General features: G+C 45.3%; 1 protein-coding gene across 1 annotated transcript; it reads right to left on the bottom strand.

The window, feature by feature from the left end:
• Positions 1-17,417: 17,417 nt before the first annotated feature.
• LOC122563921 (reticulon-4 receptor-like 1) lies at positions 17,418-71,590 on the bottom strand. Its single transcript, XM_043718170.2, has 2 exons — positions 71,045-71,590; positions 17,418-19,592 (listed from the first exon to the last, which is right to left on the bottom strand). The coding sequence occupies exons 1-2, from the start codon at positions 71,055-71,057 to the stop codon at positions 18,283-18,285; spliced, it is 1,323 nt and encodes a 440-aa protein (XP_043574105.1). The 5' UTR covers positions 71,058-71,590; the 3' UTR covers positions 17,418-18,282.
• Between the last annotated feature and the right edge of the window lie 66,859 nt (positions 71,591-138,449).

Genomic DNA, 138,449 nt, shown 5'->3' with positions numbered 1-138,449 from the left:
ATTCATTCTCCTGAGAAGTAATTTAATATGTCTCGAGCATCTCAATGAAGTAGTGATTGGAAGAGAAAGTGTTCAGAGAAGTGATGGAGCTGGAGCAGTCATAAAATAACATCTAAGTAATTCAAGAAAAACCTCAGGCTCTAAGTAGCGATCTAAATCATACCGAGGGTCGCAGAATGTAACATAGTTTAAATTCTCAATTTTCAGTGTAGAAAATCAGTTTCCAAGCTTTTGTTTAGTTGACAGATGAAATAACTCCACAGTGGCCGGTGTTCTGTTACCAAGTCCCTCTTTATTTACACATGGAGAGTCCTAGACACTGATCTAGCTCCCACAGAGCTGGATCTCAGAGTGCACCGAACCTCGGACACTCCTGTTGATATCTGTCAGCCAGGGCTCCCTGATTAGACTGTTAACCAGGTCCTATCAGGGAACTCTTATTCTATGAGGTCCATCTGACTGACCTCGTTACAATCATTACAACTGAGTAACACTCATTGATTCCATGCTGTGCCCTGAAGTCAGATCAGCAAATTCCTGAGTATTTGGATTAACCACACATGACACACTGCAGTTCAGACTGACGAGCGTGCAATATTCCTGCTGCAGCATTGCACTTTGAGACCAGATGTGAATTTTAAATCAAATCTCAGGTAAAAACATCAACTGTTAGAATCATTCAATAGATCAGGCAGTGTCTATAGAGAGGCCCAAGTGTGAGGTTATTGTTTTAGATAGAGTGGCTTTTCATCTGACACCAACCCCTTAAGTTGTCCTCACCTTGAAACATTTATCCCATTTACCGGTTGCCAGAGATTTTACCACATGCAAGCAACATAGTGCAATATTTTGCTTTCATTTGTAAATTTTAATCCTATTGTTATAGGATAATCGGGATGGCAGAGGCAGTTTGTGAGAAAAGATCCATACCCCACCCCTCTCATTGGCTATCTCTTTCTTACAAATAAAGAACTACGCCATTCAGCCCATCAAGTCCATGACAGCATTTATGCTTCACTTGAATCCCACCCATCATTCCTTATCCAACCCTATCAATGTAACCTTTCATCCCTTGCGCCATTATTTTCCATTTAACATTCCTGTAAATGCCACTCAGCTCAACAATTCTCTGTGGGATTGAGTTCCACACCAATCACTTAGGTAAAGACATTTTTCCTGAATTCTCTAGCTGATTTGTTGGTGATGATTATAAAACAGAGAGTACCGTTCCTTCCTCTAATCCTGATTACTTGATTCCTTGAGCCGGGTTCAAGCGAAGTCCCACTGCAGGTCTTGATGGCCCAGGAAGATGGATTTGTAATGCAGCTAATCCAATGAAACATTGATCAATAAACTCAGCAAGCACTGGGGTTGCACAGTTGCCTCACAGTACCAGGAACCCAGATTTGATTCCACCCTCGGGTGACTGTCTGTGTTGAGTTTGCACGTTCTCCCCAAGTCTGCATGGGTTTCCTCAGGGTGCTCCGGTTTCCTGTCACAGTCCAAAGATGTGTGGGTTAGATAGATTGGTCATGGGAAATGCATGGTTCTCAGGAAGGGAGAGTGGGGTGCCCTTGAGAGGATCAATGTAGATTTGATGGGCTGACAGGCCTGCTTCAATACTGTGGGGATTATATCATTCAATGGAGAAAGTCAGCAGGTCTGGCAGGGAACAGAATTAATGTTTTGAGTTCAGGGTGACTCTTCTTCAAATTGTTCTTGAAATGTTAATTCTAAACTGGACTCAAAATCAAACAGCACAGAAGCAGGCCATTCAGCCCGTCAAGTCCACACCGACCCTCTGAAGAGCATCCTACCCCCTGCCCTATCCCTGCATTTCCCATAACTAGCCTGCACATTCCTGGACACTATGGGCAATTTAGCATGACCAATCCACTTACCCGGCACATCTTTGGACTGTGGGAGAAAACCAGAGCACCCAGAGGAAACCCACACAGACACAGGAAGACTGTGCAAAATCCACACAGACAGTCACCTGAGTGGAGAGTCGAACCCAGGTCCCTGGCGCTGTGAGGCAGCAGTGCTAACTAAAGAACTACCATGTGAACTGTTGCACTCTCTACAAACCTGCTGAGTTTCTCCAGCATTCGTTGTGTATGCACCAGATTTCCAGCTTCCACAGTAATTTGCATTTATTAACGAGGTTAAATTTCAACCTGGAAATCTTTCCAACACTTGTCAATGATGGGTGGTAAGAGTGGGAGAGCTTCCTGGTCAACAACATGATGGGGAGCCTCCACCATCCCTAGCCATAGTTCCAGGCTACAGCAAGCAGATAGAAAACATGTTGCAGCAACTCAGATTCTTTCAGAGGGGGTCGGAGGGGGCAGTTTGCTGAATTGGTTGGACAATCTATGTGGATCTGACAACTGTATCACACTATGCTGGAGTCAGCTACCTGTGGTGGAGTCCCCGAGACCACTGATCAGACCTGCCTTCAGGCAGAGAACTCAACGAGAGCATTTTATATTGACGACTTCTAGCTTTTGCTCTTTCTCACAAGCGAAAACTCTCACTTTGTATCCACTCGGGCATTCACAGATTCTTTCACTACCTTAGCGTTTCAGGAAGAATGATCTGGGGTAATTTATTAGGTAGCTTGTTGGGCATTTCTCATTTAATACAGTCACCCATTATTCAATGTCAACATAGTGAATGGAGTACACCATCACAAGTTTTGAAAGAGCTTGCAGCCAGCTGAATGTGAAACTGAACAGTTCAAGGTGATTCCTGGCAATGTTCGAGGTTGGGACTGCTTCTTGGGGCATTGGAAGAGATGGAATTGGCATCAGTCACCCATTACATCTAACCCGGACATACTTCAATTCCTGACATTGAAGAGGTTGAGGAGGGAAATGGAAAATGCTCCATTGTCTTGATTGAACATAAGCCCACTTAATAGATGTCAAAACCTGTGGGAAAAGGACGGCGTGCAGGACTATTTCTGCTTACACATCAATAAAAGGTATGGTCACCACAGGAAAATAGAAATTCCTGGAAAAGCTCAGCAGAGTCTGGCAGTATCTGTGGAGAGAAATCAGAGTGAATATTTCAAGTCGAGTGGCCCTTCCTCAGAATTGATTTGATTTACAGCATCTGCAGTTTTTTTGGTTTTTATTTTATATAGTCACTACAGTTCTAGCAGATCATGGGCTGCCCTCTCATTAGAGAGAGAGACGACTGGTGGTGGTTTAACCTGAGGGTCACTACATCTCAGGCAACAGGAGAGGTTGAGAAGGAGAGTCCTTCATTGTGACCTCAGATGGTGCAGGAGTTGAACCTGTTTTGCAAACCAGTTGCCAAGTCAGGTGAGCTAAACCGGCCTGTGTGTGAATGTTCATTAAGAATCATCTGAGAAATCTTCTGAAAGCTGCCTACTTCTATTTCTTAGCATTTCTTTCTTAGTGGAGGCACATGTTGGAGCCCACAACATCCCACACTTCTTGCTGTGAATTAATGGGTTGATTGATCCAAATAGACAGAGTGAGTTTGGACGAAACTGTACAAAACAACAGCAGATGTTCGCAGGATAACATTACTGTTCAACATCTGCTAGTAACATCACAAACAGTCACAAGTTTCACTCCAAATCAGGTTTGTTCTCATCTGAATAAAGGTGTATTCATTTTTGTGCTCATCAGGATTAAACGATGTTAACTCTCCTAAACTGGAACAGATAGCTATGTCAGCATTGGACACAAGAAGTAATCCCTACATTAAGTAGAATGCAAGGTATCCTCCACCATCTTTCTCTCACCACTCTGCAGACAGAATGCTCTTCCTCTTCAATATCAGCAGGTGACCACTGGAAAGATCTTTCCATCCGTGACTACCTGGTCAGATCCACACTCCCTAACAACCCACCCTCCCCTGCCACTGCAGGAATTGCAAAACCTGCACCCACACCACCCCCTTCCCTCTGTCCAAGGCCCCAAAGGATCCTTCCACATCCATCAAATTAGGTAGCTTGTTGGGCATTTCTCATTTAATACAGTCACCCATTATTCAATGTCAACATAGTGAATGGAGTACACCATCACAAGTTTTGAAAGAGCTTGCAGCCAGCTGAATGTGAAACTGAACAGTTCAAGGTGATTCCTGGCAATGTTCGAGGTTGGGACTGCTTCTTGGGGCAGTTCCTACACTTCCACACATCATTTACTGTGCCCGTTCCTCCCGATGTGGTCTCCTCTAGATTGGGGAGACTGGACGCCTACTCGCAGAGTGCTTCCGAGAATATCTCCGGGACACCCGCACCAATCAACTACACCAACCTGTGGCCCAACATTTCAACTCCCCCACCCACTGCCGAGGACATGCAAGTCCTGGCCGTCCTCCATCACCACTCCCTTACCACCTGACGCCTGGAGGAAGAATGCCTCATCTTCCACCTCGGGATCCTTCAACCCCATGGCATCAATGTGGACTTCACTAGTTTCCTCATTTCCCCACCTCCCACTTTACCCCAGTTCCAACCTTCCAGCTAAGCACCATCCTCATGACCTGTCCCACCTACCAATATTCCTTCCCATCTATCAGCTCCACCATCCTCTCTGACCTATCGCCTTCACCCCCACCTCCATCCATCCACTGCACTTCCAGCTACCTTCCCTCCAGCTCCACCCCCCTCCCATTTACCTCTCCACCCCTGAGGCTCCCAGCCTCATTCCTGATGAAGGGCTTTTGCCCGAAACATTTATTTTCCTGCTCCTCGGATGCTGCCTGACCTGCTGTGCTTTTCCAGCACCACTCTAACCTTGACCACTAGATTGGTCAGCACCTTCTGGGAAAAGGGAGAGACATTGAGCCAGACCTGACAGGGGTAACTCTCATACTGATACATAGGAGAACTGCTGGGACACAGCAGTTTGGGCAAGCCTAAAACATCAAAAATCGGATGACAATGCCCAGTGAAGACATTGGATGATTAGTGCAAACCATGCAAAAGGGAGGAGGTCATTTTGTGCCTAAAACTTGTTCTGTGCCATTCAATAAGATTGCAGCTGACTTATGTCCCAGCTGGCTATATCACCATCACCATCACCTTCCCATATACCTGAACACAACCAGTCAACAAAAATCGACACGGAAACAAAGAACAGGAGGAGGCCGTTCAGTTCCTCGAGCCTGCTCTGCTATTCAAAAAGATCACGGTGGCTGATCTGATTGTAACGTCAAATCCACATTGTCACCTGTCCCTCATAACCTCTCGCTTTACACTAATCTACCCACCTCCGCCTTAAAGATTTTCCAGGACTGAGAATCTCAAAGACCCTTTGCAAGAAAACGTCATGCCTCATCTCTGCTTTAAATGACAATCCCTGATTTTTAAACAGTGACCCTTAGTTTTTCTTTCTTCCAGAAGAGGAACAATTCTCTCCGTATGCACCTTGTCAAAATCTCCTCAGGACCTTATATGTTGAGATTTTGCTGATTTAGAATCATCGAATCCCTACAGTGTGGAAGCAAGCCATTTGGCCCATAGAGTCCACACCAACTGTCCGAACAGTATTCCATCCAGACACATCCCCTACCCTATCCTCGTAACCCTGTATTCCCCACATCTAATCCACATCCCTGGACACTGTGGGCAATTTAGCATGGCCAATTCATCTAACCTGCACATCTCTGGACTGTGGCAGTGTGGACAATGTTTCAATCTATCATCTTAGATTTGAAACTAACAATTGGCAGAGGACGTGTTGCTGTTTGTGGAAGTAAGTGTGAAATTTCTACTATCCTTCACATTTAAAGGGATTGATCAGACTTCTGCGTCCAATGTTTAGACTAGTCCTAGACTCCCTAATCCAACAGGAATTATTTCTCTCCAACTATGCTCAGCTTTCCATAATATTTTAAAAATTCTGATCAAATCACCCCTAAATCTTCTAAATTCTAGATATTACACACCTTATTTCTGTAATCTCTCATGGCAATTTAACCTTGGAGTCTCGGTCTCATTCTAGTGAATCCACGCTTCAATGCCTGTGAGGCAGCAGAGATTAACCCAGCTTTTAAATCTGTAAATTAGGAGCAATTCACTCCTCATTATATTTTATGGCCTGTTTTAAGATCATACTGGTAGTTGCACAGAGTTATAACTGTCAGTTGTAATAGCTCAGTTGAAACCATTAAAGACTTGGGATACTTTGAGCTCTCAGTAATTGTATCGAGATGAGCAAAATGAAATCGACACTTACCTGTGGCTGGGCCTCCTTGATTCCACAGCACATGGACCTTGCTGGAGCGTGTGTGGAGCAAGATGCCACCATTCCCAATCTAAGGTGACAAACGAGGTCTTGCTTACATCATGGGACATCCATTTCCAAAGTGAACAGAGTGTATATTGTGAGAGACAGGCAGAATGTCGGACATGCAGTGGGAAAAGATTCATCCAGGGTTAAGTAGGACTGCTTTTTGAGTTCAACAGTTTTACAGCCTTAACACCTCCCTGCTTTACTCAATCCCAGATCCAGGCCCTGGCTACCTGGTGAAGGTGCAGCACTCTGAAAGCTTGTACTTCCAAATAAATCTGTTGGAGCATAACCTGGTGTTGTGTGATTTTTTAACACTTTGTCCAACACTGGCACCTTCGCATCCAGGTCCTGTCATTACACAGCCCACCCATTTTCACGCCCCATTATCAGCTTTCTCCTTCTCCCACTTCACTCGCACCTGCATCTCTGTGCCTGCCTATCTTACTTACTCAATTAAAAGCCTAAAAGTCACCTCATTCCCACCTAAGAGGGGAAAAAAAACCCCGAAATTGGCATAAAAAAAACAGCTTTCACTTTGAACAGATACCTGAGGAAATTTTCCTGACAGGAGGCCCACCCCACCCCACCCCCTAATGTATTTCTTTTTTCTTCTTTTCGAAGTGCGTGTTAAATCTTCGTCGACGATGCAGGGATCGTGATGATGAGTTCGTCCGGCTGCTGGGTGGCGAACGGGGCGAGTTTGGAGGATTGTTATTCCAATCTCTTCTCTCTGGTGAGTGATTGAAGCGGCCGTCGCGCAGCCATTTTCAAACCGCGGCCTTTTCACTCAGGCATTGGGGAGAGAGATAGTGAGGAGGGAGTCTTTAAAACAAAACCTAACACTCTCACATTTTAACATCTTTGTAAACCTGTCTAGATCCACACTACTCCAATTACTCGCTTTAAAAGTGTTTTTGTTGAAGTTTTTCTGAAGAAAAATCTCTTTTTAAAAATCCCTTCAATGCTTGATCAAATGTTCAACTTGCCCACTTTTTACAAATGTCTTGAGGTGAAAATTTGTTTCCAGTTAAGAAACCCAAGTCGGCCAAGCTTGCCATCAGTCAAAAGCTTTTTCCTTCAAGTGTTTATATTGAAGATAGCCTTTTATGAACAAGTACTTGTTAAAAATTATTTGGAAACTCTGGCCATTTCTCAGTCAAAATTGGAACGATATATTAACAAACGAATGAAACTGGGGGAGGAGGGATATCTTTTTTTTGAAAGTATCAAACGACGTAAGATTTCAAGACTGTCATTTTGTCTGGGACATTATTTTTAAAGTTTTCTTAATGTAATGATAATGAGGGGTTGCATTCTATATTTGCTTTCCCCATCCCCCTACTAACAGAGCAAAAGGGAAGTATTTTCAAATTTCAGAGCAAAAGCAAAAAACAGTTTCAAAATGATAACTTTAGACCTCAAGAGTTTTAACCCAATGTCGCAGATTTTGTTTTCATAGGTGTGTAACGTTTTTTATTGCATGGAATGGAAAATCTTTCTTGTTTCACAAAGTGAAGGGGAGTTGTCAAAGGTCACTTTACTTGGATTGAGTTTCCAGATGTGGAGGATGTATATTTCAGGCACCTTTTTGGTCTTCAGGGCAGCAAAAGTGCAGTATATGAGAAATAAACAGTTCCCCCCACCCCCCAAAGATTGCTTCAAAGCAGTTTGTTTTGCTATCAGAAAAAAAAACATTAACCAGTACATTCCTCCAAGCTGACAAAACTTTCTCTTATCATGTTTGATTTTATTAACATTAGATATATGGTAAAAGGTAGTGAAATGGAAAGATTCAGAGCCAGTGTTTTCTTTTTGGTCATATGGGAGTCTTTAAATTATTTAGAACATCTTATAAAAGTTTTTTTAAAAAGTCTCTGATTCTTAACATGGCTGCCCAGCTGTCTTGTTGAAGTGATTACAGTTCACCGCTGCTGTTCAGCAATTTTCTTCTAAAGTGGAAAATATGAATGAGTTGTTTCAAATTAAAACATTGATTATGGAAAGCAAAATGGACTTGTTCCTTGAAATCAAGTAATATGGTAGAAGTGACTATTATGGTTTGCGCAATAAAAGGAAAATTTTAAAATGATTTGATTTTCATTCTTTCTTACCACCACCTCCTCCCCTGACCAAACAAAACTCAAATCCTCTGGTTGGGGTGTAGATGCTTTTGTTGTTATTTGCTGCGTCAAGAGTGTGGTGCTGGAAAAACACAGCAGGTCAGGCAGCATCTGAGGAGCAGGAGAGTCGATGTTTCGGGCATAAGCCCTTCAAGGCTGTTCCTCAGATGCTGCCTGACCCGCTGTGCTTTTCCAGCATCACACTCTCGACTCTGATCTCCAGCACCTGCTGTCCTCACTTTCTCCTTGTTATTTCCTGCATTTGCCACAAAGTCCTGATGAAATCAATGAATAATGCTTTGAAGATCTGATGTTAACCTGGAAAATATTGCTTTCATAGGTATCTATAAAACTTTATAATTTACATGATCTTGAGTAGATGTCTCGAACAGACAAGATTTATAGTTTGTAGTGAGTGGTACAATTTATTCTTAAGAGATGTTAGTAATTTCGTCCCCTTGATTTGCTTTTCTTTAAAACTGCTGTTGACAAAGACTTAATGGCCTCCTTTTTGTACTATTTTGACTCATGTCTCAGTGCCTCACAGTGGCATGGACCAGGGTTCGATTCCAGCCTCAGGTGACTGCCTGTGTAGAATTTGCACATTCTCCCCGTGTCGGCGTGGGTTTCCTCCGCATGCTGCAGCTTAAGTGCTTTGGCCATGCTAAATTGCCCCATAGTTTCCAGGGGTGTGCAGGCTATGTAGATTAGTCATGGGGAATGCAGGGTTATAGGGAGGTGGGCTGCTTTCTGGAGGGTTGGTGTGGACTCGATGGGCCAAATGGCCTGCTTTCATATTGTAGGGATTCTATGATTTTATAACTGTGGATGCTGTAAATCAAAAACAAAAACAGAAATTGCTGGAAAAGCTCAGCCGGTCTGGCAGTATCTGTGGTTAGAAATCAGGGTTAACATTTTGGGTCCGGTGACCCTTCCTCTGAGTTCTGAGGAAGGGTCACTTGACCTGAAATATTAACTCTGATTTCTCTCCACAGATGCGCTGCAGCCCAGCTGAGCTTTTCCAGCAGTTTCAGTGTTTGTGTCTTTGTTTCTCTCCGGGCTTCATCTCCACCTGTCCACTTACTCCTTTACAACACCATCCCTCTCTTGTCAGCAAAAATACCACTGTTTCCCAGCTTCTGACGAAGGATCATTGGACTCAAAACATTAACAGTTTCTCTCTCCACAGATACTGCCAGACCTGCTGAGCTTCTCTGGCACTTTCTGTTTTGGTTTCGGATCTTCAGCATTTGCAATTATACAGTCATAGAGTCACTGAGATGTACTGCACAGAAATAGACCCTTCAGTCCAGCTCATCCATGCCGACCAGATATCATGAATTAATCTAGTCCCATTTGCAAGCATTTGGTCCATACTCTCTAAACTCTTCCTATTCATGTACCCATCGAGATGCCTTTTAAATGTTGTACCTGTACCAGCCTCCACCGCTTCCTCTGACAGCTTATTTCCATACACACACACCACCATCTGCATAAAAAAGTTGCCTCTTAGATCCCTTTTAAATCTTTTCCCTCTCACTTTAAACCTATGCCCTCTAGTTCTGGACTCCCCCATCCCAGGGAAAAGACTTTGTCTATTTATCCTATCCATGTTCCTCATGATTTTATAAACCTCTACAAGGTCATTCTCAGCCTCCGATGCTCCAGGGGAAACAGCCCTAGCCTATTTAGCCTCTCCCATAGCCTAAACCCTCCAACCCTGACAACATCCTTGTAAATCTTTTCTGCACCCGTTCAAGTTTGACAACATCTTTCCTATAGCAGAGAGACCAGAATTGTACGCAGTATTCCCAAAGTGGCCCAAACAACGTCCTGTACAACATGACCTTCCAACTCCTATAATCAATGCACTGACCAATAAAGAAAAGCATACCAAATACCTTCTTCACTAACCTGTCAACCTGTGACTCCACTTTCAAGGAACTATGCACCTGCACGCCAAGACCTTTTTGTCCAGCATCACTCCCCATGACCTTACCATTAAGTGTATTAGTCCTGCCTTGATTTGCCTTTTCATAATACAGCAGCTCACATTTATCTAAATGAAACTCTATCTGCCACTCCTTGGCCCATATGATCAAGGTCTCATTGTACTTCTTTGTTTTATATCAAGTAAATTCTCACATCCCACTCAAAGGAGAGAGGAATAAAAATGGATCCCTCTGCTACCAAAGTAAGGTGTCCTTTGCTCAAACTTATACAAAGGCTTAGGAGCTGGAGTAGGCCATTCAGCCCTTCATACCTGCTCCACTGATCACCGAGATTATGATTGTATTGAATTTTCAGATACACTTCTTTTCTGCACTCCCCCCCCCCCCCCCCCACCCCCGTAACCCTGGACTTCCTTGTCTATCAGAAATCTACCAAACTTAGCCTTGAATAAATTCAGTGACACTATGCCCACTACTTTCTGGGAAGGGATTTCCACAGAGCAACACACCTCATACAGAATATAAATTTTCCTCTTGTCCATCTTTGTATAAGAAGCATTTAACATCGGAGTGGTACCAGGATCCACTAACATGAAATCTCAACACAACATTTTCCTTTTGCCAACACAAACACACATTGTATAAAAGTGACATGAAATTAAACTTACTGAAGGTCACTGATGGAAAATGAATCCCTACTGCATCCACTGCCAAGATCTGAGGAGAATTACGATGCACTGCTCATCCAGCTCTCAATTGGGAAAAGATCATCTTTGTCCTCAATCTTTATTTCAACCCTGGTCTAGGGATGGAAGGGACCATTTCTAGCTTTGTTGATGACTCGAGATCAGTCTAGGAGACAGTCTGCCTGGTCTAAATTTATGTTGATAAGCTTGGTAGGAGTTATGTTTCAGATCATATATTCATCTGATTGACCCCATCTTTTCTCTCTGGGTGTTGCTGTAGATGCTAATGATGCTATTCACAGAAGAGCAAGAGGAATCCTAACCAAATTCCTTCTCTTATCTAATATGCCACCAAATAAAGTTACAGATTGTTTCTAATGGCACTGTGGGTGCACATAGACTGCAGTGGTTAAAAGAAGACAGCTCATCTTCACCTTCTCCAGGGCAATTAGGGATAGGTTAGAAATGCAGACCTAGCCAGCAATGCCCACATGCCATGAATGAAGAAAAAAATTAATTCACCTTATGGCTCTTTGTGGGATCTTTCTCTGCCTGCATGGTATCAAAGCGACAAGGTCAAGGGCATTACAATGTGATGAGTCACCAGCATAAGTGCAAGTTTCTCCATGGAGTCATAGCCATCATGGAGACAGGCCCTTTGTCCCAGTCCTGTCTTAACCCCAAGATTGAAAACCAGTGATGTCTGTGGTAAGCTACAGAGTTCTTCAAAAATGAAGAAGAGCAATTTTGGACATGCAATGGAAATTGCTAAAGGAATAAAACACTGGCAAATGATAGACCACTAGCACAAATTACTGGTCAAATCTGCATTGGTACGTTTTATTCAGTGCACACAGGGAGTGTAATAGTGCCTTTGAAGACAGAGACAAGTTAGATGTAACAGCACAGTGCGGTCCACCAGCAATATAAATGTGCTTGACTCCACACCAGAAGGTGGCAGGTCCAGGCTTTTGGAAGATTGCCTTGTATCTAAACTCTCCTAGCTCCCAGTTGTGGATGAGTGTCTACCTTGCTCTGTTCAGATCCTGGCAGGCAACATCCGAAATACCAGCAGGGGGCCCAGTTGCTTTGCCACACTCATGGGTTCTGCCCTGCCCACTACCCTCAGCCATTTGAGCTGTTGTGCCAAGGCCCCAGTGCCAAACTGTGGAGGACACATTGGGCTGAGCATGAAAAGAAAGAGAGTTTTTGGACACTGTGACAGTCTTTCACAGCCTCGTGGTAAGAGAGGGCAGAGCAAGTGGGAGAGACATCCTGGTTAGTACCTGATGGTGTGACACTGAGTGAGGAGAGGATCAGATTCCCATTGAGGAGGTCTGATTCCCTCCCACGCACCTCATTCTCAGGAGGCCCAGTTAGCAGCTTACTGAGTAAACAGTAAGCTGTGAGTCAACCAGCTTTGATAGAGTGAGTATAGGAGTAGAATCATAGAATCCCTTCAGCCCATCAAGACACTCCAAACAGTCACCCAAGGGTGGAATTGAACCCAGGTCCCTAGTGCTGTGTGGGAGCAGTGCTAACCACTGAGCCGTTGTGCTGTGCTGGTGGTGGTAATCAGCAGGGAGATACCTTATTAAAATTCTTTGCTCCCAGAGGAATCTATTTTAGAATCATGCTATCTATGCTAAGTTGCATAGACAGTATTGAAGAATACTGTCTATTTGTGATGTTGATCTCTCCCTCTTGCCCATGGAGTGTAAAGTTTGAAACATTAATTGCTCAAAGCAAACTTGCATTAAAATAGTTTTGAAATTGAGTGGGAAATTAAATTATCTTGTTGAAATTAAAGATAGACTTTGTCAAGGTGTTTTATTTGCCTTGTTTTCAGTGAGAAGTTATTTTTGGATGTTTTGAGTGTTCTGGTGATTCTATAATATTTCACTTCTGATTTTCCCCTTGTTCCCCCATTCAGGCTTGTTCTCCCCTGTTAGTTATTGCCAAGCATCTCAACAGCAATATTTCTTTGAGCTTCTTAGCTTGGGGGCCCTAGCTGCTGTCAGATAGTGACTGCTTAACTCTGCAGTGAAAGTTGCAGACAAAACAAAATATCCCTTTCGGTTCTTCACTGGACGAGGTACAAAATAGATTGTCAGCTGAAAGAATGTGCTACTCTGTCTCCGTGGGAACATACAAAATAGGAGCAGGAGCCCAAAGATGTGCAAGTCAGATGGATTAGCTTTGCTAAATTGACCATTGTGTCCAGGGATCTTGTAGGCTCGCTGGATCAGCCATGGCAAATGCAGGATGACAGGGTGGAAGGATGGGTCTAGATGGAATACTCTTTGGAGGGTCGGTGTGGACTTGATGGGCCGAATGGTCTGCTTCCGCACTGTAGGGGTTCTGGGATTCTATGCTGTTCGATCCCTCAAGCCCATTGTGCCATTCAATCTGCTCACAACTCATCAGCTGCCTCAGCCAATGTCTCCCATTCCCCGAGAAGCCAAACATGTGTTTCCCTCAGCCTTATACATTTCCAGTGATGAAGCACCCACAATGCACAGGGGAAGAGAATTCCAATGATCCATAGCAAAGTCATATCATTTTATCTCAATCCTAAACAAATCACCCATAAACTAAGACAGTGCCCCTGTGTTCTCAGCTCCCTGGCCAGGTGTGAAAATCTCTCTGCTACTACCCTATCGAACCTCTTCAGAATCTTGATTTGGAGATGCTGGTGTTGGACTGGGGTGTACAAAGTTAAAAATCACACAACACCAGGTTATAGTCCAACAGGTTTAATTGGAAGCACACTAGCTTTCGGAGTGACGCTCCTTTATCAGGTGGTTGACAATCACCTGATGAAGGAGCGACGCTCCAAAAGCTAGTGTGCTTCCAATTAAACCTGTTGGACTATAACCTGGTGTTGTGTGATTTTTAACTTCAGAATCTTGTTTGTTTCCCTTTTTCCCTCATTCCCACAAATTTGTTTCTCCCCTCTGATCCAAGAATTCCTTATGTTTTCCCAATTGGCCTTTCTTCATCGATGTAGGCAGATTAATCAACAATTTATGACATTGATGGTGGTGTGGTGGTATTATTGCCGATAATCCATTAGCCCAGATTAATGCTTTGCAGATCAGTGTACAAATCTCTCCAGGATTAGCTCAATTTCAATTCAATTAATTAACCAAGAATATAATGATGACTCATAACAACTGTCATCAAATGGTATCTACTTCACTGATGTCCTTTATAGGTGAAAATCCATCAACCTTCCCTGATCTGGTCTACATGTGATTCCAGATCCAACATATTTTTATTCATTTGCAGGTTGTCACTGGTCAGGACAGCATTTATTGCCCAAACACCAATTTCCCACAGGGCAACTGAGAGTCAACCACATTGCTGTGGGTCTGGAGTCACATGTAGGCCAGACTAGGGTAAGGATGGCAGTTTCCTTCCCTAAGGTCATGATGTGGAGATGCCGGTGTTGGACTGGGGTCAACAAAGTCAAAAATCACACGACATCAGATTATAGTCCAACAGGTTTTTTTAAAATCACAAGCTTTCAGAGTGGTGCCAAATAAACCTGTCGGACTATAACCTGATGTCATATGACTTCTCACTTTGCCATTCTCTAAAGGTTCTTAGTGAACCAGATGGGTTTTTTTTCCTGACTATCGACAATAGCCTCATGGTCCTCACTAGACTTTTAATTTAATTTTTTTTAATTAATTAAAATTTCATCAACTACCATGGGAGCATGCAAATCAGGTCTTGTGTCTCTGGATTAATAATTTAGTGGTACTAACACTAGGCCATTGCCTCCACTCAAAGTTGACTCTTAATGGCTCCCCTGAAATGGCGAAATGAGCCACTCAGCTGGAGAGCAATCAGGGACGGGCAACAAATTCTGACCTTGCCAGTGATGCCCACAGCCTGTGAACCCTGTGCGTACTCTGCTTCCTGCCTTAACCCTTGACATAGGGTATACCCCCAGGTGAGATCAGGGGCCTTTTCATTAGTGTGAAAATCACAACCTCGGAGGAGGTGCCTGGGGGTGGGGGTCAGTTCTTGCCTGCTGGACCACCAAAATTGAACTCCTCAAAGTAAAGTCATTCTGCTACAAGACCTAACCTCTGTGCAACAATTCATCCTATAAAAATGAAACTAAACAAACCTTTCCATCCTGAAAGTTTTTACGATATCAGGAAACTTATTGTTTGACAGTCGGCAAATGTTTTACTCTCTCACCTATGATATATTTTTCCCAATACATCTTTTACTTATATAAAAAGACAGTATAAGCAGTAAATAAAATTAGGTAAGGCTATCATTTTGTGCTACCAGTTTATTTGGTGAGTGCTGTACAAACAGTTGATTCATTAGATGGTAATTGTATGTTTTTCACTGGATGAATGAAATCAAGAAGGGATGTGCTGCACAATATTAACAGTCTTTGGCTCTCTTTATTTGGGGAAGAAAGCTCCTCTTCAAAGTTTAAAATCCTTCAATTCCGTCAAATAAACATCAAGACACTACTGTCATGGAGAAACTTCTTAAATTTTTTTCTTGTGTTTTTTAATTCAGGTGAAGATGGTTATTTGTCAGAACCGGGCAACAGGAGCTTTTACTCCTGCTTTTGTTACCCAGGGGAAGATTGTTATTTGTAGCACTCTCCTGTGTGTGCAGCAGAAAACATATTCAGGGGATATGCAAATTAGAGGGAGAAAGGTTACACTGAGAGAGTGAACTGAAAAGTAGTTGGGAGGAGGTTTCTGAGTGACATGCACATCCAGGACAAAGCAGTCGATTAGATGGGCACCCCACTTTCAATTACCATTCCCTTACCATTGACATTCAGTAACGACAGTGTGTACCATCTACAAGATGCACTGCAGTAACTCATCAGGGATTGTGCTAGAGTTCCTTTCAAACCTGTGACCTCTAGTAGGACAAGGCCAGCAGATGAACTCGCATCAAATTCCCCTCTGGACTACACACCATCCTGACTTGAGATGATATCACCATTCCTTCACTGTTGTTAGATCAAAATCTGGAACTCACTCCCTGACTGCACTGTGCATGCAACTACACTGGTCCATAAGTGTTTCAAGAAGGTAGCTCACCAAAACCTTTGCCCAGGAAATTAGGGATTGGCAATAAATGCTGGCCTAGCCAGTGACACCTACATCCCACATTGAATGAAAAAATATAGACACTATCATGAACTAGTTGGGCTGAATGGTCTGCTTCTGTGCAGTTCATTTCAAGTAATTCAACGTACTTGTGAAAATGTGAAGGGTGACCAGAGCTTGCTGTCCCTAATAACATCGAGTACTCTCACATGGTCAGAGGATGTTAAGGCATAGGGTAAGACTCCCCTGCTCTTCTCAACGATGTACTATCCCCAGTCGTCGAGACACATCCCTCCTGTTGCACCAACATGAGGTCTTCCATCTTCCTGTGCCATTTGGTCATCACAGTCTGCCTACTGACAATACCAACATGCAGCAAGCTGGGGGGAGACCTCGAGAGTGGACTGAGCTAGTTGGAGCCTGCCTAACCCATTTCACATGGAACCCTAAAGTGTAGGAGGAGAGCAAGACTTTTATAGAATTTGAGGTCAGAACAAGGAACATTTAACCCAATGCACCTACCAGTAACCGTCCACCCATTCTCCCATGCTGATTATCTCCAATCGAGTACAGTTCATGAGATATCACTGTGCCTGCAATGTTAAACAACCAATTCAGAATGGAAAGGGGGTCTTCAAAATGAAAAACAAATGATAATGATTGAATGAATACCAATGGTGCAATACATCTGAAGGGTTGGCTTGAGGGGGTCATTAGACTTGGAGGAGGTAATCAGGGAGGTGAAATTCAGTCTCCTTCATGCCCCAGGATTGAGGTTTTGCCCTTGCCCCCAACCCCATTGAAAATGAAGCACTTTGGACTTGTGGAACACCACTGTGCTGAAAGAAGCAAAACAGATTTACATTTTCAATTGTTTAGATAGCTGAACAAAAAGGGATACTGCGTTTGTTACCATGATCTCTTCCGAAAGGAAAGTTTTTTTTTGTATTTTTTATATAGATATATATTTAAAGCAATTCTGTAAATTCAGGTACAACAAATTTACATTTAGTACAGAAACAAAAATAAATGGGGAGGTTTTAGTGCCCCCTCCATCAAATGGAGCCACATTCTGAACACCAAATGGATAACGTCTCATTTCCACTCAACTCCTGGCAACCACCACCCAAATGTTGGGGGGGGGGGGAGACAAAGCAGAAGCCAGTGAGTTGGACCAGAACAGCACAGACTCCTGTGTCCATCCTATCTGGATCCATGGCTTGTGTGTAAAGCATCCACAATCTCCTCGAGACAGAACAAAAAAACACCTTAGCAAAAGCTGTACCAGGGTAGCAACATAATCTGTAAACATATACTTCCAGAAATGAATATACGTCAACTATATAAGGGCTTCCCATTGTCCAAATGATAGGTTAGACACATTTTAAAAAAAAATTATTCTGATACGAATCATTTCATACAATTATCTGGCCTCCAGTTTTTGGTACTCGGATGAATTAAGCTCTGGGTTCGAGACCATGATCATCCGTGCATATTATTCAGCTGGGATCTTACCACCATAAAACCTCATGAGGAGGTGGCTGATGCCAGCTTTGTTTTAGTGTGGTTTGAGGAACGTGCCCGCACCCATGCAGAAAACGTCTGGAACCACCATTGCTTCGCTGACCAACACACTCATCCCCTTTCCCCCACCAACGACAAGAGGGAGAAATCCCTCCAGAAAGCAATGGTGCGATCCAAGAGTTTTAGGGCTCTTCCTGGTGTAGCGGGCACAGCTGGCAGCAGGAATGTCAAATAGACGCTGGGAACGCTTCGTTAAAATAAGATTTCTGAGCGCTCCCTCCGACACATCTCCTGCTGCTTTGTAGGTAGTCCTTAGCCACATCATCCCCTGTTGCTGATTCATTTCCATTGGGACTGTTATTCCGATGATTTCCAATTATATTCCAATTGTCCGAAACAATAATACCATCCAACAATATCCGTGGTCTGCCTAAGCACATAGTAACAGTATTAATCACTTGTAATTTTAAAAATTGACTTTTTTTTGGGTTTTTTTCCCTTTTTTTTGGTCCCTACTGGATTGGCGGCAGTGTTAGAAAGTTTTTGCCCTTTTCATTACTGGACTGGGTGGATTGGAGGGAGGGGCGGGGGGGTGGGCTGGGAGCGGGAGATGGTTAATGGGTTCAACGTATGACGAGGACCAGGGCCGCCAGCAGGGGGAGCCACCTGAGCCCGGGACAAGGACGGCTGCCACCCCCAGCCGGCTGCTGGATCCCAGGCGGGGGCTCCAAGTGGGTGCGCCGGGTACACTTCACCCGGGGCCTGCGCTTGGGGGGGAACGGGCGGATGGTCTGGGGTCTCTGGCCGGGGTCGGGCAGATAATCGCCACCCCACGCCCCGTCCGCCGACTTCTTCGGAGCCGCTTCGCCCGGGTAGTCCTTGGCCTCGTCGTCCCGCTGGCTGCCGCTGCCGTTCCGGCCGGTCACGGTATGCTCCGGCCCCGGTGCCATGCCCCGGGAGGAATGCCCGGGTGCCAGCCCGTGATGGGGGTGGTGCTGCCTGGTTCGGATCTGGTTGAATGACTCCGAGGCCGTGCAGTTCTTGAAGAGCAGGGGGGACAGGACCTTCAGGTCAATCCCTTGTAGATCCCTGGGCGACTCACAGATGACGCTGCTGCTTGATCCCCGGAACCTCTGCAGCCATTCCCACAGGGATCGGGATTTGCAAGTACATTCCCAAGGATTTCCATTGAGCCTGAGGTACTGCAGCGATCCGAGCTCCGCCAGACATTCCCCAGGAAGTGAGCTCAGGCTGTTATTGAACAAATACAAAATGGCCAGCCTACGCAGATCATGGAAAGCTCGCTTGTTCACCCAATGAAGCCGGTTCTGGTGGAGCAACAGGCGGTCTAGGTTGACTAGACCTCTGAAGGTGTTCTGGGATAAACTCAACAACTTATTCCCATGCAGAAAGAGCTGCGTGAGGTTCACCAGCTCCAGAAACAGGTCATCCTGAAGGTACTCTATATGGTTATCCTGTAGGTAGAGATACTGCAAGTTATGAAGACCTTCAAAGATTCCATTGGGCAGAAACGTCAATCCACAACGGTAGAGGTGCAAAGCATGCAGCTTCTCCAAACCAGCAAAGGTCTCCGCATCCAGGAACCTCAGGTGCCGATTGTCCCCCAGGTCAAGTTCCTCCAGGAGACTGAATCCATGGAAGGCTTCTGGGTCAATGAAGGTGATGTTGTTGGAGTATAACCAAAGGGTGACTGTGGACGGGCTGAAAGCATTCCTCAACAGAAGAGTTATCCTGTTGTTTTGGAGGAATATTCTCTCGCTATTGACTGGAATCCCTTCTGGGATGGAGGTGAAGCCATGCGACTGGCAAGTGACAGTCATCGGGGAAGGGTAGCACACACAGTGTTTTGGACAGGAGACTGAAATGTGGAACTCCAATCCGAGCAACATCAGGAACAGCTCGAGGTGACAGCCTGCAAGAGAACAAAAATACACACTTTGAGTCGTGGTGGCATTCATACAAAGACTTGGCTCCACTTTTAATACTTGAACTGGACAAGGAAAAAAGAACTTAATTTATATTATGCCAGCATGATTAAAGGCTCTTGTGGTGCAGTGGTGGTGTCCCTACCTCTGAGCCAGGAAGCTCAGGTTCAAATCCCAGCTGCTCCAGAAGTGTGTTATAACATTTCTGAACAGGTTGGTTCGAAAATATCTACAACGGCGTGATTAACCAAACTGGAAATAAATGGGGGGGGGGTGAAGGGAGGTCAATCATGAACCACTACAATTAACTCAGGTCTGAGCTTGTGAACCTGAAAACCACACACTCCCAGCAGAAAACAAAGCATCCTGGATATTAGTGTTATTGAGACAAACAGTTCAGTATCTGGTTTTGTTCCATAAATGTTGCAAAATATCATTCCAATTAAACAAAATTATAGAGACCATGAGAGTCTATTGAATCCATTCTGTCCTTGGAGGGTTATGCATTGATGGTATGTGTGTGATGGAATGAATGAATGAACTGATGGTTGAGCCATTGCTCTGAGGCTGGAGCCCAGACCTGGGTTTTCTCACATCTGAATTTTGGATGGTAAGGTCAAAATACTGTGGAAGTTGGAAATCTACAGTAAAGATCAGGAAATAATGGAATTACTCTTCAGGCATTTTACAACCTCTGGACTCCTTATGGAGTTCATTTTCAGACCATAATCTCTGTTGCTAAATTTCCTTTGCATGATTCAAAGTTCTTTTTATTCTGCTTTTGCTTTCAAACCGTGGTGCACCTGCTGTGGGCTCTTTTTGTTTCTCCTCTTGCCTCATCATACTGGATGGACAACACAACTCAAAATCAAACTCAGTCCACAAGGTTCCGAGGGGAAGTGAAAGAAACAAATAAGAAAAGCAAATAGAGAGTGTAAGAAGAGACCAGCAACTAACATAAAAGGGAGTTCTTAAAACTTCTATCAGCATATAAATGTCTAAAAGGTGGTAACAGGAGGCAACTGACCAAGAGGAGACTGAAAAGGAGATTTATGTATGGAGGTAGCAGGCCAAGACATTAAATGAGAATTTTGCATCTGTTTTTATACAGGAAGAAGATTCTCCAGGCAGTTAAAAGCATTGGAAAGGTTTAAAAAATAGATAAACAGGGCACATTAGATAGATAGCTGTTAGAGGTAAAAAATCACTAGGACTGGATGAGATGCACTGAGAAAATAGGGATGAAAATTGCATGTGCTGGCCATAAATTTTTAAAACATCGTTGGGATACAGGGGGAGCTGATAGTAGAGATCTGGAGAATTGTAAATGTTACACACTTATTCAAAGAGGTACGTGTTAAGGCTGAACACAACACTTCAAAACAGATAGCTTAACCTTAATAGTGGGCACGCTTTTAGAATTGATACTAAGATGATATCTTGGAGGGCTCATCCCATGAGGCCATTTGGGTAGAACTCAGGAATAAGAAAGATGTAATCACTAAGATAGAGTTATATTATAGGCCTCCCAGTAGCCAGTGGGAGATAAAGGAGCAGATATGTAAGTAGAACATGATAAGGTATAAAAAGGGTTGTTAAAGTGGGTGACATAAACTTCTCCTGTATAGACTGGGACTCCCTTAGTGCCAGGGGCTTAGATGGGGCAGAACTTGTTAGGTGCATCCAGAAGGATTTTTTGAAATTATATGTATCTCGTCCAACTAGGAAAGTGGCCATACTAGACCCTGTACTGGGGAATGAGCCTGGCCTGGCAATCGAATTTTCAGTGGGGTAGCATTGTGGGAATAGTGATCATAATTCTATACGTTTTAATGTAGTTAAGGATAAGGAGAAGACTAATCTTGAGTGAAAATGCTAAATTGGTGGAATGCTGATTACAACAGTATTGGGCAGGCACTGGAGAAATTAGATTTGATGTACAAGATTTGGGAACCCTGGATGACAAGAGACATTAAAAGTTTAGCCAAAAAGAGAAAGGAAGCATATGTACAGTTTAAGAAACTGAAATCAGACAAGATGTTTAAAGAATATAAAGGAGCATAAAAGAATTTAAGCAAGGTATTAGGAAGGTTAAAAGGGGCCATGAAATGGCCTTGGTAATTAGGATTAAGGAGAATCCCAAGGCATTTTATACGCATATTAGGAGCAAGAATGTAGCTTGAGAAAGGATAGGTCCACTCAAGGACAAAGGAAGGAATTTATCCATGGAACTAGAGGAAGTGGGTGAGGTCCTCAATGAGTACTTCTCATCAGTATTCAGTGAGGAGAATGATATGTATGATAAGATTAGGAAGAGGTATATTGATATTCTAGGGTGTGTTGATATTAAGGAGAAGGAGGTGCTGGGTGTCTTGAAAAACATTAAGATAGATAAGTCTCCAGGGCCTGATGGGATCTAACCCAGGATACTGAGGGAGGCAAGAATGGAGGGATTGTTGGGGCCTTGACAGATATTTTTTTTCCTCTTTAACCACAAGTGAGGTCCCAGAAAACTGGAGAATAGTCAATGTTATTCATTTGTTTAAAAAGAGCCACAGGATTAATCCAGGAAATATAAGGGGATGAGGCCTTATATTTGTGGTAGGGAAATTATTGGAAAGGATTCAAAGGGACAGAATTTTCTTGCATTTGGAAAATACTGGACTTATAAAGGATAGTCTGCATGGCCTTGTGTGGGCGAGGTCTTGTCTCACAAATTTGATTGAGGGTAAGATACTGGTTGTTGTCTATGTGGACTTTACTAAAGCACTTGACAAGGTCCCTCATGGTAGAAGGTTAAGTCACATGTGATCTGTGGTGAGTTGCTAAGTTGGATACAAAATAGGCTTGGTCATTGAAGACCGAGGATAATTGTAGAGGAGTGTTTTTTTCTGGCTGGAGGTCTGTGACCAGTGGTGGTGGAATACTGTTGTTTAGAATATATAGAAACGATTTGGATGAAAATGCAGGCAGTTGGATTAGTAAATTTGCAGGTGACATGAAAATCACTGGAGTTGCGGACAGTGAGGGAGGTTGTCAAGGGTTTCAGCTGGATATGGATCCGTTGGAAAGTTGGTTAGGAAAATGGCAGATGGAGTTAATTTGCACAAGTGTTGGGTAATGCATGCATTTTGGAAGGTCAAATGCAAGAGGTAACTAAACAGTAAATGCCAGGACCCTTAGACGAATTGATATACAGAGGGATCTTGGGGTGCAAGTCTATATTTCCCTGAAAGAGACAATACAAGTTGATCAGGTGGTAAAGAAGGCACACAGCGTGCTTCCTTTCATCAATTGGGGCATTGAGTATAAAAATTGGCAAGTCATGTTGCAGTTGTATAAAACTTTAGTCAGGCCACATTTGCAGTTCTGGTCCCCACATATAGGAAGGATGTGGAGGCTTTGGAGATGGTGCAAAAGGGGTTTACCAGGACGTTGCCTGGATTGCAGTGCATTAGCTATAAGGAGGTTGGATAAATGTGGATTGCTTTCTCTGGAGTATCAGAGGCTGAGAGGCAACCTGATAGGAGTTTGTAAAATTATGAGAGGCGTAGATAGGGTGGATAAACAGAGTCTTTTTCCCAGGGTGGAAATACCAAATACTACGGGGCATCACTTTAAGGTGAAAGGGGGAATGTTTAAAGGAAATGTGCAGAGCAAGACTTTTACACAGAGGGTGGTAGGTGTCAGGAATATTCTGCCAAGGGAAGTGGTAGAAGCAGAGGTGATAGCAGCGTTTAAGGGGCATTTAAAGGAACACATGAACAGGCAGAGAATAGAGGGATATGGATCATGTGTGGGCAGACGGGATTATTTTAGAATGGCATTATGGTTGGCACAGACATGGACTGAAGAGCCTGATCCTGTGCTGGACTGTTTTATATTTTATGATAATTTGAGACAAAATTAACAATCGTTTGGATAAATGTGATTAATTAATGGAAATCGGCATGGACTTGTTACAGTAAAATTTATTTGGATGATAGAGAAGCTTAGTGAGATTAATAGAATGGATGTAATCTACACAAGCATCCAAAAGGCATTAGCGAAGATGTCACAGAACATGCTTTTCAAGAAAGCTTGAGTACAGGAAATAAAAGGGATAGGGCAGCATGGATATGAATAGATTGAGTGACAGGAAAGAGAGACTACTTCGTAGACTGGAGGACACAATGTATAATGGGGATTTGCCCAATGGTTAGTTTTTAGATCCCTGCTTTACTTGTTGTGGGCATGCAAGACACAATTTCAACACAATATAAAACTTGTGTGTATTCGGAACTGTGAGAAGGATGGTGTTAAACTTTAAAAAGGGCATAAACTTGCTGCTGGTAAGGACAGATAAGTGACAGATGAAATTTGATGCTGATGATGGTGACATGATCCATTTTGACAGGAAGAACGTGGAAAGACAATATCAAATGAAGGATACAGTTCTAAAGGGGACAGGAACCGAGCGGCCTACAAATCATTGAAGGTAGCAGTTGAGAAAATAGTTAATAAGTATATCAGATCTTGGCACTGAAAATAGAGACATTGAGTACAATGGCAAGGGACTTACAGTAAACCTGTAAAAATCATTCATTCAGCCTCCAGTCAGAAGATTATTTTCAGTATAGACACCACCCTCTCAGAACTCTGAACACAGTGGAAAGAGTGCAGAAAAGATTCATAAGAATAGCTCGAGGGATGGGGAACTTCAGTTACTTGGATAGGATGAACAAATGGGGTGGCGGTGGGGGGAGGGGTTCTGTGAAGAGATGAGCTGATTGAGGTATTTAAGCTCATGAGGGGTCTGGACAGAGGGAGTGTGGAGCAACTGTGCACTATTGTTCAACAGAAGGATCCAGAACCAATCAAGAGAAGCAGCCATGTCAAGAGAAAAGACTATTTTACCCCAGCAAGTGATTTGGAGCTGGAATGTACTTCCAAGATTGTCTCTATTACAATCAGTCAAGGTTCAAAAGAGAATTGGACCTTTAGCTAGCGAGACAGAATTGCAGGTCCATAAGGAGACGGCAGGGGTGTGGGGCTAATTGAGTCGCTGTGGCAGAGAGCCAGCACCGATACAGTGGGCCAAATGGCTTCCTTGTGAGCTTCAATCATTCAGGGAGCACTCTCTCTGGCCTTGTACTACCAACACTAATCTCTCTTTCCTTCCACTCTGTCACAGAACTCTACTTTTTATCCTTTTTCCCATTCTCGTCTTGCTAAAAACCGATTCCATCTTAAACATTTACCAGTTCAGCCTGAAACTTTAATTCTGTTACCCACCATTTCTTCCTTCCTTCTTTCCACAGGGTACTTTACATACAGGAAAGAGAGTCTGAGAGTACTTCTTAAAAATTTAAAATCAGGCAATGAAGCAGAGCTGATCAAAGCAAATTTGTTTAAAGGATAAGTCAATAGGGATGCAGTGGCAGACATTTAAGGGAGTATATCAGAATAGACAGAATAGACTAAGAAAAATTCCAAGGGACAGATTCACCTTCTCTGATTAACTAGAAAGGTTGAAGACATATAAAAGAAAAAAAACATCTAATTGTGCAAGGCTGGGTAGCAGATTACAAGATTGGACAAAATATAAAAACAGTAAAAGTTGACTAAAAAATTAATGAAGAAAAAATTAGAGTACAGGATAAATTTAGCCAGAAATCTAAAAAGAGATCGTAAGGGCTTCCATAAATATTTTAAAAAGAAAGGAGCTAGCAAATTGTGCTTTAGTACCCTCGAAAGTTGAGTCAGGGGAATTAATAATGGTAAATAAGAAGATGACAGATGATTTGAACAGGTATTTTGCATCACTGTAGTGGATGCAAGTAACATCCCAGAAGCAGCTATAAATCAGGAGAAAGAAGAGAGGGAAGAATGCAGGAAAATTACAGTCAGTGGGGAAATAGTACTGATTAAATTATTGGAGCTGACGAATGCTCAGCTCCTCATGGACTTTATGCTAAAGCTTTGAAAGAAGGGGCAAGTGAGATTGTTGAAGCATAGTTATTCACAGTTCCTTAAATTCAAAAAGGTCCTATTACTTTGTAACTCCTTTACTCAAAAAAGGTACACAGCAATTGGGAAACTGCAGCTTAATAACTGTCATATGGAAAATGTTAGAATCTGTTATTTAAAAGATTAAAGCAGGGCACATAGATAAACTAAAGGCAATCAGTTGGAATCATGTTGTTTTGTCGAAGGGAAATCATGTTTAACTAATATCTTGGACAAAAACAGAACACCTGACGAAGGGGCAGTCCCTGAAAGCTTGTGGTTTGAAATAAACCTGTTGGACTATAACCTGGTGTCGTGTGATTTCTGACTTTGTCCACCTCAGTCCAGCATTGGCACCTCCACATAATATATTGGAGTTCTTTGAGTATCATGTGCTGTGCAGAAAAGGGATGTGCTGTACTGAGGTTTCCAAATGGTATTTGATAATGTGCCACTTAAAAGGTTATTGTAGAAAAGCTCATGATGAGGTCATCGGGGAAAGAGAGAATATGGACTTGAGGTTACAATCAGATCAGCCAAGACTTTATTAGAAAGCAGAGCAAGCTTAAGAGGCTAAATGGCTTCCCCTTGCTCCATGTTTGTATCTTCATATGACTTGAGTACCCAGCTCAAACTCACTGTTATTTTCTTAATGCCTTCCACTTCTGCAGTTTTAAACCTCGGCATTTTCCAACATTTCTAAATGAAAGAAAGTGCTTTGTCATCAGGAAGTAGCAGGTTTTACCGCCTTTTTGGTTCTCAAGGTCAGTTACATGTGGATAAGGAGATGAATCAATCATCAATCAATCATCCTCCCAATTGTATAGGTTAAATTCAAACAATGATGGGCCCCTTTTGTGGTACGGTGGTAGTGTCCCTACCTGTGGACGTGGAGACCCAATTTCAAGTCTCTGAGCAGGTTGATTAGAGAAAAGTAGGTTAAATTCCAGAATGGCATGGTGGCTCAGTGGTTAGCAATGCTGCCTCACAGTGCCAGGGTCCCAGGTTTGATTCCAGCCTCGGTTGACTGTCTGTGTGGAGTTTGCACATTCTCCCCGTGTCTGCGTGGGTTTCCTCCGGGTGCTCCAGTTTCCTCTCACAATCCAAAAGCTGTGCTGGTTAGGTGAATTGGCCATGCTAAATTGTCCACAGTGTTCAGGGGTGTATAGGTTGTGTGCATTAGACAGGGGTAAATGTCGGGGAATGGGTTTGGGTGGAATACCCTTCAGTGGGTCGGTGTAGATTTGTTGGGCTGAAAGGCATGGTCCCACACTGTAGGAATTCTAAGATAAGAAATTCAAACATTGACTGACTCACTGCCTGTAAGATTGGGAGAGGTTAATATTTAAGAAATATTAAGCTGTGTACTTGCAATGATAAGGATATGGGCGAAGAGATGGAAAATGGAATTCGAGTAGTTAGGTGGTTGTTTTTGACTGGTTCAGACCTGATGAGCCTGATGAGGTCTGTGCTATAGACCTCTTTGACTTGACATATGTATGATAACTTTCCTTGTCGTTGTTTCCCATTAGCTTTTGGCCCTTGTTCTGAAAGCTATCAGTTGAGGCAGCTACCTGGAGGTCACCTCTTAGTCAGGTTTTTGTACACTTTCTCCAGACACTCTGAACTCACTGTACAGTAATGTGCTGAGTGCCAGTTGTAGCTCAGAGAGAAACACGTCAGCTTCTCCTTCACAGGGTTTGTGGGTTGAAAGACCCCTTTAGCATTTTGCACCCAGAATGCAGGCTGCTACTCCAATGCAGGCCAATATTAATCTCCAACCATTATTTTAAAAAAATCAGCTTATGTACTTTGTACTACAGTTTGTGGGATCTTGCTGTGTCTTTTATTCCTCTGGGCATCACTGGTTGGACCAGCATTTATTGCACAGCCCTAAATGTGCCGAGGGCAATGAAGAGTCAGCCATGTTTACAAAATTATGAGGGGCATGGATAGGATAAATAGACAAAGTCTTTTCCCTGGGGTGGGGGAGTCCAGAATTAGAGGGCACAGGTTTATGGTGAGAGGGGAAAGACATAAAAGGGACCTAAGGGGCAACTTTTTCCCGCAGTGGGTGGTATGGGTATGGAATGAGCTGCCAAAGGAAGTGGTGGAGGCTGGTACAATTGCAACATTTAAGAGGCATTTGGATGGGTATATGAATAGAAAGGGTTTGGAGAGATTATGGGCCGGGTGCTGGCAGGTGGGACTAGATTGGGTTGGGATATCTGGTCGGCATGGACAGGTTGGACCGAAGGGTCTGTTTCCATGCTGTACATCTCTATGACGCCATGTTGCTGTGGGTCTGGAGTCACATATAGATCAGATGAGGTAAGGATGGTAGATCTTATTCCATAAATGATATTATTGAATAAAATGGGCCTTCATTATAAGTCAGTATTGGTTACATATTCATCACTCAGCTCGCTCGTTATTCCAGGTTTTTAGTTGAATCAAGTGTTACCATTTTTGTCTGTCATTTATATAAATTATATAGATGAGAAAATAGAAATCACAGTTAGTACATGTGCCGATGACACCAAGATTGGTGGTATCGTGGACAGTGAAGAAGGGTATCTCAGATTACAAAGACGTCATGATTATTGGGTCCATGCTTTAAAGAGCGACAATGGAGTTTCATTTGGATAAATGCAAAGTATTGCATTTTGGTAACACAGCCAAAGGCAAGACTTGTACAATTAAAAGTTGGGCCTTGGGTAATGCTGTAGAACAGACAGACGTAAGGGTTCGGGTATATAACTCTTTGAAGTTGGGACAGGATGATTAAGTAGGCATTTAGCATGCTTACCATCATTGCTCACTTTTTCGAGTGTAGGAGTTGGGGTGTCATGTTGATGATGTACAGGACATTGGTGAGGCCTGTTCTAGAGTACTGTGTCCAGTTCAGGTCGCCTTGTTTTAGGAAGGATATCAGGATGCCGATGGCTAAGGAGGATTTGACTTATAACAAGGGGCTGGATAGGCTTGACCCGTTCTCACTGGATAGAGGTTTATAGAATAATGAGGAAAATAGATAAGGTGAAAGGCAGGTGTCTTTTCCCTCATAGGGGGGAATTTCAATATGAGGGGATGAGGTGAGAGGAGAAGGATTTAAAAAAGAAATGTGGGGCAAGTTTTTGACACAGAGTCAGTCATGTGTGGATTGAACTTCCAGAGGAAGTGATGGATGCGGGTACAGTTACAACGTTTAAAAGACATTTAGAAAAGTCGGGATATGGGCCAAGCGCAGGCCAGTGGGACTAGTTCAGTTTGGGATTATGGTCAACATGGACTGGTTGGACTGAATGGTCTGCTTCTGTGCTATATGACTTCTATGGCTATCTGCCATGATGGGATTTGAACCCCTATTCCCAGAGCATTAACCCAAAGTTCTGGATTGCTAGCCCCAGTGACATTGTCACAACACCAGCCTTTTGTACTTCCTGCATTACAACAGTAACAAACTGCTTTGGGATGTCCTGAAGCGATGAAAGGCACTATTTGAATGCAGGGCTGTGTTTCCTAAACTGAGAGGGTGCTGCACTGTCACATGGGCTGTTTTCTGAGGTGGGATATTGACACCATCTTGGACGATGCGAGATGCCGTGGTTTGATTGTGAAGGACAGCAGGTGAGACTTCAGTCAGAATTCATCCCTCTACCAACATCATGAAAACAGATTACCCCATTTTGAGCACATGACTACAGGAACCTCACTGTGGATTAGCTGCTGTGTTTCTGACATTACAATGGTGACTGCACTCTGGGAGTACTTTGCAGGCTGGTGAAAGTGTTTTGAGATGCTTTTTGGGATGCAATAGGTGTTATAAAGATGAAAATCCCTCCTTTCTGACTCTACCCAGAAAGAGTTACTGCATTGAGGTCAATCCTGCCTTCAGACCACAGTGAGTAGACTGCAGTCGGGAGCAGGAATCCCGTTTGGCTATTTCTCCTCCTGTAAGGTTAAAGTGAGGACTGCAGATGCTGGAGAGTCAGAGTCAAAACGTGTGGCGCTGGAAAAGCACAGCAGGTCAGTCAGAATCCAAGGAACAGGAGAATCGGCATTTTGGCCATAAGCGGCTCAGTGTCCTGTCATCATGCATTCATTGGAGGTCCCATGTAGAAGAGGATGACTCTGTCTTCCACTCTCAGGTTGAATCTGTAGGTGGCTCCCACAGGCTCTGTTACACCTGGGGAGGGTGATGGTCACAGGAAGCAGATGGGTGGGGCAGCACATTCCTTCCATTGCTTCCGCCCAGCTTCCGCTTTTTCCCGACGGGAACGTGCTCGACACCTTCCCGGATGCTCCTCCTTCACTTTGCTTGATCCCGGCCAGTGATTCCCAGGTGTCTGTGGGAATGTTGCCGTTCACCCATTGAGGCCTTGAGGGTATCCCTGAGGCACTTCCTCTGTCCACCTGGCGCCCACCCACTGTCTGGGAGCAGGGGGTAGAGCACCTACCTGGGGAGTCTCGTGTCAGTCATGGGGACGAGGTACCCAGCCCATCAAGTGGGGAGGGTGGGTTCAGTGCCTCGATACTGGGGATGTTGGCCTAGTCAACGACGCTGGGGTTGCTGTGCCCGTCTTCCTGTCAGTGCCCTACACCGCCGTCCCAGCAAGTATTGGCTCATCCAACACAGAGTGGAGATGAAAGCATCAGCCAATTTGGCTGTGTGCCGTCAATCTCGCAACTGACAATGCTTTGTTGCTCAAGATTAGAGTGGTGCTGGAAAGGCCCAGCAGGTCAGGCAGCATCCGAGGAGCAGGAAAATGACGTTTCGGGCAAAAGCCCTTCATCAGGAATGATGAAGGACTTTTGCGAGAAACGTTGATCTTCCTGCCTGCCCCTACCTCTCCGCTCCCTCTTCCTATTCAGTCAAGCACCAGAGGGTCGATTAGTGCCTGAGGCCGACTCTAGATGCGAAGGGGACTCCCTGACCCGTTGATACAGAACGTGGTAGAGAGGTCATGCAGAGGGTGGGAAATTGGTCAAAGGTTAGTATTGTAAATGCCCACTGCCCTCAGAATCAGTCTTTGCATTGAGGGCTCGAATTAATAAAAAGGATTTTGTTTTTTGAAAAACCATAATGTTTTCTGCCATTCAACAGCAGTGCCAGCACCTGCCTGCCCCACTTTGCGCCACCTCATTACAGCTGGCATCAAACACTTCCAGGAATCTCTGACCCTCAAATAAAAGACAGCAGGCAACACAAAACTTGCGGATGTTTGGTTTGTTAATGAGTTTGATTGCTTAAATGGTGATTTCAAAAAGCCAGGCGAAAGTGAGGACTGCAGATACTGTAGATTAGAGTCAAGAGTGTGGTGCTGGAAAAGCACAGCAGGTCAGGCGGCATCTGAGGAGCTGGAAAATCATCAGGAAGGGCTTTTGCTCGAAATGTCGATTTTCCTGCTCCTCAGATGCTGCCTGACCTGCTGTGCTTTTCCAGCAGCACACTCATTTCAAAATGCCAAACAGGATGCCAGCTCCAGTGTCCATTTGCCCATCTTCTGCAACTAGACGGCTGGCACAATGACATCATGGCATATGGTGGCTCAGTGATTAGCACTGCTGCCTCACAGCACCAGGGATCTGGGTTCAATTCCAGCCTCGAGCGACTGTCTGTGTGGAGTTTGCACATTCTCGCCCTCTCTGCGTGGGTTTCCTCTGGGTTCCTCCCACAGTCTAAAGATGTGCAGGTTAGGGTGGATTGGCCATGGGAAATCACCTCATGATGTGCATGTTTTGTCTGTTAGCTGTGGTACAAATGTTTTTGTCAGGGTGGGGGGTTTTGGTCTGGGTGGGATGATCTTTGGATGGTTAGGCAGACTCAGTGGGCCGAATGGTCTTTACCTGCATTCCAGGGATTACTATGACATCACGTGTCAACATGCTGACTTTTTCATCAGTGCTAATGGGACAACATGTCTGGTTTGGGTACAGCAGGGCACATAAATGCTTCTCTGAAATATTCCAAAACTGTCCAATGGCTTGTAAGGGCTAGAGAGGCAGCTTCAATGGAGTAAAGCAGACAGGCAGGAGGCTGGAGGAACATAGCAAGCCAGACAGCATCAGGAGGTGGAGCAGTCGACATTTTGAGTGTAACCTTTCTTCAGTGGAGCAAATGGCCTCATTCTACAGTAAAGCAGCCATTATCCCTGTGCAATCTTGCAGGATTTACTTTTTATTTTGCCATTTGTTTAAATTGGGAGCTGTGCACTGAGTCAGTGTCATTGTAGAGGGCAGCAAGTCCAGAGAGCTGGATGAACTGAAGTTGGGGCCTGAATTTTCTCAAATTACTTGTCTCAAGGGAAGTGCTTACGATATATGTGGCATTGGCATAGCAACAAGCTGTGGCACAGAGGGCAGGGATGGAAGGGGTCATTCTTGTGTATTTGTACTGTGATGTTAATTCAAGCAAGGCAGGCTGAAGAGGGGGGGGAGAGAGAGAGAAAGAGAGAGAAGGCGGAAGGTAATCTAACAACAGCACTTTAGTAACATTTAGCAACAGTAGGAGAAAGTGGAAAGTTGGATGATCAGCCATGATCATTTTGAATGGCAGAACAGATTTGAAGGGCTGAATGGCCTACTTTCTATGTTTCCCACGGCCCCTCTCCTTGAGCAGCTTTCTCTCACCTGGGGAATGGTCCAGTTACGGGGGGCCTTGTTGAGGGGAGGTAGACATGGGTAATGGTAGGAGATGAACCAGGAAGGAGTTTTCTCTGTAATACATGCAAGGCACTGAGCAGGCGGATTTGTCAAAAATGCTTAATCATTTTTAATCAATGCATCAATTTAAACAACCCATATTATTTATAGATAAATTCTTGATCAGTCAAGGGAATCAAGAGCTATGGAGGACAATGCAGGAAAATAAGGAATTTCAGATCTATCGTGGGCCTATTGAATAACAGAGCAGACTCAAGGGGCCGAATGGCCAACTGTTCTATCTCCTATGGTCTTACACAGGGGGACATCATTTGAAGTGATAAAAGAATGACATTTGAATAAAAATTGGAAGGTTATGATGATGATATTATTGAGACTGAAAAGGGAAGGAGGAATGGGTAGTTCACTGGCTCAGTGGTCAGCACTGTTGCCTCACAGGGTTCCGGGTTCAATTCCAGCCTTGGGAGACTTGCATCTGGTTTGACCTTGCATCTTCTCCCTGTGTCTGCAAGTGTTTCCTTCGGGTACTCCAGTTTCCTTCTACAGTCCAAAGGTGTGCAGGTGAGATGGATTGGCCATGCTACATTGCCCACAATGTTCAGGGATGTGCAGGCTAGATAGATTAACCAGGTAAATGCAGGGTTACATGGTAGGGGCTTGTGCCTGGGTGGGACCCTCTTCAGATGGCCAGTGAGAACTCAATGGGCCATATGGCCTGCTTCCACACTGTAGGGATTCCATGAGTAGCATGAGACAAAGGAGAGGTAACACTGTAGCTGAGTAGGGGCTGAGTCTATTGCCCCTGTTTGTTTTCAGTCTGACAGTTTCCTGAGCTTCCCTTTGCTGACCAAGGTGAATATATCGGAGTGATAACCTTAAATAAAAACAGGTTTTAATCCACAAGACAAGTTCTCCTGTGCACAACTTGAAGGGCAGACGAAATGGGTTTGTTCACTGAGGTCTCGGTGTGTCCTGGGACTGAGTTCAAATTTGATCCAGACAGCAGCATTTGAGATGGACCTTCAACACGCTGCCTGGGCCACAAGCTCTGGAACTTCCTCCCAAACCTCTGTATCTCTGCCTCTTCCATTCAGAACAGCCTGACAATGGGGCATATTTCACCACACTTTTTCACTGCCTGTTTTTTTTAAGAAGTCTGACAATGCTCCCACAAGGTGGCTGGGGTACTGCATCAAAAGGTGCTACACAAATGCAAGCAGTTGTTGCTGGATGTCCCCCAGCCTGGTTGGGTATGAGCAGACTGAGGGATTTCCCATCAAACCTTTAGGAAAGACATGTGCAGAGAGGACGCGCTAAAATGCTGCTGATTCTGACCATATAAACACACACACAGACACACATACACACACACAGAGCACCACACACACACACACACACACGAGCCTAGCTCCCTTCAGCTCCAAGCGCCTTGTGAAACAAATGGTATCATTTTGAATTATTAAAGAAACATCTTGCCATATTTTTTCATTTGCATACTTTAAACCTTAAATCTTGCAAGAATCTATAAGCAATATGAATTGATTTAAAGCGTTGAAGCATTTTTTAACAGATCTGTCTCTTCATAGTCATGCATTTATTACAGAGAAAGCAAATATTAGAACCCTGAGGTTAACATTAGATGCTGTCCAACAGTTCAGTCAGGAGTTGAAAAGGGAAAATGACTGCTCTTGCCGCACCATTAGAATGGATCAAACAAAACACATAAGATGCCATGACCTCTTCCTCCTCAATACAGGGGTTAAAGGAACAGCTGGAGATTTCTGGTTGTATTCCTGATAATTCAAAGTAACTGTTGTCCGTTTTATAAAAAAAAACTATTCAAAGGGGTATGGATAGGTCTTTTTCCCAGGGTAAGGGAGTCCAAAACTAAAGGGCACAGGTTGAAAGTGAGAGGGGAAAGATTTAAAAGGAACCTAAAGGTAACTTTTTCATGCATAGGGTGGTGCATGTATGGAATGAGCTGCCAGAGGAAGTGGTGGAGGCTGGTACAATTACAACATTTAAAAGGCAACTGGATGGGTATATGAATAGGAAGGGTTTAGAGGGATATGGGCCAAATGGGAGCAGATTAATTTAGGATATCTGGTCAGCATGGACGATTGGACCGAAGGTGTCTGTTTCCATGCTGTGTGCCTCTGTAACAGTATACAATACAAATCATAATGCGAGGAGGCCACAACTGAAAATATCAACTTGATTGCAGTGTCTTTGTATCAAAAAGGAAAAGAAGGAACTTGTGCTTTAATAAATATGGAAAAGAACTTACATTTGTCTATTGACCTGGGGACATGCCAAAGGATGGTGGACTGAGAGCTGGAAAATGAGTTGGGGCTGGATTGCTCTGTTTTGACATCTTTGTAGACACACTGAGTCTCTTTCAGTTCCATAAATCTTCCATGTTGCAGTAAATGAACTAATTCAGAAAAGTATTCGCTGTTGTTATGTAAAAGTAGGAATAGCCAATTTGTGTACAGCAAACTCCTACAGCAGCAATACGTGGATAGATAACCTGGGGTTTTCTTTGGTCTTATTGGCCGGAGGATTGATAGGAGCAGAATATATTGCATCCTTCAAACATCTCAGATCACTTTCTCTACAACAAATGCAGCTTTTGTAGTGTTGGGAACGCTGTCCTGAAAAAAGCTGGGCAAAGAGGCTGCAGACTGTAAGCCAATAAGCCAGGTCAGTCACAAAGCTTTTATTAATAATGAAATGCTGCACACACTCATGGCCATCACCCGAGGTTACAAAGGACAGTTCGCCAGACTGCTCACTTTTCGGCGCATTCCATGTTTGTCACCCTGCCTATGGCTATCATTGTTCCACCATTTTTACAGTTTGTAGCTGTACCAATACTAGAGGCATCTGCATTCCATAAACCCTTTACACGGTCTTGATATCTCTTTTCATGTCTTTTTGATCTTGTGCTCTACAGAAAAAAAACATCAGTGTTTTAGGATCAGTGTGCGACAAGAAAAGGGGTCACACCATCAAAGCTACAAGATTGAGTCTTTGGTTTAGATAGTGTGGAAGCAAATCGAAATGTAAATATTCATTTGCCTGGCCTCCTGCACAGATCATGTTCTGTTAGTTGACTTTCTTAGCCTTAGGTTTATCTGCACAATTTAAAATTGAACTTTTTCTTCTGTGTGAAACAGTTATCTTCGCTTTTCCTCAATCTTAACCTCTTCGCTGCAGGCAGACCCAGGAGCCCTATTGCACACAAGAGGTATAATCAGCAATTGGGATTTAACTTTTTAGGGACTTGAATGCTAACCACACTATGTAACTCCCCTGCCCTTTCCCCACAAGGTGTCATCAAACTGTTTAACAGCCTTCAGAACCACCTGAACAGGCTGTCGGGGCCCAATGTTCTATTCAAAAGCTGTGGCGATGCCAACGGTGTGCACTCCCTCAGCAGGAGATTCGGCTTAAGTTATCAGGTCACATATCTGGAGTGCCTGTGCCCTCCTGACTCAGAAACAAGAGTGCCTCCCTCTGACATACCTCAACAGGTTTATTTCCCAAACCCTGTATTATTCTACAGGCAACACAAACTAGCAGTTTTGACTCGGTCTGTTCCTCGGCTCCTGGCTTCCACTAAGGGGCAGCATTGAGCAATTCAACATCCCACCTATTCCCTGGGTGAAGAGGTTACCTCTGACTTCCCTGCCAGTTCATCAATCACCATCATACTGTGACAGCACTTAGCCCTGGACACAAACCACAAGTGGAAATATATTTTCTACACCTGCTGAATCCACTGAACACCTTCAGAGTTTACATCTTAAGACCATAAGGTATCAGAATAGCATTAGACGATTTGGCCCAATGAGTCTGCTCCATCATTCTATCATGGCTGATATGTTTCTCAATCCCATTCTCCTGCCTTCTACCCATCACCCTTGACCCCTTTATTAATCAAGCGCCTATCTATCTCTGTCTTAAAGGCTCTCGATGACTTGGCCTCCACAGCCCTCCGACAATGAGTTCCACAGATTCATTACTCTCTGGCTGAAGGGATTCCTCCTCATCTCAGTTCGAAAGGCTCGTCCCTTCATTCTGGGGGCTGATCCCTCAGGTCCTGGTCTCTTCTACCAGGGGAAACATCACTTATGGACTCCACAGCTAGCCTCTCTTCTTCTAGAGAAGGGAGCCTCAGCCTGTTCAATCTCTCTCAATGATCATAACTTCTCACTTTGGGTGGGGTGGAGGGGTCAGGTAGCTCAGTAGGGTAGACAGCGCGTTTGTGCTAACAGCATGGGCTCAATTCTCACATCAGCTCAGGTTACCACTGAGGATTCTCCTTCTCATCCTCTCCCCTAAACTGGGTGTGTGATGACCGTCAGTCACCTCTGTCTCATGAGAGAGCAGCATTATGGTCCTCTAGGACTGTAGCCACTTAACCCCTCAATGACCCAGAAAAGTGAATTCAATAAAAGGTGTTCATTGATAGGGTTCCTGCAGTGCTGTCCTCTCTCTGCTCCTCTGGACTGCAGTGGTTCAAGAATTGGAGATACCGGTGTTGGACTGGGGTGTACAAAGTTAAAAATCACACAACACCAGGTTATAGTCCAACAGGTTTAATTGGAAGCACTAGCTTTCTGAGCGCTGCTCCTTCACAACCATATAGTTCTTAGGGCAAAAGGGATAAAATGGTATGGGGAGAAAACGAGAACTGAGTTGGATGATCAGCCATGTTGAATGGTGGAGCAGACTTGAAGGGTCTACTCCGGTTCCTATTCTATGTCTCAGAGGGCCATAAGCTATTTTCTCATGAGATGGGGATAACTGACGGTCAGTATAGCCAAGTGTCACCACATCTCAGACAAAGGGTGAGAGTTGAGAAGGCAGGGGCTTCAGAGACCTCAGCCAGGATGGGAATTGAGCCCACACTGTCGGCATCACTGTCACAACCTAGACAAATGGGCTAACCACCTCCCATGCTCCCACAGCTCATGCAAAGCAGCAGGAACCCTACTGGGTCAGATCTGCTCTGTTGGCAGCTTGGGGATAGTGTTGCTCTCGGGTGGATGTTCAGTCACATGGTTGGGGCAGAGGGCCTGAGAACATTGTTCTCTTGGAGTCAGAAAGCTACAGGATCAAGATCCACTCCGTACACTTGAATCTATGATGACAAACCCAGTGCAGTACTGTGGGAGTGCTGCAGTGCTGACCACCTCTACAAAGAGATGTGGAGGATCCCATTGTGCTGATTGAAAAAACAGCAAGGGAGGGATCCCCTTGTTCCCAAAGCCAAATGCTATCCTTTTACCAACCTCTCAAAAATTAAATCATCTGGTCATTAATGTACTATGGTGTGGGGGAATCTTGCTGTGCACAGATTGGCTGCCACATTTCCCACAACTGCACTTCAAATCAACTTCTCCAGCTGTAAAATGTTTTGGAGGGGACCTGGCATTGTGAACGTCGCTATGGAAAGAAATGCAAGTTCTGTCTAATTATTGGCCCACTGGGCAATCCCTGACCCAGGGGTACGTGAGACATTGAGTCAGCAACTCTCTGACCTGTCTCCTCTCAGTCAGAATGAACACTCCCCTTGCCTCTGAGCCAGAAACAGTGTCGGCCGGGGATTTATAATTAGTGCGAGGACAACACATCGTGGGCTGTGTGTAGGGGGGGTGTTTCTTCACCGGTGCGGCGAGAGTGAGGCAGTTAAGGAGCTGTGCAGAGAAAAGAAAGTTGTGTTGCAGATTCATGTGGTGCCTAATCAGCAGAGAATTTACACTTTAATCACTGTGAAGCCCACATTCTCTGTTTAAATCTGCAGCTGCCCACGGGAACTTAAGTAACAGTGAAGCACACCTTCTCCTATTAACTGTATGAGTAGTTCCGAACAATTATTTGTTAAACACTTGTTAGAAATCTCTCTTCAGAGCAGTAAATCAGGAGCGTGTTGCAGTCTACAGCCCAATGTATTGACAAACATATCAGATTCTGCTACCATAAATACAAGTGTCTTCTTGGAGACTCTAAAATCACTATCTTTGGCCCCCACACCGTTAGACACTAACAGTTAGATCAACAACTCAATATCAGGTAACGGAGCCATTGATATCAGCATCCAGCAGCAGGTCCTTCGATAGAAGAAAGACTTACATCGTCTTTCACAACCCCCAGTTGTTCCAAAGAGCAGGGAGAAGGCGTTTGGTATGCTTTCCTTTATTGGTCAGAGTATTGAGTACAGGCTTTGGGAGGTCATGTTGCGGCTATACAGGACATTGGTTAGGCCACTGTTGGAATATTGCGTGCAATTCTGGTTTCCTTCCGATCAGAAAGATATTGTGAAACTTGAAAAGGTTCAGAAAAGATTTACAAGGATGTTTCCAGGGTTGGAAGATTTGAGCTATAGGGAGAGACTAAATAGACTGGCACTGTTTTCCCTGGAGCATGGGAGGCTGAGGGTTGACCTTATAGAGGTTTATAAAATCATGAGGGGCATGGATCGGGTAAATAGACAAGATCTTTTCCCTGGGGTCAGGGAGTCCAGAACTAGAGGGCATAGGTTTAGGGTGAGAGGGGAAATATATAAAAGAGACCTGAATGACAATTTTTTCACGCAGAGGATGGTACATGTATGGAATAAGCTGCCAGAGGAAGTGATGGAGGCTGGTACAATTGTAACATTTAAGAGGCATCTGGATGGGTATATGAATAGGAAGGGTTTGGAGGGATATGGGCCGGGTGCTGGCAGGTGGGACTAATTTGGGTTGGGATATCTGGTCGGAATGGACGGGTTGGACCAAAGGGTCTGTTTCTATGCTGTACATCACTATAACTATAATTCTTGCTGCAATTGTAAAGGGCCTAGGTTAGACCACATCTGGAGTATTGTGCGCTGTTTTAGTCTCCTTATCTGAGGAAGAATGTTCTTGCTGGAGAGGGAGTGCAACAAAGGTTTACCAGACTGATTCCTGCAATAGTGGCACTGCCGCATGAGGAGAGGTTGAATTGGTTAGGATTGTATTCACTGGAGTTCAAAAGAATGTTCGGGAAGGTATCTCATAGAAACCTATAACATTCTGACAGGACTAGACCAGGTAGACGCAGGAAGGATGTTCCAGTGGTGTCGGGGGAGGTTCCAGAAACAGGAGATCCCAGTCAAAGGATACAGGGTAAGCCATATAGGACTGAGATAAGGAGAACTTTCTTTACCCTGAGAGTGCGGAGTCTATGGAATTCACTCCAGCAGAAAGCAGTTGAGGCCAAAACATTATGTGTTTTCAAGAAGGAGTTGAATATGGCATCCGGGGCTAAAGGGTTCAAAGGATACCTGGGAAAAGCAGGAACAGTTTATTGAATTGGGTGATCAGCCATGATCATAATGAATGGGGAGCAGATTTCAAAGGGCGAAATGGCCAACTCCTACTCCTATTTTCTAAGATTTTCTGTTAGTCACCATTAGCAAGCTCCCATGAACATGGATATTATACTAACCAAGGTCATCCGTTTTAATCAAATTGATCGATGGGTAGAATCAGGGTAAGTCACCCACTCTCCTTCAAAACAGTCCCAAGGAATCTTCTACTTTCATATGCAAGGGCCTTAGTTTAGCACTTTGCCTGAAAGACTGTATCTTCAACAGGACTACACCACGCCTATCTAGCCTAGCTTTTTATGCTCAGCAATTTGGAGTGCTAATTGGATCACAAGCCAGCTGGTAAAGTATGAACCAGATACCAATCCTTTTCTCCATAATAGGTTTACTTACAGAATGTAACATTACATATGCCCAACTCCTACGAGCTCCACCCAATATCCAGCTGTGTCTCTTTGTGCTAATTTGAGTGAAACCAAATCAGCACTGGAGGACATTATCAGCCCCTTAAAGGGGCCACACTAACACAAGTCACGTCAATAAAAGAAATTTACAAACTTTCAGTCAAAGCTTGGTTCTGGGCCCAGAAGTGGCCACTAGTCACGGACACAGCCTCTCTTTAGCAGTGCTCTGGGTATTTTCCCAAATAACCTGTTCAGGGATATTATGACATACTGTTGGAGCAGGAGGGACTAGAACTTGGGCCTCCTAGCTCAGAGGTGGGGACGCTACCACTGTGACATAAGAGGGCACCCTTCCTTGTAAGTAGTATTTAAGAAAAGAGTATCTTTCATCTGAGTCTCTTAACAATCTGGGGTGTGTGTGTGTGTGTGTGAAGGGGATGGGGTCGGGGTGTGTGTGTGTGTGTGTGTGTGTGAAGGGGATGGGGTCGGTGTGTGTGTGTGAGAGTGAAGGGGATGGGGTCGGTGTGTGTGTGTGTGAAGGGGATGGGGTCGGGGTGTGTGTGTGTGAAGGGGATGGGGTCGGGGTGTGTGTGTGTGAAGGGGATGGGGTCGGGGTGTGTGTGTGTGAAGGGGATGGGGTCGGGGTGTGTGTGTGTGAAGGGGATGGGGTCGGGGTGTGTGTGTGTGTGAAGGGGATGGGGTCGGTGTGTGTGTGTGTGTGTGTGAAGGGGATGGGGTCGGGGTGTGTGTGAGAGTGAAGGGGATGGGGTCGGTGTGTGTGTGTGTGAAGGGGATGGGGTCGGTGTGTGTGTGTGAGAGTGAAGGGGATGGGGTCGGTGTGTGTGTGTGTGAAGGGGATGGGGTCGGGGTGTGTGTGTGTGTGAAGGGGATGGGGTCGGGGTGTGTGTGTGTGTGTGTGAAGGGGATGGGGTCGGTGTGTGTGTGTGTGTGTGTGAAGGGGATGGGGTCGGTGTGTGTGTGTGAGAGTGAAGGGGATGGGGTCGGTGTGTGTGTGTGTGAAGGGGATGGGGTCGGTGTGTGTGTGTGAGAGTGAAGGGGATGGGGTCGGTGTGTGTGTGTGTGAAGGGGATGGGGTCGGGGTGTGTGTGTGTGTGAAGGGGATGGGGTCGGGGTGTGTGTGTGTGTGTGTGAAGGGGATGGGGTCGGTGTGTGTGTGTGTGTGTGTGAAGGGGATGGGGTCGGGGTGTGTGTGTGTGAAGGGGATGGGGTCGGGGTGTGTGTGTGTGTGAAGGGGATGGGGTCGGGGTGTGTGTGTGTGTGTGTGAAGGGGATGGGGTCGGGGTGTGTGTGTGTGTGTGTGAAGGGGATGGGGTCGGGGTGTGTGTGTGTGAAGGGGATGGGGTCGGGGTGTGTGTGTGTGTGTGTGAAGGGGATGGGGTCGGGGTGTGTGTGTGTGAAGGGGATGGGGTCGGGGTGTGTGTGTGTGTGTGTGAAGGGGATGGGGTCGGGGTGTGTGTGTGTGAAGGGGATGGGGTCGGGGTGTGTGTGTGTGTGTGTGAAGGGGATGGGGTCGGGGTGTGTGTGTGTGAAGGGGATGGGGTCGGTGTGTGTGTGTGTGTGTGTGAAGGGGATGGGGTCGGGGTGTGTGTGTGTGAAGGGGATGGGGTCGGGGTGTGTGTGTGTGTGTGAAGGGGATGGGGTCGGGGTGTGTGTGTGTGTGTGTGAAGGGGATGGGGTCGGGGTGTGTGTGTGTGTGAAGGGGATGGGGTCGGGGTGTGTGTGTGTGAAGGGGATGGGGTCGGGGTGTGTGTGTGTGTGTGTGAAGGGGATGGGGTCGGTGTGTGTGTGTGTGTGTGAAGGGGATGGGGTCGGTGTGTGTGTGTGTGTGTGAAGGGGATGGGGTCGGGGTGTGTGTGTGTGTGTGAAGGGGATGGGGTCGGGGTGTGTGTGTGTGAAGGGGATGGGGTCGGTGTGTGTGTGTGTGTGTGTGAAGGGGATGGGGTCGGGGTGTGTGTGTGTGAAGGGGATGGGGTCGGGGTGTGTGTGTGTGAAGGGGATGGGGTCGGGGTGTGTGTGTGTGTGTGTGAAGGGGATGGGGTCGGTGTGTGTGTGTGTGTGTGAAGGGGATGGGGTCGGGGTGTGTGTGTGTGTGAAGGGGATGGGGTCGGGGTGTGTGTGTGTGTGTGTGAAGGGGATGGGGTCGGGGTGTGTGTGTGTGTGAAGGGGATGGGGTCGGGGTGTGTGTGTGTGAAGGGGATGGGGTCGGGGTGTGTGTGTGTGTGTGTGAAGGGGATGGGGTCGGTGTGTGTGTGTGTGTGTGAAGGGGATGGGGTCGGGGTGTGTGTGTGTGTGTGAAGGGGATGGGGTCGGGGTGTGTGTGTGAGAGTGAAGGGGAGATCAGGCACCTCCACCTGATAAGAAGCTCCCAGACTCTGAAGCAGAGTTGTGACTTGAGGGATTGGCATCCAATGAGAGGGAGAGATTATTAAAAACACTTATGGGGAAGTCCAGACCCTCAGTGTGAACTCTGTAAAAGTTTTTAAACAAAAAGAAAATGTGTGTGCATTTAATTCTACTTTGGTTAAGAATGCAAATGTGCTTCCCCTAACATGAATTTAGTAGATGAGATGATGGTATAGAAGCGTTAAGATAGTAACCCAGTGCTCAGGCTGATGGGATGAGGGTTCATATTCCAACATGGCAGCTGCTAGGATTTCGATACAATTAATGAATGTGGGATTAAAAGCTACTCCAGTGATGGAGACCATGAAACTGTCACTGACTGTTGTAAAAACCCATCTGGTTCACACATGTCCTTTAGGGAAGGAAACTGGCCTTACCTGGTCTGGCCTAACATGTGACTCCAGGCCCATAGGAATGTGGTTGAGTCTTAACTGCCCTCGGAAGTGGCCAAGAATCTCCTCAGTTAAAGGTATTTAAAGAGATCTATCGAATGTGTACATGTAGAGGCATGGTTTAGATCACTGTGATGTCTTCCCACAGCTCAAGGTCCTCAATACACACCAGTCACTTTCCATAGCCAACCCCAGAGATAAAAGGCAACTGCTTCTTGACCCAGAGAGTTGTGTAAAGTGCCCAGTAGATATCTATAAGCAAGAAAGTGTGTGTGCCTCTGCAGCAGTGTCATACAGAGTTATTGATGATTGGGAACAAGTAATAAGGCTGTAATTTAATCTGACTTCTTGAATGACAGATTTATGGAAGCGATCTGAACCCTTCGATTAAATTACTGCTTTTTACTCCTTCCTTATCATCCTTTATTCTTTTTGCAATATATAACCAGATCTTTCTAAAACCAAAACAGCGCTAATGACACTTAAATGCAGAGAACCAGGCAGACTGAACATCCTGCAGCCAGTGTGGAATCAGAATTAACTGTTCAGCTGCTGTCTCAGTGAAAGCCAGACAGTGGGGAAATGACAATGGATCAGGTATTTATAATCAGAATGTTCAGATACACTTCTGGAGTATGTGGGACTTGAAGCCAGACCTTCTAATTCAAAGGGTGGACGACCCTAGATCCATTAATATAATGGGGCATTGATTGGAAGGTTTAATTGTCAAAGGACTACATGGGGAACACAGTTACTGTCATGCAGGTTACTTTATTGAAAGGGACTGACTTTCAGCAGACCACCAGCCATCCTGAACTGGTGGCTCTCTGATGACTCAGGAACTGTGCTGTTCAAAATCCATTTTCATGGGCTTAGCAGATGGACAGTAGGAGGGGTGCTATGGGCTCCTTTTGAAACTGCTTCTATTGCTCTTTGATTTAGCTGGCCACAATCTAAAGGCTGAACATCCCTGCAAATGGCTGCATAACTGGCCTATTGGTCAAAGTCTCTCCCTTAATTACCCTCCGTCTCTTTTCTTTGGGTGTATGTATTAGTATGTTTTGTTATCATTGCGACAAGTTGGATTCGCCGTCCTATAACAAGTACAAGCTCTTAGTCCCAGGTTCTTCCAACACCTCCCATCTCCAACAAAAATGATACTCGACTTTTTCTGTTCTCCATTCCCCACCACCCCCTCGCCCCATGAGCAGCCCCTCTGTTCCATAAACTTGAGTAAATATTTCTGTCACCTCGAAATCTTATCCTACTCAATGAGCTCTCTCTTTTTATCTCTCTCAATTGAGTCACTCAGTCATCTACACAGAGCCTTTCTTCATCCCTTGTCCAGCCTTCAACCTGGTATGACAACTGCTCTCCCCAAGACCACAAGGAACTACAGCAAGTTGATGAACACAGCTAGTTCATCACACAAACCAGCCTTCCATCCATTGACTCTGTCTACACTTCCTGCTGCCTCGGGAAAGCAGCCATCATAATCAAAGATCCCTCCCACCCTGGTTATACTCTCTTCCACCCTCTTTTATTGGGCAAAAGATGCAAAGGTTTGAATACACATATGAACAGATTCAAGAACAGCTTTCTCTCAAACATTAATGTTGATCTCTCTCTCTCTGCACCTTCTCTGTGGCTGTAACACTGTATTTTACACTCTGTTCTGCTACTTGATGCACTTTGTATGGTATGATCTGCCTGTAGAACAGGCAAACAATACTTTTCACTGTGTCTCAGTACAATGAGAGCAATAAATCAAATCAAATCATATTAAATCAGGTGTCCTAAAGAGACCTTTCTCCTTTCTACCCTAAGAGGATCTTTGTTGTGTTTTTTTTTCCCTTCAATGTCCTTTCAGTGCCTTCCTCTAACTGTTCTGCTCCAGTCTCCCTGATTCAGTCAGGAATGGGATCTGAGAGGCAGTAGCTCTGAGGATCAGGATCCCAGAAGGAGAGTGAAGCTAGAGTCGTGGAAAGGTCACTGGATGGGTAATTCAGCGCCACTGGCTCTGGGGGACACGGGTTCAAATCACACCACAGCAGCTGGAATTCAAATCAAATGCTAAAAGCCCACTTAGTTCACTTGCCCTCCTTTGGAGGTGGAGGTCTGAACTACATATTGACACTTACCTGGCCTCTAAAATGGAGTCCAGTGTGTCACTCAGTTCAATAAATACTGGCCTTGCACACACACTGCATGATAGGATAACAAAAGTGGGAGTAACTATCTCGGTCGGTGGGTGTGTGCTGAACTATGTAGAATATGAAGAGCCCAGCTTTAATCTCAAGCCTTTACCCCAACAGAATCAGGTGTGCCATAACATGGCTCCAACGACTGGCGTTTGGTCAGCTTGAGAGCTGCCAAATGGGACCTTCTCTTCACACACCCACGCACACACACATGCACATGCACACACAGACATTCAGGCAATCTCTTCCCATGGTTGAATATCTTCTGCTTTGAGAAATGTCCTTTTTTTGAGTGCTTGGAGAAAAGCTGTGTCTGTAAATAGCCCCCACAGCCAGTGTCAGGCAAATGCATTTATAAAGTTGACATGGGAAGAGTCCATTCTAAATGTGACTGCAGGAATTTAGAATGGGAAGCAGTTAGGAAATGACTGTGGCTGTTAAAAGTGTTACATCGATATGCACAGAGTCTGTATATTTATAAAATCCAGACAGCATGAACTACAAGAGCACATTTCTGCTCAGCATTGCTTTCCATTCCCCTTCTGAACCCCAGCCCAGATTAGTGCCTTCCACTAGATAAGAGATGTGTTATTTCCTTATAAATTGAACTGTGATAAATCCTGATAGACCCACTGGTCAAATGGACAGGCACATATTCAAAATCGAACTGTCTGTACTATCGGTTATATCTCCAGACAGGAGACAATTGGCAACACATTGGCATACACACCTCCCCCCACATCCCGACCTCCCTACCCTTAATAGCTGTCTCTCTTCCATCAACGAATAGAAAATTACGATTTTCTGAGTTTGCAGAGCCACAGAAACCCTCCAAACTCTCGTCTCTGCCGAGGAGGTATTAAAGCAAAGCCCTGTTAGCCCTCCCAGGTGAATCTAACAGGTCCCAAGACCACAATGTCGAAGGAGAGCAAGGAAATGATCTCTGGTGCCCTGAGGAGTAATTACCCCTTAGCCAACATATCATCTTCACAGAATGACAGCATGGGATAGTGGGATCTTGCTGTGCACTGCGTGCTTGCCATGTTTTCTACACTCCAAGTGACTCCAATTCTGAAGAAGCCAATTGACTCCAAAGAGCTAGTGGACATGGTGAGAGACACCACAGAAATATTTCTTCCCGTTCCTGTCCCCAAGTGACCATTTATTTGCTCACAAACCTTGACAGTGCGACGCACTACAGGCTATTCCACTACAGATGCATCACCACTGAGCCATGTGACACACCGGTTATGATACTGAGCTCAGTCACAACCTGGAGAAAGTGAGGACTGCAGATGCTGGAGATCAGAACTTAAAAATGTGTTGCTGGAAAAGCGCAGCAGGTCAGGCAGCATCCAAGGAGAAGGAGAATCGACGTTTTGGGCATAAGCCCTTCTTCAGGAATTCCTGAAGAAGGGCTTATGCCCGAAATGTCGATTCTCCTTCTCCTTGGATGCTGCCTCAGTCACAACCTGGACGTATTCGAATCCTGACCTCGTAAATCTTGAAAATAAATCTATAGATTAGCTTTGGGAAAGCTGATCATTAATCATCACCTGGTTATTGCTGGTGACGGGACCTGTCATTCCTACCCAACCAGTCTATATGTAACTCCAGTCCACATAACGTGACTGACTCCTAATGGTCTGTGAGGAAGCCTGGGTATCCCCTTAATCTGTAACAGCAAACGTGGGAAGAAGCCTCATAACATGGAATGCGTGTGTCCTATATACTAACCCCACATGACACCACTATCAGAGGCAGCCACACCCACATACAAACACACCGCACCCCACACACACTCCCACACAGACACACCCACAAACAGATGCACCCACACCCTGACACAGACACAGCCCCACGCTACATCTCACACAGACACACCCCCACACACACTCCCACAGTCACAACCCAACCCACACCTCACACACGCACTCCCACCCCACGCAGACACATACAACCCCACATAGACACCCCCCATTCTGACACAGACACACACTCCCACCCCACACAGACACACTCCCCACACAGACACCCCCCCATCCCAACACAGACATGCACTCCCACCCCACACAGACACACACACACCCACATAGACACCTCCCCATCCCAACAAAGACACACTTCCAACACAGACACACTCCCCACATAGACACTCCCCCATCCCGACACAGACACACTCCCCACACAGACATCTCCTCCCATCCCGACACACTCCCAACCCACAAAGACACACTCTCCCAACCCACACAGACACAGACACACACCCCCCCATCCAGATATCCCCCATCCCGACACAGATGCCCCCCATCCCGATACAGACACACACTCCCACCCCACACAGACACATCTCCATTCTGACACAGATACACACTCCCACCCCATACATACACACCCCTACACAGACACACCCTCCCAAAGACACACCCCTCCCCACAGCCCACACCCCCACACAGACACACTCCCCACCCCCTCAGAAGCACACCTCACAGACACAACCCACACTCAGCCTCACACAGACACACCCGACACCCTCACATAAAAACACCCCAAATCTCCAACAGACAGACCCCACACAGACAGTCCCTACACATCAACATTCCCTACCCACACACAGACATACTCGATGCCCCCATCCTCAGTCCGATAACACCCCCACCCCCATTACAGACAGACACATTCCCAATACACCCCCACCCACACAGACACACCTCATACTATTTACCATCCCTACACACATCCACAGGACACTTGAAATCAACAGTATTCTCCCAACAGTTGCTCAGAAGATTCTGGAATCTCAATAATCAAAACTAGGTTTCCCGATGTTTCTGATTACAGACTCTAACCCTGACCATGCAGAACAAGAAGGTCCAAGTTTACCTGCTGATCTGTGCTGTCTTAACTGTCTCACCAAGGGATGGTACTGCTGGGAAAACCCAGCCTCTGTGGGTCCAGTGACCCTGTTCTTCAGAACTGAACCTGAAACGTTAACTTTGCTTTATCTCCACAGATGCTGAAAGACCTGCTGAGTTTTCCCAGCAATTTCTGCTGTTGTTTCTGATGTCCACAGTGCTTTGGGTTTTTTTCATAAAAGTTCATTCTGGTCGGGCAAAGCCACTTTATATTTAAAAAATCCTTTCAGTGTTTCTGAACCTCCCCATATCTATAACCACAGTCAGTCTCTATCATCCTTTAAGGTCTGTGTAATATTATAATTCTGACCACTTTCTTGATTTTTCCCTATTTCTCCACTGATGGCTATGCCTGTGCCCCGAGCTCTGGAATTCCCTCCCTATATCTCTACCTATCTCTAGTCTATCTCTCTCTTTCCAATTTTAAGATGTCCCTTATTAGCCAGGCCAATGACCAAGCTTTGGGCCACCTCTCCTAATTTCTTATCATGTGCTTCAGTGTAAAACCTTCCTTAGTAAAGAGCCTTTTGAGTATTTCAGGCACTATATAAAGGTTAATTGTTACTGATGCTCAGTAATTATTTGGTTGAATGGTCCATGAAGGAATTGGGAGTGAGCCCAACAATTAATCTCATCCTCCGTGAGATAGATTCCAGATCATATCCAAATGCATATTCTTCGCTTGGGCCACTTGGGACCTAAACAAAAGAAGTGGTGATAGGGGAAGTAAATCACTGTATGGCTAGCCTGTAAGGAAGTCCCATCCACTCATTTTCTATAGTTTATGAGGTCACCTCAAACCCTTGAAATAAAAACAGAAGGTTCTAGAAGGGCCATCTTCAGGATGTCTTCATACACCACAGAATGTCATGCCTCGTAGGCAAATGTTCACTGTTCCAGACGCAATACTTTGAGACATGACCAGGCGCTATACATAAGAAACTGTTTAGCACACACCCAGATTTTGTGAAGAGCTTGGAGGGGAATCTGTTTTTATTCATTCATGAGATGAGGGCATTGTTGGCTAGGCCATGATTTATTGCCCATCTCTAATTGCCCAGGGGGCAGTTAAAATTCAGCCAGATTGCTGTGGGCCTGGAGTCACAGGTAGGCCAGATCAGGTAAGGATAGCAGTTCCTTTCCCAAAAGGGCATGAGTGAACCAGATGGAGTTTTTTGACGACAATGGGGCAGCATAGTGGCTCAGTGGTTAGCACTGCTGCCTCCCAGCATGAGGGACGTGTGTTCAATTCCACCCTTGGGTGACTGTGTGGAATTTGCACATTCTCCCTGTGTCTGCGTGGGTTTCCTCCGGGTGCTCTGGTTTCTTCCCACAGTCCAAAGATGTGCAGATTTGGTGGATTGGCCATGGGAAATGCTGGGACATTCTTTGGAGGGTTGGTGTGGACTGGATGGGCCAAATGGCCTGTCTCCACACTGTAGCGATTCCATTCTACAATGGATTCATGGTCAAGATGCAATTCTTTTCTTTTTAATTGAATTCAAATTCTGCTGTGGCAGGATTCACACTGGAGTCCCCAGAACATTACCTGGGTCTCCGAGTTAATAGTTCATGGATAAGACCACTAGGTCATCACTTCCCCTACGTGGGCAGTTATGTTTTTGAGAGCTGAGCATTGTTGAATATTCCTACTCTTGAGACAGCGCCATGAAATTATTGCTGTGCAACCACGAAAAGTTCTTTCAGTAGGAGGACACCTTCAACAATAGCCATGATGTGGAGGAGCCAGTGTTGGACTGTGGTAGACAGAGTTAAAAATCACACAACACTGGGTTATAATCCGACAGGTTTATTTGGAAGCACTAGCTTTTGGAGCACTGCTCCTTCGTCCGGTAGCTGATGAGGAAACAGCGCTCCGAGAGCTAGACTTCCAAATAAACCTGTTGGACTATAACCCAGTGTTGTGTGAGTTTTAACCTTGAACAATGCAGCACTCTGCACTGGTACTGTCTGGGCAGTGAGTTCAGGTCAATTGACTGAGATCTTGATAAGTTGTACTGTGTGGAAACAGATTGGAAATTTCCATCTGAACCACTAACTTGCACTCCCTTTCAGATCCTGATAACCTGTTTTTCAGCTCCAATGCCTGGAGCTCATGCCTGCAATGTATTACTGCCTTGAAACACATTCTAAACTCTTGTTTTGTATGTCATTTCACCTGCAGATAGAGATTATTCATCACTCTCTCTCGCTGGCCAGAAAATTCTCATTGAATAGATTTTGTAATTAATTTTGATTTGCTTTGTATATTTTATTATTTAAATCAGTAAAGTTATGGATTTTTCTCCTAATTGAATGAGCTCCATTTTCTTTGTTGAGAATATCATGCAGCATTTGATAGTTTGGTCACGGTGACAATTCCAGGACAAGCCTGTTTACTGTAAAACATGTGACATCCTCAATCCTTTTTGAAGGCATAGTATTGGATTACAAGAAATTGCTGCAGCAAGGCACAGCTAATTGAACCTGCCTGATGACTCATACCTCCTGGCCCCGTGCTCTTGCTGTATCTGGGGTACAGTTCCACCGAGACAACTGACCTCTCTTGTCATTTTGTCCATCTCACCATTCATTGTTCAAAGCAGTTAAGCTGATCCCTGATCTTGTCCCAACCCAATAGCCACATTCAATGGAACCGTACTAGTGTGGGAGCAAGCCATTCAGCCAATCGGAGTCCACACTGATCCTCAAGAGGAGCATTCCTCCCCCCCCCCCAAAGACCCACCTCCTTACATGGTAACCTTTCTTTTCCCATGGCTAATTCACCAAGCCTGCATATCCCTGAACATGATGGGCAATTTAGCATGGCCAATCTGCCTAACCTACACACCTTTGAACTGTGGGAGGAAACCAGACCACCCAGAGGAAACCCACACAGACACGGAGAGAATGTGAAAACTTCACATAGCCGCTTGAGGCTGGAATCAAACCTGGGTCCCTGGTCCTGGTAGGCAGCAGTGCCAACCACTGAGCCACCGTGCTCCCCCAGACTCGGTCCCTGAGTGCTTTGTGCTCCCCAGCATCAATTCCCACTCAACAATTAGTACTGGGAATCCCAGAAGGTGTTTGAGTAGCACTCTTAACACCCGAGTTCAAATAGGCTGATGTTGGGTCCTGTTGCACCAACCTCAGTCGAGAATTGCAGGCTCATGCTCCTAGTGTAGTGGTTATGAAGGCCCATGCTGCTGGAGAGGTCATCTTTGGGGAAAGATATCAAATGGAAGCCTTTCCACCCTCTGATTTGGATATAAGAGATTCCGTCCAGAATTCCAAGTAAAAGCAGGCTAATGCCCACTGTAATCCTGCTCAGTATCTGTCCGTCTAACTACATTACAATAAAAACAAATGGATATCTAGGCTTTACAATGGGTGCTGTGTGATGGAATGAACTGCCAGAGGAAGTGATAGGTGCAGGTACAATTACACCATTTAAAAGACATTTGGACCTGGTACATGGATCAGAGACGTTTGGAGGGATATGGAGCAAACAGGCAAATGGGGCTGGTTCAGTTTAGGAAACCTAGTCAGCATAGGCGAGTTGGGCCGAAGGGTCTGTTCCTATGCTGTATAACTCTGTGACGACCGCTGCTGTGGGATCTTGCTGTACTTATAACACGTCAAAAGCATTTCATTGCCTGCAGAGCTTTCAGGAAGGTCAAAGGGGATGAAAGACTGTGGAGAAATACAAGTCTTTCTCTTTTACTCCTGCCCCTGTACACTCCACCAGGTGACCCCTCCTCCCCCAACCCACCACCCCCTCCCCCATCCCATCCCCACCCTTCCCCAGCCCAGCCCACCCCTCCAAGCCCCTGAACCCACGTCCAATACATATTTCCAGTGCTGCCTAATCACCAGTCAGTTCACTCAGGACAGGTCAATGGTCACAACACTTGGATGACCCCATCTCGTTATTTACTGACTACCTTCACTTCCCGAGACATTACAGTTTATTTTGATTCAGTTGAGACGTTAGAGGAATTCGTAGAGTCAACGGGAAGAGAATCAGTTCCTCTAGCTCTGATGAAGAGTCATCTGGACTCGAAACGTTAGCTTGCTCTCTCTCCCTGGATGCTGCCTGACCCACTGTGATCTCCAGCATTTGGTTGTTTTCAGTTCCTGTTGCAGGCTGGTCCTGGATTTGACAAAAAACTGAAAGAATTGCAGTTGCTGGAAATCTGAAACCGAAACAGAAATTGCTGCAAAATCTCAGCAGGTCTGGCAACATCTGGGGAGAGAAACCATAACATTTTTCAGGTGTAATGACCCTTCCTCAGAACACAGGTCCTGGCCTGGGCTGATCAAGGCTGATGTGTCAACAAGCAATTCTTCAGACCAATAGGAACGGAAGTCGGGAGCTTTCACCGACCAGAAAGTGGCTGAGGCTTGGGGAGAAGCCAACTGAAACGTTCAATGTTGCGATTTTCCTGTAAAACGATAGAGAATTCATTGTTGCTGAATCACAGCAACTGACAGGATTCGAAATATTGTTCTGCCATGACCTCACTAAGTGGCAGTGTAGACTCTAGCAGCAGAAATGACCTCCCCCCAAGGGCCCAGAGTGGGGATACAGCTGGGCTCTATGGGTGGGGACACTGCTGTTCTCGGGCCAAGGCTGGAGGCGACGGTCTCAGGACTGGAACAACACTGGGGCCAATGATTTCTATCTCTGCTCCCTGCTCCCTTGTTTGTCGTTTGCTATAGTGAAACACAGAGGAAAGGGAGCAGAGGTTCCTGAGGATATTCAAGGCAAACGGGCCAAGTGCTGGAGAGTGGGATTAGTGTAGAAAGGTCAGCACAGACCTGCTGGGCCGAAGGGTCTTATCTTGGCTGTATGACTCTAAGACCATACAGCCCTTTCACCATCCAGAAAAATCCATGGCTGATCTTGTATTGCAAGCACTTCCTCACACGGCAGTGATTTTCATTATGGCCAACAATCTCTCGATTTCAGATTTGAATGTGCAGTACTCGTTAACACAAAAAGGCAGCTCAGATTCCAAAGATTCACGACGCTCCAAACAGACACTCCTCCTCATCTCAGACCTAACTGTCCAATCCCTCACCCTGAGACTCTCCAGGAAACCGTGTCTCGGTGACCTCCTGACTTCTAAGAGCCATATGTGTTTCAATGAGATCAACTCTCCTTCTCCTCCATTTCAGACCTCACCAATAACAGAACAGGTGCCGAGATATTTTCAAGTGATTTTTTTTTGAAGTGTTAAATCAGTGTTGCTTTGTGTGTGAACTCGCACCAGGAGACTCACTAATTGTCAGACTACACTATGTTTGCACCTTGCCGGTGTAAATCCTGTGGTGTCATCCTACAGAACATTTAATGGGTTCTTATCAAATTCTTCCATCTGCCGTATCTGCCATGATTATATTAAGCAGCTTCTCACCTGTTTAACGAACAGAGGACAGAACTCAATTGGAAAGTGTTGAGAGAATGATGAGAGAGAGAGAGAGAGAGAGAAAAACGAACATACTCTCCAATTTGAGACTTGGCTGCAAGTCTCTGTCCCTCTCTTTTTCTCTATCCCCTCCTTTGTTCTACCTGTTTCAAACATTCAGAATCAGCTGCTGTGCGACTCTGAGTGCAGGCGAGGCCATTTGGAGAACAGATGAAATTCTAGTAAATTTGTTGTCTTTTTTATCACAAGGAGGTTTTCTTTCAAAACAGAAGAAAAGTATCAGTAGCGCCAGGTCTGCTCAGTGGGTTCACTGCTCCATGCTGCGTTGTACTGGGTCAGTCTGAGCAGTGCAGGCCACTGGTTCATTTTCACTTTGGTCTTTACCGACTGCACTGATCACAGGCCCAGTTGTACAGGGGCTGCTGTAATTGGTCTCAGAGCTCCAGACCAGAAATAGAGAGGTAGAAATGAAGGGAAGAGAATGTTCTGGGTCAGTGTTTTTGATTTTCCACAGGCAGAAGTTAGAACTGGAGCGTTATGGCTATTTCTGGGCACCATAACCAATGAAAAAGGGCGAAGTTATGGAAACACCATCGCTTTTAAGTTCCCTTCCAAGCCATTCACCATCCTTGCTTGCAAATATATCATCATTCCTTCACTGTCGCTGGGTCAAATTCCTGTAATTCCCTCCCTAATGGCATTTTGGGTTAACCCACAGCAGGTGGACTGCAGCAGTTAAAGAAGGAAGCTCACCACCACCTTGTCAAGAGCAACCAGGGATGGGCAATAAAATGTTGGCCCAGCCAGCAATGTGCACATCCCACAAATGAATTCAAAAAAGACTTGGGTCACAGTGTGGAAGAAACTGACTGAGATAGTCTCAGGGATGAGAGCTTGGAGTGATATGGATAGTCTGGAAAGGCTGTGTTTGCATATTGCTGCAAAAGGGACAATATTTTGTCAGAAACTTTAGCTTTATGCTCATCAGGACAACGTGCAAGAATGCTAATAAAGGAAAAGCCAACACCAATACTACTGCATGCCAGGAGGGTGCTGACCGGTTGGCAAGTGGATTCTGATTGGTGCAGGAGTTGCCATGGAGAATGCAAGATGCATTATTGTTTGTAGAGATTTGATAGAGGTGTTTAAAATTTAGACAGAGTTAAAAAGAAAGAAACTGCTTCTGGTAGCTGAATGATCAATAAACAGGGGACAAAGATGTAAAGTGATTGGACTGCAAATGCTGGAGATCAGAGTCGAGAGTATGTTATTGGGAAAGCACAGCAGGTCAGGCAGCATCTAGGAAAAATAAAATGAGGAAAGCTTTACCTAACCCATGAGAGCAGAGATACACCAGAATGATTCTCGGGCTGGTGGTTTTTAACGACAGATTAGGATGGAGAATTAGTTTTACACAGACCTTTGGAGAACACTGCATCGATGCAGTGGTGAAAACAGATTCAATGCTTACCTCCAAAATGGAATGCAAACATATGGAACTGGATAAATAGATTTTTTAAAAATTGAATGGGAAAAAACATGCCGAGAAATTGACCAGGGGCTAATGAGATTGTCTTTAAAAACAAAATTGGTGTGAATTAATGGACTGAATGGCCTAATGCTGTGATTCCAGAATCAGTGAGTAGCATTGCTGCTGTAATAGACACACCCAGGTTTTGGACAAAGGGAAGAGGCATCAGATTTGCACCGGTGACCCATCCTCCTGTGGGCAAATAACTCAACCCTTCCCATCTCAGACCGTGAACATGGAGGGACACTGAGAAGATTGTCTTGAAGCATGTGGGCACAAAAAGAGGCAAAAACTCCATGTAATGCTGTCAAATTCCTTTTTGATGAGACCAGCATTTATTGCTCATTCTTAATTGCCCAGAGAGCAGTTAAGAGTCAACCTTGTTGCTGTGTGTCTGGAGTCACATGTAGGCCAGACTGGGTAGGGATGGCCTATTTCTGTCCTAAGGACTTTAGGGAACTGGGTGGGTTTTTCCCCTGAGAATCAATATGATTATCATTGATTTCAAATCCCACCATCTGCTATGGTGCGATTCGAACCCGAGACCCCAGAAGATTCCCTGTGTCTCTGAATTAATAGTTTAGCAATACAATCACTAGGTCATCACCTACCCTGGGACACCAATGAGCAGGCATCTTTGGACTGTTGGAGGAAACCCACGCAGACATGAGGAGAATGTCCAAGCTCAACACAGACAGTTGCCCGAGGTGGGATTCAAACCCAGGTCCTTGGCACTGTGAGGCAGCAGTGCTAACCACTGAGCCACCGTGCCACCCCTGAAGGGGTGAGTAAAAGTCTGGTCAAAGAGGTAGGATTTAAGGAGAATGAGCAAAGGTTGGCGAGGAGGAGAGTTTTTAAGGAGAGAATTGCAGAGCTTCGGGCTTATAAAACTGAAACTACAGACTCCAGTGTTAGGGTGAAGGGTGTAAGATGATGTAGGCAGGAGCCAGTGGAATATGGAGATTTTCAAGGATTGAAGCTGCTTTCAATAACAGGGAGGCGTAAGGTCCTGGTGAGATTTAATCAGAAGGATATGAATGTTAAATTTGCAATGTCACCAATCCAGGGGCCAGTGTACATCAGCAGAGTTATGTGATAGTCCTCACTTTCTCCTCGAGTTTTTAAATACATGACTTGGTGCAAGTGAAGCCTCACAGTTTAGGGATGCTTTGAAATTTGTAGAGGATTGAAGATGCAAGACCAATTTGTTGGAATGAATAGCCAAATCTGAAATGATAAAAACTTTAGATAAATGCAAAAAGTGTGAAAAAAAACAAGCAATATTGGATGAAGGCAGTATTATTCACCAGGCCTGGTACTTCCTTCAGTTTATCAGATCAGAGATAGATTTAACCACGGGGGAGTATCTCTCGTAATCCAAGTCACCTGGAAATGCTTCACCATGAGGCAATGGATTCTAACCAAGAGAGCAATCTGGGCTGATATGTAATTCCTTTACCTGAGCTCAATGACCAAGTGCTCTTGCCTGCTTACTTCCCTGGAAACAGGGCAGCACTGTGGCTCAGTGGTTAGCACTGCTGCCTCACAGCACGCAAGACCCAGGTTCAATCCTAGCCTGGGGTGACTGTCTATGTGGAGTTTGCATGTTCTCCTTGTGTCTGTGTGGATTTATCCCACAGTCCAAAGATCTGCAGGTTAGGTGGATTGTCTGTAATGTGGAGATAGAGTAGGGCTTGGGACTGGGTGATATGCTTTTCAGAGGGTTGGTGCAGGCACAATGGGCCAAATGGCCTCCTTCCACACTATGGTTCTACGAAAGTATTAATTATTGAATATTTTCTATGAATTTTAATCAGCAAAACAATAATCAGAATTAAGCCATGACCCCCATGTGCAGAAGCAATAGAACTCAAAAGGCTTCACACTATCCAGAACATGAGCTCCTGCTTGATCAACATCTTATGCACCACTGTCAACATCCAATTCCTCCTTCACAAAGAGAACTACATGTGTCATCTATAAAGCTTCAAGAACACAGCAAGACTCCTTCAACACCGACTTCAAAACCTGAGACCTCTCTCACTTAGGAGGGCAAGGGCAACAGACTCACAGGAGCACCACCATGTGCAGGTTCCCCTATAACTACTCACCAACTTAGAAACATATTGCTGTTCCTTCACTATGGTTGGGTCAAAGTCCTGGAAATCCCTCCCTAACCGCACTATGTGTGTCTCTACAGAACAAATAGTGCAAGCATTAAAGAGCAAGATTCTTGTCAAGGGCAATTAGAGATAGGCAATAATTGTTGGCCTTGTCAGCGACGCCCACATCCCAGTAATGAGTAAAAGAATCTTGAAGAGAGTCAGAGATCTGAGAGGGCAATGACCTTCCAGTGGTGGGCAGTGCCATTCCATATCCATCTGCTCCACTAGGAAGGAGGTCTAGAGACTGGAGATGTCAGCAGTGACCCGCAGTAGGAGCCTGCACTTCCTGAGGAACTGTTTTGCAGAAATGCAGTGAGGCCTGACCCTCTTCCTGTGGACACATTCATTCAGCTGGATATCTGTGTCCATCCTCCTGGCTTTCTCGAAGGACACACAGCCGAAGGGAAAGCAGCTCATACTTTTGTAGGCGTTGGTGATGCTTTCCCTCTTAACCCCTCATCACAGGTGCAAGGTGCAGTGGAAAAGCTGCTCCCATTGCCAGGTTGAAAGCTGTTGGCAGGCAGTTACAACTGAGGATGGGCAAAAGTGCAATTCTGAAATTGACCATCACACGTTATAAAGTGACAGCATTCTGGCAGGGACTGAAAGATTCGAACAGCAGTGTTTCTCACCCGGCCGTGGCTGGAGATCTTCAGTTTCACAGGTCAAAGCTTTCCCAACCTCTCATTTTAAAAGCAACAGCCTTCCTGCTCAGGACTTATATTGTTCACTCTGGCTGTCAGACCAGGAGAATGTGTCTCAGAGTCTGCTAAAGCCAGACCAAAGGATCAAAGTCACACTGAATTACCGATTATAACATTTGAATGCCTTTTCAAACAGATGTCTCCCACTCACATTCAATCCCATCCCAATGAAAGCTGGAAAAGGACTAGGTGTAGCTGGGATCCCAACTCACTTTTACAGAATTTATCTATCCACAGACTCCCAAAAGCATGTCCCCTGGGAAAAATCCCAGCCACTCCCCCACCCCATGATTCTGGTTACATCCTTCCAGAAAGCATTAGTGAGGTTTACAATGATGTGTGCATGCCTATAGCCTATACAGTTTGTATCCATACATTTCCTGATTTCTAGCAATTAACCTGGCATTTGTAGGTGCTGTATGTATCTATATTCTTATATCCAAACTGTTCTTGGTGTGTACTTATACTGTTCCTAGTACTTTCCAGCAATACCCAAAACTTCAATCTTTTGAAAATTTTAAGTAAAAAAGTGGAAACTATAACTTTATTAAATTGAGATGAGAATAAACTTGTTCACTCAAAGGGTAGTAAATCATTAGAATTCTCTGCCCTAGAATGTGGTGTGTGTTCAGTCATTAAGTAAGTTCAAGACAGAGATGGATAGATTTCTAGTTACTAAAAACATCAAGGGAGATAGCACAAGGATATGATGTTGAGCTGCATGATCAGCCAAGATCTAGGAAGTCAGAGCTGGCTGGAGGGACTGAATGGCCTACATCTACTCCAATAGGCAAAGCTGTGGCAGATGATTTCAATGTCAGCAAGTGTGAGGCTATCCATTTTGGACTGACAAAGAGATCAGCATATTTTCTAGAAGTTAACTGGATGTCCAAAGAGACTTGCTTTTTGAGGGGAGGTGGGGGGGTTCGGGTGCATCAATCTTTAAAATGTCACAGACAGGTGCAGAAAATAATCAAGAAAGCTAATGGAATGCTGGTCTTTATATCGAGAGGACTAGAGTATAAGGATACAGAAGCTAGGCTGTATCTATGCAAAACCCTGGTTAGACCCCATTTGGAGACTAGAGTGGTGCTGGAAAAGCACCGCAGTTCAGGCAGCGCCCGAGGAGCAGGAAAATTGACATTTCGGGCAAAAGCCCTTCATCAGGATTCCTGATGAACAGCTTTTGCCCGAAACATTGATTTCCCTGCCCCTCGGATGCTGCCTGAACTGCTGTGCTTTTCCAGCACCACTCTAATCTAGACTCTGGTTTCCAGCATCTGCAGTCATTGTTTTTACCCACTTGGAGACTGCAGACAGATCTGGGCACCACACCTTAGGAAGGATAGATTAGCCTTGGAGAGAGTGCAATATAAGTTGTCAAGAATGATGCCAGGATTTCAAGGGTTAAGTTATGAGGAGATATTATACAAATTAGGCCTGTTTTCTCTAGAATTTAGAAGTTTAAGGGATGATCTGATTGAAGTCTTCAAGATAGCAACAGGAAACAATAGCGTAGATAAACTATTTCTAGTGATGGGCGATTCTAGAACTAGGGGCATAGTCTGACAGTTAGGAACCAGACCACTCAGGAAAGATGTTAGGAAGTAGTTCCACACACAAAGGGTGGTAGAGGTTTGGAACTCTCTTCCACAAACAGCACTGGATGCTAGATCAGTTGTTAACTTTAAATCTGAGATAATTTTTTACTGAGCAAAGGTATTTAGGGATATGGGCCAAAGGCAGATATATGGAGTTAGGCCACAGATCAGCCATGATCCCAATGAATGTGAGAGCAGGTTGAAGGGGCTGAATAGTCTACTCTTGTTCCTATGTGCCTATAAAAATTCCTATGTCCCTATAATCAGTTAACATTCCTTATTTACTGGCATTGTTATCATTTTATTTTATATTTTTAACATTTTCCTCAAGTACAGATTTCATTTTGAAATGAAATAGAAAGAGTAAACCTTTTCTGTTATGTAAATACTTAACTGTTCTGTCTTTGAGTGGATTTACATGAAGCACAAATCTTAACTGCCACCGGCCTCTTGAACAATTGCCTTCGCAGGCTCCAGGTCAACAGATATTTCATGCCTTTGTTGTTTCCTTCTTGATCACAATATTCGAGCATAGCAATTTTTCAGATCAGTTAAAAAGGCATTCTACAGCAGCAATGAATGAGAGAGGCTTTCAGGCCACTTCCATACCTTTGCCTCATGGTCATTCAGTTGTCAGGATATCTAGATGCTCCATCTCTAAGGCTCTGATAGTGTCAAAAGAAAATCAGCTCTGTGTGGTCCCTGCAGATTTTGATCAGTAGCAGGCTACAGGAGTGGGAGCAGCCCCATCTCAGCCTCCAGGTAATATAAAGTAAAGGAGCTGAATTTCTTGACATCAGGCACAAGTGGCTGCCTGAGGCATTGCAGCTGTTTTAAGGAGTTAATAGGGCAAATCTAAATTTCCTCTGGTGCAGGGTATCCATAAACAAAGGGGGTCAAAACTTTTAATGTGAGAGCAGGATATTCAGGGGCAGTGATGGATAGCACTTGCTTCAGAGGAAATCTGATCCACCCTTATCCCAGAAAGGCTGGCGGGGTTAACTGAAACAAACGGAGATTACTAAATGGTCAGGCAAGCATAATACAAGCTGTGAAACAAAGTGGGATAGCTGAAGGGAGGATTCCTACGAGCTATAACAGAGTTAAATGTTGGAACAGGCTTCAGGGTCCAAAGGCCTTACTCATAGAGATATAGAGATGTACTGCATGGAAACAGACCCTTCAGTCAAACCCGTCCATGCTGACCAGATATTCTAACCTAATCTAGTCCCACCTGCCAGCACCCGGCCCATATCCCTCCAAACCCTTCCTATTCATATACCCATCCAAATGTTGCAATTGTACCAGCCTCCACCACCTCCTCTGGCAGCTCATTCCATACATGTATCACCCTCTGCATGAAAAAGTTGTCCCTTTGGTCTCTTTTATATCATTTCCCTCTCACCCTAAACCTATGCCCTCCAATTCTGGACTCCCCCACCCCAGGGAAGAAACTTTGTCTACTTACCCTATCCATGCCCCTCATGATTTTATAAACCTCTATGAGGTCACCCCTCACCCACTGACTTCTATAAGTTTCCCAACTTTTGCCAATTCCAGAGCCAAGGGGCTGGGAATGTGGCCTGGACTTGTGATTTGGATGTGAAAATTTCACTGAAAGCCTCCAAAGTCACAATAATGAACACTTCTGCATAATGAGAGTGAACAGTAAGTGGGAAAACTGATTTTATTCGAGACATAGCACACAACTACTTTCCAGTCAGACCACTCAAAGCTGGGCAGGTACAACTGCTATCATATAGCAGGGTTAGGGAATGTATAAATTCATAGAGATCCATGCACTTTGAAAGCAAACATTAAGAAATAATGCAGCCCTGACCTCTTTTCTGCCTCTGAACATGTCTTTGTGCTGGCAGGAGACTCCAGGGGCTTTGATTACCACCAGAAAATAGAAACACAACAGCTGGGACAAACAGGTTGAGTGTGTGAAGCACACGTTCTGTCTATTTGTACCTGAAAATTACAATCAGACCTACAATCAACACAGCAACTCTGAATCGCAGATTCCAACAATCTCCTGCCTCCATGTGAAATACGCTTGCAAAAACTGAGGATCAATCAATTTGAGAAATGAACTCCAGTCAAAATTACCAAGGGAAAAGGCACAAGTCCAATGTGCAATGGGACATGGAGCTATTCATTCCAGGACTTTAAGAAGTGGAACATTCCATAGAATCCCACCTCAGAGCACAGAATGACATTTCCATAGAATCCCACCTTAGAACACAAAATGAGATCATTTGGTCCATCTGTGTATCCCCTTTGAACAGCTGACACATTGAAAGAGGTAATCTGAAATGTGGAAGGATGGACTGGATGGAAAATGTTTACAATGCATTATATCCCATTGATAAAGCTTCTGTAGCCCACAACCTCCAGATTTAAATCTCTTGAGTTGCTGGCTCACACATTGAGTTGTTGAAGAGCTGATGAGATTTTATACTTTTCTCACTGAGTTCTCTGGATCTAAAAGAGCTCTGTTTTAGCATCAATCTCCCAGCTTTCAGCCGGATGATTAATTTTATAAATTCACATGTGGATATTGTTCATACCCTATGGTTGAAATCATGTGGGGACGCAAGTTTGACTCTGCCCTTTATAATTGTAAGTACTTAGAGAATCATCTGTTTTTTTTTTGGAAGAACTTGTCTCCATCTCCAGTAATTGCTTAGATATGCTCCTATCTATGTGGGTGGATCTATCTGACACCACATGGCTCCCTTTTGAGATGCCAAGTTTCCAAGTGCCATCAATGTGGTCTCTCATGCCACTGAGCAGTACTGGGGAGGTGAGGGGGTGGGTGTGAAAGGATGATGATTAGTCTAGACAGATTAAAGGTTGGTCAAGATAAAAGGCAAAACATGACAGGAGGAAAGGTGAAGAATTCCTGAGTGAGTTCATCATTTTTAAAGCAGCTCTCTAAACTTGGCATTCAAAGAAAGTACCTTTCTATAAAGTGGGGTCTGCAAATGAAGCAAATTCTTTGGAAAATTCTCGAACACAGTTCAAAAAGACCAACTAACTACAACAGTTCCAGACATGGTAAGCTGGAAATGTCTCTTGATGATTCCAGAGCTGGGTTAACCACAACTAATCTCAAACGTTTTAGAGTGAGGATAATGAGACATAATTCTACAGCAGTTCCAATGGCTCTTCAATTACAAAATCCAAGACTATCAGAGCAATTGGCTACCTCCCAAATCCAGAACAGTTACACTGTCAGGGAGCTGTGTCTATTTGTATATTGTCCTTTAATGCTGGTTCTCAAGAGGATGACAGAGTTTGGTGAACATGATAAACTTCACATTGTTCTTGAGGCTTACTTGAGGCACAGATATTGACCTGTCATGACCAGGAACACAGGTGGCTAATTTTAGAATGGATCGAGAAATCACCAACAAGCTGATTATAGCTGCCTCCGAGCTTGTAATTCAAAGGTTTGGCTGCATGCCTTCTAAAATGAGCATTTTCACTTGTGAGGGTGGTGTGGGGTGGACTTTTAAATGTACCTCAGGACTACAAATTATAAAGATGTTTGACCTTTCCCACTAATAATGATAAATGTATTTTTAAACTAAAATGCAAATAAAGATGGACAGTCAGACAGATGGTAAAATAAAACCCACAGCAGTGTTGAATTACATGGATGCAGTTAATTATAAAGCAAATCAGCATGTTAATTAGAAGGAATGGGGGGGCAATAAATGATGTACCTTTTATTCAATATGTTAGCTGTTTACAAAGCCCATAGAGAAGGAAGATTATAGAATGGTGTGGATCAGGGTCATTCCAGAACTAGGCTTCTCGGTTCTTGTGGTGAGGTGGTAATATCTGTACCTCTGAGCCAGGAGGCCCAGATTCAAGTCCCACCTGCTCCAGAGGTGTATTATACCATCTCCAAGCACATTGTTTACAAAATGAATAGAAGAGATTTCAGACTAAATCATGACAATGGGAAAACCAATTCCCCAATAAACAAAAGACACAATTTTCATTGATATCACAAAATTTGCCTTCAGTCAAAGATTAAAGGAGACGTTTAATGGACAATCAGCTCGGGCAGTGCGGGTAAGACCACTTGAATTGTTTAAGGGGCAGCTGTATACCGGTAGTGGGAAAGTAAAGACCAGAGGGCTGTTCTGGCAGTAGAGGGAGAGAACTGGTGGTGGCCAAACCTGAGGGTCACCTGGGGGCCTCGGGAAGTCAGGAGAGATTGAAGGGAATTCGTTCACGGTCAGTGTGGGAATTGAACCCACGCTGTCACTATCACTCTGTGCCACCAACTAGCCATCCAAGGTAATCACAGCTTGAGGGGATGGGGTGGGGTGTAAGAGAAACTGCTGTGTTTGCAGAGTCCATTGAATGAAACTGAGATAAAAGCCGCCCTCCTCTGTATCTTCCTCGCCAGCTCCAAAATTTAGTGCTTTTTTTTAATCCTGCTGGCTTGACTGCTAATCGAACAGAAAATATTGTCTTCAGATGTAGTGATATTCGGTACTGAAGCAATCTCTGCTGGTGTCAGTAGGTGGGCAGAAACCCCTGTGCAAACCGCTGCGATTACTGCAAGCTAAAATAAAATCCGTTGACAAAAAAAAAACCCGCACAGCAGAGTTCTAGCAGAACGCGAGCTTCAGTTTTAAAGATTCAGACTTAATCCGCAAGTTTGCTTCAGAGACTGGATGCTGTTTGGCTGACCTACATACCGCCTTCCCCAAACTTGCAGAGTAAAACTCGAATCAGAACACTGTTTTCCATCCGCAATCCCCTCTGCCTGAGAGGCCGCCTCATCCTCTTACACCCCAGTCATTTCACAGGGCAGATTTGGTGACAATGAGGCGACACACTTAGGAAACAAGTCAGGAAGAATAGTGTGTAATAGCGTTGTATGAACAAAGACAACTGATGCTGCTGCCATCTATCAGATCACTTCTGTGACAGCGTGTGCTGTGAATCATTCTATTATATAGGAACTTATGCTAATTTCTTTCTCAGTGAAATCTAAATTACCAGGAGTCTAAACCCAAAGGACTAAATACAATGAATCAGAAACTGGACTATTTTCTACTCGTGACAGAGGGATAGATCCCGTCCTCCGACAAGGATCCATCCCCTTCTGTCCCTCAGGGAACAAAAAGACCCGTTTTACTCTCCAATTCCGATAATTGAAAGTCATTTTTTCTGCACTAAAAACAAATTAAATTGTTCCAACCATGCCATTTGAGAAAAGCATACAGCAACAAAAAAAGAGGGAATTTAGAGTTACAAGCATCACGTTATCTACTCATTTGAATTAATTGCCTTTCAGCCGAAGGAATAAATTAAATGAATTTATTTTGAAAATAAGGTCCACAACAAAAAACAGAATTAGATCATAAAAATAAACTCGCTGCAGAACTGATCTCCAAATGATCTGAAACATGCCAGGCTTGAATACGGGTTTTTGCTCCAAACGTCGATTTTCCTGCTCCTCGGATGCTGCCTGACCTGCTGCGCTTTTCCAGCACCACTCTAAACTCTTGTCACTGCTTCCAATGTTAGCTTGAACCCTGGCGAACGTACGCTGACAAAGTATGCTGTATGTGTATGGGTCTGTATGTGTATGCTGGGAAATGTTTATTTAAGGACCCAAGAGCCGGTCAAATGTCCCGACGTTTCTTTTGTTAAATGTGTGTGTGTGTACACGTGTGTGTGGGTGGGGTGTGTGTGGGGGTGTGTGGGGGGGGGGGGTTGTGTGTGTGCGGGTGTGTGTGTGTGTACACGTGTGTGTGGGTGGGGTGTGTGTGGGGGTGTGTGTGTGTGGGGTGTGTGTGGGGGGGTTGTGTGTGTGGAGTGTGTGTGTGTGGTGTGTGTGTGGGTATGTGGGGGGGTTGTGTGTGTGGGTGTGTGTGAGGGGGTTGTGTGTGTGTGTGTGTGGTGTGTGTGGGGGGGTTGTGTGGGTGTGTGGGGGGGGTGTGTGTGGGGGGGGGGGGGGGGGGGGGCGGTTGTTTTTGTTGTTGTTTTTCAAACAGCTGCAGATGATGTAGGCACCATCGAGTAATCCTCCCTTCAGTCTTGGCTGTGTACGCTGACCTTGTTAAAACAAATTCTATTGCTATCGCTCCTACCGCCACTGACTCAGTTCAGAAATCACAACCAGCCTTGGTCACACGTTGCTGTGTTAATAGAACTTACCGGGTTTAATAAACAATATAGACACTTCACATCCCCCGTCCGCCCCTAAAACCTTGTTTAAAAATCCACACACAGCTGTTAGTCTCGCAGTGAAACCGGACCTGTTCATAATCTCTCTCCTTCTCTCGGAGTTTTAACACAGCCCCCAGGGTAGGTGGAGAGGCTGTTCATTAACAGAACGGTACACAACTCGATTGGAAAAGCTATAGACGCTGAGGAGAGGGGGTGGGTGCGGGCAGCATTTTCCAAATTCCCCAGGGACCCTCTGTGCCCCAGTTTCTCTCTCTCTCTCATACACACACACACACACACACAGAGCAAGTGAGTGCCTGATTCCGCTCTCGGTGTGTGTGTATATATGTGTGTGTGTGTTCGATGGGATGGGGACAGGCGGTAAGGGAGACTCAGGGAAAGCCAGCCCCTGGATGGGAACGGGCTGATGACTCCCCCCTCCCCTCCCCCATCACCCGGGCGGGGGCTTGTCCTCCCTCACTGGCCGGATTCTCCCTGTCCAGAGCCAGTCACTTTCAGAAATTGACCAGCTAACTGGGTCTCTGCAGAGGGTTGGCTTTATTGGGGGGAGGGGCAGTTTGGACTCTACTCCTTAACCCTTTCCACGACGTAAACTCCACTCCTCCCCCCCCCCCCCCCCCACCCCCGTTTTCCCACCCCCTTTCCTATCTGCCCGGACATACAATAGGAAGAGGTGTCAGGCTATTGTGCGCTGGACCTGCTCCCATTCAGTCCGAGGTTCCTCGGGAAGGATTGCATTGTCCTCTGGCAATCGTTATGATCCTGATCTCAAAAAGCACATCCTGCTCTCAGGGACTTAGTGACACCAACACAAATCCTTTTTTGAGTTGAATATCTTTTTTTTTGAGTGGAGAGAGAGAGAGACGGACAGTCTGTGCAAACTCTTGCCCTCACCAGGTCAAATACAAGAATGGCAAATTACAAATTTACTGTTATCCCTTGTCTTCTGCTCGCATCCTCAGACTAACCATTCCTTCCTCGGGGAAGATTAATCAATCTGAAATTACCTGTTCCAGTTCTGTCCTTATCTGAATTTCAGATCCATGCCCGCACCCCCTCCCTCTCTTACACCCAAGAAACCACCACCTTCCGCCCCCCCCCCCCCCCCCACCTCATTTAACAGCCACACTTGTACTATGGTGCACCACGCGTCCGCCCGAATCATTCTGCCCTGCCTGTTCATCTCTGCATTAAACTGCACTAACCCTGAGGGCCGTGCATGGTGCGCGGAACCCAGTCTTTCACACACACACAACACTCAGCGCTGGCCGGATTCGAGCGAACAGCTCAGCGTCCTATCTCTCGGCTAGAGGGGTCAACACAGCGCTGGGTTCGGATGGATGCTGCCACCACGTGTTATGAACTGTACCAGTAAAGACAGCGGTTAATAAACACCAAGTGACTGACTAACACTCAACCTTCGAAATCTTGTATCGTCTATATATAAATCTGGTCTGTCTGTTTAACAGTGATGGTATAGGGTCCGACCGCAGACGCTGTTGCATAACTGGAGCTGCGGCAATTTAGGAAAGTCACACGGACTACAGTCTAACCATCTGACAACCACCTAAAATAAAATAAAATTGCAGGAAGCCTGAAGCTTCGACAATTCAATTCTGTTTACTTCTCAGGAGATTGCAAAGGGTCATGTGAAATGGGACAGCAGCGATGGCATGCAGTGCCCTTCAGTGCATCCTAGGCTCGGCAAGGTAAATGAGGGATTCGGAACGGGGCACAGGTATTTAGGCACAGGGTTGGCATAACTGGGATACTCTTGGGAGTAACATGTAGCTCATCGGCGCCAGATTGGTCTCCATTACACCATAAACAGCAACATTACACGCCACTTAATCCACTCTGCATCACCTATTACATTATAGAATATCTAATAGCTTCTAAATATCAGAATGATGACACTCTACCTAATGGATTCTACATCTATGGTCTGAACACTTCTCCCAATATACGCCATCATTCAGTACACCCGCTATGATTACATAACTTCGTCCGTCTCATTCATTCCTCACATCCCACTATTTTTTCACACCACACATTCCACTGTCACCCACAATCTCCCAATCCCACTGGCATCCCAGTATCCCAATTCCACTGTCACCCACAATCTCTCAATCTCACAGTCTCCTAATCATATAATCACCCACAGTGTCTCCCGATCCTACTATGACTCACAGTGTCTCCCAACCTCACTGTCCTCACACACACATTTTGCCCCATTATCACACTCATTGCCAACAAGAAGAATGGGAGGTGATCTCACTGAAGCACCTGCTATTTGTAAGGAGTTTGACAGGGGGGTTGCTGGAAGGATTCCTCCCCAGGCCGGAGGATTGTAAACAAAAGGGGGCCTCAGTCTTCGAAGATGGAGTGGGCCATTCGGATGGGTTTGAGACCTTTGACTCAAAGGGTTGCGGGTCTTTGAAATGTTCACCGCATAGGAAGCCTGGTCATTGGAATATTCAAAATTGTGTGATGGATTTTGGGGATATTAAAGGATTTGGAGGAAATGGGAGCCCCTGGTCTTCATTGATGAAGCAGGGTTGAGGGGCCAGACGGTTACTTCCATTTCTTATACTAGAAAGCCCACCAATCAATACATTCAATCCGCTATTACTGGGCCACCCAATAAAGTTCTCACTGTACAGTGGCCTGATTTGTCCTGACTATTGGCGCCATTTCTTTCCCAATCTTGTGTCAACAGAAAACACCGCATCGCCATTCTGACTCCTGTGTGCAATGCCCACCGCCCAGTCATTACTCTGACTCCCCAAACCTTTAAGTGGTTCGTAAATAAATCTATCTGGTCTTGGACAAGGAACAAAGAGGCATTTCGTGAGAGTCAGCGAGCCCAAGAGTCCTGTAAACTGGCTGAACTTCGCTGTGTGGAGTTTACATCAGCACAGGGCTGCGGGCACCGCCCTGGACTCTCACAGACAGGCACTTTCTCCCCCCGGCAGGATCTGACCCACCATTGGACACTGCCTCTTCACTCCCTTTCCACCCAAAGGCCGTCTGTTTGAAACACGGCTGCTAATTTTCTAACAGTTTCAAATTTGTGATATTTATACAGATTGTCGATTGTTTCAGATTCACTTCGTGACAATCCATGGGGTTTTGTTAAACTGCAGTTTTAGACGCCGTTAGGGAACACTGAGCTTCGGTCTGATAAATGGGCCTCGCCCATATCTCTGTTAGCATCTGAAAGGTCTGTCTGCAGTATTGGATTTACACAGAAAAATATTTACTCCGCTGCCACTATCAAGATTTACTTTTGACCAGAGCACTGTATTCTCCCTGGTTTAACACTATCGAACGTTTAAGAGCTGCAGCCAGTGTTTAGGGGTGTATGTATATTTTTTAAAAAATCAAAGTACAGTATAAAAATCACTTTTTTTTGACAAACGTGCCTAAAGGTATGTGAAGAATCAGCTACTACAGATAAGCACAAGGATATAAACCTGTCTCAAATGAACCTCAACTAAAGCGGAGCCGCTTTGGGGAGTGGAGGTGGGTGGGGGGGTAATGGGGAAGAGTGATCAGGTTAATTCCCACCTCCAGATCTTTGCTTTACAGACTGGCTGACTCCGATTGAACACTTCCCTTGACGCCTCAGCACCTGCGGTCAGATCTTGCAGCCAAAGTCCGGTTTAGCTTCGAACCCGAGCTCGCTGAGAAAGTGGAGTCCAACCCTAAAAACTCTGTGTCTCTCTCCACAGATGCCCTCCAGCGCTTTGCGTGTGTGTTTATAAATTGTCTCTGAATAAATCGATCATAAATCGATACTCAAAAGTATTTTCATAATCGATTAGAAGAAATCTTTTTAGTTGGGAGGGTGGGGCTGCGATAGTGTTAAATATAATGTTGCGTTTTAAGATGACCTACATAGGCACACACACACACGCACATCCATAAACCGTTATCCCAAAGCACAGGTAAAACTGAAGGGACTGAATTATTCCCGACGACCTGGACTGACACTGAGGAGCTGCCGCAAACCTATTCACCTGGTACAGCAACTTACACTGAAAACAAAACCAGAAATTGCTGGAGAAATTCAGCAGGTCTGGGCTCTGGGTCACTGGAACGTGAAACGTTAACTCAGTTTCTCTCTGCACAGACCCGTTGAGTTAGTCCGCCGATTATTTTTCTTTTACACATCTTGAGCGTCCGCAATTTTTTGGTTTTTATTTTTTGGACTGATGTTGCCAATGTTTAAGTGAAGCCTCCGTTGAACTTTTTTTTAAACAGTTAACACATGCGAAGGGTGTACTCTCCACCCCTGACCACACGGGTCAGGGAGGTAATGCTTGGCTGGTCAGCACTTTCAAGCAGCGGCAGTGGTTATTTGGGTTAATCGGGCATTCAATACATAAACATGCACTGTTGATGTCTGCGGACAAATTTGTTTTGGCGGGGTTGCAATCTGTGTTCTGAGCGGCCTTTTTTTGTGGGGGGAGGGGTGGGCAGATGATAAACAGCATCGCCCTCCCCCCCACCCCCACCCCCATGCAGACCCAACTTTCATATTCGTCTAACCCCCCTCCCTTTTAGTTACGACCACTGAAGGCGCTCAATATCCAGAGAGAGAGATGCTAGATCAGAGCTCGAGAATCCCAGACGACCAGCAACATCAACACAGCTACATTACGGTAACATTTAAGCACAAGCTCTCGCACACTGATAGGTAGATGACACCTTGGTTCAGAGTAGGGAGGGGAGGTGACTTGGGAGTTAGAAATTGAATCATTTATTTTAACCCCCTTCCTTCTCTTCCTCTGTTAAAAAAGTGAACCAGATGTCACATAACGACGAGCTATATATAAACACACACACACACACATAAATATTAAAATAACAGCTTCAGCATTGACTCTCCAGTCATCTCCTCGCGGCTGAATCCACGCCATATATTCTCGGGCGAAGAGACTGAGAGAAAATGGAAAATGAAAAGGAGCCAATTTTTTTTTTAAAATCAAATCCACGAACATAGCTGATTTGACCCTTAAAATGCAACTAAGAGAGATAAATCCGTTTGAGCGAGGAAAGAAAATCCACACAGTGACTTTTTTTTAGGAAAAACCATCCTGTCTAAATTACAAAAAAAACCCCGATAGTTTCAGGGTGTTGTCAATTAACAGACTGAAAACTTATATCGAAAGTCCGCAATCTGTGACTGAACCAGATTGAAAATAAATTCCGTGCATCCAAAAAAAAACTCGCACTGCGGCGATCCTTGCAATATTTAATAAATGTTACGTATCAGTGAATATTTTATGCATTGAATCCTAGGTCGATATAGGGAAAAATAAGGTGGGAAAATTACAGTGTCTGCAAAACAAAACACCCAACACTCCATTTCAAATTCAGATTTCAACAGCAAAAAAAAACACACAAATGACAAAATAAAACTTACCTTTCCTGCTCATTTTCCTCCCTGACCAGCCGCAAGAAAAGTTGGCAGTTCACAGAATAAATCTCCTCGAATTTAGCACCGATCCGGCAGAGGGAAGCGGGCTGTGGGTTGCTTCACAGAGATCCTGAACCAGGTCTTTTGCATCCTGAGAGTGTTAAATAAAGAAAGAGAGAGAGAGAGGCAGCAAGACACAGAGAGAGAGAGAGAGAGGGAGCGACTGAAGCCGACAGGAGACGCACCAAGCCCGGCTCACAGAGAGTCTGTGACCCGGTGGTGGTGGCGATTGTAGGGGCTGGGGTTGGGGGGGGGGGGGGGAGAGAAGGTACGGAGGGATATTTTATCAGATCCCGAGAAGGAGGGAAGAGGAGGAGAAGAGGGGGGAAATGGGGAGGAGTTGTCGTTCCAGAGAGAGAGAGAGATGGAGAGAATGAAAGCAGCCCAATTTCAGTGTAGTTTTTTTGGGGCGAGGAGGAAGTGGGTAAATTAGACTACAAGCGGTCGGTCAAAGACGTTGTAGTGGTTACAAAGCCAGCGTGCAATGTTGAAATGCTTAATTCAGCCTGGGAAAAAAAAAGTGTGTTGGAGGGGAGGGAGAGAGGGAGGGGGGATGTGGACTGACGTGTAATCGACGCCGGGTATAGGGGACAATTACACGCGTTCCCTTATAAGGAGGGGACGGGCTGGTCTGATTTCAAAAAGACAGCAGCGCACTTCCCCTCTACCCGGCACAGTCTCCCCCTCCCCCCCCCCCAGTCCCTAGCCTGGGATCCCGGTCAGAACCCCCCCCCCCCCCCCGAGATATTACACAAAGGTGATTCCAAATGAAGATATTGAGAGGATGGATGAATAGAGACAGAGATCCAAACCCATTCCCTCCTACCTGGCTGCAGTTTGAACATTCCGCGCGGTCTGCAACATTGTCAGAGGCAATTCAAAACAAAATATTAGCGGATTTCCCCCCCCTTCCACCTCCCCGCGCCCTCAATAAATCTGCCCGTGGACATGTTCAGAGACAGCATTGGGTAGCCTGTGAAACGGGAATTGTGCGCTTTCGTGATGGAGAGTAAAGTTGAGAAAGTTGACTGGATCCCCACCGAACTATCACAGTTACCTCCCACCTGCATCTACCCACCGCCCTCCCAGCTACCTTCCCCCCACCACCCCTAATTATCTCTAAGCCCCTTCGCCTCCCCCATCCCCCCACATTCCTGATGAAGGGCATATCCCCGAAACGTCGACTCTCCTGTTCCTCGGATGCTGCCTGACCTGCTGTGCTTTTCCAGCACCACACTTTTCGACTCTGACTCTCCAGCACTTGCGGTCCTCACTGTCTCCTTGTCTACCCCATGACTACCCACCTGTTCCAGTCCCATATTTCTGTGGGTTTGCTTTAACCAGACTGCTCAGACAGGCCTGGGGCAGGTGGTACGGGAACAGGGACCTCCTGACCTTCAAAATCAACATGAGAATTGCCTCAGGAGATCAAAGATATGGAGGATACAGAGTATGGAGGTTCTTGTGGTCCAAAGGCAGGGACACTACCACTGGGCTACAAGACATTCCATATTTTGTACAGCTGTATAACTGACCTCCCATACCTTACCTTCTCTTTATCCTTCCTAGGATCCTCACTTGGATTATCATATCGACATTCATTTGTTCCCCTCTCAGATACTTCCTTTTCCCAATTCCCTTCCCTAACCCATCAGGGCTCCTCTATTTCCCAACCTGACTGTCTTGTGGGCAACCCTACAATTGTACTCTGGGTGCTCTTAAGCTGCTGTAGTAGTATCCCTACCAGTAAGCTAGTAGGTCCAGCTTCACACCTCACCTGTCCACCTCACCCGTGTCACAACATGTCTGAATAGACTGGTAAAAAAAACAATATTCAACTTCCTTCTAGGCACTCTCTCATGGTCTTATTCAGGCACACTACTCCAATTGACCTTCCTACTCATTGTGCTCCCTGCCCCCCTTCTCAGAGCTGAATTTTGCATCCTGTCAAATTCACTCCTCCCACGGCTAAATCCAGTCGAATACACCATAAGGTCAGCTCTGACTGCCTGTCTCAATATCTTCATGTAAACTGGCCTTTCTCTTATGAGTGAGGCTCTGGTTGTAGACTTCATGGTCTTAACAGAAGTGTGGCTGAGGGGTGGTGATACCTGCCCTGTTACCCTGTCTAGCTATGTGTGCCACCATTGCTCTGTAAAGACCATCACTGGGGTGGTGTGGTTCTTATTATCAAATCACACTTTGTTCTGATCTGCCCTGCCTATGCCAAAACTCCACCGACACATTCACATCATTTGTACATTCATCTATCCCACTAACCTCTCATTCAATATCATCATTCTCTCCTTCCCAAGTGTAAGAAAAACACATCTACTGCTTCCCCCTCACTCACCCCCTCAGTTTCTGCACTGATTAACTTCTCATCTTGTGTGACTTCAACTTTCACTTTAATCTCATCGTTCTTTCTTCTCACTGCCCTATTATTCTCCCAAAATCTTTCTCTCCAAGCAAACTCCCCAACCCATATTCACTTTGACATCGTCATCCCACTAGGTCTTCAATTACTGATAAGACTGCCTTTGGTCGTTTGGATCTCTCATTATCCAGATCCCAAGCACTTGTCCCAAGCCTCCCTCCATTTGTCTCTATTCATGGATGAAAATAGCCCCCAATTCACTTACAACTGCCCATTCAATATTGCAACTCAGTAGCTTCAGCCCTCCGCACATAATATTTCTGCGGCTATTGGTTTGTTTTCCCTTTATTCATTCACGGAATGAGGGTGTGTCTGGCTCGGCAGCATTATTGCCCATCTCTAATTGCTCAGAGGGGTGTCAGGAGTCTGGAGTCACCAGATAAGGATGGCAGTTTCTTTCCCTGAAGGGCATTAATAAACCAGATGGTTTTTCCAGCAATCAGCAATGGATTGGTCATCATTAGACTCTTAAATCCAGACATTTATTGAATTCAAATTCCACCATCTGCCATCGTGGGACTTGAACCTGGGCCCTCAGGACAATGTTTTGGTCTCTGGGTTAACAGTCCAGCGACAATACCACTAGGCAATTACCTCCACCCAGTTCTACCCTCTGCTCCATTTCTGATGGTCTCGTCCCCTGGCATTTCCCTCTTGCACGATTTGCTTCATCACTGCCTTAGGTCCAAATGACCCAAAATTGAGAGGATATGGTTTAGCCACCCATCACCAAATCTGGCTAGGTGCATTAGGCACTATCAGATCCTGCTGGCATCTGCTAACACTGAAACAATCATCTGGAAAGCAAACCCTGGCCTGGTCCCCTCCACCCTCATCTCCAATCAGAAATGCAAGAAACCTCTGCATTTATTTGTCACCAAACGCAAATCAACCCAATCGGTTGCCTCTGTCATGTCACTCTCATTATCACACATGGACAGATCTTCACTTCCCCTTAATACTATCCTATTGCTCAAGTTGCATCCTTCTTTCTGTAGTTTCTCTCCCATCTTCCCTCATGCCATGAGATCCATTTCATATTCCCTCAATCTTATTCCCATTAAATTGTTGACCAGTAAAGATCCCCTCCTAGTTCCCATACTGGCCAAAATTATTAATAGTTCTCTTTCTTCGGGTGTTGTCCCCCTCTGTTTTAAATCTATCAGCATTACCATGTCTCCTCAAAGAAAACCCTTGACATCAACATTCTTGCAAAGTATCATTTCAACTCCAACTTTGTTTTCCTCTGCAAAGCCTTCAAATGCAGTGTCATCTTCCAAATCGTCTCCCAGGAATACCTGTTTGAATCCATCCAATCAGGTTTTTGCCCCAGCCACAGTAGTGCAGCAATCCTTGTTGTCTCTTTATATCTTTGCGAAACTGGGATTTGAGGTTTGTCCTCCTGTCCCTGTAAACTGTTTGAATGGTAGGGTTTGGGGTCTGGCTTTGCTGCTCCTCTCCCTTGTAAAATTGCTGTCTCTTGTATGCAGCTGTAAATGTAACTGTTTGTTGTAAACTGTTTTTGTAATTTGTTTAATAAAATATAGTGCAGCAATCCTAATCAAAGTCATTACCACATCTGAGGTGATTGTGATAAAGGTCACCTGCATGACCTGCCTGCAGCCTTTGATGTAGTTGACCACACTATCCACCTGTATTAATCCTCCCTACCATCCTGCTAGGTGGGACTGTTCTCACCTACTTCCAGTCTTATTGATTTAATCATATTCAGAGTCTCACTGATAATGGCTTCTCTTTCCACTCCCTTTCCTTTACTTCTTTTATCTCCAAGAATCTATCTTTGGCCTCCTTCTGTGTCTCATCTACATGCTTCACCTCGGTGACATCACTCAAAAACACAATATTGGTTTTCACACATACACTGATGGCACCCAGCTCTTCCTAACTAGTATTTCTCTTCAGCCCATTACTGTTGCTAAGATATCACTTGCTTACCTGACACCTAGTATCCTCCAAAAGTAACTGTTCAGAAGACTGAACCCACTGTTTCTGTTCCTTGTTCCAAACTCCTTTCCTAACCACTGACTCCATCCCTCTCACAGGCACCAGACTGCTCACAGCCTGGGTGGCATGGTAGCTAAGTGGTTAGCATTACTGCCTCATCAGCATAGGGGACCTGGGTTCAATTCCAGCCTGGGGCAACTGTCCATGTGCAGTTCATGCATTCTCCCTGTATCAGCCTGGATTTCTGCTGAATGTTTCAGTTTCCTCCCATTGATCCAAAGATGTGCAGGTTAGGTAGTTGGCTGTGCTAAAATGGCCCATAGTGTGCAGGTTAGTTGGATTGGCCATGGGAAATGTGGGGTTATAGGCAGGGGTGCTGAGTGTGAGTGGAATGTTTTTCAGTGGGTCAATATAGAAACGATGAGCTGAATAGCCTCTTTCCACACTGTAGAGATTCTATGAATCTTTGTATCATATTTGACTGTCAGCTGGGTTTCTGACCATATACTTGTGTCATCCCTCTGACCACCTGCTTCATCTTGGTGATGTCACTACAGTACTTTGACGCTACAGTATATCAGCTCATCTGCTGCTGAAATTCTCATTTACGCCTTTGCTAATTTTAGGTTTGACCATTCCAATGTGTTCCTGACTGGTTTCCCATATTTACCCTTTGTAACACTTGAGATGATCCAGACTCTGCCACGTGTATCTTAACCTACAGCTAGTGCCATTCACCTGTCAGCCTTGTATACACTGGTGCCTGAAAATGCAATATCTTGCCTTTAAAATTCTTATGCTTGTTTCCAAGTCTACCTATGTTCTCTCTTCTCCCTACTCCCAACAAACTCCATCACATCATCTCTGTACTCCCCATAATCCTCTGACATATCTGTTCCTTGCTAATTCCATCTCCCAGTTGGATAACTCAATCATTGGTGACCACACCTTTAATTGAGTACGCTCTAAAATCCCTTCCCTACACATCTCCATTTCTCTTCCATGCTTGCCACCTTTAAGGCATTCCTTAACCACAACCTCCTTTCCCAGGCTTTTGGCAGTTTGATCTAAGGTCTCTATGTGTGATTTGTAGTCTATTTTGTTTTAGAACGCTCCTGTGGAATGCCTTGAACCTTTATATAACTTTAGGGGTGTTATGTAAGTGTAAGTTGTTGTTGTGTTCTCAGCTCTCGGGCTTAACAATCATTGTTTTAAATATAGAATTACTGTTACCTGGAAACAGTGATTGGATCGATGGTGACTGGATTGTGAGCTTGCATCTCTCTTGCCTCCAAACCGGAGCTTGCTAACTGCTGCATGACGAATAACAAATTAAATAGACTCAAGATTTACACTAAATATTGATGAGCTTAGTTGTCCAGACCTTGTAACTACACAAGGGCAGTGGTTGTAAAACATAAGCTATGGACATCTGGTGGTGGAACAGGAATGGGTTGCCAAAATCCCCTTCAATAATATAAACCTACACATGGTCTTGGTAGCAAACATCCCAGTTGGGCTGGGGAGGGTGGAAATTGTGCGGAGGACAAGGGATTGTTTATACTCCAACAGGAATAGGAAGGAAGATTGGCCAACAGACTGTTAAAAAGGAATGGTTTAACATTAACAACATGGCTCAGTGCAGACTCAGTGGGCTGAATGGCCTCTCTCCGCAATGTAAAGATTCTATTCTATGATTTATATAGTGTCTTTAACAGTGTAAAATTTCCTGAGCTATCTGGATGGGTATATGAATAGGAAGGATTTGGAGGGATATGGGCAGGGTGCTGGCAGGTGGGACTAGATTGGGTTGGGATATCTGGTCAGCATGGACGGGTTGGACCGAAGGGCCTGTTTCCATGCTGTACATCTCTATGACTCTATTGCACAGACACATTATCAACCAAGATTTTGAATCCTAAATAAGGAGACGAGTAAGGAAAAGGTTGGACAAAGAGGGTATATTTTACAGTAGGTATGTTTTAAGCAGACTCTTGAAGGAGGTGAGAGAGGTGGAACATTGTATAGAGCAGCACACGATGTGGCAAAGGCAATAACGAGTCTGCAGTCCCAACATGCCAATGCAGCACCAGACCCAGGTGGCCTGGTTAGCTTTAATGAATTAAAATTGGAGAGTGGCATATTATTAAAATCAAGAGTGTGGTGCTGGAAAAGCACAGCAGGTCAGGCAGCATCTGAGGAGCAAGAAAATTGACGTTTGGGCAAAAGCCCTTCATCAGGAATGAGTCCTTCGTGTGCTGCTCTATCCAATGTTCCACCTCTCTCACCTCCTTCAAGAGTCTGTTTAAAACATACCTACTGTAAAATATACCCTCTTTGTCCAACCTTTTCCTTACTCGTCTCCTTATTTAGGATTCAAAATCTTGGTTGATAATGTGTCTGTGCAATAGGGTCATAGAGATGTACAGCATGGAAACAGGCCCTTCGGTCCAACCCGTCCATGCTGACCAGATATCCCAACCCAATCTAGTCCCACCTGCCAGCACCCTGCCCATATCCCTCCAAATCCTTCCTATTCATATACCCATCCAGATAGCTCAAGAAATTTTACACTGTTAAAGACACTATATAAATCATAGAATAAAATCCTTACATTGCGGAGAGAGGCCATTCAGCCCACTGAGTCTGCACTGAGCCATGTTGTTGTTGTTAAACCATTCTTTTTTAACAGTCTGTTGGCTAATCTTCCTTCCTATTCCTGTTAGAGTATAAACAATCCCTTGTCCTCCGTACATTCCTGATGAAGGGCTTTTGCCCGAAACATCAATTTTCCTGCTCCTCGGATGCTGCCTGATCTGCTGTGCTTTTTCAGCAACACACTCTCGACTCTAATCTCCAGCATCTGCTGTCCTCACTTTCGCCTATATTATTAAAATGTCTAGTTTTCAGCACTGTCAGCTTTTGGGTAGTTTGACGTTGCTGTGTGCGAGAATCTACTGTGTAAAAATTGGCTGATGGATTTCAGATCACACCAGAGACTATGGGAAGATGATGGCACAGTGTTAATGTTCCTTAGAGATCCAGACCTATGTTAAATGATTCATCTCCGACCATTTTAACTATTGGAATTCGAATTCAGTTCATAAAAATCTTGAATTGAAAGTCAGTTCTAGGAAAGGTGGCCATGAACCCATCACTGATTGTCATGAAAACCACGCAGTCCTTCTTTTAGAGAAGGAAATCCACTGTCTTTACCTGGTCTGGTCTACATGTGACTGCAGACCCACAGTGATATAGCTGACTCTTAACAGCCCCTGAAATGGTTCAGCAAACCACTCAGTCCTAGGACAATTAGGGTTGGAACAAAGCCTGGCACCTATCTCCCATGAAAGAATAAAAGTAGTAAAAGGTGGCTACGTTTAAAAGTTCTTCGATGGCCATGGATTCTTTTGAGACATCAGAGACTGTGAAAAGTGCTATATGAATGCAAGTTTTCCTCACCGTTCAGTATCAGAGGATACCATTAAGATATTTCATGGCACAACAGTAATTGGTTTAGAGAAGGTATTTCCAGAGTGTGGGACCAAGATAAGTAAAGGTTCTGTTTTTGAGCAAAAGTGAAGTCTCTATAGTTGCTGGGCCATAGGGTCACTCTCCTGTTAAAGAGAGTCAATTGGTGGTGGTTTAACCTGAGGGTCAGCATAACTCAGGCATGGGGAGAGTTTGAGAAGGAGAGTCCTTCATGGTAACCTCAGCCCGTGTGGGAATCGGACCCATGCTGTTGACATCACTCACCAACTGCCCAGACAACTGAGCTAATTGACTCCTTGTTATTAAACAGCAGAGGGTAGCCAGCAGTGAAAGTGCGCAGGGTGTCCGGAGGGATGTCGTGATAGAGATGACTGGGGAGGAGTGACATGCACATCAAGTTGCATCCATTCTCTGGGATTTTCATTTGAATCTCATCCCTCTGTTCAGTGTTGAGATTGCACTGTGAGTTTCTTTGCACTGAATGTGTTAAAGCACTGATATGAAATGCCTCTGTCCATGATATAATCAAAAGCATGGCCCATCTTTATTAAATAATGGTCAGATAAATGGTATATGATTACAGTAACTATTCACTAGATGCTCTTTGTGGTTTTAACTCCTGGGCATGTAATAATATGTGGGAGAAATTGTAAGGTAAGAGAAAGTGTGGCTCGGCCACTGTTGGAATACTGTGTGCAATTCTGGTCTCCTTCCTATCAGAAGGATGTTGTGAAATTTGAAAGGGTTCAGAAAAGATTTACAAGGATGTTGCCAGGGTTGGAGGATTTGAGCTACAGGGAGAGACTGAGTGAACTGGGACTGTTTTCCCTAGAGCATCAGAGGCCGTGGGGGTGACCTTATAGAGATTTATAAAATCATGAGGGGCATGGATATGGTAAATAGACAAGATCTTTTACCTGGGGTGGGGAGAGTCCAGAACTAGAGGGCTTAGTTTACAAAATACTGTGCAAGGACTGTAACTAACACTACATTGGACAAACAGGCAGAAAACTAGCCACCAGGATACATGAACACCAACTAGCCACAAAAAGACATGACCCTCTCTCACTAGTATCCTTACATATGGATGAGGAAGGACACCACTTCGACTGGGACAACACATCCATCCTAGAACAAGCCAAACAAAGACAAGCATGAGAATTCCTAGAAGCATGGTATTCCAACTGGAACTCTATCAACAAACACATCGAGCTAGGCCCCATCTACCACTCCTGAGAAAAAACAGGAAGTGACTTCACCACAGCAAATGACATCACCACAGGAAATTACATCACAAACCCAAAGAAACCCAAACATGTAAATAGAAAGCAGGAATTATCAGCAGTGCTTCGCCTGAGGCCCACTGAAGATGTTGAGGAGAAAGTGAGGTCTGCAGATGCTGGAGATCAGAGATGGAAATGTTGACCTGCTGCGCTTTTCCAGCAACACATTTCCACCACTGAAGATGTTACCTAGTAGGGTAACGAATGACTGGAAATAAATCTTCCAGCTCAGCAAGCAAACCTACATCCAGAACCTCAACCTGAGCTACAAATCTTCTCAAAACTCACTAAGACATAGGTTTCGGGTGAAAGGGGAAAGGTAGAAAAGAGACCTAAGGGACAACTTTTTCACGCAGAGGTTGGTACGTGTGTGGAATGGGCTGCCAGACAAAGTGGTGGAGGCTGGTACAAATGCAACATTTAAAAGGCATCTGGATAGGTATATGAATAGGAAGAGTTTGGAGGGATATGGGCCGGATGCTGGCAGGTGGGACTAGATTGGGTTGGGATATCTGGTCGGCATGGACAAGTTGGACCGAATGGTCTGTTTCCATGCTGTGCATCTCTATGACTCTATGACTCGGCAATAATGTAGTGCTTTACATCAAGTCCAAAGTATCCCAAAGCGTTTTACAGCCAAGTTACAGCAAGTGTAGTGATCAATTTGAGGTAGGAAATGCAAGTGCTAATTTAGGCATACTACAAACTCACAACCAGAAATGCTATAATGACCAGTGTTATGATTCACTGAGTAACATGATGGAAATTGTGCCCCTATATTCTCAAAAGTTAAAGATTTTATGATGTACATAAAGTTCACCAAACTACCAGACTTTCAGACTCAAGTTGATAGAAAGCACAGACCAAATTATTGTTCTAAAAATAATTAGTATCCACTAAAAGTAATTTGACTCTAGCTACGGGTAACCAGTTATAAGCTATCAGCATAAAACACTACTAATTAAAACACTAATCCCCTTATAAACTCACCCTTTCACACACATACACACACACAGACAAACAAACAGAGGAACAGAATTGAAAAACTGGGAAGACTGGTCAGTATTCTTTCTACCCAGATTCTGTTGTTGAGATGATCTTTATGACTCCTCTCCTGGCCAGCACGTTGCTTCAGTCATTTTTCTCCAGTTGCTTCCAATGGTTGGCAAAAGACACAAGGTGGTTGGTTCCCTTATACCATGTCTCTGATCCATCAGTTAAAAGCAACAACTGCCTCAGGAATGATAAGTGAATTGGTTTTCTTCAGGTTTTGACTGTAGAGAACAGAGAGACGACTCCTGAACTGGGGAAGAACTGAATAGTTTTCTCTCTTTCTGTAACTTGCTCAGAGCACCAATCTGCTCAGTTACCTGGGAACCAATCATACAATTTTTGGTGGGGAAAAGGTCTCTGTCATTAATAACTGATCACGAGTCCATAGACTAATCAGCTTTATGTTACCAACAAGAGCTATATCTGTACTCTCCACTCAGCTCCAAATCATCTCTAACTTCACCTCAATTATTCATTGTTCACACAATTATTTACACAATGCATGGATATACAGTTACTTGCTTCCAAGCTGCAGCTACCTTTTCAAACACAGGTCAAAATAGTTCTGAAGAAGGGTCACTGAATTTGTAGCGTTAACTTTGTTTTCTATTTGCAGATGCGGTCTGACCTACTGAGTTCCTCCAACAATTTCTGTTTTGTATGTTTATAATTGCTCCTTCTCATTTCAGTCCACTGTTCTGAAAAAAAACACAAAATAATAAGGCACTACCCTTACACCAGATAAGTTGCTTCTTAAAGATGGTGGCACAGTAGCTTAGTGGTTAGCACTGCTGCCTCACAGTACCATAGACCTGGGTTTAATTCCACCCTCAGGTGGCTGTCTGTTTGGAGATAACACATTCTCCCTGTGTTTGCATAGGTTTCCTCCCATAGTTCAGGGATGCGCAAGGTAGGTGGATTAGTCATGCTAAAATTGTCCCCTAGTGCAATGAGAGGAACAAGGTTGGCCATGGGAAATGCAGGGATAAGATGGGTGGGTGGGTCTGGGTGGGATGCTCTTTGGAGGGTTAGCGTGGAATTGATGGGCTGAATGGCCTGCTTCTGCATAGCAGTGATTTTATGAGTGGTAAATATTGACCAGGAAATCTGATTGAGCAATTTAAATTCTATATGCTGCTATTATCTACATGTCTAAAGTTTAAGCCTGGATCACAGCCTTGAAAGCTGTGGCTGAGATCTTTCATTTTTATGATCGTATGTTATCTCCACTGTCTAAAGGTCAGCAGTTTCCATTTGGATCATCAGCTTGAGCTTGGTGGTGAAAGGAATTTCCTCAGGCTCAGCCACTCAACTGCACAGACTCCTCAACTTCCGATCTGCTAGTGAAGGGGCCCAGGCAAGTTAAAAGCTTGAAATGGACTTCTCAGCATCATGATGATGAGCTGGTAACCAGCCATGATTCCATTAAAGGGTCTAAGGTCTGCCTTACTGGATAAAAATAAAACACTATGGATACTGGAAGCCTGAAATGGAAGCAGAAAGTACTGGAGAGACTAAGCAGGTCCGATAACATCCATGGAGAGAGAAACAGAGTTAAATTTTCAAGTCCAATATGACCTTTATTAGTCACCCTAACCCAGGTCCAACTGGGGGCAAAGAAAACATGCAGGACTTTAACTCATCCATACATTAGAAATAGTTTGGAGAAGGAATGGACATTATTTATTCACTTGTGGGATGTGGGTGTTGCTGGCTGGGCCAGCATTTATTGCCCGTCCCTAGTTGCCTTGAGAAAGTGGTGGTAAGACCACTGCAGTCCATGTGCTATGGGTAGACCCACAATGGGAGGGAATTCTAGGATTTTGACCTAGTGACAGTGAAGGAATGGCAATATATTGCCAAGTCAGGATGGGGAGTGGCTTGGAGGGGAACTTGCAGACGGTGGTGTTACCATATATCTGAAGTTGACAGGGGAAGACATATTGCAAGTGGAGAAGGACCTTCATGAGCAGATCTGTGGGATTATTAATTGCTGGCTTTATTACTGTAGAGAGGTTGATCTCAGCAGTCAAACTGTAAAAGGGTTGATGCTGCCAGAGCAACCAACTCATAGGAAGATACTGCAATGCCTCCCTGATAGAGTGGAATAGAGTGGACTGGTCTCTGAATTCACTGCCCTCTTTTATGGCAGCTTCAGAGAGGGCTTTTTAGGAACCCAAAAGAACTTGCAAGAACTAGCAACAGCACGTGCCTCTTGTTGCATGAAATAGGGGAGTTGGAGGAAGCCAATCAGCCTTTCAACCCCGTTCCACCATTCAGTTCAATCATAGCAGATCGATATTTTAACTCCAATTTAGGAGTTGGAGTAGGTCAGTCAGCCCCTTGGGTCCACTGTGTAATGATTGTAATGAGGTCAGCCAGGTGGACCTCATAGAATATGAGTTCCCCAATTAGGGCTGTTAATCTGCCCCAGTCATGGAGCCCTGGTTGACAGATATAAATAGGAGTGTCAGAGGTGCTGCTCACTCTGAGAGAGTTGGATTAGTGTCAAGGGCTCTCCATGTGTAAGTGTAGGGTGACTTGTTTCCAGGATACCAGCCTGTGTGGAGTAATTGCAGCTCACCATTTAACACAATCATGGCTGATCACATCTTGGCCCGAACTCCACTATCTCTCCTTAAGCCTTCAGCTCAATGCTAATTAAACATTTGCCTAACCATTCTTTATCTCTGTATCTTCTCCTCCATGTATTTTGATTCCATATCCTTTTCCAGCCTGACGTCGGTAGTGGGAAAGTTTTTGGAGGGAATCCTGAGGGGCAGGATGTACATGCATTTGGAAAGGCAAGGGCTGATTAGGGATAGTCAACATGGCTTTGTGCGTGGGAAGTCATGTCTCACAAACTTGATTGAGATTTTTGAAGAAGTAACAAAGAGGATTGATGAGGGTAGAGTAGTAGATGTGATCTAAATGGACTTCAATAAAGCGCTCAACAATGTTTCCCATGGGAGACTGGTTAGCAAGATTAGATCTCACGGAATACAGGGAGAACTAGCCATTTGGATACAGAACTGGCTCAACGGTAGAGGACAGACGGTGGTGGTGGAGGGTTGTTTTCCAGACTGGAGGCCTGTGACCAGTGGAGTGCCACAAGGATCTGTGCTGGGTCCTCTACTTTTCACCATTTATATAAATGATTTGGATGTGAGCATAAGAGGTACAGTTAGTAAGTTTGCAGATGACACCAAAATTGGAGGTGTAGTGGACAGCGAAGAAGGTTACCTCAGATTACAACAGGATCTTGATCAGATGGGCCAATGGGCTGAGGAGTGGCAGATAAAGTTTAATTTAGATAAATGTGAGGAGCTGCATTTTGGGAAAGCAAATCTTAGCAAGACTATTACACTGAATGGTAAGGTCCTAGGGAGTGTTGCTGAACAAAGGGACCTTGGAGTGCAGGTTCATAGCTCCTTGAAAGTGGAGTCGCAGGTAGATAGGATAGTGAAGAAGGCATTTGGTATACTTTCTGTATTGGTCAGAGTATTGAGTACAGGAGTTAGGAGGTCATGTTGAGGCTGTACAGGACATTGGTTAGGCCACTTTTGGAATATAGTGTGTAATTCTGGTCTCCTTTCTATCAGAAGGATGTTATGAAACTGAAAAGGGTTCAGAAAAGATTTACAAGGATGTTTCCAGGGTTGGAGGGTTTGAGCTATAGGTAGAGGTTGAATACGCTGGGGCTAAAATCCCTGGAGCTTCAGAGGCTGAGGGGTGATCTTATAGAGATTTACAAAATTATGAGGGGCATGGATAGGATAAATAGACAAGGTCTTTTTCCTGGCGCAGGGTAGGCCAGAACAAGAGGGCATAGGTTTAGGGTGAGAGGGGAAAGATATAAAAGAGACCTAAGGGGCAACATTTTCACACAGAGAGTGGTGCGTGTGTGGAATGAGCTGCCAGAGGAAGTGGTGGAGGCTGGTACAATTGCAACATTTAAGAGGCATCTGGGTGGGTATATGAATAGGAAGGGTTTGGAGGGATATGGGCCGGGTGCTGGCAGGTGGGACTAGATTACGTTGGGATATCTGGTCGGCATGGGCCAGAGTTGGACTGAGGGATCAGTTTCTGTGCTGTACATCTCTATGGCTCTATGTTTGTCTCAATCACTTCCCATGGCAGTCAGCCTCACATTCACACCACACTCTGAGTAAAAACAATTTTCCCTTAATTACCGATTGGATTTATTAGATGCAATCTTTTCATCTATGGCTCCTACTTCTGGATTCCCTCACAAGAAGAAATTTTCTGCCCACATCTCCTCTGTCCAAGCTTACAATGACTACCACATTGTTGTGTTAAATCTCAGTTGTTTGTACTTATAATTGTGCTTCTATGCTGCTTTTAATGATCTATAGTCTGAGATCTCTCCGTTCTTTTACTCCATTCAGTGTTTCTTTATTTGCTAAAGTGTTGGCAGCAATGTTTCTGTTTTTCTCATTGAGTACACAAAGTTGCAAGGGAAATTGAAAATATTTTTGTCAATTTAGGGATTCTCATGGGGCTTCTTCTTTTAATTATGAATAGAGTGTTCTAAAGGGTTATGAATATAAATGATGTGGATCATCCATGTTACAGTTATAATGTGATCAGATGTTACTGCAAGTCTCTGTGTACTGTCTGTTTGCCTGGTTTGTCTCCCTCAGCAGTCGCCTGTTACTCTGCTCTTGCCTCCAAAGGTTCATATTCCTGTTCAGCCCTGACTCTACCACCTCTCTAGGGAACTGCAATTTTCAATTCCCTGTCTCAAATGCACAGCTTTGGAGGACACAGCAGGTCACCACAACATTGGGAGCAGGTTGGATGGAGCTCCGACAATCCAGGCAGCTAAAGATTGCTTTTCAGCCTGGATTAGTGAGTCCGTTCAGTTTTAATCTCGGTCTCTATGTGAGTAGAGGGCTCATTCCACTGTTGTCACCCATGTTGCTGTGGGCAACCTGCTGTTAAATTGAGTCCGTCTTAACTTCAAATGGATAGCCAATCCATTGTGGTCTGATTGTGAAAGGAGACACAAACATTTGCTTGTCAAAGGGCGAATGTTTCCCGCATCTCCCTGCATTCAATAATATTTCACCTCTCATGTGGTACCCCCCCCAAGGCACTTCAGAGAGACCTCAGCAAAGAGGTAGGGCTCCAAGTCATAGGTGAAGACATCAGGAGAGGTGATATAGCTTAGTCATAGAGATTGGTTTCAGGGACTGTCTTGAAGGAAGAGAGAGAGATAGATCAGGGTAGAACTCCAGAATTTAGGGCCGCAGGGCAGCTGAAGGCACAGCCACCATAATGTCATCTAGCACAGAAGAGGCCCTATGGCCCATCGAGTCTATGCCGACCTACTTACGTGGGTTTTCTCCAGGTGCTTTGGTTTCCTCGCACAATCCAAAGATGTGCAGGTTCAGTGAATTGGCCATGCAAAATTCCCCACAGTGTTCAGGAATGTGTTAGTTAGGTGCGCTGGTTGGGGAAAATGTAGAGTAATAGACTAGGGAAATGGGTCTAGGTGAGATACTCTTCACATAAGTACAACCTGTAGCTCTGCACCCTCACAGTGACTCTGTGATCTGATAATAATTAATGATCAATGAACTTGACCTCATACCACGTGTAATGACTTGGACAGTGCTGGCATCAGGCTGATAATACATTGCCATCCATCACAAACAGGCAAAAAACTAACTCACAGCACCTATTGCCTTTTGCCACAAGCCAGTGACCAAGAACTTAAATGTCACAGTGAAGTTTTGAGCCAGAATAGTAGCTATCCTGATCCTGGAGGAAGTTGGTCACCCTTCCTCTAAGACGGAGCTACATCTTGGGGATTCTGTGCTGAACTGCAGCCCATTTATGTATCACTCCAGTGACCCAGTGCACCTCCACATCCATGAAGCTGTGGGAGAGTGGATTGGCAGATCTCCTGTGATCTGTACTCCTATGAAACTGAATAGAACAGAAAATAGAACAATACAGCACAGAACAGGCCCTTCAGCCCTTGATGTTGCTCCAACCTGTGAACTATTCTCAGCTCATCCCCCTACACTATCCCATCATTATCCATGTGCTTATCTAAGGATTGTTTAAATCTCCCTAATGTGGCTGAGTTGACTACCTTAGCAGGTAGGGCATTCCACGCCCTTACCACTCTCTGCGTAAAGAACCTGCCTCTGACATCTGTCCTAAATCCATCACCCCTCAATTTGTAGTTATGCCCCCTCGTAAAAGCTGATGTCATCATCCTAGGAAAAAGTCTTTCACTGTCTACCCTATCTAATCCTCTGATCATCTTGTATGTCTCTATCAAATCCCCCCTTAGCCTTCTTCTTTCCAATGAGAACAGACCCAAGTCTCTCAGCCTTTCCTCATTAGACCTTCCCTCCAGACCAGGCAACATCCTGGTAAATCTCCTCTGCACCTTCTCCAATGCTTCTACATCCTTCCTGTAACGGGGCGACCAAAACTGTACACAATATTCCAAGTGTGGCCGCACCAGCATTTTGTATAGTTGCAGCATGATATTGCGGTTCCAGAACTCAATCCCTCTACCAATGAAACTTAACTTACTTTCTTCACAGCACTATCCACCTGGGTGGCAACTTTCAGGGATCTATGCACATGGCCTCCAAGATCCCTCTGCACATCCATACTACCAAGAATCTTTCCATTGACCCAGTACTTTGCCTTCCTGTTATTCTTCCCAAAGTGTATCACCTCACATTTAGCTGCATTGAACTCCATTTGTCTGAGTTACCTGGTGTTCCTCTTCCTGACAGTGAATAAGATGGGAATTTCTACAGAGAAAGCCATTTTACACTCCTCTCTGCTGTTTGTTTTAATTCATTCACATGATGAGGGTATCACTGGCTTGGCCAGTACTTATTACCCATCCCAGGAGGTATTTAAGAGGCAACCACATTGCTTTGGATCTGGAGATGGATGTCAGGGTCTAGACCAGGTAAGGATGGCAGTTTTCTTCCCTGAAAGGGATCGGTGAACCAGATGGGTTATTTTTCTTTTTTTCCCTCTTAACCCCCCCACACTACCGCCTAACTGCGGTAGTACTTATTTTTTCCCCAGCACCCCTGTTGTGTGTGTGCAGGTGTGCCAGATGGTTTTTTATTCCCCTGACAATCAATAATGGATTCATGGCTATCATTAGACTCCAAGTCCCATCTTCTGCTGTGATGAGATTTGAACCTGGATCCCCAGGACATAGCCTGCATTACTGGGTTAATAGCCTAGCAATAATGACACTATGCCATGGTCTCGCTTAGGGAACTCTGTTGACAAGAAACAGGCAGAGGAATGACTTCCCAATGAAGTCATTAGTCTCCAAAGTAAAAGGTCAAAAAGTACTCAAAATTTGGACACAAGACCAATTCGGTGGAGGGATGAGGAGAATTATTTTATATTTCTTATGATTGCCTGAAAGGGAGGTGGAAGCAGATTTGATGATAACTTACAAAAGAGAATTACAAAAAGATTTACAAGGATGTTGCTGGGATTGGAGGATTTGAACTACAGGGAGAGGCTGAATCGACTGGGGCTGTTCCCCCTGCAGCATCGGAGGCTGAGGGGTGACCTTACAGAGGTTTATAAAATCATGAGGGGCATAGATAGGGTAAATAGACAAGGTCTTTTTCCTGAGGTGGGAGAGTCCAGAATTAGAGGGACATAGGTTTAAGGTGAGAGGGGAAAAATTTAAAAGGGACCTAAGGGGCAACTTTTTCACACAGAGGGTGGTGCGCATATGGAATGAGCTGACAGAGGAAGTGGTGGAGGCTAGTACAATTACAACATTTAAAAGGCATACGGATGGGTACATGAATAGGAAGGGTTTAAAGGGATATGGTCCAAGTGCTGGCAAATGGGACTAGCTTAGGTTAGGATATCTGGTCAGCATGGATGACTTAGACCGAAGGGTCTGTTTCTGTGCTGTACATCTCTATGACCCTTTTTATGACTTATAAACTCTACTTAGATAAATACTCAACAGAGAAAACGCTTTGGGTTATGGGCAAGAAGCAAAGACAGCGAGACTAATCAGATATCCTTTGAAAGAGTCAGCACTGGGGTGATGGACCAAATGGCCTCCCCTTGTTTTGTATGACTCTGTACAGACAGGAATTTGATGTGGGTTTTAGAATCATGATGTTAAAACCAAATGAGATTTGCCAGGCCCATACTTACTAGGAGCCAGACAAGGGGAAACTTAGAGATATCCTCCTAACTGGCCACTTCTCCACTTACCATCCTATTCAGGATGGGATGGCTCCTGATAAACCAGCCCATTCACAAGGCCTCAGTTCTAAAGTCTCCACAATCCCACTTGGAGAGCTGGCTCCTGCTGAGGGCATTGCGACTTCTGGGGAACACAGTATGGAGACATCAGGAGGCTCCTCTAATTGGAAGGACACACTCTAGTTGAGTCACTGGGACTGTGGAGGATAGTCTTTACTGCAAGGGTATTGAGGTACAGGAATAAGGAATTCTTGTTAAAGTGTGCTGGGTTTTGGTGAGCTCAAGGAAAGGATGTTCAGCAAAGTCCGAGTTATCCGATCCCAAGCATCTGGAATTCCCCTACTGAATATCACATTCCAGTTGTGTGAATTCTGGATGCTTGGGATCTGGATAAGGAGGACTTTGCTGATATGAAGTATTGAAAGGGAATCAAGAATATGATGCTTTCTTAAGGCCAGTTCAAGACTTATCGATAAAAGAGAGAATGACCCATCATGGCCAGGAATCGATTAGTGGTTCTAGAACAAAGAACAAAGAAAAGTTACAGTCCAGGAACAGGCCCCTCGGCCCTCCAAGCCTGAGCTGATCCAATCTACTGTCTAAACCTGCTGCCCAATCTCTAAGCACCTGTATCCCTCTGCTCCCCACCTACTCATGTATCTGTCCAGATGCATCTTAAATGAATCTACCGTGCCTGCCTCGACTATCTCTGCTGACAACGTGTTCCAGACGCCCATCACCCTCTGTGTGAAGTACTTACCGCGTGTATTCCCCTTAAACTTTCCACCTCTCACTTTGAAAGCATGACCTCTCGTTATTGAATCCTTCACCCTGGGAAAAAGCTTGTCTCTATCCACCCTGTCTATACCCTTCATTGTTTTGTAAACCTCAATCAGGTCCCCCTCAATCTCCTTTTTTCTAATGAAAGTAAACCTAACCTACTCAGCCTCTCTTCATAGCTAGCACCTTCCGTACCAGGCAACATCCTCGTAAACCTTCTCTGCACCCTCTCCAAAGCGTCCACATCCTTTTGGTAATGTGGCGAACAGAACTGTACACAATATTCTAAATGCGGCCGAACCAATGTCTTGATTCCTTGTTTAAGACTTGTCCTACTCTTCCGATATTCCTCCAGGGCCCGTTCTGTTCTTAGCTCCCTAGTCTTTATGTATGCTTCCCTTTTCCTCTTGGATGCTGGGTTTTAAAATGCACTGAAAATGTGTTTCCGACCAACAAAATTTGGACCCAACCTTTTAAAATGCACTGTCATCTTGTGGCAGTTTTTAGTCGGCTCTTCCCAGTCATCACTCACATTTCTCAAGAAACTAGTACACTCAACTAGCTAACACAATCCACACCAAAACTTCATCCCTTTTCTGTGTATGCCAGACACTGGGGAGATTGTTGTCCTAGCATTGGAGACAGTGCAGCAAAGGTTCACTAGATTAGTCTCTAGGTTGAGGAGGTTGTCCAACAATGGGAGGCTGAGAAAATTAGATCAACATTTTCTGGAGTTTCTGGCACAGTGGTTAGCACTGCTGCCTCACAGGGCTAACAAGACCCAGGTTCAATTCCCGCGCCCGTCACAGACTATCTGTGTGGAGTTTGCTGCAGTTTCCTCCCACAATCCAAAAAGAATGTGCAGGTTAGGTGGACCCAATCTCAGAATAAAGGGCTGAGTTATTTAGGAATAAGATGAGGAGAAATCTCTTCACTCAGAAGATTGTGAATGCTACATCAATGCATATATTTGAGGCTTGGTGCACAGTTTTTCACCTCTGGGGGATAATGCGAGCAGACAAGAAAGGGAAGCTAGACAGGGTGGTTAGAAAGCATTTAGCACGTTTACCATCATTATTCAGTCCTTTTGAGTATAGAAGTTGGGAAAATCATGTTGACTTTGTACGGGACATTGGTGAAGCCCCTTCTGGAATATTGTATCCAGTTCTGGTCACCCTGTTATAGGAAGGATATTATTAAGCTGGAGACGGTTCAGAAGAAATCTACCAGGATGTTGCCAGGTATGGAAGGTTTGAGTTATGAAGAAAGACTGGATAAGCTGCGACTTTATTCACTGAACTGTAGGAGGTTGAGTGGCGATGTGATAGAAGTTTATAAAATAATGAAAGGTGTAGACAGAGTTAATGGTAGTTGTCTTTTTCCTTGGATGGAGGATTTTAAGCCAGGGGGCACATTTTTAAGGTAAGCGGAGAGAAATTTAAAAAAGCCACGAGAGGCAAATATTTTACACAAAAAGTGGTTCACATGTGAAATGAACTTCCTGAGGAAGTTGTAGATTAGATTACATTTAGGTTAGATTAGATTATTTACAATGTGGAAACAGGCCCTTCGGCCCAACAAGTCCACACTGACCTTTTGAAGAGCAACCCACCCAGACCCATTCCCCAACATTTACCCCTTCACCTAACACTATGGGCAATTGAGCATGGCCAATTCACCTCACCTGCACATCTTTGGACTGTGGGAGGAAACCGGAAGACCTGGAGGAAACCCACGATGATGGGTACAATTACAATGTTTAAAAAAAACATTTAGGTAAGTACATGAGTAGGAAAGGTTTGGGGACATATGGGCCGGGAGCAGGCAGTTGGGACTGGTTTAGTTTGGGGTTATGTTCAGCATGGACTGGTTGGACCAAAGGGTCTGTTTCTGTGCTGGATGACTCTATGACTCTGAAAACCAGCCATGATCACATTGAATGATAGAGCAGGCTCGAAGGGCCGACTGATTGAGTCCTGTTTATATTTCTTATGTTTTGGCTTCAGCATCTCTTGCCCTTGACCTGATCTTTGTTGGATGGAGCCTCTGACTTCCATGGTCTCTCGGACTGCAAACGGGAGCTGCCTCCATGTTCCTGGCAGCCAGACTAAGTGTTAGCAGATGGAGTTGGTTATTGGAGTTGCTCCATTGCTAGCAGATTGCCAATGAGTGCTCCAAATTGTTTCACTTGGCTGTCCTGTCTGCAGCTTGTGAGCAGATGATCTCAGCAGCATTAAGGGTCAGCAACATGGTCAAAGATGCTTTCTTTTTTAAAGTGATGGTGAACCATCCTGTTGTGGACGTCCTGTGGCACAGTGGGTAGCGATCCTAGGGTTCTGTGTTAAAGGCCAGGCTCAAGTATTGGATGGCCACAGGAGGTATGTCATAATGCTGCCAATCGACCTGTATCTCTGTCCAATGGCAGGCCAAAGGTACAGATCAGTGATCATCCAGAACCATATGGTCAAAAGGTTCACACCATGAACAAGTGTCACCTTCTCCCCAAGGGACTGGCACACATAAACTCCACCTCAGATTGTTATATAAGCTCCTAGAGGACTATTCAGTGCAATTTACAATGTATCCATTGCTACAATCCTGCAAACATCATGTTACAGCATTATGAGACCCACAGTTGCCTTATGGTTTGAATTAAACTGTTAAAAGAAGCCAGAAAAGTAAGAACTTACTGCAAAAAAACAAAACTCAGATCATTTGACTAAAGTTACATTGATTCATGAGGAGTAATCTGTGTCCTCCCAAACTTATAAGCTTATATATTTCTACACGTTTTCTGCTATCATTGGCCTGTCTTGAAGTAGGGACAAGTCTCCTCCTACAATGTATTAGTATTGCAGATGCATTCATGCTTTGCTAGGGCTCCTGGCACTCATTCAATATTTCTAGGTGTTTTTCAATGTATATCATGGAGCCCTGCCTGCCTCCACATGGAGTGTATCAATATTTACAGGTATCCCTCAATATGATCCCACAGGGTCCATCATTATTCAGAGGTGGTTTTGAGGAGGGTACCGTCATTTCCAGGAGTCTGCAGAGCTGTTATCAATACACAGTGTATCAATACTACAGACTGAAAGGATTTTTAAAAATTCATTCAAGGGATGTGGGAGTCACTGGTGGGCCAGTGTTTATTGCTAGGAGTTGACCACATTGCTGTGGGTCTGGAGTCACATGTAGGCCAGCAAATGCCTTCTGTAAAGGACATCAGTGAATTAAATAGGTTTCCAACAATGGTCATTTTCAGTACCTCAATTCCAGATATTTTAAGATTCATACTTCACCCACTCGGCAATGGCAGGACTCGAACTCAGCTCCTCAGAACATTACCCAGGCCTCTGGACTAATAGGCTAATGATAGTATCACAAGGCTATTGTCTGCCTTTGACATAGCTATAGAGTAGGACACAGACTGATGGCATTGGCAGGACTTGGTGGAGTCCTCCATGTTGAATCTGGACTTCATGCACTCTCATGACTTCAGGTCAAAGCCTTCCCCTGTACCAAATCAAACAAAGTACAGCCTGTACCCTCATTGTAGACCTAACTTCTGGTCTGCTTTGCATCTTTTTCTCCCCTGCCCAGGAGCAAGCGTGAGGAAAGGCTTAGGCAAGGGGAGAAAATAGGAAAACACATATGAAACCTTAAAAAGCAAAGTATTGATTGTAATAAAAAACTGTAGCATGGCATTTTGAAGGATTTCATTATTTCTAATTGAATCATGATTACACCAGTCGGTTTAAGCGTATGTATCTATCCCTGAAGGAATAACAGGATATACTTCCAACTTCAGAGATCGGCCTCTTTTCATTATAGAAGAGAATGAAATTCAAGTTAATATTTGATGGCCCTGTTATTCCAAGGTACTGCAGCACAACCGAAGGCCATTTGAAAGGGAAGAAAATAAACTGGGAGAGAAAGATCTTCCTCAGATTGGATGGTTTGTTTGATTAAGATTAATGGCAAATTCCTATCTCGAGCAAATGGGAATTCAATGGAGATAGAATATTTTTGTCTTTTTTTATTACAACAAGGAATTGACCTTAAAAAGAACCAACGCTATAAATTCTTATGCCTGAATAGAACTTCTTATAAAGTCGTTAATAAGGGACTTTGCCAATGCAATTTGTGTTTGCAAAAAAAAGTTCTCTTTAATAATATGTTTGAAATCCAAAGCTTGGGCATCTTCTTCTCCCTATTTGTGTCAATGTTTGAAGTTGAAGATGTGATTTCAGGGCCATCAATAATTCCCCATTAGCTTGCAAAATCACCATGCTTCACGGGCCTTTTAAGTTGGAACGTCTCAAGACTACATCTAAGAGGGAACTAAATTGTTTTTCTATTAAAGGGCACAGGGAGAACAAAGAGACAGAGATCAGTCCAGATGCATTCATGGAGAAAGTTAATGGCACAGACGCAGCAAGGTGATTAGTAGGTCTCTGTGTCGTGACTTTCCCATCTAGTGTGAGGACTTTTGACTCAACACTCGCACAGTGCCTTTGATGGGACAGTATCCCCCAAACCCATCTTCAGGGTTTGTAAAAGAAACAGAGCAGGAGGCATCCACACTTAGGGAGGAATGATGAGATGAGCTGAAATTGATCTTTGGGATAAAAAGTAGGTTTTTGAGGAATCTTGTTTTAATAGAGGGAGAGAGAACGCACTGAGATGAAAGGGCTTACAAGGAGAATTCCAGCGTACCGGAATAAGGTCTGAATATCAAACATTTTTCTTTGATGGATAGATTGACATTCTGCAGGTTATTCAGGGCATGGATGGGAAGGTGGAATTTGGAGCACAATGTCAGAGCAAACTCAAACGGCCAACTCCTGCTCCTCATTTGTGTGTTAGTAAACTGGCCAATTGGTTCTGCTACTGATAATGGTGCTATAGGTCAGAGGGAAGGAAGGAAATCAGAGGGTATTGGGACAGTGATGTTTCTAGAAATCAGATTGGACCAGGATTTATTACAATTTGCAACTCAGGACTGGCATTACAGAATGAAGCTCTCATGCAATTTGCCTCAATTGGCTATTACACTAACAGCGCATCACTACCAAGCTGCTGTTGTTCTTAACCAATGCCTGTGCTCACAGACCTTATAACCATTGTTGTTGTAGTAGTGTAAAATTGTTGCACTTCCTCAGTGTGCAGAGACATTTTCCTAACCAACCTATTCAGAGATGTCACAACACTCCTCTGGAGCAGGTCGGACTTGAACCCAGGCTAGGACACAGGAGCCCTGCTTCAAGTATAGGTCCTGAACTTAATTGTCAAATCCACACAGTCAGTACAAATCAACCACATATTCAATCATAAATCATTTTAGTAACACAAATTCTCTGCCTAAACAGGGTGGACAAGAATGATTCAACAATAGCTTTCAAAAGGGAACTACTTAGATACTGGAAAATGAATATTTCTCAGGGTTGCAGGGAAAGAGGAGAGGAATGAGACGAAATGGACAACTCACTCAAAGGGCTAGCAAGTTAGGTTGGGCCAAATGACCTCCATCAGTGTTATGTAGCTCTATGATTAGGGTTTGAACCTTGGGCCTTTCTTATGCAATGTGGTTTTAATCCAAAACATTTATGTCTGAATTATTAATGGAGATCCATATATATGTGGATAACTTTGACCTCATTCTTTCACCTAAATCCTGGATGGCGACCCCTATTTGCATTGCTGCTCCATGATGGCCACCAGTGGGTACAGAGATGAGAAAAAAACAGAGTGCAGAGGCAGGAGGCACAGCCACGCGTCGAAAACTATTTGGGTTTAGATATTGTCTCTCAAGATGATTCACATAATTAATTACTTTGGGAAAGTAGCAGCCGCTGTTAATTGGGCAAAGGCAATTTGTTGGACAGTATGAGCCCACAGGCAACAATGAGACAAATGGTTAATCAATAGGCTTTAGCTGGACGGGATTGATGAAGGAATGACATGCATGAGCCTAGAGACAACTTGCACTTTGCAAAATACTGCCCTGGCTCTTCAGGGTTTACCTGATCACACAAAGCAGAGCCTGTGCCATCAATGGATTGTTTACCTTGATTGTGTAGTCAAGTCTTGGAGTGGGGCTTAAAATCGCAAAGTGCTGCTACAGTGTGAGAGTGTTACCAGTGGAACATAACTGTTAATTGCACACCCCCTTGCAGCCAGTTCCATCTCAGCTGTAGAGGGAAACTTGTGAGTTTTCCAGGGTTAGGAGGATTTATAGGTTATTGCAGTCCACTGGAGCTTTACTTGATTGTCTTAGGGGTTTGAAGATAAATTTCCTAAGTAGCACAGTTTTTTTTTAACCTCTCCCTGGTGAATGCTTGACAGATGGGGTGGGGTAATTAATGGTGTATGTGGCTGCATGATGTCCAGGTGGGACAAATTCAATGGGTCATTCAGTCTTTTCTCAGCTTTACTTCTGTATGTTACTCTATTTTATATTTTTAGGGTTTTTTTTGTGATTTTGAACTGCCAAACTCTTATTAATCCCCGGCACATCTCAGTTTCAACCAAAGCTGTGCCAACCTCCAGGCTGCTTGTAGTTTATAAAATTAATTCACGGGATGCGGGCATTGCTGCCTGGGCCAGCATTTATTGCCCGTCCCGAGTTGCCCTTAAGAAGGTGGATAGGAGCTGCCTTCTTCTTGGCCTCGAGGGATTGACAATGTACAGTGGTCCAATCTGCGTGAACCACATCCTGCTAAGGAGTAACCAAACAATTGCAGACCCTTTAAGATGCAGGGCTGAGAGTCAGAATAGATGGTGATCAACTACAATTACAGAATGGCTGCAGCACAGATGGCAGGGCTGGTTCGCTCAGTTGGCTGTACAGCTGCTTTGCAAAGCCAAAGTATTGGTTCACTTGCCATCCTGGCTGAGGTTATCATGTAAGACTCTCTTTCTCAACTTCTCCCTTCACCTGAAGCAAGATATCCTTCGGGTTAGACTGTCACCAGTTATATGTCTTTCTCTCTCTCTCTCTCTCTCTTGAACAAAAGAGCATGGTCTGGTAGGCCTATGGCAACATTACCATTACATTTTACAACACAACAGGTTGCCAATAAACCCAACAGCCCTCTGCAATAGCGATGCAGCTAGATCAATATCCATGCCCTTTCTTCAAAGCTTTCCTTTAATCATCAAATGCTTATCTGGTTTCCTTCTAAAAGCCTCAATTGAACCTCCCTCCACCGCACTTCCAGCCAGTGTATTCCAGATCCCAAATACTCACTGGTTAAAAAAAAAGTTTGATTTCTCTCATTTGGTTGTCGCTTCTGGATCTTTTAAAACTCTCACATGGACTATAACGGAAACATTACACAGAGAATGAGTGGGCACCTCACACCAGGGTGACCCTGAAGCATTCCATATTTTTAGTCTCTTCCTTAAGATTGCCCAGAGTGGAACAGAAGTGTATGTGAAGGCACTGAGTGTCTGTGTGTCTCCGACAGGCTCAGATGGAGACTGAGCACCAACAACAGAAAGTGTCAGCGATAACCCGAACATCCCACCCAGCTCTTCAAAGACAGCCCGGCTCCCCCTGCAGAGTGGTGTACAGATCCAACAGCGGACTCAAGACCCCCACCTCTGGATTGGAAGGAAGTATCCCCAGAGACTGCATGGGAAGAAAAATCACTTTCAGTCTCTATCATCTGGTTCGCTCTGCCTCTGTCAAAACAAACAGTTTCACTCTGCATTTTGTAAGAGTGTGTAACCAGAAAGCGTCTGGTAACCTGTGAGAATCAAGCAGAGTTTTCTTTCTCTGGTCAATAGGGACAGTTAAGCAGTATTGAACCTCAGGATTTAGGAACTGTCTATCAAAAGGTCGATCAAAGCAGATGCAGTTCTACCAGCTACTTAATGTTGATTCCCTTATCAGAAAAGTGACCACGACAAGGGATTAGAAAAGAGGAAAGAAACACATTGAGAATCTGAAAACGCACAGCAAAAGCTTTCAGTGCCTGAAAGAGGGTAAATCTCAGGTTAATGCGTGGGATATAGAAGACTCTTTAAAACTGTTTTGGATTCTTCAGCTTCTGTGAGGCTGCAAACTAACTCAGCAATGAGGTAGTTCGTTGCTGAGTGATGAACAACTCATCCCATTTCTGTCCAGAGGAAGTACTCTGCCCCCAGTGCTAGAAACCTGCCTAGCCAGTCACACAAGCAGGTTATGATTCTCAGAATGTCTTGCCAAGAGAATGGATTAAAATCCAAAATGGACATATCATTTTTTTTTGTTCATTCATGGGATGAGGGTGTCACTGGCTGGGCCAGCATTTATTGCCCATTCCCAATTGCCCAGAGGGCAGTTAAGAATCAATCACATTGATTCTGGAGTTACATGTAGGTCAGACCAGGTAAGGATGACAGTTTCCTTCCCTAAAGGACATGAGTGAACTTGATGGGTCTTTCTGACAATCGGCAATGAATTCATCATCATCACTAGACTCATAATTCCAGATCTTTTTAAATTTTTGAATTAAAATTTCATCACCAGACATGGCAGGGTTCAAACCTGGGGCCCCAGAACATTCCCTGGGTCCCTGGATCCTGAAGAAGGGCTTATGCCCGAAACGTCGATTCTCCTGTTCCCTGGATGCTGCCTGATCTGCTGCGCTTTTCCAGCAACACATTTTCAGCCCTGGATTAACAGTCCAGCGATAATACCATCAGGCTATCACCTCCCCCCTTTAAGTATTCATTTTTTTAAATTTAAAAGACAGACATACCAGCCACAAGGTGATGAAGAATGTAAATTCAGTGACTGGCTTCAATAGGAACATGCGTTTTACACTGAGTCCCGAGAGGAACCATGGAATTTCACACCTGAAAGGTGTCACTCCAGACAGCAATGTTTCAAAGGGAGAGATGTCATTGACAAACTGAACTGTGATTTCCTGTGACTATAGAAATAATGAGGAGCTAATCCTTTATCAACTGAAGACCATTTCCTGTGGATTATGTCCCAGACTGCAGATATGATATAAGTTGAAAGACATGTTCTGGATGAATCACATGCTTGTATTTTATCCTTCCAGGAATACACAGGCAAGGGAGTTAAAAAGCTAACTGTAATCACTGGGCTCTACATGTCAGAGTGTTAGTGGGCAAGTGTGCTAACTTGGCATTCAGTGTCTCCTGTGTTAAAAGGATATTGTAAAGAGGTACAGCTGAGGACTTCCACTAGACACCCCCGCACATGCAGATAAAAAGAAATAACGTATCTCTCTCATATGGTAAGCAAGTCAATCAAAAAAGTCTCTGTTAAAAGAAACAGGACAAACTCCTTTCAACTAACAACAGAACCAAGAATCTTGAAGCAATTACTCAACTGACAAAGCAGTGCTACCAGAATAACACACCTTAATGGCCACGACCTTTCACAATCTATTTATCATGGACAAACCAAAGACTGAATTATATATTCCTTTTCTAATTGATAGATTTTTGGTCTCGGCCCTCATTTATAATCCATGTACATGGGTATCACTATAAGTTTTTTTTTCAAACTGTTTAGTACCTTTTATAAAATTAACCTTGTTGTGATTGATTGAGGGTGGGGTTGAGTAAAGTCAGGGGAGCCAGTTCACTCCTGATCAGTTGGGAATATAATGGTTTGGAGCTTTGTAGTCAGGAACAGAATGGTGTGGAGTCCATGTCCGGACTCATTACACTCTGATGACCCTCCACACAGTTAGTCGGTCTGTAACAGATCAGAGCTGGAAATGTGTTGCTGGAAAAGCGCAGCAGGTCAGGCAGCATCCAGGGAACAGGAGAATCGACGTTTCGGGCATGAGCCCTTCTTCAGGAATGGCTTATGCCCGAAACGTCGATTCTCCTGTTCCCTGGATGCTGCCTGACCTGCTGCGCTTTTCCAGCAACACATTTCCAGCTCTGATCTCCAGCATCTGCAGTCCTCACTTTCTCCTGTAACAGAACAATGTCAGCTCTGGGATGTTCCCGTAACTTGAGGCTTTTAGCTGGATGGACTGACTGACAATGTCTCCTCTCTAAATCACCAGTAGGCTGCCCTTCAGTCCAGTTCCTGCTTTTTCTGACCAGATGTATGATGGTGACATTGTGGTAATGTCACTGGGCTAGTAATCCAGGACTCCACACTAATGTTCGAATCCCATGTCAGTGGACAGTTAAATTGGATTAAAAATTTGGAATTAAAAGCAAATCTACTATTGACCATGTAACCTCGTTGATTGTCACAAAAACCCATCTGGCTCCCTAATGCCCTTTACAGAGGAAAATCTGCAACCTCTCCTGACCTATGTGTAACCCCAGGCCCATAGCCAGGTGGTTGACCCTTATCCACCCGCTTGTCAATAAATTAGATCCATCCGATGATATCCACGTCAAATGAATTTACGAACGAATTCTGGCCAGCCCAGTCCTCAGGACTGGAGGACCATGCAAGGAGAACCCTGGTTGTAATCCCTTGGCCAACTGGATGATGAGAACATTCTGAAGGGCTACTTCCTGGGCTGTGATAAGAGAAGACGGGTGACAGTGAACGGTCGTTAATGGTCACCCTGTACAGTCTGTACCACCTGTCTGTCCAGTCGACAGTCTTGCAAATGTCTCCACACCCCTTTGTCGTTCAGTAAAAGACTAACAACTGGTGTGGTGGCACCTTGGCATGTTAATGATGAGTGCAGGATACTTGCTCTGCTGTCTTTAAGCTGGTGCAGAACTGCTCATTGCTACCAGTCAACCTTAAGATTCATTTCCAAAATGGAACAGATATGAACAGTACAATGCTAATTAAAAACACATTAACCAGGTTAATATCCAACACGAGATACCAATTAAGAAGATTGAACTGTTCATTGATCCTTGTTGTCTTTTAATCTTGTTGCAAATCTGAAGAATGCACTCATAACTAACGTTAAATCTATGCTCCTGCTGTTTCCATCCAGCTGATGACCCCTCACTGTATCAAATTTTCTAGAAGGAACAAATTTATTCCAGAATACTGGAAGGATATTCGAAACGGGTTTAGACAGCCCAGGTCTCAGCTGTGACTCTGTGGGTTAGCACTCTTATTTCTGGATGTTGTGGATTCAAATCCCACTGCAGAGATTTCAGCCTAAACTCCGGTGCAGAACTGAAGGAATGCTGTACTGTCAGAGGTGCTGTCCTTCATCTCAACCATTAAACCGAGTCAGTATCTGACCTTCCAGCGGGATATTGTGATGAAGACCCTAAAGAATTCTCCTCACTGTTCATTCCAACATCACTAGAACAAATAATGATAACAGAAATCAATGAAACTCAGCAGGTCTGGCAGCATCTGTGGAGAAAGAGAGAGAGAGAGAGTTAATATTTCGAGTCCGATATGATACTACTTCAGCTTTGGGAACTGGAATCCAGCACTCCATGATTTTATTTCAGATTTTCAGCATCAGCAATATATTCCTGAAGAAGACTCATTGGATTCAAAGTATTAACTACATTTCTCTCCACAATGCTGCAAGTTAAAATCATGGAATCCCTACAGTGTGGGGACAGGCAATTTGGCCCATCAACCCTGTGAAGAGCATACCACCCAGATCCACACCCTTCCCAACCCCTGCATTTCCCAGGGCTAACCCACTTAGCCTGCACATCACTGGACAATTTAGCATGGCCAAACCACCTAACCTACACACCCTTGGGAGTATGGGCAGAAACCAGAGGACATCCACTCAGACACAGGAAGAATGTGCAAACTCCATATGGTCAGTCATCCAAGGGTGGGATTGAACCGAGGTTCTTGGGACTGAAAGGCAGCAGTGCTAACCACTGAGCCACCATGCCTGTCTAGAAGGCCTGATGAGTTCCTCCAGCATTCTCTGATTTTATTTCAGATTTTCAGCACCAGCAATATTTTGCTTTAACTTTGGCCAAGCACTGACCTGATGATTATTGTTTTTTTTTAACATGGGAGCTTGCTGTGTGAAAGTTGGACATTGAATCTCCTACAACCAGTGACTGCACATTTAAAGAATTTACCAAAATGATTATGAAGTGCTGGCTGGGGAGTTGGGGACAGGGTTTAGGGGTGGCGGTGATTTGTTGAGTAATTGACCACAGCTCCTTATCTGGGAGTAGATGAGCAGAAGAAATTTGTAAATCGATGGTGCAAGAAGAGAACAGAAAAGGGGAATCTCACTTCTGTCAGTAAGTTGGCTTTGAGAAAGTTGAGAATACTTTTAATGTATAACCCTCAGAATTGTGGATGGAATAGATGTAACATAATAAGCAAAAGGGAGCAATTGCAAGGCAATAATCTCATCGAGACCTTTAATAAGCTATCAGAGCAAGATCTGAGCTCCATCTGACCTACATTTCTTGGAAATAGTCTTATGATCATTTCATGCCTTTTTAATGTTTTTAAATGATTAATTCTGATGAAATTCATCAAGGTTCCCGTGTTCCGTTCTCGATCCTTTCTTTCTGAGCTCATGGATGATACCAAATTGTGAATTGATCGGGGGAGAAAATGCAATGAAAAGCCACAAGATAAAGTGGTCAATTCAACAGAGCCCACCAATAAAAGAACAAAGAAAGACCAGATCAGCACAAGAAACAGGCCTCTTGCCCCTCCAAGCATGCACTGCCTTTCTGAGCTAAAACCACTCCTGCCTTGATGCAGTCCATATCCCTCTATTCCCTGCCTATCCATGTGTCTGTCAAAATGCCTCTTAAATGTTGCTATTATATCTGCTTCTACCACCTCCCCCAGCAGCATGTTCCAGGTCCTTGCCACCTTCTGTACCTCTCGCATCCCCTTTAAATCTTCCCTTTTTTACCTTAAATCTATTCCCTGAGTAATTGCCATTTTAACCCTGGGAAAAGGTCTTAACTGTCCATTCTATCTATGCCTCTCATCATTTTATAAACTTCTATCAAATTACCCCTCACCCTCCGTTGTTCAAGTGAAAACAAACCACATTTGACCAATTTCTCCTCATAGCTAAGACCTGCTAAACCAGACAACATCCTGGTAAATTGTTTTGTTCTGTACCCTCTCCAAAGCTCCACATCCTTCCAGCAGTGTGGTGACCAGAACTATATACAATATTCCAAATGTTCTGCAGAGCTGCAACATGATGTTTATAGTCAATGCCCGACTGATGGAGGTAAGCATGCCAAGTGCCTTCTTGACCACCTTGTCCACATTGATTGCCACTTTCAGGGAACTCTCCACCCTGGAGGCTCCCTGCCTTCATTCCTGATGAAGGGCTTTTGCCTGAAAAGTCGGTGTTCCTGCTTCTCGGATGCTGTCTGACCTGCTGTGCTTTTCCAGCACCTCTCTAATCTAGACCCCCACTTTCAGGGAATTGTGAACTGTAAGCAAAGACCCCTCAATATGTTGATGCTTCTAAAGGTTCTATCGTTTTCTGTATACTTCCTTAGTGAATTAGACCTTCCAAAAGCAAAACTTTGCATTTGTCCAGATTAAACTTCATCTGCCATTTCTGTGTCCAAGTCTCCAGCCTATCTATATTCTGATGTATTATTAGGCTGTCCTCCTCATTATCTGCAGCTCCCCCAATCTTTGTGTCATTCGCAGACTTACCTATCAGACTACCTGCATTCTCTTTTAAATCATTTATATGTATATATTAAACAACAGGAGTCCCAGCACTGCCCCCTACAGAATGCCACTGGTTATAGATCTCCAGTCAGAAAAACACCCTTCCAACACTACTGTCGACCTTCTATGAACAAGCCAGTTCTGTATCCATCTTACCAACTTACTGCAGCTGCATGCAATTTCATTTTTGTATCAGCCTGCCATGAGGGACCTTGTCAAATGTCCATATAGACAATATCCACTGCCCTGCCCTCATCAATCATCTTTGGCACTTCTACAAAAAGCAATCAAATTTGTGAGACACCCACCCCGCACAAAGCCATACTTCATATCACTAATAAGCCCATATTTCCCCAAATGTGAGTAAATCCTATCCGTAAGAATTTTCTCCCATAACTTCCCTACCACTGATGTCAGGCTCATCAGCCTGTAGTTCCCCAGATTATCCCTGTTGCCCTTCTTAATCAAAGGAACAACATTGGCTATTCTCCTGCGACTAAATGGATACAAAGATTTCGTACAAGACTCCAGCAATTTCCTCCTTCACCTTCCTCAGTATTCTGGGATAGACCCCATCAGGTCCTGCGAACCTATCTACCTGCTTTTCAAAATGCCCAGCACCAATCCCTTTTTCGTATTGACACTCCCTGGTAATTAACATACCTCTCTCTAGACTCATCATCCACCATGTCCTTCTCCTTTGTGAATATCGATGCAAAGTACTCATTAAGGACCTCACCCACATCCTGCAGCTCCACACATAAATTCCCTCTTTTGTCCCTGAGTGGAGCTGACCATTTCCTCACTACCAATTGCTCCTTATATCTGTGTGACATGCCTTGGGACTTTCCTTAACCTTGTTTGCCATGGACATCTCATGACCCCTTTTACCTTCCTAACACGTTGTTTCCTGTTTACCGTTATTCTTCAAGGACTCTGCCTGTCTTCAGTTTCCTAAACCTTACATATACCTCCTTTTCCTTTTTCACTAAGGTCACAACGTCTCTTGTCATCCAAGGTTCCCAAACCTTGCCATCCTTATTCTTCATTTTCACAGGAACTTGTTGGTCCTGATCTCTCGTCAACTGGCCTTTAAAAGATTCCCACATGCGAGATGTGGATTTACCCTGAAACAGCCACCCCCAGTCTACATTCCCCAGTTCCTGCTTATGGTTGTGATAATGAGACTCCCCCCAGTTGGTACTTTCACCCAAGAGATACTCTTAGCCTTATCCATAAGTGGTTTAAAATTAATGAAATTTTGGTCACTGTTCCCAACATGCTCCCTGACTGAAACTTCAATCACCTGGTCAAGCTAATTCTTCAATACTACGTCTAGTATGGCCCCTTCTCTAGTTGAACTATTTAGATATTGCTTCAAGAGACCATGAGACCTAGGAGCAGAAGGAGGCAATTCAGTCCATCGAATCCATTCTGCTATTTCATGAGATCATAGCTGATCTGATAATCCTCAATTCAATTTTTCTGATCTCTCCTTATAACCTTTGATTCCTTAATTAAAAACTTGTCTCTCTCAGCCATGAATATATTTAACCATCCAACTTCAACATCCCTCTAGGGTAAAGAAATCTTCACGCTTACAACTCTCTGAAAGAAAAAATTCCTGCTCCTTGCTGTCTTAAATGAATGATCCTTTACTCGGAGATTAGGTCCTTTAGTCCTTGACTCTCCTACAAGGGGAAACAACCTCTTAACAGCTCTGCTTTCAAGTCCCCTAAGTCCCCTTATATGTTCCAATAAGACCACCTCTTGTTTTTCAAAACTTCAGTGAGTGCAAACCCAACCTACTCAGAGATTGAAAAGATGTGTAGGAAAGGCAAAGTTACAGTGATCATGGGGGATTTCGATGCGCAGGTGGACTGGGAAAATCAGGTTGAGTATAGATTGCAAGAAAAGGAATTTGTAGAGTGTCTACAAGATGGCTTTTTGGAACAGCTTGTGGTGGAGCCCACTAGGGAACAGGCAATACTGGATTTCGTGTTGTGCAATGAGGCAGATTTGATAAGGGAGCTTAAGGTGAAAGAAGCTTTAGGAGGCAGAGATCATAATATGATTGAATTTACTCTGCAATTTGAGGTGGAGAAGGTAGAATCAAAAGTAAAGGTATTACAGCTGAATAAAGGCAACTGCAGATGCATGAGGGAGGAGCTGTGTAGGACTGACTGGGAGAGGAGTGTAGCAGGAAAGACAGTTGAACAGCAATGGCAGGAGTTTCTGGGAATAATTCAGGAGACACAACAGAGATACATCCCAAAGACAAAGAAGCATTGTACAGGGAGGATGGGGCAACCATGGCTGACCAGGGAAGGCAGGGTGAGAGAAAAAGCAAAAGAGAAAGCATATAATGTTGCAAAGAGCAGTGGGAAATCAAAGCATTGGGAAGCTTACAAAGACCAACAGAGGGCAACAAAAAAAAAAATAAGGAGGGAGAAGATTAAATATGATGGTAAGCTAGCCAATAAAATAAAGGAAGACTGTAAGAGTTTCTTCAGATATATAAAGGGCAAAAAAGAGGCAAAAGTGGACATTTGGCCACTGGAAAATGACACTGGAGAGATAGTAGCCAGGAGAAAGGAAATGGCTGAAGAACTGAATAATTACTTTGTGTCAGTCTTCACGGTGGAAAACACGAGTAATATCCCAAACATTCAGGAGAGTGAGGGGGCAGAACTGAGTATGGTGGCCATCACCAAGGAGAAAGTGCAAGAAAAACTGAATGGCCTGAAGGTGGATAAATGGCCTGGACCAGATGGATTACACCCCAGAGTTCTAAGGGAGATAACTGAAGAGAATGTGGAGGCGTTAGCGATGATCTTTCAGGAATCACTAGAATCAGGGATGGTCCCAGAGGACTGGAAAATTTCTAACATGCCACTCCTGTTTAAAAAGGGAGAAATGCAGAAGTTGGAAAATTACAGACTGATTAGCCAAACCTCAGTTGTTGATAAGATCCTAGAATCCGTTGTGAAGGATGAGATTTCTGAATACTTGGAAGTGCATTGTAAAATAGGGCAAAAGCAGCGTGGTTTCATCAAGGGGAGGTCATGTCTGACAAATCAGTTAGAATTCTTTCAAGAAGTAATGAGCAGGTTAGACCAAGGAGAGCCAATGGGTATTATCTACCTGGACTTCAAGAAGGCCTTTAACAAGGTACCACACAGGAGGCTGCTGAGTAAGATAAGGGCCCATGGTGTTAGAGTCAAGGTGCTACCATGGATAGAAGCCTGGCTGTCTGGCAGAAAGCAGAGAGTAGGGATAAAAGGGTCCTTCTCAGGATGACAAGTGGTGTTCTACAAGGCTTAATGTTGGGACCACAACTTTTCAATTTATATATTAATGATTTTTGAGAAGATTTGTAGCTCAGGTTGAGGTTCTGGATGTAGGTTTTCTTGCTGAGCTGGAAGATTCATTTTCAGACATTTCATTATCCTAGTAGGTAACATCTTCAGTAAGCCTCTGGATGAAGCATTGCTGATGATTCCTGCTTTCTATTTATATGTTTGGGTTTCTTTGGGTCTTTGATGTCATTTCCTGTTAATTTTCTCAGGGGGTGGTAAATTGGGTCCAAGTCAATGAGTTTGTTGATAGATCTCTGGTTGGAATGCCATGCTTCTAGAATTCTCGTGCATGTCTTTGTTTGGCTTGTCCTAGGATGGATGTGTTGTCCCAGTCAAAGTGGTGTCCTTCCTCATCTGTATTTAAGGATACCAGTGAGAGAGGGTCATGTTGTTTTATGGCTGGTTGATGTTCATGTATTCTGGTGGTTAGTTTTTTACCTGTTTGTCCAATGTAGTGTTTGTTGCAGTCCTTGTATGGTATTTTGTAAATGACATTAGTTTTGCTTGTTGTCTGTATAGGGTCTTTATTAGAATTCTTTGAGGAGCTAACAAGCAGGCTGGATGAAGGAGAACCAGTCAGTGCAATATATTTAGCCTTCCAAAAGGTGTTTGATACAGAACCCAAATATAAGGCTACATAATACAATAAGAGCCTAAGGTGTTGGAGGTAGTAGATCACCATGAACAAAGGATTGCAGTTTGTCAGGAAGAACAGAGAAGCTGAATATTATTTAAATGGAGAAAGACTGCAGAAAGCCATGGAGCAGAAGAATTTGGAGATCTTTGTCCATGAATCACAAAAAGGTGGCATCCAAGTTCAGCAGGGATTAAGGAAAGGTAAACAGACTGTCAGCTTTCATTTCAAAGGGAAAGCAATACAAAAATGAGGAATAAATATAGAATGTGCTGTAGAAACACAGCAAGTCGGGCAGCATCTATGGAGAGAGAAAAATAGAGTTAACATATAGAATCCTACATTCAGCATTGAGTCATACTGGAGGGATTTTCTTAAGGAGAGAGACCATAAGACCATCAGACACTGGAGCAGAAATTAGGCCATTCAGCCCACTGAGTCTGTTCTGCCATTCAATCGTGGCTGATAAAGTTTCTCAAACCCATTCTCCTGTTTTCTCCCTATGACCCTTGATCCCCTTGAAACTATCTCCATCTTAAATATACTCAGTGACCTGGCCCCCACAGCCTTCTGTGGCAATGAATTCCATAGATTTGCCACTCTGTGGCTGAAGAGGTTTCTCCTTATCTCCATTCCAAAAGGTCTTCCTTTTACTCTAAGGCTGTGCCCTTGGGTCCCAGTCTCTCCCACCAATGGAAAGATCTTCCCAACACCTACTCTGTCCAGGCCACTCAGTATTCTGTAAGTTTCAATTAGGTCCTCCTTATCCTTCTAAACTCCATCAAGCATCGACCCAGACCCAATTGTTTCTCATATGTTAAGCTTTTCATTCCTGGGACCATTCTCGTGAACCTCCTCTGAACACACTCCAGGGCCAATGCATCCTTCCTAAAGTATGGGGCCCAAAACTGTGCACAATGCTCCAAATGTGGTCTGACCAGAGCTTTATAAAGTCTCAGAAGTTCATCCCTGCTTTTATCTTCAAGTCCTCTCTAAATAAATACCATAACTGCACTTGCCTTCCTAACTACCGACTCAACCTACAAGTTTTCCTTGAGAGAATCCTGGACCAGAACTGTCAAGTCAATGCCTCTATTCTTCCTACCAAAGTGCATGACCTCACACTTCCCCATGTTGTACTCCATCTGTCACTTCTTTGTCCACTCTCCTAACCTGTCCAAATCTCTCTGCAGCCACCTGCCTCCTCAATGCTACCTGTCCCTCTACCTATCTTTGTATTGTCTGCAAACTTAGCCAGAATTCCCTCAGTTCCTTCACCAAGATCGTTAATGTGGATGTAGGTTTGCTCGCTGCGCTGGAAGATTCATCTTCAGACATTTTGGCACTATACTAGGTAACATCTTCAATGAGCCTCTGGACAAAGCATTGCTTCCTATTTAAATGTTTGGTTTTCTTTGGGTTGGTGATGTCATAATAAATTTGACAAGCCACGATTTCCTCTTCATAAAGCCACGATGACTCTGCCTGATCATAAGATGCATTTCTAAATACTCTGCTAGTACATCCTTTATAATAGGTCTAATACTTTCCCAATGACAGTCTATAGTTACCTCCATTTTTCTCCCTTTTTAAATAAAGGTGTTATATTGACAGTTTCCAAACCTATCGGACTGTCCCAGAATTTAAGGATTCTTGAACAATTACTACCTGTGCATCCACTATCTTTTTAGCTACTTCCTTCTCTAACCTCGGATGCAACTGAGGAGTCCACTGATCTTTAGCCTCAGGAATAGGGGATCTGTTGGCCTTTCTCCTCATTAATTTCTCTACTAATTTTTAGCCTCTCTTTTTGTTCCACTACTCCCGTTTCTTGAAGACATCAGGTAAGACCTAAACTGCCCTTTGCTGTCTTGCCTAAGATGATTCCTGATGAAGGGTGTATGCCTGAAACCTCGACTCTCCTGCTCCTCAAATACTGCCTGACCTGCTGCACTTTTCCAGCGCCACACGTTTTGACTGCTTATGGTGAACACAATTTGTGGTCTTATCATAGAAGTGCACAACACAGAAACAGGCTAGCAGAAACAGGCTAGGTAAGAGAAAATAGTTGCAGATTCTGGAATCTGAACTGAAAACAACAAATGCTGGTGATCACAGCGGGACAGACAGCATCCATGGAGAGAGAGCAAGCTAATGTTTCCAGCCTAGATGAAAGAAATAGGCTTGCTGTGCTTCTGCCAGCTGTTTGAAAGAGCAGTCCAACAAGCTTGCTCCTCTCCCCATAACCCTGCAAACCTTTTCCCTTCAAGTATTTGTCTGATGCCCTTTTGAAAAGAAGCATTGGTACTGTATCCATTCCAGCAATTTCTTCCAGCTCATAATAACTTGTGTGAATAAATGTTTCTCCACCTCAGCTATGGCGCTACTATCAGTGTCCTTAAGGCAACTGTGTGCTGTCGCTGATCCTCCTGACTTACTCGATCAAAACCTTACAGGGTTTTGAAATTTCCCCTTAATCTTCCCTGCTCTGAGGAGAACAACCTCAGTGTACCTAAAGTCTAGCGTGGTGTTACGTGTTGTGTGGCAGCTGTGGAGGGATTCCGAGACCCTTACCTCAGGCTATAAGGAGAGATCAAAAAAGTGGAATTGGTTATTTTCAGATCAGCCATAATCTCATTGAATAACATAATGGATTTGATGGGCTAATGGCCTCCTTCTGCTCCGAGGTGTTAGGTCTGAGACCAGCTGACCAAACAAAAAATGGTACATTGAACCTGGCTCTCATTCTCACCTGACTGCTCAGTAACCAATTCTGGGCATTTCAAACACAGGGATCCTTAGAAACTCTCAAATAAATAGCGCCTGTTTATTGAGTGACAGATTGAGAATGATTTCAGGAGATGATACCGTCTATGGAAATAAAACCCATCACTTAGACCATTCAGTACAGAGAACATCCATTCATATATTCATAGCAGTTACTGAAGGCAAATGTAAAGCCTTAAACCTCTCCCTCCATTCAATCAGATGATGGCTCCTTGCTACCACAACCTCTTATCTAACATCTTTAACATCGTTGCAATAATACCTGATCAGGAGGACAACCCCTTGGGCAGTGAAACCCATCCATCAGTTGCTGAATGTCAGCCTATGGTACATGTCCAAGTCTTAGAGTAGAACTAGTCCTCATGACTGTAATGTAAAGGGAAGAGGAGCACTCACTGTTATCTTCAAGTGTTCACTGTTCTACGGGTATTGAGGATAAAAATGGGAAACACTGAATGCGGGTGATTTAATTCGAAGGGATGTAAATTTTGATTTCTCAACAATGAGTTGAGAGGCAGAGATTCAGGTCTATGGCCATTCCCTGTGTGTCAGGCCCCACACCAGTCTGTAGTGGGTACATACTTGAGACAGATTCAGTTGAGGCATTTAAAAGGCATTTGATAATTGGTTAAATTGAAACAAAGTGCAGGGTTACAGGAATAAGTCAGAATAATGGCGCTGAGTTGTGATGCTTTTAGTCCTGACACAATGGGCTGAATGGCCTTCTTTCAGAACGGTAACAGTTTTGTAATTCCGGGATCTTAAAAGCAATATTTAGGGTGACTCTCTCAGGGCTGCATTGAAGTGGTGCTGTACTGTCAGAGATGCAATATTTGGATAAAATTCCTAACTAAGGTCCTATCTCCCCTCTCAGGTGCATGTAGAAGGCTCCCTGGCAATACTTTGGAGAAAAGCGGGTGATTGCTCCCTGATATTTCAGCCAAATTCTATTCCTGAACTCACCCTGAAGAGTAGACTATTTGGATATAATCACATTGCTGTCTGTGGGATCTTGCTATGCACAAATTGATTGTTGCCTTTTGACACATTGTATCATTAAATACACTTCTGAAAAGGAATTAATTTGCTGTGAAGTGAGTTGGGATGTCCTGAAGTCCTGCAGGGTGTTGTGTAGATAGAAGCGTGCAAGAGAAGGATCAAGCGTTGACCCTAGAAGTCCATTTGGCTGCTGTTTCCTGGCTATTCAGAGTGGCATGAACAGATGCCTTAGAGAGGACATCGCAACACATTCTAATATAAATACAGAGAAATATTATTTGTGTTTGTAAAGCGACTCAGAATTAAATAAATGCCCCTTCTCAAGCTGACAACTTAATTTAGCCTCATCCATCTCCGTTTAGTGATATTTGTGCATAAAGACTTAACCATCCTAATGGCTCCATTCATATCATTTAGGTATACCATCCATTTATCATATTGTACCAATTATTAAAGGACACTTAGCGACGTTGCACACATACTGATGGAGAGTTTATTTTATTCTGTCTGAACTTTCAGCTGAATGACCCCAACATTTTTATTTTAATGCAGAAGTACTCATTGGAATGAGGTGCCTGTGGGGGAAAGAGACTGAAAATATCTTTTATTTATGGGTAGACTCATCACATCGCGTACGGCAAAGGTTAAGTAATGTTTTAATTTTAATTCCCTAATCCCATGGCTTATTTCCTCTCCTTTTGTACTTTAAAAATTCTTTCACCTATTATGAGCATTACGGGCTGGTCCAGTGTTAATTGCCCATCCCAGTTGCCCCTTGAGAAGGTGGGGGTGAGCTGCCTTCTTGAACCGCTGCAGTCCGTGTGCTACAGATTGACCCACAATGCCCTCAGGGAGTGAATTCCAGCAGAGACAGTGAAGGAACAGCAATGACCTTCCAGAATGGTGTGTAGGCTGGAGGGGAACTTGCAGGTGGTGGTGTTCCTGTGTATCTGCTGCCCATGTCCTGTGAGTGTGGGTTTGGAACATACTGGCAAAAGAGACTTGGTGAATTGGTGCAGTGCATCTTGTGGAGGGTACACACTGCTGCTACTGAGCATTGGTGGTGAAGGGAACAAATATTTAAACTGCTGGATGGGGTACCATCAAAAGAAGGAGAGATTCAGGTAGGATCGATCCCATCCGGAGTGAGACACAGCCCGAGTGAGGATATATTTCGGGGAATTTAGAGGCAATGTGGGAATTTGGTGCACTGGGGAAGAGGTGCTTTTTGGTTGCTTTTTTTTGGCTTGTAGTTTGTAAGGATTTTTTAAAAACAGGATAAATTGAAACCAGGGTCAGGGCTCAGTTCAAAAAAATGAAATCACAGGTAAACTGTAAGTTCTTCAGTTGGTGATACCTCCTAATGTGACTATCTATTCTAGGTCACTTTCAGATTGAAGGTAGATAGGGGAAACATTTACAGCCTACAAACTAAAGGACCGGGATGAAATTTTTAAAAATCAAATCAGTAGCGAAGCAATTAAAACAGAGGGGCCAGGTGATGTGTTGTAACTGCAGGATGTGGGAGCTGGTGGATCTCATTGTGGTTCATAATAACCACATCTGGAGCAAGCGTTGGTTGTTCGAGGAGTTCCAGCTCAAAGTTAATGAGCTGGGGTCTGAGCTCTGAAAACTGTGACACATCAGGGAGGGGGAGAGTTATCTAGATGCTGTGGTTCAGGATAGACAAGCAGGAGGCTAGAAGAACACAGTGAGCCAGGCAGCATCAGGAGGTGAAGAAGTCGATATTTTGAGTGTAACCCTACTTCAGGACTGCAGTCATATCCCTTAGATTAACCACCTCGAATTCGGTCAGTGGTCAGGGACAGGAGAGTGAGGCAAGTAGAGGGATCCAGAAGGTAGTTCTAAAGGAACCTCAGCTCTTGAGCTTGTCTAACAGGTTTGAGATTCTTGCTCGCTGTTAGGACAAGATTGAGAGTACAGGGAGGAAGAGCAAACTGACCACAGCACCATGGTGCAGGGAGCTACTGAAGGCATGGGAGAAGGTCTTCAGGATTGTATAGTCAGGGAAATAGCTGCTGTTCTCTGTGGCCAAGATCGAGAGGCCCGAAGGCTGTGTTGCCTGCCTGGTGCCCAGGTTCAGGACCTCTCATCTGGGCTGCAGAGGAACTTGGAGTGGGGAGGGGAAAGAGCCAGTTGTCATGGTCCATGTAGATACCAACAAAATAGGTTCTGCTGAGGGAATATGATCAGCCAGAGGCGAAATTAAAAAGCAGAACCAAAATGGTCATAATCTTCAGATTACTATCTGTGCCACAAGCAAATTGGCACAGGGTCAACAAGCTTAAAGAGGTTCAAATCCATGGGATCTTGGCCCCAATATTGGGGAAGGACAGAGCTGGTCGGATGGGATTGGCTCCACCTGAATCATCCTGGGACCAGACTCCTGGCAAATCACACAGCTTTGGCTGTGGATAGGACTTTAAACTAAACGGTGGTTGGGGAGGGGGATTCATTTGCATGAAAAATTATAGAGAAAATAAAAGGGAGGAGAGGTCTCAGCCGAAACTAAAGTTTCCAGAGCAGGTATTAGAACAGAGAGTATGGAAAGGGTCTGAAATCTAACTTTCAGGCACTGCAGAAAAGGGGATAACCATGAGAAAGGGGTTAAACAACGCAGGTGTTGCACTGAAAGCACACAATATACCAAACAATGTAAATGAGCTTGTGGCACTGATTGAAATTGGCAGGTGCAATGTTGTGGGTATCACAGAGATGTGGCTGCAAGGGAATCAGGACTGGGAATTAAATATCCAAGAATATGTTTCTTATCGAAAGGACAGGCAGATGGGCAGTGGGAGTGGGGTTGCACTGTTAGTAAAAAATGAAATTAAATCAATCGCAAAAGTGATATAGAGACAGAAGGTGTAGAATCTATGTGGGTAGAGCTGAGGAACTGCAAAAGAGAAAGACCCTGATGGGAGTTTGCACAGGCCTCCTAGCAATAGTCAGAATGTGGGGAAGAAATGGCAAATGAAGTTTAACCTGGAGAAGTCTGAGGTGATGCATTTTGGGTAGTCCAATGCAGGAAGAAAGTATACAGTAAATGGCAGGTAACTGAGGAGTATTGATATACAGAGGTATCGTGGGGTACAAGTCCATAGCTCCCTAATAGCGGTAACACAAATGGACAAGTTGGTAAAGAAGGCATATGGCGTGCTTACCTTCATTGGTTGGGGGCATTGAGTATAAAAGTTGGCAAGTCATGCTGGATCTGTATAAAACTTTAGTGAGGCACGTTTGGAGTATTGTGTACGTTCTGGTCACCACTTATGGAAGGATGTGGAGGTTATGGACAGGGTGCAAAAGAGGTTTACCAGGATGCTGCAATAAGGAGAGATTGAACACACTTCGCTGCAGCTTTGGAGGCTGAGGGGTGACCTGATAGAAGTAAATAAAATTGTGAGAGGTTTGGATAGGGTGGATAGTCTGAGTCTGTTTCCCTGGGTGGAAATGTCAAATCATTCGGGGCATAGGTTTTGAAAGGGGGAAAGTTTAAAGGAGATGTGCAAGGCATGCTGTTTATACAGAGGGTGGTAAGATCCTGGAATGTGCTGCCTGGGAAGGTGGTAGAAGCCAATATGACAGTAATGTTTCAGAGGCATCTAAGACAGACATATGAAAAGATCTATTCCTGTGCTGTACTATTCTAATTCTAGGTCATAGTGTCATAGAGTCATACAGCACAGAAACAGACCCTTCTTTCTAACTCGTCCTTGCTGACCAGATATCCTAAATTAATCTAGTCCCTTTTGTCAGCACTTGGCCAATATCCCTCCGAACCCTTTTTATTCGTATACCCATCTGGATGCCTTTTAAATGTTGTAATTGTACCAGACTCCACCACTTCTTCTGGCAGCTCATTCCATACATGCACTACCCCCTGCGTGAAAAAGTTGCCCCTCAGATCCCTTTTAATATCATTCGTCACCCTAAACCTATGCCCTCTAGTTCTGGACTCCCCCACCCCAGGGAGAAGACCATGTCTATTTATCCTATCCATGCCCCTCAGGATTTTACAAACCTCTATGAGGTCACTCCCATACAGGGGAAAGACCACCATCTAAGATCATTCTGCCAAAGTACAATGGGGTCCATTCAGTTGTTAGACCCTCTTGTTGCCTCAAGTGTATATGAATAGTGTCTTGCAGAAGCAAGAAATAACTTTAGCCTTTATAACAGGAAGTCAGATCCAAAGTTAATTTTTCTTGAGATATAAAGACTGTACAGAACTGCTTTAGGACCTGTGTATGTACATAATTGATTTTTTTTTAATGAATGAAATATATTTTTGCAATAAAGAAAACATCTTCCTCACTTGCCTTCCTCCTGCATGTCCTTATTCACTAGCAAGTGAAAGAGCTCAGTGTCAGGCTGAGAGAGAGAGGTGGAGGGGGGAGGGGGGGGGGGGGGGGCAGCAGAGGACATTCTTCCACCCACAGTCACCCCCTGACTGTCCCCCCCTGAACACCGTTCAGGAGCAGTTTCCTAGCAGGACAGCAATCAGGAGTGGAAAACCTGACCAGATATATTTCAAACCCCACAGACCCCACTCTGGGATTCTCTGATTTCGACTTCTTGATCATCTCTTGAGCTCCAGTCTAGACCCCAGAATTGTCTCCCTAAAAACACAAAGAGGTATTTCAGGAGATTTTCAAAATATGTGGTCAAAGAGGAAAGTGACCAGGGAGGCAGAGACACTGAGGAGTGGGTGTTCAGAGCATAAGTTCCTGGCAGCTGAATGCATGGTGAGGTGGGTGAGGTTGGGGATGCTGACCATTGAAGCTCAAGTAACAGTGAAACTCAGATATTACAAAAATTTGTCAGACTTAATGGAAAAAGTGAGGCCATAGAGGAGTTTGCAAACAAGCTTGAGAATTTTAAAACCTAGATTCTGATTAACTGGGAGCCAATGTGGATCTGTGAACATTAAAACATACCTCTTCAACTAGATATGTAATCACAAGTCATAATGCCTCCTTGTGTGTTTCAGTCTGGCTGTGTTAAAGGTACTCTATAAATGCAAGTTGATATTGAAACCATGGCCAGTTATTTCCTCCATCCAGTCTGGAAATAGACTCCATGGTCAAACACATTACTGCCACCTCCCCAAAAATTAAATTCAGTAAATAGTATAGAGCAGGAGATGGAATCATCGTAATCTATGCAGATACACCTCAGGATATTATTCAACTTGACTTTTATTCTATTTTTCTTCCACAGGAGCTCATTAGTTTAACAAACACGAAACAGAAAAGAAAGTGCAGTCTTATGCAGGCAGTAAGCTTTGACACTTCAACAAAGGATTACTAAGAAGCCTTATTGGGAAAGAAAAAATAATTTAGTAGTCATTAGTGGCTCATCGCTTGCTATTACAGAATGTATTATTTAAGGCAATGCATTATGTAATGTATATGTGGTACATATATGTAATCATTAATTAAAACAGTCTGCACTACTCTCAAAGTTGAGTAGCTATAAAGTGAGTTGAGTTTGTCCATCCCAGCTTGGCTGACAGTGAGCATAAATTGCACAGAACAATAGTGTGGAATATTAGAAGGTAACAGTTTGCTGCAGTGAAAATGTTGCTTCTACCAATCCTCGCTGCATGCCTGGCATTTTTCAGGTCAGCTGTGACCCAGTGCATTGCACTCTCTTCAAAGGTTTTGGGTTCAGGTTCCTCTGCAGCGATTAGATCTGAGCACGGGCTGCAGGCTGACTGCACTCCTTCAGCACCCCCCCGGGGAATGCTGCAGGGCTGGAGACGCTATCTTCCAGAGAAGATGCTAAACCAAGGCCTCACTTAGGCGGATAAGCACTATTTTGAAGACTGGCAGAGGAGTTCTCCCTGGTGCCCTGGCCAATAATTATCCTTCAGTCAACCACATGGAAAGAACAGATTATCTGCTAATTCATTGCCTTGCTGTGCGTAGGAGGCTGCTCTGCACAAATTAGTTGCGCTGTTCCTTGCAACGTGCGGCTACACTTTAAACTGAGCTTGTTTGGCTGCAAAACATTTTTGGCACTTGGTGCGGTTGTGCCAGGTTCTACATAAATGCGAGGCTTATTTTCTCTCCCAACAGCCACAGTCATGCACAAGTTTCTACAGGGAGCTCCTGTTGGGCAACATTAAGCAGGCATCATGGCACAGTGGCTCAGTGGTTGGCACCACTGCCTCACAGTGTCAGGGACATGGGTTCGATTCCACCCTTGGGTGATTGCCTGTGTGGAGTTTGAATGTTCTCCCTGTGTCTGTGTGGGTTTCCTCCTAATATCTAAAAACGTGTAGGTTAGGTGGATTAGCCATGGGAAATGCAGGGCTCCTGAAGAAGGGCTAATGCCCGAAACGTCGATTCTCCTGTTCCCTAGATGCTGCCTGACCTGCTGTGCTTTTCCAGCAACACATTTCCATCTCTGATCTCCAGCATCTGCAGACCTCACTTTCTCCTCCTTATTGTGTGGGATGCCCTTTGAGAGGGTGGTGTGGACTTAATGGGCTGCTTCCACACTTTAGAGATTCTATTCTCTCAGACCTGGAGGTGCTAAGGAGACTAATCTTTAGTTTTTGCCCCATCTAGCATGTGGGTCACGCATCCTGCATTTCGGGGGTTAATTCCAGCTAAGAGTTCAGCAGCTGACTGTACCTTTGATAGACCATTACATCATGTGCTGTGGCCCCAAGCCAGCCATACATTGTTGAACCAGCTCACTGATACTTACTACCTCACACACACACCTGACAAACAGAAATTATGGCTAATTCTGCTGAGACTGTTTGCACTTTGCAGAAGTTTTATTTTTAGGTTCAAATCAACAGTTTAGACCGACGTGCTCTTTTGAACTTGTAAATTCAACAAAAACAAAATCATTACGTGGCCAACATTTAATTTTACTGTTGTCAAAGACGTCAGTAAAATTGTTAATCTCATCCTAATTTGATCCAAAATTACTCCCAGCTGTCAGTCGGTGCTTAATCTGATTCTCGAGGTAGCAGTCTGCCGGTGATCAAAGACCACTTTGGAATCACAAATACTTATGGTGAAGCAGAGCAGGAGAGGGGGTTCTGACCAATATTTATTCCACAGTCACTGTCACGGTGGAATAAGAAACGGATCATTCGGTCAATATCACTAGGCTGGTTTTGGGATCTTGCTGTGCGCACTTTGGCTGCTGCAGTTCCTGCGGGTATGACAGTGACGACACTCCAAAGGGTATTTCATTGGATGTGAAGCACTTAAGGATTGCCTGAGGTGGTGAACGGTGCTATGTAAATGCAAGCTGTTTCTCCACCAAAATTAAGAGAGGCAGAAATTAAGTTCCACAGAATGAAAACTGCTGAATGGAGCCTTTTTAAATAAAATATTCATGACGTATATATCTGTGCTCGTCGTTCAGCTTTTTTGTAGCAGCTGGTTCAGGTGAATATATTATTTATCACTTTCTTTTTTCTAACATGCTTAATTTAGGCATTAAAAACTTTGTATGCATCAGCCTGGCAATTGTAGGCCAAATGTTGAGCTCATAAATGTCAGGCGGGAAGGACTAGATGCTGCCTGGTCTCTCAAGGGATAACTTGAGGCTTTTAGGGTCAGCAGACCTCTGCAGAGAGGCTTTGCAGCTGGCTATGGAAATTTGCTGTGTTTGTTTAATTAAAAGTTTTTTTTTGCGATGTTAACGTTTCCTTTGGGTAGCTGCCCAGGTGGACGTCGATATTTGTGGAAATGTTAATATTTGTAGAGGGTCCCGAATTGCACTCACGATACAGAGGGATTTCCAGGACTGTGCTGTAATATGCAAGAAGTCTTAGAGGATGTGAACAATAAGCCCAGGAGGATGGTAATACTTGTAGGTGATCTCAGAAATCTGAGATCACATCCGGGCCTGTTCCCTGAGGGCTTTTAACACAGGCAGGGACCCAGCAGTGTGTTGGCGTTTACGCCAGGGTCCCAGCAGCGTGTCGGTGTTTAAACCAGGGACCCAGCAGTGTGTTGGTGTTTACACCAGGGTCCCAGCAGCGTGTCGGTGTTTACACCAGGGTCCCAGCAGCGTGTCAGTGTTTACACCAGGGTCCCAGCAGTGTGTCGGTGTTTACACCAGGGTCCCAGCAGTGTGCCAGTGTTTACACCAGGGTCCCAGCAGTGTGTTGGTGTTTACACCAGGGTCCCAGCAGTGTGTTGGCGTTTACACCAGGGTCCCAGCAGTGTGTTGGTGTTTACACCAGGGTCCCAGCAGTGTGTCAGTGTTTACACCAGGGTCCCAGCAGTGTGTTGGTGTTTACACCAGGGTCCCAGCAGTGTGTCGGTGTTTACACCAGGGTCCCAGCAGTGTGCCAGTGTTTACACCAGGGTCCCAGCAGTGTGTTGGTGTTTACACCAGGGTCCCAGCAGTGTGTTGGCGTTTACACCAGGGTCCCAGCAGTGTGTTGGTGTTTACACCAGGGTCCCAGCAGTGTGTCAGTGTTTACACCAGGGTCCCAGCAGTGTGTTGGTGTTTACACCAGGGTCCCAGCAGTGTGTCGGTGTTTACACCAGGGTCCCAGCAGTGTATCAGTGTTTACACCAGGGTCCCAGCAGTGTGTTGGTGTTTACACCAGGGTCCCAGCAGTGTGTCAGTGTTTACACCAGGGTCCCAGCAGTGTGTTGGTGTTTACACCAGGGTCCCAGCAGTGTGTCAGTGTTTACACCAGGGTCCCAGCAGTGTGTTGGTGTTTACACCAGGGTCCCAGCAGTGTGTCGGTGTTTACACCAGGGTCCCAGCAGTGTATCAGTGTTTACACCAGGGTCCCAGCAGTGTGTTGGTGTTTACACCAGGGTCCCAGCAGTGTGTCAGTGTTTACACCAGGGTCCCAGCAGTGTGTTGGTGTTTACACCAGGGTCCCAGCAGTGTGTCGGTGTTTACACCAGGGTCCCAGCAGTGTGTCGGTGTTTACACCAGGGTCCCAGCAGTGTGTCGGTGTTTACACCAGGGTCCCAGCAGTGTGTTGGTGTTTACACCAGGGTCCCAGCAGTGTGTTGGCGTTTACACCAGGTCCCAGCAGTGTGTTGGCGTTTACACCAGGGTCCCAGCAGTGTGTTGGCGTTTACACCAGGGTCCCAGCAGTGTGTCAGTGTTTACACCAGGGTCCCAGCAGTGTGTCGGTGTTTACACCAGGGTCCCAGCAGTGTGTCAGTGTTAACACCAGGTCCCAGCAGTGTGTCGGTGTTTACACCAGGGTCCCAGCAGTGTATCAGTGTTTACACCAGGGTCCCAGCAGTGTGTCGGTGTTTACACCAGGGTCCCAGCAGTGTATCAGTGTTTACACCAGGGTCCCAGCAGTGTATCAGTGTTTACACCAGGGTCCCAGCAGTGTGTCGGTGTTTACACCAGGGTCCCAGCAGTGTGTCGGTGTTTACACCAGGGTCCCAGCAGTGTATCAGTGTTTACACCAGGGTCCCAGCAGTGTGTCGGTGTTTACACCAGGGTCCCAGCAGTGTGTCGGTGTTTACACCAGGGTCCCAGCAGTGTATCAGTGTTTACACCAGGGTCCCAGCAGTGTGTTGGTGTTTACACCAGGGTCCCAGCAGTGTGTCGGTGTTTACACCAGGGTCCCAGCAGTGTATCAGTGTTTACACCAGGGTCCCAGCAGTGTGTTGGCGTTTACACCAGGGTCCCAGCAGTGTGTCAGTGTTTACATCAGGGACCCAGCAGTGTGTTGGCGTTTACACCAGGGTCCCAGCAGTGTATCAGTGTTTACACCAGGGTCCCAGCAGTGTGTTGGCGTTTACACCAGGTCCCAGCAGTGTGTTGGTGTTTACACCAGGGTCCCAGCAGTGTGTTGGTGTTTACACCAGGGTCCCAGCAGTGTATCAGTGTTTACACCAGGGTCCCAGCAGTGTGTTGGCGTTTACACCAGGGTCCCAGCAGTGTATCAGTGTTTACACCAGGGTCCCAGCAGTGTATCAGTGTTTACACCAGGGTCCCAGCAGTGTGTTGGCGTTTACACCAGGGTCCCAGCAGTGTGTTGGCGTTTACACCAGGGTCCCAGCAGTGTGTTGGCGTTTACACCAGAGTCCCAGCAGTGTGCCAGTGTTTACACCAGGGTCCCAGCAGTGTGTTGGCGTTTACACCAGGGTCCCAGCAGTGTGTTGGTGTTTACATCAGGGTCCCAGCAGTGTGTCAGTGTTTACACCAGGGTCCCAGCAGTGTATCAGTGTTTACATCAGGGACCCAGCAGTGTGTCGGTGTTTACACCAGGGTCCCAGCAGTGTATCAGTGTTTACATCAGGGACCCAGCAGTGTGTCGGTGTTTACACCAGGGTCCCAGCAGTGTGTCAGTGTTTACATCAGGGACCCAGCAGTGTGTTGGCGTTTACACCAGGGACCCAGCAGTGTATCAGTGTTTACACCAGGGTCCCAGCAGTGTGTTGGTGTTTACACCAGGGTCCCAGCAGTGTGTCGGTGTTTACACCAGGGTCCCAGCAGTGTGTCAGTGTTTACATCAGGGACCCAGCAGTGTGTTGGCGTTTACACCAGGGACCCAGCAGTGTATCAGTGTTTACACCAGGGTCCCAGCAGTGTGTTGGTGTTTACACCAGGGTCCCAGCAGTGTATCAGTGTTTACACCAGGGTCCCAGCAGTGTATCAGTGTTTACACCAGGGTCCCAGCAGTGTGTCGGTGTTTACACCAGGGTCCCAGCAGTGTGTCAGTGTTTACATCAGGGACCCAGCAGTGTGTTGGCGTTTACACCAGGGACCCAGCAGTGTATCAGTGTTTACATCAGGGACCCAGCAGTGTGTCGGTGTTAACACCAGGGTCCCAGCAGTGTGTCGGTGTTTACACCAGGGTCCCAGCAGTGTGTCAGTGTTTACATCAGGGACCCAGCAGTGTGTTGGCGTTTACACCAGGGACCCAGCAGTGTATCAGTGTTTACATCAGGGACCCAGCAGTGTATCAGTGTTTACACCAGGGTCCCAGCAGTGTGTTGGTGTTTACACCAGGGTCCCAGCAGTGTGTCGGTGTTTACACCAGGGTCCCAGCAGTGTGTCAGTGTTTACATCAGGGTCCCAGCAGTGTGTCAGTGTTTACATCAGGGACCCAGCAGTGTGTTGGCGTTTACACCAGGGACCCAGCAGTGTATCAGTGTTTACATCAGGGACCCAGCAGTGTGTCGGTGTTTACACCAGGGTCCCAGCAGTGTGTCGGTGTTTACACCAGGGTCCCAGCAGTGTGTTGGTGTTTACACCAGGGACCCAGCAGTGTATCAGTGTTAACACCAGGGTCCCAGCAGTGTGTTGGCGTTTACACCAGGGACCCAGCCGTGTGTCGGTGTTTACACCAGGGTCCCAGCAGTGTATCAGTGTTTACATCAGGGACCCAGCAGTGTGTTGGTGTTTACACCAGGGTCCCAGCAGTGTGTTGGTGTTTACACCAGGGACCCAGCAGTGTATCAGTGTTAACACCAGGGTCCCAGCAGTGTGTCGGTGTTTACACCAGGGTCCCAGCAGTGTATCAGTGTTTACATCAGGGACCCAGCAGTGTGTCGGTGTTTACACCAGGGTCCCAGCAGTGTATCAGTGTTTACATCAGGGACCCAGCAGTGTATCAGTGTTAACACCAGGGTCCCAGCAGTGTGTTGGCGTTTACACCAGGGTCCCAGCAGTGTATCAGTGTTTACATCAGGGTCCCAGCAGTGTGTTGGCGTTTACACCAGGGACCCAGCAGTGTATCAGTGTTTACACCAGGGTCCCAGCAGTGTGTCAGTGTTAACACCAGGGTCCCAGCAGTGTGTTGGCGTTTACACCAGGGTCCCAGCAGTGTATCAGTGTTTACATCAGGGTCCCAGCAGTGTGTTGGCGTTTACACCAGGGACCCAGCAGTGTATCAGTGTTTACACCAGGGTCCCAGCAGTGTGTCAGTGTTAACACCAGGGTCCCAGCAGTGTGTTGGCGTTTACACCAGGGTCCCAGCAGTGTATCAGTGTTTACACCAGGGTCCCAGCAGTGTGTTGGCGTTTACACCAGGGTCCCAGCAGTGTGTTGGCGTTTACACCAGGGTCCCAGCAGTGTGTTGGTGTTTACACCAGGGTCCCAGCAGTGTGTCGGTGTTTACACAAGAGTCCCAGCAGTGTGTTGGTGTTTACACCAGGGACCCAGCAGTGTATCAGTGTTTACACCAGGGTCCCAGCAGTGTGTTGGTGTTTACACGAGAGTCCCAGCAGTGTGTTGGTGTTTACACGAGGGTCCCAGGAGTGTGTCGGTGTTTACACAAGAGTCCCAGGAGTGCGCTGGTGTTTACACAGATCCCAGGAGTGTGTCAGTGTTTACATGAGGGTCCCAGCAGTGTGTTGGTGTTTACACAAGGGTCCCAGGAGTGTGTCGGTGTTTACACGAGAGTCCCAGGAGTGTGCTGGTGTTTACACAGGTCCCAGGAGTGAGTCGGTGTTTACACGAGGGTCCCAGGGGTGTGTCGGTGTTTACATGAGGGTCCCAGGAGTGTGTCGGTGTTTACACGAGAGTCCCAGGAGTGTGTCGGTGTTTACACGAGAGTCCCAGGAGTGTGTCGGTGTTTACACGGGGGTCCTGGAAGTATGTTGATGATTACATGAGAGTCCCGGGTTGTGTCAGTGTTTACATGGGGGTCCCAGGAATGTGTCGTTGTTTATACTTAGGACCCAGGAGTGTGTCAGTGGTTACACGGGGGTCCCAGGCGTGTGTTGTTGTTTACACGGGGGTCCCAGGCGTGTGTTGGTGTTTATACTTAGGAGCCAGGAGTGTGTCGGTGTTTACACGGGGGTGCGAGGAGTGTGTTGATGTTTACACGGGGGTCCCGGGGTGTGTCGGTGTTTATACGTAGGACCCAGGAGTGTGTCGGTGTTTACACGGGGGTCCCAGGCGTGTAGCGGTGATTACACGAGGGGCCCATGAGTGTGTTGGTGTTTACACTTAGGTCCCAGGAGTGTGTCGGTGTTTACACGGGGGTCCCAGGTGTGTGTTGGTGTTTACACGGGGGTCCCAGGCGTGTGTTGGTGTTTACACGGGGGTGTGAGGAGTGTGTCGGTGTTTACACGGGGGTCCCGGGGTGTGTCGGTGTTTATACTTAGGACCCAGGAGTGTGTCGGTGTTTACACGGGGGTCCCAGGTGTGTAGCGGTGATTACACGAGGGGCCCATGAATGTGTTGGTGTTTACACTTAGGTCCCAGGAGTGTGTCGGTGTTTACACGGGGGTCCCAGGCGTGTGTTGGTGTTTACACGGGGGTCCCAGGCGTGTGTTGGTGTTTACACGGGGGTGCGAGGAGTGTGTCGGTGTTTACACGGGGGTCCTGGGGTGTGTTGGTGTTTACACTTAGGTCCCAGGAGTGTGTCGGTGTTTACACGGGGGTCCCGGGGTGTGTCGGTGTTTACACGAGGGTCCCAGGCGTGTATCGGTGTTTACACGAGGGTCCCAGGCGGGTGTTGGTGTTTACACAGGGGTCCCAGGAGTGCGTCGGTGTTTACACGAGGGTCCCGGGGTGTGTCGGTGTTTACACGAGGGTCCCAGACGTGTATCGGTGTTTACACAAGGGTCGCGGGGTGTGTTGTTGTATACACGAGGGTCCCAGGAGTGTGTCGGTGTTTACACGGGGGTCCTGGGAGTATGTTGATGTTTACACAAGAGTCCGGGTTGTGTCGGTGTTTACACGGGGGTCCCAGGAGTGTGTCGGTGTTTACACGGGGATCCCAGGAGTGTGTCGGTGTTTACACGAGGGTCCCGGGTTGTGTCGGTGTTTACACGAGGGTCCCGGGTTGTGTCGGTGTTTACACGAGGGTCCCGGGTTGTGTCGGTGTTTACACGGGGGTCCCAGGAGTTTGTCGGTGTTTACACAGGGATCCCGGAGTTTGTTGGTGTCTACACGAGGGTCCCAGGAGTGTGTCGGTGTTTACACGAGGGTCATGGGGTGTGTTGGTGTTTACACGAGAGTCCCAGGAGTGTGTCTGTGTTTACACCAGGGTCCCAGCAGTGTGTCGGTGTTTACACAGGGGTCCCAGGCATGTGTCGGTGTTTACACGAGCGTCCCGGGGTGTGTCGGTGTTTACACAAGGGTCCCGGGAGAATGTTTGTGTTTACACGAGGGTCCCGGGAGTGTGTCAGAGTTTACACGAGGGTCCCGGGTTGTGTCAGTGTTTACACGGGGTTCCCAAGAGTGAGTCGGTGTTTACACGGTGGTCCCAGGTGTGTGTTGGTGTTTACACGGTGGTCCCAGGAGTGTGTCGGTGTTTACACAAGGGTCCCAGGAGTGTGTTGGCGTTTACACCAGGGTCCCAGCAGTGTGTTGGCGATTACACCAGGGTCCCAGCAGTGTGTTGGCGTTTACACCAGGGTCCCAGCAGTGTGTTGGTGTTTACACGAGGGTCCCAGCAGTGTGTTGGTGTTTACACGAGGGTTCCAGGAGTGTGCTGGTGTTTACACAAGGGTCCCAGAAGTGTGTCGGTGTTTACACAAGGGTCCCAGGAGTGTGTTGGCGTTTACACCAGGGTCCCAGCAGTGTGTTGGCGTTTACACCAGGGTCCCAGCAGTGTGTTGGCGTTTACACCAGGGTCCCAGCAGTGTGTTGGTGTTTACACGAGGGTCCCAGCAGTGTGTTGGTGTTTACACGAGGGTTCCAGGAGTGTGCTGGTGTTTACACAAGGGTCCCAGGGGTGTGTCGGTGTTTACACGAGGGTCCCAGGGGTGTGTCGGTGTTTACATGAGGGTCCCAGGAGTGTGTCGGTGTTTACACTAGGGTCCCAGAGGTGTGTCGGTGTTTACATGAGGGTCCCAGGAGTGTGTCGGTGTTTACACGAGGGTCCCAGGAGTATGTTGATGTTTACATGAGAGTCCCGGGTTGTGTCAGTGTTTACACGGGGGTCCCAGGAGTGTGTCGTTGTTTATACTTAGGACCCAGGAGTGTGTCGGTGGTTACACGGGGGTCCCGGGGTGTGTCGGTGTTTACACGAGGGTCCTAGGCGTGTATCGGTGTTTACACGAGGGGCCCATGAGTGTGTTGGTGTTTACACTTATGTCCCAGGAGTGTGTCGGTGTTTACACAGGTCCCAGGAGTGTGTCGGTGTTTACACAGGGGTCCCAGGAGTGTGTCGTTGTTTATACTTAGGACCCAGAAGTGTGTCAGTGTTTACACGGGGGTCCCGGGGTTTGTCGGTGTTTACTCGAGGATCCCAGGCGTGTGTTGGTGTTTACACGGGGGTCCCAGGCGTGTGTTGGTGTTTACACAGGGGTGCGAGGAGTGTGTCGGTGTTTACAGGGGGGTCCCGGGGTGTGTCGATGTTTACACGGGGGTCCCAGGAGTGTGTCAGTGTTTACACGAGGGTCCCGGGACATGTCGGTGTTTACACGAGGGTCCCAGGCGTGTATCGGTGTTTACACGAGGGTCCCAGGCGTGTGTTGGTGTTTACACGGGGGTCCCAGGAGTGTGTCGGTGTTTACACGAGGGTCCCAGGAGTGTGTCATTGTTTATACTTAGGACCCAGGAGTGTGTCAGTGTTTACAAGGGGGTCCCGGGGTTTGTCGGTGTTTACACGAGGGTCCCAGGCGTGTGTTGGTGTTTACACGGGGGTGTGAGGAGTGTGTCGGTGTTTACACGGGGGTCCCGGGGTGTGTCAGTGTTTACACGGGGGTCCCAGGAGTGTGTCAGTGTTTACACGAGTGTCCCGGGACATGTCGGTGTTTACACGAGGGTCCCAGGCGTGTATCGGTGTGTACACGAGGGTCCCAGGCGTGTATTGGTGTTTACACGAGGGTCCCAGGAGTGTGTCGGTGTTTACACGGGGGTCCCAGGAGTATGTTGATGTTTACACGAGAGTCCCGGGTTTTGTCAGTGTTTACACGGGGGTGCCAGGAGTGTGTCGGTGTTTACACGGGGATCCCAGGAGTGTGTCGGTATTTACACGGGGATCCCAGGAGTGTGTCGGTATTTACACGAGGGTCCCGGGTTGTGTCAGTGTTTACACAGGGGTCCCAGAGGTGTGTCGGTGTTTACATGAGGGTCCCGGGGTGTGTCGGTGTTTACACGTGGGTCCCAGGCGTGTATCGGTGTTTACACGAGGGTCCTGGGGTGTGTTGGCGTTTACACGAGGGTCCCAGGCGTGTGTTGGTGTTTACACAGGGGTCCCAGGCATGTGTCGGTGTTTACACGAGGGTCCCAGGAGTGTGTCGTTGTTTACACAAGGGTCCCGGGATGAGTCGGCGTTTACACTTAGGTCCCAGGAGTGTGTCAGTATTTACACGGGTGTCCTGGGAGTATGTTGATGTTCACACAAGGGCCCCAGGATTGTGTCAGTGTTTACACGAGAGTCCCGGGAGAATGTTGGCGTTTACACGAGGGTCGTGGGGTGTGTCAGTGTTTACACAGGAGTCCCAGGCGTGTGTCGTTGTTTACACGAGGGACCCGGGGTGTGTCAGTGTTTACACAGGAGTCCCAGGTGTGTGTCAGTGTTTATTGGGGATGTCAGGTGTAGGTCAGTGTTTATTGGGGCGTCCCAGGTGTGTGTCAGTGTTTATTGGGGCATCCCAGGTGTGGGTCAGTGTTTATTGGGGGGGTCCCAGGAGTGGGTCAGTGTTTATTGGGGGGGTCCCAGGTGTGTGTCAGTGTTTATTGGGGATGTCAGGTGTAGGTCAGTGTTTATTGGGGCGTCCCAGGAGTGGGTCAGTGTTTATTGGGGGGTCTCAGGTGTAGGTCAGTGTTCATTGGGGTATCCCAGGTGTGTGTCAGTATTTATTGGGGGGGGTCCCAGGAGTGAGTCAGTGTTTATTGGGGGGTCCCAGGAGTGCGTCAGTGTTTAGTGGGAGGTCCCTGGTGTGGGTCAGTGTTTATTGGGGTGTCCCAGCTGTGGGTCAGTGTTTATTGGGGTGTCCCAGCTGTGGGTCAGTGTTTATTGGGCCGTCCCAGGTGTGGGTCAGTGTTTATTGGGGCTTCCCAGGTGTGGGTCAGTGTTTATTGGGGTGTCCCAGGTGTGGGTCAGTGTTTATTGGGGGGTCCCAGGTGTGCGTCAGTGTTTATTGGGGGGTCCCAGGTGTGTGTCAGTGTTTATTGGGGGGTCCCAGGTGTGGGTCAGTGTTTATTGGGGGGTCCCAGGTATGTGTCAGTGTTTATTGGGGGGGTCCCAGGTGTGTGTCAGTGTTTATTGGGGGGTCCCAGGTGTCGGTCAGTGTTTATTGGAGCGTCCCAGGTATGTGTCAGTGTTTATTGCGGCACGGTATCACAGTGGTTAGCACTGCTGCTTCACAGCGTTAGAGACCCGGGTTCAATTCCCGCCTCAGGCGACTCTCTGTGTGGTGTTTGCACATTCTCCCCGTGTCCGCGTGGGTTTCCTCCGGGTGCTCCGGTTTCCTCCCACAATCCAAAAATGCGCAGGTTAGGTGAATTGGCCATGCTAAATTGCCCGTAGTGTTAGGTGAAGGGGTAAATGTAGGAGAATGGGTCTGGGTGGGTTATGCTTCAGCGGGTCGGTGTGGACTTGTTGGGCCGAAGGGCCTGTTTCCACACTGTAAGTAATCTAATCTTTATTGGGGTGCCCCAGCTGTGGGTCAGTGTTTATTGGGGGGGTCCCAGGTGTGTGTCAGTGTTTATTGGGGCGTCCCAGGTGTGTGTCAGTGTTTATTGGGGGGGGTCCCAGGTGTGTGTCAGTGTTTATTCGGGGGGTCTCAGGTGTGGGTCAGTGTTTATTGGGGCTTCCCAGGTGTGGGTCAGTGTTTATTGGGGGGGTCCCAGGTGTGTGTCAGTGTTTATTGGGGGGGTCCCAGGTGTGGGTCAGTGTTTATTGGGGGGTCCCAGGTGTGGGTCAGTGTTTATTGGGGGGTCCCAGGTGTGGGTCAGTGTTTATTGGGGGGTCCCAGGTGTGTGTCAGTGTTTATTAGGGGGTCCCAGGTGTGGGTCAGTGTTTATTGGGGCGTCCCAGGTGTAGGTCAGTTTTTATTGGAGCATCCCAGGTGTGTGTCAGTGTTTATTGGGGCGTCCCAGGTGTGGGTCAGTGTTTACTGGGGGGGGTCCCAGGAGTGGGTCAGTGTTTATTGGGGGGTGTCCCAGGTGTAGGTCAGTGTTTATTGGAGGATCCCAGGTGTGTGTCAGTGTTTATTGGGGCGTCCCAGGTGTGGGTCAGTGTTTATTGGGGGGTCCCAGGTGTGTGTCAGTGTTTATTGGGGGGTCCCAGGAGTGGGTCAGTGTTTATTGGGGGGTCCCAGGAGTGGGTCAGTGTTTATTGGGGGGTGTCTCAGGTGTAGGTCAGTGTTCATTGGGGCATCCCAGGTGTGTGTCAGTGTTTATTGGGGCGTCCCAGGTGTGGGTCAGTGTTTATTGGGGCGTCCCAGGTGTGTGTCAGTGTTTATTGGGGCGTCCCAGGTGTGTGTCAGTGTTTATTGGGGCGTCCCAGGTGTGTGTCAGTGTTTATGGGGGCGTCCCAGCTGTGGGTCAGTGTTTATTGGGGGCATCCCAGGTGTGGGTCAGTGTTTATTGGGGGCATCCCAGGTGTGGGTCAGTGTTTATTGGGGGCATCCCAGGTGTGGGTCAGTGTTTATTGGGGGGGTCCCAGGTGTGTGTCAGTGTTTTTTGGGGGCATCCCAGGTGTGGGTCAGTGTTTATTGGGGGTTCCCAGGAGTGGGTCAGTGTTTATTGGGGGGTCCCAGGAGTGTGTCAGTGTTTATTGAGGTGTCCTGAAGAGTTTTAATATTTGTAGGGAGTCCCAGGAATGTTTTAGTATCTGTCCACAGTTCCAGGTTTGTGCTGTCATCGCAAGGGTCAGTATGATTTTGGAGACCTGTTCTGAAGTGTGTGCTGGTTTAGACAGGAAGTGACTGGGAGTAAGGTGGTAGCTGCATTTTCACAGTGCACAGGGAGTCATTCAATCTGGTCGTGAAATGTAGTGTTGAGGGAGAGGATTAGGTAGGATCTAGTTGAATGACGGAGCCAGCCCTGAGGGGCCGAATGGCCTGCTCCCATGGTCCTAAATTAAAGGTGATCAAGGCAGATTTTGTTCTGCAGCTAATATCTCGGTCCTGAATGCTTTTGGTCAACTCAGAATGAGCCGACTGCCTAATTCACCAACTTTCTATTTCTCCCATGATCTAGATATCACTAACAGGTCTCCAGCCTAATGTCTGAGACATCCAGCCAAGATATGTTATGTTAAAGCCTTTCAGTAGATTGGTATAATTAATTAATTTCATTCATTGGATGAGGGTGTCACTGATTAGGCCAGCATTTATTGCCTATCCCTAATAACCCAGAGGGCAACAGTGATCGTTGGCTGGAGTCACATGTCAGCCAGACCAGGTAAGGATGGCAGTTTTCTGACAAATAAGTATTTTCTGACAATTAACAATGGTGACATCCTCATCACTGGACTCTTAATTCCAGATTTTTTTATTGAATTCAAATTCCACAATCTGTGGGAATTGAACTGGGTGCCTGGAACATGAGCTGGGTCTTTGGATTAACAGTCCAGCATTAATACCACAGGGTCGTCACCTTTGCATTCTTGCTGTCACAGTGCTTATGAGTTCACCCTGAAAGTTAAACCACTCATCCTGTCATCCTCTTGCTTACTGCTAAACGTTCAGAAGTGTAAAATGACCACCATTGTTAGATTGTTTTGGTAAGGCAGTTTTATATAAACTGCTCTGGTTATTCAGGTGTGTGCTGTCAGTCACTCACTACATTGTTCTATTGTACAAAGCTGAATCCATCTAAGCCATCAGCTGGGACTTCAGTGGAGAGTATCAGTAGTGGCTGTATGACCTCTGGGTTCACAGGTCATGGGTTCACCCCCTATTCAAGACACTTAGTGTGCGTAGACTGGTGCCTGAGCACATCTACACTCACTGAGGTGGTACAGTTTGAAGGTGGCAATAATCGAAGATCTGGAGATGGATGTAGGAGGTTCCACAAAACTATCTTAGAGGCCAGTCAGGGAAATGTCCCTTACACAACAACAACAACAGAAATTGTTGGAGAAACTCAGCAGGTGTGGCAACATCCACAGTAAGAAGGACCTGAAAGGTCAACTCTGCTCTCTCTCTCTACACAATTGGGCAACACTCAGTGGTTAGCACTGCTGCCTCACAGCACCGGGGACTCAGGTTTGATTTCAGTCTTAGGTGGAGCTTGCACATCCTCCTTGTGTCCGTGTGGGTTTCCTCCCACAGTCTAAAGATGTGCAGGGTAGGTGGATTGGCCTTGGGAACTGTGAAGTGAGGAGGTGTGTGCTGGGTCTGGATGGAATGCTTTTCAGAGGGTCAGTACAGGACTTGCCGGGTTGAATTGTCTCTTTTCACACTGTAGGGATTCTATGAGATGCTGTCAGACCTGCTGAGTTTCTCCAGCAATTTCTGTTTTTGTTTTAAATTTCCAGTATCAGCAGTTCCTAGTTTTATTTAAATGGCTCTTACAAGCCGGGCAACATTTATAGCTTAGCCAATATCGCCAAAAATCAGATGGTTTTTGTCACTTATCCCACTGTGCACAGTCTGTGCTGCTGATCCAATGTTACAACAGGGACTACATTTCAAAATGTACTTCATTGGCGATAAAGTACTTTGGGACATCCCGTAGTCATGAAAGATGCTATGTAAATGCGATTGTTTCTTTTTAAGAAAACCAGGTATTATCCTTCCCCTCATATCCCCTCCCGATCAACATCCTATTATTTTGTGATGCAACATGGTGGTTAGCACTGCTGTCTCACGGTGCCAAGGAACCTAGGTTTGATTCCAGCCTCGGGTGACGGTCTGTATGGGGTCTACATATTGTCCCCGTGTCTGCGTGGGTTTCCTTAATCGTAATTGTCTTTTCCCTAGGATGGGGGATTTCAAGACTAAAGGGGTGCATTTTTAAGGTGAGAGGAGAGATTTAAAAAAAAATATAAGAGGCAATTTTTTTACAAAGAGGGTGGTTTGCTTTTGGAATGCACTTCCTGAGGAAGTGATGGATGTGGGTACAACTGCAACGTTTAAAAGACATTTGGATCAGTACATGAAAAAGAAATGTTTGAAGGGAAGTGGGCTAGGAGCAGGCAGGTTTAGTTTGGATTAAAGCAAATTACTGCGGATGCTGGAATCTGAAACCAAAAGAGAAAATGCTGGAAAGTCTCAGCAGGTCTGGCAGCATCTGTAAGGAGAGAAAAGAGCTGACGTTTTGAGTCTAAGGGTCAGTTAGACATGGTCTGGTTAGACCGATGGGTCTGATTCCGTGCTGTATGACTCAATGTGCAAGTTAGATGGATTGATTTGATTTATTACTGTCGTAGAATGAAAAGTGTTGTCTTACATAGCCTGTCCTGCAGTGTGTGCCAGTAAAGTGGACTAGCCATAATAATAAAAAAAAACCATGTGGGCCTATGGGATGGGGTGGGAGTGATGCTCTTTGGAATGGGCCAAATGGCCTCTTTCTGCATTGTCGGGATTCTATGAACATGGCCTTCCAGTGTGACCTGGAGGGGATGCAGGCCTTTGAATTTGCTCCTGAACACCCAGAGACAGAGACTATCAGAACTCCATTGTGTCATACAGCAAAGGCTGGAATAATGTTTCTTATTGAGGCACCTTCTTTACTCCAGGTCAACTGTTTGATTTTCTGGACTCATGTTTAGTTCTCATTAATTCCTTCATTAGGAGAAATAGTCACATATTCTATAGATATGTGTTGACAGCTGGGAGTTTGGACTCACCCAGAGACAGAATTAGAAGAATTCATCATTATCCTCAATAATGATCAACCCTCTGTTAAAATTAAAGCAAGAATTAAATGTTTAATTTCCTAGACACCCAGTGTTCAGATTTACACAAGATTTGGGCCAGGAGCAAGCAGGTGGGACTGGTTTAGTTTAGGATTTTGTTCGGCATGGACTGGTTGGACCGAACGATCTATTTCCGTGCTGTATGATTCTATGACTCTGTAACAGTACAGTGTAGATCTCTCCCTTTGAAGTTTCAACCTGACCCCTTCCTCCGCACCACCTAAACCTGCACCCCCTGCCACCTCCCCCCCCCCCCCCCCCCACCCCGCCAGCCTCCCTTCAAAACAATGTGTGCTGCTTCTTCTGAAACTTTCCATGGCTGATCTGGGTTAGTGAAGGCCTGAAACTGTCTGAAATAAAAATGCCCTTTTATCTACTTCTGTAACACCATGTATCCTTGTGTTTGCTGACAGAAATGTATGTGTTCAGAGAATGTGCTCTAATCAGAGCCAAGCAGGATTTCACTTATCAATCTGTCTTTTGAGTCCCAAAAATGTCTAATTTACAACTTCCCCGTGACCACTGTCTACAAAGGATGTGATCTACTTTTGGAGATTTTGCCTTAGTAGCAACACCACCCTCCCTTTCTTCACTGTCCACCTGACCCCACTTGTGTATAACTTGAGTACATCTCAGCTGCAATGTTCTATCATCTTTCTGCTGTGAGACTGTCCATTTTACACAAAGCAGCTAGATATGATCATTACAAATCCTTATGTCAACGTTTATAATTGGGAACTGCCTATGTCAACTTGTCACACTGTAATTACACCCTCCTGCCAGTGGTAGTGCTGTAGAGTTCACAGGTTGCACAGCAGAGATATTCTACTTTCCAAGTTGCTGTGTATTTTGTTGTTTAACTATAAATCATTTCAATTCAAGGTCTTGTATAAACAAAAACAGAATGGTGACTGAATTAGATGGCTTACACCATGTTTCAAGTACTCCAACAAATTGTGCAATCCTGCATCATCTGAATGTCGTACCTGGCCTTAATACTCCATGTTGAAAGCCTTGAAGGGTCAGCTAGTCTGAAAGACTTTGAGTGAGAGGGACAGAGCAAGAGAATGATCAGTGGTGTTCATGAAACGCTAAACAAGGAGCCAGCTTTAACAAGGAGGAATAAGGCAAACAGGAGAAATAAGGATAACAATTAGTTATGGCCAGGAGTTTAGTCAGATTGTGGCATTATTTATTTTCATTAAGAGTCAGCCATTGTGCAGTTAACAGTATTCATACCCCCATGTGAGAGGAAGTTGCAGGTTCTAGACTCTTTCCAGTGAATGAAGCGCAAAATCTTGGCTGATTGTCCCATTGCAATGCCAAGGGAGTGTGGCATTGTGAAAAGTGCCATCTTTTGTAAGATACGTCAAATCACAACCCTCATTGCTGAGTATACAACACAGCTCTGTATCAGAGAGGAGCAAGGGAATTCTCCTTGTTGTCTTTGCCGATGTTTATCCCTCAGCTAATATCAAATTATCCCAGCATTTGTCTCATTGCTGTCTGTGGGAGTTTGCTGTGCCCAATTTGCCTGCTGTATTCCCTCTATCACAACAGTGACCACCTTTCAAAAGTACCTCATTGGCTGTACATCACTTTGGGACATCCTGCAGTTAATTTTAAAAAAAATCATTCAGAGGATGTGAGCATCACTGTCTATGCCAGCATTTATTGCCTACCCCTAATTACCCAGCGGGCAGTTAAAAGCCAACCACATTGCTGTGGGTCTGGAGTCACGTGTAGGCCAGACCAAGTAAGGATGGCAGTTTCCTTCCCTGAAGGACATTACTGAACCAGATGGGTTTTTTCCCCGACAATGGATTCATGATCACCATGAGATTCTTAATTCCAGATGTTAATCTAATTCAAATTCAACCATCTGTCATGGCAGGATTCAAATCCAGGTTCCTAGAACATGAGCTGGCTCTAGGCAGCACAGTGGTGCAGTGGTTAGCACTGGTGCCTCACAGCGCAAGAGACCCAGGTTCAATTCCCGCCTCAGGTGACTCCCTGTGTGGAGTTTGCACATTCTCCCCGTGTCTGCGTGGGTTTCCTCCGGGTACTCCGGTTTCCTCCCACAGTCCAAAAATGTGCAGGTCAGGTGAATTGGCCATGCTAAATGGGTCTGGGTGGGTTGCTCTTCGGAGGGTCAGTGTGGACTTGTTGGGCCGAAGGACCTGTTTCCACACTGTAAGTAATCTAATCCAATCTAACAGTCCAGCAAATGATATCATTGACCATCCCCGACCGATGGAACGGTGCTTTGACTTCCCTGGTCATGGTTTCGGAGAGGCCAGGGCAGAGACCACTCACTCAGCATCTTAGCTGAGGATCATGCTTGACAGAATGAAGCCTAACTGTAGGGAAGAGTTTATATGGCTATATTGTCACAAGAAATGATTCAAGCATAGATGTCAGCTGTGGCTCAGTTGGTAGCACTAACACCTCTGAGTTACAAGGCTCCGGGTTCAACTCTCACCCCAAGGTGTGGATATGGAGTTCCAGACTGCAGTACTGCAGGAGCAGTGTGCTATTGGAGGCACAGCCTTTTAGGTGAGATGTTAAACTGAGGCCCCATCTGCCTGCTCAGGTGGATCCCACGACCATATTGCAAAGATGAGAGTTAAATTCCTGGCCGATGTCTATCCCTTTTACTATGTTACCCGATTCATGATCACATTGTTCACTGCAGCTAGAAATATTGGTGAAATGCAGCAGGTATGTGTGTGTGTTACCAAAACAACAGACACTTTTCAGTCGGTCTGTTCAGTGATGTCATTATTCACCTCTCCAGTAGGTGGGAGGTGAACACATGCCTCCTGGCTCAGAGTTATGGACACTGCCAGTGCACTATCAGAATGGCACATACATAAATGATCATTTTAAGGTGTTTAAGATGAATGAATGAGTTAAAAGAGTGACAGAGAGACAGAAAGGTTGTCTTTTCATGTGAGAGTCTACAAACTGACTCTCCCAGGGAGGCCATTCAGGGTAATGTCAGGATGCACTTCAGCGCACAAAGGGTCTTGGAAATCTATAAGTTCCTTTCCCAAAGATGGTGTTGATGTTGCGAGTGAAGACCAATGAAATGAGTTCAGTAGTTTATTTGGACAAAGTCAGAATTCACACAGATTAATTCACGACAATCGCCAGACAGGAATGTTTCCTCCTAGTTGGGGAACACTTCAACAGTTTAGGACATTCAGCCTCCAATCTTTGGGTAAGTGTCCTCCAAGGCGGCCTTCGAGACACACGACAACGCAGAATCAGTGAGCAGAAACTGATAGCCAAGTTCCACACCCATAAAGGTGGACACAACCGTGACCTTGGGTTCATGTCACACTACATGTGACCTCACCACACTGTTCTGCTTCGGTAAAATCTTCCTTGCTGTCCTGTTTTGGCACCAGCACCTTGATATCTTGCTATGATCTGTTTACCTTTAGTTGGTTTGTACAGTTTTGGATTACTTGTTACTTTGGTTCAACCCTCAGCATGTGACTCTTCTACCCATCGTGTTATTCTTGTCAAATACAAACTGTGGATGTTGTAAATCAGGGGCAGGGGTTGCTGGGGGGACGCAGCAGGTCTGATGGCATCTGTTAATTAAAATCAGAGTTCATGTTTCAGGTCCGGTGACCCTTTCCTCTGGATTTTTGTCACAGATGCTGCCAGACCTGTTGAGCTTTTCCAGCAGCTTCTTTTTATGTTCCATGTTACTCTAGTCATTTGGTCTGTTTCCGGCACCACCTTATTTTTTAATTTTTTTGTAATTATCTCTCTGTCTCATTTAATCAGATTATAAATCATTCCTTTGCTTGTTTTTCAGCTGTTGACAGTTTACTCACTCCGTCTAACACCCTTGGTCACCTGCAGAGACTAATTATTCAACACTCCACTCACACTATTTGCATGATCTTTTGATCTCTGTGCCCTTGATCTCTCTGTGCCTATAAATGCTGTGTTCTACATGTTTCCCTCTTGCTTCGCATATTGAAGGGGCTATGCTCTGAAAGCTTGTGATTTCACATACACCTGTTGGACTATAACCTGGTGTTGTGTGATTTCTGACTTTGTCCACCTCAGTCCCACACCGGCATCTCCACATGATAGTTTATTTTGTTTAGGATGTTAGGATCTGCCATGGTCTCATTGATTGGTGGACCAGGCTTAAGGGGCTGAATGGCCTCTTCCTGTTCCTGTGTTTCCAGAGAAATGACTGTGTGCTTGGTGAGTTAGTTGCTCAGAGCAGAGTGTCTCTGTGATGATGCAATTGGGCCCCATGCTGAAGAGGCAACTTTTTCACACAGAGGCTGGTGTGTGTATGGAATGTGCTGCCAGAGGAAGTGGTGGAGGCTGGTACAATTGTAACATTTAAGAGGCATTTGGATGGGTATATGAATAGGAAGGGGTCAGAGGAATATAGGCCACGTACTGGCAAATGGGATTAGATTAGGTTGGGATATCTAGGTGAAAGTGAGGACTGCAGATGCTGTAAATTAGAGTTGAGTGAGGTGCTGGAAAAGCACAGCAAGTCAGGCAGCATCCGAGGAGCAGGATGGTTAGTGTCCCGAAGTGGAAGGTGAGGCATTCTTCCTCCAGGCGTTGGGTGGTAAGGGAATGGCGATGGAGGAGGCCCAGGACCTGCATGCCCTTGGTAGAGTGGGAGGGGGAGTTGAAGTGTTTGGCCACGGGGCGGTGGAGTAGGTTGGTCCAGGTGTCCCGGAGATATTCTCTGAAGCGCTGTGCAAGTAGGCGTCCAGATGGGGAGCAATGGATACAGTAAATGACAAGTGTGGAAGTGCAGGTGAAACTTTTGGATGTGGAAGGACTCCTTTGGTGCCTTGGATGGAGGTGAGGGAGGAGGTGTAGGTGCAGGTTTTGCAATTCCTGCGGTGGCTGGGGAAGGTGCCGGGAGGGGATGGTGGGTT

Source organism: Chiloscyllium plagiosum, unplaced genomic scaffold, assembly GCF_037043375.1.
Source record: "Chiloscyllium plagiosum isolate Xiang-an unplaced genomic scaffold, Cpla_swu_hap1 HiC_scaffold_31, whole genome shotgun sequence".
NCBI lineage: Eukaryota > Metazoa > Chordata > Chondrichthyes > Orectolobiformes > Hemiscylliidae > Chiloscyllium > Chiloscyllium plagiosum.
The sequence above is the reverse complement of the archived record's forward strand: the minus strand, read 5'-3'. Positions and strand labels throughout refer to the sequence as shown.